General features: G+C 42.9%; 5 protein-coding genes and 1 long non-coding RNA gene across 10 annotated transcripts in view; 2 read left to right on the top strand and 4 right to left on the bottom strand.

Annotated features, from left to right (window-relative positions):
• Positions 1 to 20,915, top strand: part of SLC7A10 (solute carrier family 7 member 10) — a gene marked incomplete at its 5' end in the record, with an annotated part of 23,808 nt that extends 2,893 nt beyond the window's left edge. The window contains 10 exons of the mRNA XM_081335634.1: positions 7,322 to 7,526; positions 10,819 to 10,970; positions 12,314 to 12,439; positions 14,088 to 14,241; positions 15,067 to 15,190; positions 15,320 to 15,423; positions 16,692 to 16,788; positions 18,314 to 18,463; positions 19,349 to 19,526; positions 20,434 to 20,915. Coding sequence (XP_081191760.1) covers positions 7,322 to 7,526; positions 10,819 to 10,970; positions 12,314 to 12,439; positions 14,088 to 14,241; positions 15,067 to 15,190; positions 15,320 to 15,423; positions 16,692 to 16,788; positions 18,314 to 18,463; positions 19,349 to 19,526; positions 20,434 to 20,549 — 1,406 coding nt within the window. The 3' untranslated portion in view covers positions 20,550 to 20,915. The remainder of the gene's footprint in view (positions 1 to 7,321; positions 7,527 to 10,818; positions 10,971 to 12,313; positions 12,440 to 14,087; positions 14,242 to 15,066; positions 15,191 to 15,319; positions 15,424 to 16,691; positions 16,789 to 18,313; positions 18,464 to 19,348; positions 19,527 to 20,433) is intronic.
• Positions 16,655 to 20,484, bottom strand: LOC308672590. The gene is made up of 3 exons (XR_014027459.1): positions 19,709 to 20,484; positions 19,376 to 19,488; positions 16,655 to 16,804 (listed from the first exon to the last, which is right to left on the bottom strand). It is a non-coding gene; the product is annotated as an uncharacterized lncRNA (long non-coding RNA).
• Positions 20,916 to 22,234: 1,319 nt separating the features above from the next.
• On the bottom strand, positions 22,235 to 38,463 carry LRP3 (LDL receptor related protein 3). The gene is made up of 7 exons (XM_081335930.1): positions 38,230 to 38,463; positions 32,381 to 32,428; positions 31,547 to 31,685; positions 29,348 to 29,556; positions 26,504 to 27,590; positions 25,751 to 25,883; positions 22,235 to 24,693 (listed from the first exon to the last, which is right to left on the bottom strand). Exons 1-7 carry the CDS (start codon positions 38,294 to 38,296, stop codon positions 23,902 to 23,904), a joined length of 2,475 nt encoding a protein of 824 aa, XP_081192056.1. The 5' UTR covers positions 38,297 to 38,463; the 3' UTR covers positions 22,235 to 23,901.
• A 14,166-nt stretch (positions 38,464 to 52,629) lies between these two features.
• On the bottom strand, positions 52,630 to 68,149 carry WDR88 (WD repeat domain 88). 3 transcript variants are annotated; one of them, XM_081336268.1, is made up of 11 exons: positions 67,948 to 68,149; positions 66,558 to 66,668; positions 66,072 to 66,160; positions 65,480 to 65,543; positions 63,230 to 63,368; positions 61,851 to 61,980; positions 61,354 to 61,538; positions 59,710 to 59,792; positions 56,592 to 56,660; positions 55,098 to 55,190; positions 52,630 to 53,098 (listed from the first exon to the last, which is right to left on the bottom strand). In XM_081336268.1, the coding sequence occupies exons 1-11, from the start codon at positions 68,035 to 68,037 to the stop codon at positions 52,961 to 52,963; spliced, it is 1,191 nt and encodes a 396-aa protein (XP_081192394.1). In that variant the 5' UTR covers positions 68,038 to 68,149; the 3' UTR covers positions 52,630 to 52,960. The 3 variants fall into 3 exon arrangements, 2 of the variants coding, with proteins under 2 accessions (XP_081192394.1, XP_081192395.1); XM_081336269.1 differs by lacking the exon at positions 52,630 to 53,098 and adding an exon at positions 53,748 to 53,899; XR_014027544.1 differs by lacking the exon at positions 55,098 to 55,190 and having other exon boundaries at positions 53,005 to 53,098; positions 56,086 to 56,660.
• Positions 68,150 to 72,030: 3,881 nt separating this feature from the next.
• On the bottom strand, positions 72,031 to 90,886 carry GPATCH1 (G-patch domain containing 1; the record flags this gene model as incomplete). Of its 3 annotated transcripts, XM_081336097.1 has the most annotated exons (21): positions 72,031 to 72,316; positions 73,907 to 74,052; positions 75,613 to 75,698; positions 76,664 to 76,771; positions 77,696 to 77,915; positions 78,829 to 79,001; positions 79,669 to 79,808; positions 80,665 to 80,792; positions 81,076 to 81,254; positions 82,201 to 82,491; positions 82,958 to 83,162; positions 84,179 to 84,258; positions 84,374 to 84,512; positions 85,192 to 85,431; positions 86,068 to 86,123; positions 86,713 to 86,810; positions 87,103 to 87,263; positions 88,763 to 88,848; positions 89,585 to 89,719; positions 89,830 to 90,024; positions 90,811 to 90,826. In XM_081336097.1, the coding sequence occupies 20 exons, from the start codon at positions 89,945 to 89,947 to the stop codon at positions 72,286 to 72,288; spliced, it is 2,820 nt and encodes a 939-aa protein (XP_081192223.1). In that variant the 3' UTR covers positions 72,031 to 72,285. The 3 variants fall into 3 exon arrangements, with proteins under 3 accessions (XP_081192223.1, XP_081192225.1, XP_081192224.1); XM_081336099.1 differs by lacking the exon at positions 89,830 to 90,024 and having other exon boundaries at positions 90,811 to 90,886; XM_081336098.1 differs by lacking the exon at positions 90,811 to 90,826 and having other exon boundaries at positions 89,830 to 90,260.
• A 5,537-nt stretch (positions 90,887 to 96,423) lies between these two features.
• On the top strand, positions 96,424 to 138,321 carry RHPN2 (rhophilin Rho GTPase binding protein 2). The gene is made up of 15 exons (XM_081335958.1): positions 96,424 to 96,611; positions 111,236 to 111,351; positions 112,609 to 112,737; positions 115,028 to 115,103; positions 116,365 to 116,442; positions 117,517 to 117,641; positions 118,499 to 118,665; positions 125,904 to 126,091; positions 126,879 to 127,035; positions 129,260 to 129,379; positions 129,990 to 130,184; positions 132,247 to 132,323; positions 133,280 to 133,426; positions 134,383 to 134,538; positions 135,641 to 138,321. The coding sequence occupies exons 1-15, from the start codon at positions 96,543 to 96,545 to the stop codon at positions 135,893 to 135,895; spliced, it is 2,055 nt and encodes a 684-aa protein (XP_081192084.1). The 5' UTR covers positions 96,424 to 96,542; the 3' UTR covers positions 135,896 to 138,321.
• Positions 138,322 to 139,342: the final 1,021 nt, after the last annotated feature.

Here is a 139,342-nt window from a genome sequence, read left to right as displayed (position 1 = left end):
TTTGTGATTTGAACCTAGCTCCTCCTGGCTCTGCATGGTTCCTTTCAACTCATCCTGTCTCCCAAGCATGTTGAAGGACGCCTCCTGTCATCCAGAGTCATCTTCCACGCCATGATATCTTGAGTTGTTGGGACTTTTAGTCCCAGTACATACATCCAGAGAACTTCAAGTTGGTAGAAAATCTTATCTAGCCACTGCACCTCACTGCCTTTTGTTTTTGAAGATCTGAGTTTGAAAGTAGTTGGGCACCTTAGGCATTTCCTCTTGGTTCCAAGCCTACTTGAGACAGGAGAACAGAGTTGTGGGACCCAATTTGCCATGGTGGTCTTTACATTGTGATTGCTTGTGGTTTGTGGTGGTTCTGTTTCGACTGTACCCATGATGGAGAAGGACTTTAGGATGTCTGTAATATAAAAAACTTCATTCATCAATAAAGATAATGTGAAACCAGGAAGAGAGGTGCCCAATGGCCATGGTTGTGTGAGAAAAAGCCATTTTTAATTTTCAAAACCTGAAAAGGAAGCACTAGGAAGAAGTGCCTGTGGGATGTGGTCAAAAAGTCAACATGGTGGCAACAACAACAACAACAACAACATAACAACAAAACAACAAACAACAACAAAATGACAACAACAACAACAAACAACAACAACAATATAATGAAGTTGGAAGGGTCCTTGGAGGTCATCTAGTCCAACCCACTGCTCAGGCAGGAAACCCTATACCATTTCAGACAAATGGCTGTCCAGTCTCTTCTTAAAAACTTCCAGTGTTGGAGCATTCACAGCTTCTGGAGGCAGGTTGTTCCACTGGTTAATTGTTCTAACTGTCAGGAAGTTTCTCCTTAGTTCTAGGTTGCTTCTCTCCTTGACTAGTTTCCATCCATTGCTTCTTGTCCTGCTTTCAGGTGCTTTGGAGAATAGCTTGACTCCCTCTTCTTTGGGGCAGCCCCTCAAATATTGGAACACTGCTAGCATGTCACCCCTAGTCCTTCTTTTCACTAAACTAGACAGACACAATTCCTGCAATCGTTCTTCATATGTTTTAGCCTCTTCAGATTCAAGTTTACCTTACAGAGACAGTTTGGTGTTGTGGTTAAGGGATGGGTCTCTAGACACCAGGAGAATGTGTACTAATCCTACCTTACACATGAAAACTGGCCAAGCGACTTTGGGCCACTGCCATTCTCTCAGCCCAACCCTCTTCACAAAGTTGTGGTGGGTAAAATAGAAAGTTGAAGGAAAACTATGTACATTCTCTAACTTGAGCTGTTTATAGAAATTATAATATGTGATAAATGATCTAAAACAAAATCCGCCCGTCGTATTTATGTTACGATGTAGATTATAGCAGGGTTGGGGCCAGGAATATCTGCAGAAGGACCAAGGAAGTTATGTTGTTGGCCCCAACTGCACAATCAAACTCAACATTTTTGTTTACTTGGGTGAAGATAGATACAAAATAAAAAAGGTGGTGCCAACATGACACAGTTTATAGACACCGTATTCAATGTTTGACTCCTCCCATAGACACCCCTGCAATGCCAGTTTTGAAGCATGGCTTCCCTATGAACACCTAGTGCAGTCCTTGATCTGAAGAAGCTATATGTAGCCATTTAGCTCCCATCCACCCCTAAAAGCTCTGCAACTGGTTCATTGTTTTCATGAGCTGACTGGGCATTATGGTTGTTGCAGTTCCAAAATTTGGAGGGTGCTCCTTTTGAGAAGGACGATGCCACCTCAGGGATTGATTGGATGTTGTTTGCAAAACATCGCGTCTCTCAAAACATCTCCGGCTTCCCTCTCTATGGGAAGTCCTCTAAGCATTCTTCATCAGCTCACCTGTATGGTTCCAAAGAGTCAAAAGCAAAAACTGAAATCCACATGAAAAATAATAATGAGCTCTAATTAGAATTTTCCTGGCAAAAGGAAAGAAGAGAACGGACCAACACGCACCACAGTGTTCCTAATTGAGCCCTTGTGGGTACAGAAAACAAGCCACATTACGTTAGCCCACAAAGCGTAGTTTTCAAAGTATTGTTGTGAGTGCATCCACCAGGCTAAGTAAAACAAAAAAAAAACCTCACCACAGGATGGCAACAGATGCCCCCCCCCCGTGGGAATGGTTCTTCTTTGGAGAGACCTGCCCCTTGCAAAGCACCTTGGCCTGCTTTCACTTTCGCTTTGGAGGGAAGCTGTTGCTCTCCTCCTCTTCCTCCCTGCCACAACGGCTTTCTCCTTTCTCCTGCCCAAATTCACCATCACCATACTCTGCAGTATTATATGAGGCTCTTGATCCAAAAGAGGCAACACACTTTTTACTGGTAAACTAGGAATGGCAAGCCGGCACCCTTTTAGAGGTTACTGGCCTACAACTCTCAGCATTCCATAGTGAAGGATGCTAGCAGCCATCGTGCAACATTTTGAGAACTTTAAACTTGTCCTATCATTCCCCAAGTTCAACAGATCTTCTTTGCTGACTTTCCTTCCACCTCAGGTATATAGTTAAGAGATTCTCTAACTTGTATCATTTCTTTTTAAAAAATATATATAGATGATGATGATTAGTTTACCATTTAGCAAGTATTGAAGTCCTCTCAGTAATGTTTCAGTTCACTGTTGACAATTTTCCAGAAGCTAAACAATAGTGTTCCATTTTTGGATGGCCTCCTTCTATTATACCTTGCTAGTTTTCATCATTTTAAAGCACTCTGGAAGAAGGAATCCGTTTTGTGTAGTCCTGTTTCTTTTCCCCAGTGTTTACATCACGAGTCCTTTAGGTTGGAGCAGTGTTTTAAAATAAATAGCAAAATAAATCAAGCGGGGAAGGATAGATTCCAGGGAGATTACCACTGATTTGATGAAAATGGGACGTATTTGTTCACTCTCATTTGTGAGCTGCTGAAAGGTGATCCGATTTCGCTTTGCCAGGCCTGCCTCGGAGATTTGCTTTTCCCATTTGAACTCAAGAAACTCCCGTGCATAACTGTCCAGACTCTGTCCCGCCTTGACTAGCTGTGCAACATTTTTTTTTCAACCACCTAATAAAATGCAAGCCGCAGCACCTAACATTGGCAAGATGAGAACAGCAGGATGTCAGAAAGAGAAGAAAAAGGCAGAGGAGTCGGAAGAAGCTTAAAACACACGTCACAGAACATACGCCTTTCTAACCGAAGAATGAACGATGACCCATAGCAAAAGGAAGGAACTATTTAGGAACTGTCTATAAGCAAAGGGACGCGGTGGCTCAGTGGACGCTGAGCTTGTCGATCAGATGGTCGGCTGTTTGGCGGGTTGAATCCCGAGTGCCGCGTAACAGAGTGAGCGCCTGTTACTCGTCCCAGCTCCTGCCAGCCTAGCAGTTCGAAAGCACGTAAAAATGCAAGTAGAAAAATAGGGACCACTACGGTGGGAAGGTAACAGCGTTCCGTGCGCCTTTGGCGTCTAGTCATGCCGGCCACATGACCACGGAGACGTCCTCGGACAAGCGCTGGCTCTTCGGCTTTGAAATGGAGATGAGCACCGGCCCCTAGAGTCGGAAACGACTAGCACGCATGTGCGGGGGAACCTTTATCTTTACCTTAAACGCAAGCTACTTCTGTTGTCTTTTCCCCAACAAAGTATCACTTGCTGGACTATCTTGCATTTGTTGTAAGTGGCTGTGCTGTATTGGACAATCAGGGATTCTGCGGGAGATCATCTAAGGTCTTCTTCACTTTGGCAGTCTTACAGCAGGTCATGCTGTCAGATGAATGACCGGGTCTGGAATGATTTACAGCGGAATTTCTCAAAGTTGTTGGGAACAAAAAGGGCTTTCTTTAAGATCAAATACATCCAACTGCTGTGTTTGCCAATTCTACCCATAACCACCCATCTTGGCTTTGGAGAACATTATCAAAGTATTTTAGGCAAAAAAGATGTTTGTTTTATTTTTGTTTGTTTCAATAATCAGTAATGGTGAATGTTTCTTTTAAGACATGGAGATATTAAGTTAAATTAAACAAATGGACCAATGTGTCTAAACCTATAGGCTTTATAATGACTGACGAATTTCTCGCCTGCTCAAAATTCCTGATTGTCTGATACGGAGCCTATGGTTTGTCATGGCAAAGAGTGGTTTAGGACAAGCCTAGTTTACAGACTGAAATCATACTATTTTGTATGCTATCTTAGCAGCTTACTTCAACTAAATTTTTATCAACATCAAGCCATAACAAACATTAGATTCCATTTTCCTAAGAATTATATTTAGGAACAGAAAGGTATGTTTATGGTTGTTAATAGTCAACGCCATCTTGATGGCACCTAACCAGTCAATCAATCAACCAATCAAGCAAGCTTATTTAGAAGATGGAAACTTGGCCTCATAATCTCTCAGATTCATATGGAACATAGGTCTTCTTTCTCCTCATTGTTGTTGTTCAAAAGGACTGTTATTCCCCTTGATGTTCCTCAAGAAAATACTAACTTGTTCTTTGTAATATAGTCATGCATCCTGCTAAACCATAACACAGTTTCTTTGTAGGTACCCATGATAAATGGCTTAGCACATAAACCAGGTTATCGAGCCAGTTCAAGATGGCCAAAGGTGCTTTACTCCTTTGATGTGGTGCTATCTCTTTAGCAAGTGAGGGGATTAAATGAAAGATGGTGAACATCTCAGGTTTTTGATACCAATGCTAAGAATTCTTGTAATTTTTCTGTTCACTTTCTTGACATTTGACTTTCTCCTGTTGAGTGGCTCTCAACTGGAAGTTTTCCTTCAGTGAGGAGTTGCTGCCATAGGGACAACAAACAGGTTACAAACAAAATTAGAAAAAGAGATTGCATGATTTTTACTTAGCTTCGACATGATACGCCTCTACTAAAAGACCATCGTTAGGTCAGCCAAGTCTTCTCATGCTTCCTTAACATCTCCTTACATAGTCCATGACCTTGAAAAGAAACATCCGAATCAGTTGGTCCGTGTCTTGTTTTTGTTTTCAGGATCCCACTTATTTCGTATTGCGGCCTTTGCAGTATGCTCTGGAAATGTCAGGTTTTCTCTGACTAGTTTAGCATTCTGACCAAGATGACCGCTTTCCTTTGAGAAAGTTCTTCTGAATGTTAATTAGACTCTTCCTTGGCTGGGTCTAAAGTCTTTGCCAAAAAAGACTTTAGACCCAGCCAAAAAAAAGATTAAAATTCTCTTTCGAACACTTTTCTATGGTCTCTCTGACGTATTTCTAATTGTACATTGGTTTGTTCTTGGGGATAGCAGAAATATTTTCTTATGTTCAGTATTTTCTTATTTATTGCTGACCTATGACCTCTTCAAAAAGCACCAGTGCTTATCGGTCATTTGCAATGGCCATCAACTGTACTTCATAGACAATGGTATAAAACAGGGGTGTCAAACTCGCAATGTCACGTGACGTGTCGCGACGTATGTGACTTTTTTGCCATTACCGGCAATGGGGGGTGCGGTTTTGGCATGATGCATCTGGCCTGCGGGCCGGCAGTTTGACACTCCTGGTATAAAGGATATATACATTTAAGATCACCTACATTTTGATGAACTTGAGCTGTAACATCGGTTACGCAAATCTATTTATGGGACTCTTGACAGGATCTTTTCCATGGTGGCCCCAAAGAAGTTTCATTCCCTTAAGCGAGACTTGGAAACCCAGTTTTCAAGAGCTTTTGAATGGAAGAATGCGCTAACCCTCCACTTATTTTTAAATGGTATTCTCACAATGGCTTAAATTGTCTTGTATAACTGTGCTCCTGATTTTTGAGCTTTTTAAAACATTACTTTAATATTTGGATTTCTTAGACATTTTAGTTTTAAGGATTCAAGTTTTAGGGAGTGGTGGCTTGGTGTTCCCATATGATATTTGTTTATTCTTCTTCAAATAGTGTAGAAATAGTGGTCTTTGGAAACACTGTTTTTTTTTATTTGCACTAAGCAAAAGATGAATAGGTCGCCAGCATAATCCTATTCTCATCTCTAACACGCTGAAGGGGAAATAATTCAGCCTAACACTTGCATATAACTGAGGGTCTAACGTGGAGTATGCAAAGATAATGTCTAAGACATCTGAAGTTGCCAAGTTTCAGAAGGCTGTTGTTGGCACTAATGATGACCAAGAACAGATGCAGCCGTAAAATGAGATAAGCATAATAGGCTGCACATTACACTAAGAGGCAGACAACCTTTTGGTAGCTCTACCCACAGAGGGTTTATTTCTTTTTGACACATGATGGTAGAACATGTCACTAGAGGTTTTTCAACTAATCTGGCCTGCTGTCATGTGTGAATTTGTCCAACAAAATCCTGTAAGGAAGTGAAATTGGAAGTTGATCCTCCCTTGTGTCAAACTCAAGGGCTGATGATGGCACAAGACAGAATTAATAGAATAACTGAGTTGGAAGGGACCTTAAAGGTCCCAAAGTCCAGCCCTCTGCTCAAGCAGGAGATCCTATACCATTTCAGACAAATGGTTGTCCAATCTCTTCTTAAATAACCTCCAGTGGTGGAGCATTCACAACTTCTGGAGGCAAGCTGTTCCACAAGTTCATTGTTCTCACTGTTAGGAAATTTCTCCTTAATTCTACGTTGCTTCTCTCCTTGATTAGTTTCCATCCATTGTTTCTTGTCTTGCCTTCTGGTGCTTTGGAGAATAATTTGATCCCCTCTTCTTTGTGGCAGCCCTTCAAATATTGGAACACTGCTATCATGTCACCTCTACTCCTTCTTTAACTAAAAAAAGGTAAAGGTAAAGGTTCCCCCGCACATGTGTGCTAGTCGTTTCCAACTCTAGGGGCCGGTGCTCATCTCCGTTTCAAAGCTGAAGAGCCAGCGCTTGTCCGAGGACGTCTCCGTGGTCATGTGGCCGGCATGACTAGACGCCAAAGGCGCACGGAACGCTGTTACCTTCCCACCGGAGTGGTCCCTATTTTCCTACTTGCATTTTTACGTGCTTTCGAACTGCTAGGTTGGCAGAAGCTGGGACGAGTAACAGGCGCTCACTCTGCTACGCGGCACTTGTGATTCGACCCGCCAAACTGCCAACCTTCCGATCGACAAGCTCAGCGTCCTAACCCACTGAGCCACCGCGTCCCTTTTCCTTCTTTAACTAGACATACCCAATTCCTGCAACCGTTCTTCATCTGCTATTGTTTTCTCTGCTGGAGTGTAGATGTCATTGACACCTTCCAAGATGGTCTTCTGTCCAAGTATTGCCCATATTTTTCAAGGTCAGCCAAGGTCTATTTGATGCTGTCTCTTGGTGCAAATTGTGAATATTAACCACATCTTTTCATCTTTTTGTCTCTTTTAGGTAATATTATTGGTTCTGGCATCTTTATTTCACCCAAAGGAGTTCTTGAGCATTCTGGATCAGTGGGACTCGCACTCATAATATGGATTCTTGGTGGTGGGATCTCAGCACTTGGGTCTCTCTGTTACGCTGAATTAGGAGTTACCATCCCTAAATCAGGAGGCGACTACTCCTACGTCACTGACATTTTCGGTGGATTAGCTGGGTAAGTGTGACTTCAGGATAAGGGTGGGTAGCAATGTTGTCATGAGCCGTGAATTTTATTTCATTAGTTCTTCCCACAGAGCAGATCTGTGTAATATTTCTGATACAAAACTAGGAACTGACTTGAGATTGAGTCCTCATTTGACCTTGGAATCCACTGGTTGCTTCAAACATCTCCTCCCCAAACAATCTTTTTCATGGGGTTATTGTCATAGGAACAAAATTAGGGAAGACCCCCCACACACACATGCACCTTAGGTTTGCAGGAAAAAAAGGAAAGGTGAAAATGAAATAAACACATTGCAGTGTCTTATATATTGTGTCCTCTGTTGATTTTCTTAAAAGATTCATATAGGTAGGAGAAAAGCTGACAGAGCTGGGGAGAGGTGGAGTTAAGTAAGTCACTAGCCTGGAATCATTATGTTCCTACAAATAGTCCTAGTCCAACCCCTCTTGAATTCCGTTGACCCTTATCTGGTGCAAATCTACTACTGAAGTTTAGTTGAGTAGATTCTAGAGTACAGGTTTGTGCAATAAATCTTCTGAACTGCCATTTAACGTATGGCCTGATTCATTGTGCCCAATAATATGGCAAAAAAACTGGCAAGCCTTTACTCTGTGTAGAGGTACCTGTAAGAGGGAGCAGTCATATTTGAACCATTCCTCTCTTCTTTCAAACGTAAATTCCAATTTCACAGTAACTTTTTGAGGGACCCCCAGATCAGGGCTCTCCAGCCGAGGACCCAGGCTTTAAACCTAACTTATTATGGCCCATGATTCAGTGGCATCCCCAGCCATCTGTTTATAAAGGAAGAACATTTATTGAAGGCCTGACTGATGGACTGTGCAAGATTGCTACAGCAGAGTTGGAGTGCTGGTATTGTGCAGACAAGCAGAAAACATCTGCATACAGATTGGATTTTGAGGGGGAGGGTGGGCAGGTCTGTGCTGATAGATAAGCAGGAGCCAACTTGTATTTATAGGGGCACAATAAGCCAGATTGCCTTTGGGGAAGATGGCTTGCAAGCTCCAGGATTAAATGACAAACGCCTACAAAAAGGAAGGTTTTATTCCTGCAACATCTGATAAATTCCAAAGCTCAGGCCTGTCTAGAAATCAATGTTTATTGCAGCAAAGGAAGGAAGAGAATCAGGAGTTTTAAATGGAGATTATAAAAACTGAAATCTGCAGCATTTGGAAATTCAGCTTTATGGAGGAATTAACACATCCTTCAGCCAGCCATAATTCAAATGGGAGATCCCTTAATCTTGCCTTTCTTTACAGGGCCCTGTTTTTATTGCAGTGCAGGGCTCAATCTATTTTCAGCGAGAGCCACAGTGCTCTTGGGGTACGCAAGCATTTGCTCCTAGTTAAATGGGCTCTGCAGCTTTTTAAAACACTTCAAAATATAAATTATTTTTTCAAAACTCGAAAGAAGCAGTACAGAGAAACGTGGGCCCTAATAAAATGGGAAAACTTTGTAACTGAGCTCAGAAAATGTGTAACTTGGGGACAAATATGTTAACGTTAGGAGACTCGATCCAGGTTCGAGGAATAATAAATGAAAAAGTGGTGGTTTACCCCCTGTGTTTATTATTCATGGGTTGCTGCCTCTGAATAAGGAAGTTCCACTAATATTAACAGATTTGAATTGGTGTAAGCTTTTTGTTGTTGTTGTTGTTGTTGTTGTTAACAGCCTACTAACTCACCGGCCCTCAGCTTCAATCTTACAGAATAATAAATGAATGAAGGTGAATATACATGTCCCGGGATAGTGTTGCAGGATCCAATCTGGGTTGGTCATGGGACCAGAGTTTTAATCTTCTGAGCATTCGGAAGGCCATCCTTCCGAACTTCTCTCTAGCCACTGGAGGAGAAGAAAAGGGGTTCCAGCACAAGTCCAAAAACTCCGAAGACAAACCTCTGGTCCTGGTGACCAACTCAGAGTGGATCCTGCAGAATAACAGAATTGGAAGGGACCTCAGAGGTCTTCTAGTCCAACCCCCTGCTCAAGCAGGAAACCCTATAGCATTTCAGACAATCTTACAACAGCAAATTCCCGAAGTGAAATGCAGATTCCCCCACCCCACCCCTGTAATGGACAATGGAAGGAATACTTTAACCATGTTTGCCCAAGTATTAGGGCAAATATGGCAATAATTGGAAATGTAGGAATTTCTTATCAATAACCACAAGCACGTAACCTATCCAGACAAATGATCCAGTTGCAACAACAGGCACCGGCAGAGGAAAAAGAGGTCAAGGGGTTGCTGCAGAATCCACTGGAGTTGGACAGCTAATGTATACAAATTAATCATAATACCATCTATTTTTCCGTCTATAAGACACGCCCTTGTCTAAGATGCTCTGGCAGGCGAGTTTCTCCATGCTGGTCTGAGCTGAGCTGGCAAATCCAGAAGTTCAGACGGCCGACGGTCTTGCCCCCTCCCGTTAGTGGCAAGCCCACAGGGGCTTGACCCCTGCACCAGGCGGCATGGCAACCCACGCAGGCATGCCCTGGGCTACGGAGGTTACCATTATTTTCTCATGTATAAGATGCTGCACTTGTATAAGATGCACCTGATTTTTGAACAGGGTGTTTGCAGGGAAAAAAAAAGCGTCTTATACATGGAAAAATATGGTAATAATTGCAGGACCAAAGCTCTGCTCCTTTTGTGAACATTGTGGCACATGCAACAAAAGGGTTGGGTTGTTGACTATGATGTTGCAACACTACATTACCTCTCCCATTTGCTCCCCAGTCCAGTGGTCTCCAGTGGATAATCCCTGTTACTCAGTCCTAGCAAATGATGTCTTCCTGATGCCTTTTGAGAACATGTTCCTAACGTGTTGTTCTGCCATGTTATTTTTCAGTAGCATTATGGAATATTCATTTAACCATGCCGGTGGGATGATAGTGTCAGGCATGAAGAACCACAACAGCATGCTAAGTTGCAGTTAAGAAGAGTTATTGCTCAAGCCTATACACAAAAATCTAGTCAACTAAATTCAACACTAAAATGATCTAGGTAGGAGTCAGTGGAATTCAAGAGGGGTTGGAATTAGAGCCTTTGTGGGAACGTAAGAATTCTAGGCTGATGGCTTGTTTAACTCTGCCCCTGGTTCTGCCTCCCCTTCTCCTTCAGAGAGTAGATTGAAGTCAGATGAGAAGCAGGATACTCCTCTACTCCTTTCCCCTCAAATATCTCTCTATAACCCTTGGCCTATACATGCTTTTGTGCCCAGCAGTCTTGTTTGAACAAGAGATCTTGAATTGTTTCCGTTGGTTGCAGGTTTCTACTGCTATGGAGTGCAGTCCTTATCATGTACCCAACCAGCCTGGCTGTCATTGCACTGACTTTTTCTAACTATGTGCTACAGCCAGTTTTTCCCAATTGCATCCCGCCCTACAAAGCTTCACGAGTCCTCTCCATGGTGTGTTTGTGTAAGTATGGATTGATCATTGGTTTTCTTTGTCTTGTAAGACTCTGATTGGGCTCAGGGCTATCAATAGCCCTGCCTTTCTCTGAAATGGGGATGCAAAACACACCTCCGCCTGTTGGCATATGGGTAGCCCTTGACTTGCAACCACAACTGGGGCAAAAATGTCCCTTGCTAAGCAATACGGTCGTTTGGTGAGTCAAGCCCAGTTTTACGGGTTTTTTTGCCGCGGTTGTTAAAGGAATTGCTGCAGTTGTTAATCACACTGTCGTTAAGCAAATCAGGCTTCCCCTTCCCCCCACCCCTTAGCTTTGCTCATCAGAAGATGGCTGGAAAGGTGTGCGGATGGTGGTCACGTGACCTGAGGATGCTGCAAAGCTTGTAAACACATGCCAAGCACCCAGATTTTGATCCTATGACCATGCGGATGCTGCAACAGTTATAATGCAAGGAATGGTCATAAGACACATTTTTGGTGCCCTGTAACTTCAGATGGTGGCTAAAAGAATGGTTGTAAGTTGGGGACAACCTGTATTAAGTCCTGGCAATGGAAGCATCTTGAAAGAGGAGCCTTTTGTTCTGCAAGTACTTTGAGGTGACATTTCAGAATTGAACTGGACTTTCTGAGGGATGATATTGGATGGGCATCATAGAAGGTGGATATTTTATCACCTCTCCCAGCGTCCCACAGGGGATGGGGGAGCACAAAGAGACTCTTGTGGTTCATGATAAAATTACAATGTTTTCTAAAGTGCTCTCCTGAGCTGCAGGCAGGGAACCGGGCCACTCTTTTGTAATGTACTAAGTAACCCTGGAGTAGCTGGATCCTTTTGGAATACTGGACTTTAAAAGCGCTAAGTATACCTATTCATGCACACCCCTTTATCTGTTCTTCCAGTCTTCCCAAAAGAGATTAACAAGTTTGACCTTACCCACCGTGGTTAGATAGACATGTCATTGGCCACGCCCTTTGTTGAAAACAAAACTGAAAGATTTCCATGGAAACGGGGGAGAAAAGCATAATGACATGAGATACGAAAAACCTTATTTATCTTTGCAATCATGTTAAGGTCATAATTAGAAATACACAGTGATGCTCAAGCCTGTAACATTGATGTTGCTTTTGCTGAGATGTATTTGCAGGGGAGTAAAAAAAAATCATAGTGGCAGCCTGTGGCTGTGGGACCAAAACCACCCTCCCTATTTTACATGTATTTACATAAAAGGCGGGGTTTCAACCATGTAATTGTAGCTGCCATCTTGACTTTTTTTTTTACTCCTCCCTGTAGATACCCCTCTTTTTTGCTTTCCATTTTGAGGAACTGAACTCTGCTTTCTGATCTCTAGCACTGTTGACTTGGGTGAACAGCTCCAGCGTTCGGTGGGCCACACGAATCCAGGACATCTTCACAGCAGGAAAACTCTTGGCTTTGGGTCTTATCATAACTGTTGGCTTTGTGCAAATCTTCAAAGGTACTGATACAAAAACCCTGGTGTTTAAATGGTCTTCTGCATGAAATTCAACACTTTTTAGAAAACTCCCGCATCCCACTGTTTTTCTAGTGAGTGATATGTTAGATGTTTTGTGCCAGCCATGGCAGTTCCCCAAAAAGGTCATCAGATGGGAGCAAAGAGGCTTCTTTGCTCCCACTGGTGGGTCAGGGGTCCCCGGCCCCTGCAGCCCCATTGGTGAGAGTTTTATGGTAAGGGAGGGGCTGAGACCCCCCATAAAAACCTCTGCTCAGGGGCTGCTCTCTCTCTGTTCTCTTTTGTTCTCTCTTCTGCTTGCTTGCTCGCCTATCCATGAGCTCAACCCAGGCATGGATGCCTCCATGCCAGGGAACTCTTTCTATTTACTTTATCGTTAAATAAAGCTTTGAATGATTGCATTCCTGCGTGATGCCTTTTACTTGGAAGCACCTTAACGAAACATCGACCTCGTGAGACCATCTCACATGATATTTGAAAACATCTGTGATAAGCTTCATGGTGGGCTCCAAGGCTTGCCTTGGGCAGTGAATTTCAGATGTAATTAACAGTTGGGAGCCATTTATGTCCCCAGTGCACTATCTGCTGATCATTCTACCTTCATTTCCACAAAAGGGACAGGACAATTGGGTGATGTTTGATAAAATACTTTTTTTGGAGGATGTCCCAAAGGTGTTTTTTTCAAAAGGCAACTGGACTTTGTTTTCCCCTGAAGATGTTTCACTTCTCATTCAAGAAACTTCTTCAGTTCTGTGAAGAAGCTTCTTGGATGGGAAGCGAAACATCTTTAAGGAAAAGTGAAGTCCAGTTGCTTTTTGAAAAAAGGCACTTTTGGGACAACCATGACCTGGATGACTGAGAATCCCCATAAACATTTTTTTTGGCGGCTATGACAGCATTTCCCTGACTTTAGCTGGTCTTGGAAGGGCTAAGTTGGATCTAAGATTGTTGGTTGATAGAAACTCACCATCAATCCCAGGGTGATGGACTAGACTAGGAAGTGAAAAGAGGAAAACCACTTTTATATTGTCACCAACATGCTGCAAAGAACATGGATGTTTGCCCATAAAATCACCAGAGTTTAATTTGGCTCCACAAGAGTAAAAATGAGGGTAGAGGATTGCCAAGAGATTTGAATTGACTACGGGGCATGAAAGTTTTATTTTAGAGTTTCCCCCCCAAATGATTTGATTCCAGAGAGTTTCGCTCTAGAAAAAAACAACGGGAGATTAGAAAAAGTAAGTAGTGCTTTTCATCACTGGAGAAAGGAATCCATCTTCTTTTGTGATGATGCTTCTCCAGATGTTTCTCCTTTCTCCAGCAGTGAGAAAGGCTCTTCAAGAGTTCCTTGTTTGTATGGGAAGGTGTAAAATGGTTGTGTCCAGAGGCAATAACGGTGCCTTCTCTTGTAGCCATTCCCTCACTGTTCTGTGTGCTAGAATCAAAAACTCAACAGGATAGCCGGGGCTCCATTATGTGAACCCTATCCTTTTTTTCATGTGATATACATTAAAAAGGGATGGGACTTCAATCACACAGGACCAGCTGCCATCTTGATTTCTTTTGACCCTACAGTACATTATGTGTTTGTGTGAACTGACGGTGCCCTCGCTAAAGTCTGCTCTCCTTATAGGAAACTATGAACCGTTAATTCCAAGCAATGCATTCAGCTTCTGGATGACCCCATCTGTGGGACACTTGGCGCTAGCCTTTCTCCAAGGTTCCTTTGCATTCAGTGGGTGGAATTTCCTAAATTATGTGACAGAAGAACTGGTTGAGCCACGCAGGTAAGTGTTTCTATGCACTTTGGTCAAGGTTTGGCCAAACGGTTGTCCTTCTGCATCATTGGATCCCAGTGAGTGGCTTCCTTCTGGCTTGGGGAAAGAAGGTGAGATGATGCCAATAGGAAGAGAGGGAAGAAGTAGACAAGATGGGAAGGCTTAGAACAGGGGTGTCCAACCTCGGCAATTTTAAGACCTGTGTACTTCAACTCCAACCCAACATGGCGGGCTGGGGAATTTGCAGAGTTGGAAGTCCACTGGTCTTAAAGTTGCTAGTTGAAATCCACAGTCCACGTTAAAGTCTGGGAATAGAAGTCCACAAGTCTTAAAATTCCCAAGGTTGGACATGCCTGGCTTAGAATAGCTGGGCAGGCAATTGTGCTGCTAAGAACAAGCCTGTTCTGCTATCTTCTAACCAAGGCAAATGTTCAGCATCTGGGTTTTCAATGTTCACTATACTTAATCAGACTGGCACCTTAAAATTGACCAGCTACCAGGCTTCTAGGGAATATGATCAACGATGGTAAAGTATTTACTGATTTTACCTACTGTTAGCCATCCACTGAGCTGCAGCAACATTAGAAAGAGGAGATAGAAATTATTCTAGAAGAATGCCAATCTGTGCTTTGGCTGTTCACCTTTTTCTGCACGTACATGATGGTTGTGATTTGGCTTAACATTCATGCAACTTGCGGTTGCATACAATTTGTTCACATTATACCTAATTTGCCTGTTGACCATAATCCATGTCCACGTTGGGTTTTGCTTCTCAGGCCTTGCTTATCAATGCTTATCAAGCTCCCCCCCCCTCGTTTTTGTTTTGGAAATTAGGAATCTACCCCGTGCCATATTCATCTCCATTCCCCTGGTGACCTTTGTATACACCTTCACCAATATTGCTTATTTCACGGCCATGTCACCCCAAGAACTCCTTTCTTCCAATGCTGTGGCGGTAGTAAGTAAAACACACCCTGGGATTTGACTTGAGGTTGGGATTCGTTGAAGGGAATCGTTTTGCTTTCTGTTTGGTGCGTTGCAATTTATGTTTCGTTTCCATCCCTCCTCCTGCCTTTTGTTACTTTAGACATTTGGTGAGAAGTTACTGGGCTATTTTTCCTGGGTTATGCCAGTGTCTGTGGCATTGTCTACATTTGGAGGAATAAATGGATACCTTTTTACCTCCTCAAGGTTAGATAAAGTACGATTTATTTGTTTGCTTATTTTTCCTGAGCATTTTTTTTAATTTTATTTATTTTTGGGAAGAGGGAGGGGAAAGATCTCTGCTTTCCTAGCTGGAATGTTTTGGTGAGTTTTGGGACATGGCACTCTTAATATACTTAGTTAGCCGTGCAAGTTGCCATGTTCATGTTCTGCCATCCAGTCGCAAGTAGTCTTCATGGAGTCTCCATGCAGTTAAGATGTTAGGACAATATGAATGTAAGATTGCATGTGCTGTCCCGATAAGGTGATGCCAAAAGTTTGGAGCCATTTTGAAAAGAAATTTGATAAATTTAAGGAGGTTAAGATCATCATCAGCTAATAATCAGCATAGTATGAGGAGATGAGCAGGCAGTGAATGGCTTTATATTCAGCATCATATATATTACCAGTTGGCTAGTAACTGTGCTAACATGAACGGGCGAGTGGTACTGTTTGTGTGAACTGTTCAGAGCAAAATCTTTGGGGCAAGTGGTAGATCAGCATGTTTGATTAGATTTTAATTTTGTTTTGATCCACTTCTTTTGAAAACAGTGTAATAGAATATTAATCTTATGGGCATGCAGTGAGTGATATCATGTACAGTACATCTTATCATATCACTAATTATGTGGATTTTATAATTCCATCTCAATCATATTATGTGACATCACTCTGGTTTTTAACAGACTGAACATTCAAATCCCATTCATTCATTCTTGGGGAACTTGGATTTTGGACTAACCATTCTTGGTAGCAATTGTATTAGAGAGTTTGTGAAGATAAAACAGGAGAAGGGCGGAGGGGGGGGGTGTCCAGAAATTCAACAAACCTGGGAGAAACATCACATGACTGAGAACCATCTAGAAATCATTGGTTTTTCTTGTCCTCTTTACTCATCCCAATGTTTTAAAGTATATTAAGCCAACATCTATGTTCTCCTCTTCCACTTTATCCATGAAACAGTGGAGTGGCTACCCAAAGCTGAAACCCATCACACCTGGAAAATACCAGAATGTGGGAAGAAAATGTCCCTCTAAACAGAACACTGGAGGTGTGAAATAGCCATTTTTGTCACTTGCCACTCTTAAGTAGCAGACTGAATCTTTCCCCCCCCCCCAACTATTCAATATTCCCCATTGGGTTTCAGTATCTTCCACTAAGAAAGTTAAACTATGTGTTTGTTGAAAGGGCCTAAAATAAAACAGGCTTGGGACTGTTATTTTTCCTCTTCTTCTTCTTCTTCTTTCTTTTTCTAGGCTGTGTTTCTCTGGTGCCCGAGAGGGTCACTTACCGAGTCTCTTGGCCATGATCCATGTCAAACACTGCACCCCAATTCCGGCTCTCCTTGTCTGCGTAGGTGTTTTGGTTCCTCTGGAATGTGTTAACATCGCTAATCAAAATGCTTTTGATTTCACTGAATACCAAATACATCTTGTAAGATCAGCCACGTTGAGCTCAGTAGTAGCCAAAGTGTAGTTGTATTACTCCAGTGCAGCGGCTCCCAACCTTTTCTATATCCCGCACCCCTAGAATGCTTCTGGTATATTCTCGCGGCCCTTACAAAAATTCAAAATAATGGCAACAAATTATGCATATTACGCTATAATTTTGAAAACCCAAGTTTTCGCACCCCCTGGAATATCGTCTTGAACCCCCAGTTGGGAGCCCTGCTCTAGTGCAACCAAAATCACAAGATAGAATGAAGAGGCAGCTTCAGGTTGCAGATGTTGAAAGCCAAGCGCTCCCAAAGCAGCTGAGGAAAGAATGAAAGAGAGTGTGGACATAAACAATCAAGAAATAGGATAGGACTCCACTGGCAGCTAATCTTATAAATAGCAATTTATTATTGTATGCTGCCCAGCCGTATTTTTGGCTTCCTTTAGTAACATTATTATCAAGACGTGGTGGCGCAGTGGTTAGAATGCAGTACTGCAGGCTACTTCTGCTGACTGTTGGCTGCCAGCAGTTCAGCAGTTCAATCCTGACCAGCCCAAGGTTGACTCAGCCTTCCATCCTTCCAAGGTCGGTAAAATGAAGACCCAGATTGTCGGGGGCTGACTCTGTAAATCACTTAGAGGGGGCTGTAAAGCACTGTGAAGCGGTATGTAAATCTAAGTGCTATTGCTATTGCTAAGATATAAAATAGAAAAGAAAGAAAGTGTATACACATATAGTTTTTCATCTGTAATATCTCTTTAGCCAGTTTGAGTCTAGTTGTTGCTCTGTCATCCTTGCAATAGCTTAAGCCACGGGTTTCCAATCTCGGCAATTTTAAGACTTGTGAACTTCATCTTGGTGGAGCAGTGGGCTAATGCCTCCTTAAGTAACACCAGCTGCCTGCAATTAGTGCAGGTTCGCATCCCACCAGGCTCAAGGTCGACTCAGCCTTCCATCCTTCCGAGGTAGGTAAAATGAGGGCCCAGGTTGTTGGGGGCAATAAGCTGACTTTGTAATAATGCCGCTTGGGGAGGGGGGGCGAAAGCCCTAATAAGCAGGCATATACATAGAATGAAGGCTATTGCTAAGCACATTGATTTGTGCTTTAGATTGTAAGCCGCCCTGAGTCTTCGGAGAAGGGCGGGATATTAATGGGATTTTTTAAAAAAAAATCTCCCAAAATTCCCCTGGCTGGCTGGGGAATTCTGGGCAGGCTGAGGAATTCTAGGAGTTGAAGTCCACAAGTTTTAAAGTTGCCAACGTTGGAAACCCCTGGCTTAAGCTATTTGAATGGATAAGCTTCTCCTACTAATCCTTGTATTGTGTACCCAATCCTCCTTTGAAATCTGCATTTTTAACTTGAGGAAGTTTTTGCCTTTGTTTTCTTCCAGAAATTCTCCCTTTAAAGAACACCCCCCCTCCTTTTTCTCTCCCTCCCCAGTGCCTGGCTACTGTGGTCATCATGCTGGTTGGAGACACCTACACCTTAATTAACTATGTGTCCTTCATCAACTACCTCTGCTACGGAGTGACAATAATAGGCCTGCTTGTGCTACGATGGAAGAAGCCTCTGATCTTCAGACCCATCAAGGTGAAACATAGTGGGGCAGCCTGAGTTTTCTTCTGCTCTTTGCCCTCGACTTGCAAGCGTTCATTTAGCGACCGCTTGAAGTTAGAACGGCACTGAACGGAACGACTTGCCACCGATCCTCACATTTATAACCATCACTTGTTAAACAGCTTGGAAGCTCTGAGGTCAAATTACTCCAGCTTGTACCTGCCAGATTGTTAGGTATGCTCAGGAACTAAGAAAAAAAACACAACACAGAAATGAGCTTGCGTTCCTGATCCTGGTGACCTTTATGAGTAGGACTACACAGTCTCCGTCATCTCCAGATCTACATGCTTATGGCCGTGTTGGCCAAGGATATCAATGTATGTGTGTGTGTGTGGGGGGGTGTTGTCTAGGGGGTGTGGCATTTGGATTTGCCAAGGCTGAAGCTCCTGGTGATCTAGCTCAGACATGTCAAACACAAGGCCCCGGGGGCCGGATCCGGCCCGTGAAGTGGTTTCATGTGGCCCGCGAAGCCATCCTGGCAACAGTGAGGGAACAGCCCCCACTGCCTTGGCCCTGGCCCAGAGACCCTCCTTCTGCCAGAGACCCTCAGATCTGTCCCACTCCTGCCCAGGACCCCATAGGCACCCTTGATGCGAACGATGTAGAGCTGGCCACGCCCACCCAGCAGGCCACACGCACTCTAGCCACGCCCACCCAGTAGGCCACGCCCACCCAGTAGGCCACGTCCACCTGGCCCCTTGAGGGCAACCGCAATGCTGATGCGGCCCTCAATGAAATTGAGTTTGACACCCCTGATCTAGCTGAGTCCATAGTGATGGTCCAATGGTGTCTTATCAGCACGAAGGGAATTAGGGCAGAAACGATAAGTCTCTGTACCGATATTTTGTTTCCTCTTAGGTAAACCTCCTGGTTCCAATCACTTACCTGATCTTTTGGGCCTTTCTCTTAATCTTCAGTTTCTATTCGGAGCCAGTGGTCTGTGGCATTGGGCTGGTTATCATGTTAACTGGAGTGCCAGTGTTTTTTCTTGGAGTGTACTGGAAAAACAAACCAAAGTGTGTAAATAGAATCACAGGTAAGAAAAAAAAAAAAAGAAAACAGCCTTGGAGGCAGCACCCGGTATACCTATTGATTACAAGATAATCCACTCCTTAACTCAAGGTTGGTTGCACAGGTAGTGCCTCATAGGACTATTATTACAGGTGTGCAGGAATCTGCCTTAGGCAAGATCAGAAAGGAAAGACCCCATCTCATTACCTGATTATCCTAATCAGAGGAGTTTATAAATTGATGAAGGGCCTGCTTCTAAAAGACTTACGGGCCTTCAAAGTTCATGTTCACGTTGTGGCAACATCTCTCCAAAAGCTAGTTTTGAGGAGAAGGGTGGAAGAGAGCGAGGTCTCCATTTCTTGCATAGTCCAGAACAATCTGGGAGAGACAAAATGCTGAATTAAAATTTGGGCCAGGTCCAAATGTCTAATCTTACATTTGAGGCATGGGACTGAATTCTTGGATCCTCTGTTATGAAAAGCAGATGTTGAGAAGAAGGACTAGGGCTGTCGTTATAGCAGTGTTCCAATATTTGAGGGGCTGCCCCAAAGAAGAGGGAGTCAACCTATTCTTCAAAGCACCTGAAGGCAGGACAAGAAGCAACGGATGGAAACTAATCAAGGAGAGAAGCAACCTAGAACTAAGGAGAAATTTCCTAACAGTGAGAACAATTTAATCAGTGGAACAACTTGCCTCCAGAAGTTGGGGTGCTCCATCACTGGAAGCTTTTAAGAAGAGATTGGACAATCATTTTGTCTGCAATGTTATAAGGTTTCCTGCCTGAGCAGGGGGCTAGACTAGAAGATCTCCAAGGTCCCTTCCAACTGTTTTTGTGTTATTCCTTTGTTGAGTTGAAATGCCTTCCCAGTTAATAATGCCCACTCTAGTCTCAAAAATAGTATGATAACCCAGCTCTTTGATCTTTTTTTCAGAATCTTTAACCCACTGGGGCCAGAAGATCTGTTTTGTTGTCTACCCTCAGAAGGGATCTCCTGAAGATGATCTACCTTTCACCGATTATCCTTCTCAAGAAGTCAAAAGACCTTAAAAAAACAATTATACTTTTTACATAATAAGTAGATTTTGTTTACATTATGGCATTTTTTCGCTGGAGGAGGAAAAGAACCTTGATTTGGGTTTTTTTGGATTTTTTTTTAAGAAATGAGGACCGTCATTTGGACAACTCTAGGAGACACCTAAATGCGTTTAGCTCTTTTTTTTCCTGAAAAGGAGGAAAATAAAAGTAAAGTGAGCTAGTGGGTTGTTTTTTGTGATGCATTTTACGTGCAAGTTGAGATTACCAGGTATAAAAAAATATTGCTACCAACCACCTGTTACGAAACTCATAAAAGCTGTTGTAAAGCTTCTGCAAAGTTTCAAACGGAGGACCCCTCTTCTTGTTCTGTCTCTTCTCTGTAAATCAAACACATCTTTAAGGCAACACCATGGCTGGTTATTCCTGCTTTATACAGTACTTCAGTGGTTCTCAATGTTTTTTTCACCATGGACCCCCTTTAAATACCTTTTGTGGCCACGGACCAACAAGACGTAACTCAAGATTTAAACTGTAACATTTCTTCAAGCCTTCCGGGGGGGGGGGCTGTGATGACACCGCCCCCCACCCCACCCCCAGGGTCTATGGACCACAGGTTGAAAACCACTGCAGTACTTCATACCAGGCCACACTTGGAAAACTGTGTCCAGTTGTATCACCACGATAAAAAAAAGAAGTTGAGGCTTTAGAAAGAGCACAGAGAAGAGCAACAATGATGACGAGGGGGGGGGGGTCTGAAGGCTAAATCATACAATGAATGATTGCAAGAACTGGGTATGCCTAGTCTAAAGAAGAGAAGGATTACACAGTTGGTCCTTTTGCCAGCTTCTGGCAATTTTTAAATTACCATCATCACTGCATGATATGCCCATATCACCATGCAAAATTGTACAATATATCCAGTACCTGAAAAACATTACTAAACCTTTTCTCCCGTGGTGGGATTCAAATAGGTGAACAACCGGTTCTCTGTGTGGATGCCACTTCCGGATGTCTGTTCTGGGCCAGGGCAACCAAAAATTAGCTACCGATTCTGCCGAAGTGGTGCGAACTGGCTGAATCCCACCACTGCTTTTCTCCTTTTGTATAGTTATTTGCTCCATCTTTTAATTCAGAATTACTTTTGAAGATCCCTGGGGGGGTGGGGTTGGCATCCAAGGATTTTACACGTAGTACACAGGCTATAAAGCCTCCAATTTTGTACCTTGGGGAGGAAGGCAAAAGTTGACAGTTTACAACTGTCCATTAGTGCATGAAAAAGAGAGAGAGAGAGAGAGAGCACAAATTTGCAGGATAAACATAACCCAATTTATATAACCAAGAGTTTGACCATTCTTTAAAGACCAGCATCCTTGCATTTGCTGAGTTTTTCTCTGATGAACACCAGAAAAACCTCCTAAGACAGTTCACAGAACTCACAAGGCAAAACCAGAAATGCTTTAAACCTTCTCAACATTTTAAATTGGCCTCTTCTCAAAAAATCAGAGAAAGGGATACAAGATACAAGATTAAAATGATGAAATTAAAAAAATTGAAGCATCATACCCAACACTGCAATTGCTACTAGATGTGATTTATGATCCGACCTGCTATCTCAAAAAGTTGGCTTGTTATTCTAGTGGCCTAGCAGCTAATAAAACAATCTTCTGTTTAGGGTAGCAGACAGAACCATTGACAGTCCTGGCAATTTCTTGACTTGTTGTCACGAAAGGAACAAACCGATGAGTGGGTGAAGCTTTATTTTTATTTTATTTTTGTAAGAAATAAAAGAAGTGCAGCCCCAAGGGCTCGGTTTCCCATCACACATTTTACCCAGTGTAGACCAATATTATAAACTGGCAATAATTGGGATTTTCCCTTAAGCAGTCCCAGTAATAACAGCACAAGCCCTGCCTTAGCCCTGTCAGCCAGTCATGTCTCCTACAGCTTCTGAACAGATCGTAGAAAAGCTCACCTCTAGAGGAGCAGAGGTGGACCCATTTTACAGACAGGTACAAACAAAAGAGGCTAGAGAAGGGTGTTAATCCGTAGCAGTGGTTTCAATTTGCACCCACAACTTACACTCGCAAGGCAGAGGAACTGTGTCGGGTTGGGTTTACTTCTGTGAACCTGCAGAAGGAAGAATCACTCTGAGCAATTTCTTTCCCTGGAGAAGATGTGCAGATTGGGAAGTCAACGATAATGAAAATAGTGGAAGAACTGCAGCTACTGTCAGAAGAGATGATGCTTGGGTGGCTTCAAAAAAGGGTTGGACCAATTCATGGAAGCATTGAGGATCAATAGCTATTAGCCTTGATAGCAGTGGAGTTACCTCTGAAGGCCATCTGCTAGATTAGTGGACGTCCCTGGTCAATTGGCTGGTCAATGTGACGACAGACTGTTGAACTAGATGGACCAGGGGCAGCAAGAAACAGGTCAACGTGGGCCTTGTGTGGCTTCTCTTTACTTATAGATATGCTTACTTATTCAAGGGTATCACACCCAGCTTTGCATTCAAAGCAACCAAGGGGCAAAAGGGCAACCTCAGTAAACATCGTGCATATTATCCGCTCTTCAGCCACAAATACACAGTAAAATGATCCAAGAGGGGCAAGGGTGGGGTTGTCAAGCTTCCAGCTCTATAATACTTAAAAGCTGACCTTCGGCCCTGGCTTAAGCATGGCCTGTTGAATAAATCACAACTGGTCCACCCATAGTACTCCCATCAAAACCAAAGCAATGGTCCGAACAGCTTTTTTCACATCACATGAAGCCACCCAGGCAGCGTCAAACCCATCAGGTAGTCCAGACAAGGAATCAACTCCATGGGAACGCTAAAACTATTTTTTTATTGGCTATAGTAATGGAACCTTGCAAGTCTGATTCTGCTGGACGTCCCCACCACCACCGCCACCTTCTTATACCCAGGAGAATTAGGAAAGTGTCTGAGACGGTTCTGCATACTTCCTGCTTATTTTGGACTCAAGCCATGCTGCTTCTCTCGTTGCTTTGGTAACAGATCTAGCCTACCTCCTGTCCTTACTTTTTAGAGGCAGACAACCGTTGTATCTATCCTCTCCCCACCTCAGCGCATCATGTCACTGAACGAGGAGCAGAGAGACTATGAACCCTCTTTCTCCTGGGCTGTCTATAAGCTAATCTTTGCTAAGATAGACATGCTGTAAAGAAAGAGACAAAGGAGAGGGGGGGTGTTGGTGAGGGGGGGTATCCTACTGCGGCACGCGCATGGTGGAGTTAGCGAGGTGATGTGCATCATGGTGTCACTGCAGCTCGGATGTGGATTATGGGGCCTGCGCTATTTGCCTGGTCGTGGTGCACGCAAGGTCTGCCTGTCCAACATGACCCTTTAGCACACCAGTAAAGACTCGTCATCACTGGGACTGATTTCAGGGGCAGGGAGAGGGGAGGGGGCTATTGGCACTTGCATGGAATGGCAACAAGTCGGGTGAATGCCGAAAGGTTCTTCGTGACATGAGCGCGGGTCACCACTGGGCTGGCGTTCCTCCCAAAAAGGGACGGCTCCTTGGCCTTCAGGGTACCCAGACTCCCAGTTTTTTAAGGGCATTGAGTGGTGCGGCTCTTCCATCAGCGGCTGATCCCGCTGAGGCGGTCTCCCCTCTCCAGCTGTCCTGCCACATGCCAGCCTGCCCCGTTGGTGAATTTCTGTCACTCTTTCCAGCAAAGGGTCCCTAAATGTTCTTCCTGAATCTGCCTTGCTGGCTTGTGCGAGTCTGCCCTCGGGGGCTTCTTCGGCCTTGCAGCTGTGCTCGCCCTCAGCGTCCAGCCTTGGACTTGGCACGCTCTCCCCAGCGGATGGGCCTTCTGCTGCTTCTGCCTCCAAGGCCAAGGGGCTGTTTCCAGGTTCGGAAACCCCTCCAGGTGGGCCGCAAGCCCCTTCGGGAGAAGCTGGGAGACTCTCGGCAGGCGTCCCGTCTGTACAGTTGAGGATCCCATCCCCCAGAACCGTCTGGGAGGTACGGGCAGGATGCAAAAGCGGAACCTGTCCTCCTCTCGCCCGAGGCCTGTGAAAGAATCTGTTCCAGAGTCTGCCCAAACGCTGGCGAGAAGAGCTGCGCCTTGAGGAATGGCGCCTCATTTGCCGCCTCATGGCCGTTCGGATGTTCTGCAGCATGGAAGCCTGAAAAGATAAATAACCCGCATAGTTCCCCTGGTGAGTTTCATCAAAACTTTAAGGCAGAGGTGGGGAATGACGGTCTCCTTTATGATTTGTGGACTTCAACTCCCAGAATTCCTGAGCCAGCATGGAATTCTGGGAAGTCCACGAGTCATAAAAGAGCCAAGGTTGCCTACCCCTGAGTCCTAAACCAAGCAAGCCAAACTTAGAATGTAGCTCGGAGGAGAATCACAGTGGAAAAACGTTTCAAGTAAGAAGCATCTCCATCACCCAGGTCATCGTTGTCCCAAAGGCATTTTTTTAGGCAGCAACTGGACTTTCTTGTTTTTCTTTGAAGACATTTCACTTCTCATCCAAGAAGCTTCTCAACTCTGACTGGATGGTGGGGAATGGAGTATAAATGTTTCCATTCCCCACCATCCAGTCGGAGCTGAAGAAGCTTCTTGGATGAGAATGGAAAATCAAAAAAGTCCAGTTGCCTCCTGAAAAAGCACCATTGGGACAAGTTAGAAGCATCTTTTAGACTTCTAACAATGACTCTGTTGTTAGAAAAGGGAGGTCATATCCATTTCACTCTTGACTTGCATTGCAAGGACTGGGGAGACGGCTCCAGAGGGAATGATGATTAGAGGACTGGAGGCTAAAACATAAAAGGAACGGTTGCTGGAATTGGGTATGTCTAGTTTAATGAAGAGAAGGACGAGGGGGGACAGGATAGCAGCCTTCCAATCTCTCAGGGGCTGCCCCAAAGAAGAGGGAGTCAAGCTCTTCTCCAAAGCACCTGAAGGCAGGACAAGAAGCAACAGATGGAAACTAGTCAAGGAGAGAAGTAACCTACAACTAAGGAGAAACTTCCTGACAGTTAGAACAATTAACCAGTGGAACAACCTGCCTCCAGAAGCGGTGAATGCTCCAACGCTGGAAGTTTGTAAGAAGAGACTGGACAGCCATTTGTCTGAAATGGTATAGGGTTTCTTGCCTGAGCAGAGAGTTGGACTAGATGACCTCCAAGGTCCCTTCCAACTTTATTATTATTATTATTATTATAAGAATCCCTTACCTGTGATGCATTATAAACAGGGAAGTCTTCCACGGGAGGAATGAGGCCTTGTGCAATCAGTTGCCCGTAAGAAGGAGGAGCTTCACGCCTTACAAACTCTGCCTCCAGGCGAGTCATCTGGGTTTCAAAGGCCCTGGAATCAGGATCCAAAGAGGAATGAGGGAAAGAGGAGAGAAACTGACCGGGTAACATCAGCGTGGACAGGGTGGTCACTTCCTCCCTCTTTGCATCTACAGGCAGTCCTTGACTTACAACTAATCACTTAGTGAGCAACCCTAACCCTAACCCACCAGCAAAATTGAGCCCCAAATTTCCATTGCTAAGCAAGGAAAATTCTTAAGTGATTCACAGCTCCATTATGTCCCCCTTTTTTGCCAGGGTTGTTAAATGAATCACTGCAGTTGTTAAGTGGGTCACATGGTCATAAAGGGAACCTGGCTTCCCCCACTGATTTTGCTTGTCAGAAGCCGGCTGGGAAGGTTACAAATGATCACGTGACCCGCCCAAGATACTGCAAACCTCATAAATACATGCCGGTTGCCAATTTTGATCACATAACCATGGGGATGCTCCAACAGTCGTAAGTGTGAAAAATGGTCATACGTCCCTTTTTCCAGTTCCACTGTAACTTCCAATGGTCACTAAACAAGTTGAGGAGTGCCTGTATTTCATTTTTCAAGATTTGGCCTCCTCCTCCTCCTCCTCCTCCTCCTCCTCTCCCCCGTAAAAGCAGCCCTAACAGCATCATCTCACCGGTATTCCCTGCTCCTCAGCGAGTAGAGCTTGAAGGCGCAACCCAAGGCGATCACCAACAACAGCCCACAGACGAGGCTCCCGATCAGCGCAGCTGTGATGACCTTCCGGGGCACAATCACCAAGCAGTTGTGCTCATCGCTGCCATCCTGGCAATCCTCCTGTCCGTCACAACGCCAGGTCTCAAAAATGCAGAGGTTGGTGCCGCAGTGGAAGTTCCCCGGCTGGCAGACAAAACAGTTCTTCTCATCTGACCCGTTGGGGCAGTTCTTCTGGTTGTTGCATCGGTCGAGCAAGGAGTAACACAACCCGCTGTTCCCCTCGCAGGGGTACTCGTTCTTCTGACAAGCCGGGCAGTTCTCCTCGTCCTTGCCGTTGGCGCAATGCCACCACCCGTCACAGTGCTGCTTATCGGAGTAACACTCCTCGTCGTCCCCGCACGGGTGCTCCCATGGAAGGCAATACCCTTTGACCTGATACGTTGCGTTGAACCCGTGGCCGGTGCTTTTTGACCAGGCGTAGTACAAGATGGTCATCTGCCCCTTGGAGGACTCCAGGCTGACCGAGTGCTTATTATTCCGATACGAGAGTGTCTCTATCAGATTGTCCGCTTTCTCCTCTAAGCCATCGTACACCTTCACATAATCCTTGTAGCCCAGCTGTAAGCTGAGCTGCAGAAGAACGTGGCGGTTATCTTGGGTGTCCACCTGCCACGTGCAACAGAGGTCAGCCCGACTCCGGTCCAGGCGGAACAAATCTGGCGATGCAAATGACCCATAGAAATTGCTCAGCTTCTTGCCGCAGGAGAGATCGGGGCAATTCTCTTCGTCGGAGCCATCGCTGCAGTCCTTCACGGTGTTACATTTCAGCTCGTTCAGCAAGCACTTGGTGGAATGGGCGAAGTTGCACTGGAACGTCCCCGAAGGGCAGATGTTGGACTGGGGCTCCGATGGGGGGGGGCTGCAGTTTTTCTCGTCAGAATTATCGCCACATTCGTCCATGGAATTGCATTTCCAAGTGGTGGGGATGCATTTGCCATTGAGACAGTGGAATTCATCTGATTGGCAGCTGGCTTGGCCAATCTTTCCTGCGAAGCAAAGGAGAAGAGTTGGAAACTTCTACTGCAAGCGTTAGTTATTTATCTGCGTATTAGATTCTTATCCTGCCTTTTTTTACTTTGTAAGTAACTCAAGAAAAAGAACGTACTTAATACTCCTTCTTCCTATTTTCTCCACAACAACCACCCTGTGGGCTTTCACGCCTAAGGCAGGACTAGAACTCCGTCTCCTGGTGATTGGCCCAAACTCAACCAGATGGCTTTCATGCCTAAGGCGGAACTAGAACTCACAGTCTCCTGGTGATTGGCCCAAACTCAACCAGATGGCTTTCATGCCTAAGGCGGGACTAGAACTCCCAGTCTCCTGGTGATTGGCCCAAACTCAACCAGATGGCTTTCACGCCTAAGGTGGGACTAGAACTCCCAGTCTCCTGGTGATTGGCACAAATTCAACCAGATGGCTTTCATGCCTAAGGCAGGACTAGAACTCCGTCTCCTGGTGATTGGCCCAAACTCACCCAGCTGGTTTTCATGCTTAAGACATGACTAGAATTCCCAGTGTCCTGGTGACTGGCCCAAAGTCACCCAGCTGACTTTCATGCCTATAGTGGGATTAAAGCTATAGAGTGTATATGGAGTGTAAGTGACCTCTTGTTGCTGTCCTGATATTAAAGGTAAAGTTTCACCTCAACTAAGTGCTTGACAGACACATCTAAGCAGGCTTCTTGCCAACAAAACAAGTTTGCTGTTGCCTTCTTTCATTTGTTTAAAACTTCCACAACTAAACTATAGCCCAATATTGTTTGCTGGTCTCTCCACTAGCAGCATCCTTGTGAAGAGACAAACGAGGGTCAGTCTCACAAACACAGCAACATAACACAAGACTGAGATCCTATCTTGGCAAGCACAACCTTCGACTTCCAGCTTGCTCCATGCAAAACATTCTCCCCACAGCTCAGTTCTATCTCTTAAACCTGCAGGACGTTCTACTCATAAATCACTTTATAGCTTTGTTTTACAGGACTTGACAAAAGGCACGAAAGAAGCCAGGATTAGGGCTGGGTTCACACATCACATTAAGCCATGGCCGGTCGATATTTGTTGAGCCAAAATGATGGGTTGAGTTCATATAATGGAGGAAGCCATAAACCTGATCTGCAAGCCTTCAGGGCCGTTTATATTCATGCAACATGCTGAGCCAAAATCAAGACACCCGCACATCGCAGTGCGAACTGGGTCAGAGTGAGAATTGTGTTGGACGTGGATCCAAGAGATGTGAGTTTATTTCTGGTTTACTCTAAGGCAGGGGTGTCAAACTCAATTTCATTGAGGGCCACATCAGCATTGCGGTTGCCCTCTGGGGGCCGGGTGGGTATGGCCAGGGTGGGCATGGCCTACTGGGTGGGCGTGGCCAGAGTGTGTATGGCCTACTGGGTGGGCGTGGCCAGCTCTCCATGGTTCGCATCAAGGGTGCCTATGGGGGCCTGGGCAGGAGTGGGACAGATCTGAGGGTCTCTGGCAGGAGGAGGTTCTCTGGGCCAGGGCCGAGGCAGTGGGGGCCGTTCCCTCACTGTTTCCAGGTTGGCTTCGCGGGCCGCATGAAACCACTTCGCGGGCCGGATCCGGGCCCTGGGCCTTATGTTTGACATGTCTGCTCTAAGGCATGTTAGCTTGTTCCGGTTCATTGTCCTCTCTTAATCGGAAAGCCTTGCGAGGGTGAAATGGAATTAATCTCTCATGTAGACATGACAGCCAGAAATGGAACAAATCAACAGAGGAGATTTTACCTCGGATGTAAGAAAGGCGGAATCCCTGAGCCTGCCCTGAACTCGATGGATCTGAGTGAAAAAAAATCCAGATGTGGTCCCTGGCAGAGATGAACGAAGGAGGGATAAAAGATCCACAGACTTTGTATTCCTCCCCTTTGGAAGAAGGACCCATCATCAACCAGTCTATGGAACATTTGGGAGACTCCTCCACATCAAAGTTCTTAAAACTACCAAGACAAAAAAGATGGAGAGAAAAAAAGAAGACATACAAATGAAGGAAAAGCAGCCTGGTTCACATCTTGCATTCCATCAGAGATTGGTGACCTTTGGAAGGGATAGGACTGGGCCTCCTGACCTTCCCAAGAACTTCAGAAATGTGTATATTTTGTTGGGTTTGGGGGCAAGTGGGGGGGGCGGAGGGAGGACCCTGCCTGCATCCTGTCATAAGTGTGAGGGACCCGTCACGAGGCACTTTTTCCAGCTTCACTGTAACTTTGAACGGGGCTTAAGCGAACCGTCGTTAAGTCGAGGACTATCTGTATTTTATTTTCGTTAATAGCTAAAGAATTTAATTCTTGTTATTTTTACCTGATTCAGGCAGAGGGAGTGTGACAGCTTGTAACGAAGAAAGCAACAATGACTAATCGGCAAAGGCATTTTTATAAGCTGTAGCTTAGGAGCTACCAACAAGGGTTCGTTTTGTTTGTGGAAATGAAGGCAGAGTGAAATATTAATTCATTAAACCAGGTGGAGGGAAAGGGCCTCCATTAATGACTCTTGAATGTGCATTACATCACATGACATCACTCAGATCAATTTTGTCAATGGCACCAAAAGTCAAATGGCACAAACTGCTATGAGTGATGTGTATCATTTGCCATGGTGGCGCAGTGGTTAGAATGCAGCACTGCAGGCTATTTCTGCTGACTGCCAACTTCCTGCAGTTCGATCCTGACCAACTCAAGGTTGACTCAGCCTTCCATCTTCCAAGGTCAGTAAAATGAGGACCCAGATTGTTGGGGGCAATATGCTGACTCTGTAAGCCGCTTAGAGCACGCTGTGAAGCGGTATATAAGTCTACATGCTATTGCTATTGCTATTACTCAGTGGTGTAAATGGCTGACATAATTAACTTCCAGATTATTTTGGATACTTGTTTATTATTTTGGTGGGATGTCTTTGAAACTAGACCTAAATTGGGGTCTGTTGAATTGAGCTGTTACAACTATGTAACAATGTCTGTAGTTCTATCAACAAATAAGTTTGTTTAATCAAGTGCATTCTTATTTTTATACCTCCTGACACAAAATATCTAATCCTGGGTTACTGTTTTGGCCATCTTAGGACAAGCTATTTACTAGCTGGGTTGTCTCAACACACTAAAACGGGCTACAAGAGGCTGTGTACCTTTGTGTGGCTCAGGATGCTGCGTGAAATCAGCCCCATCTTAACTCAGAATTTTGTTGACTTCTTTAAGTACAGCCAGTTGCATGAACACAAGTTATGCTTAGGGCTGAGGATTTTGTGTGAATGTCCTCAATCCTGCAGCATAGGGTATGGTACAGCAGCAAAAGACTTCTTGTACCATACAGGACAGGTAGTCCTTGACTTACAACCATTCGTTTAGTGACTGTTGAAAGTTACAATGGCACTGCAAAAAGTGACCTATGACCATTTTTCACGCTGACGATCATTGCTGCATCCCCGTGATCACATGATCAAAATTCGGAGGCTTGGCAACTGGCATGTACATAGGACGGCTGCAGCGTCCCTGGGTCCCTTCTGACAAGCAGTCAATGGGGAAGCCAGATTCACTTCACAACTGTGTTACTAACCTAAGAACCGCAGAGAGCCACTTCACACCTGTGGCAGCAAAGGTCGTAAAATGGGGCAAAATTCACTTAACCACCGTCTCCCTTAGCAACTGAAATGCTGGGCTCAGTTGCGATCATTAAGTCAAGGACTACCTGTAACCCGCAACCGGGTCAATCAAACCATGCTTAAAGCAGACCATAGCTTAGTGCGATGTGTGAGCACGGTTCCTGCCTCTCACTCAGCCTGACTTGGATCATGTAGCCCATCTGAAGCTACAACCACATTTTAACTCCAGGAAAAGCACTGTAGAAGAAAGCTCCGTGAGAGGCAAACCTCAACTACACCTGAAATTCGACAAGGAAATACATTTTAAAAAAATAAAAATAAAACCACACCACCTACCTAATAGTTATGACATCGCCACGGTCTCCTTGGATGTACCAGCTGCAATTCATGGCCGGAAGATAATTGAGTGGCCAGGAAGGGCTATAGATGACCCCTCGCCGTTCTGTGTGCTGCTCTGGTTTTCCACTACAAGCGGCTATTAAAGGTATCGTCAGAAACAGAAAGTTAAACCTCCAGAGCGTTTGCCCTTTCGGAGTAAAATATCGCCAGGTTGATCTTGCCTTGTTCAATTCCTGTTCCTTCTGCTTTACTAAACTCCTTGCTTGCCTGGCTGAAATGCGATAGGCATTTTTTTCCAGGAGAGAGCATCAATAGCCTCAGTAAGTCGGCCAAAAGGAAAGGATTTTGCCCAAAGCAAGCCAGAGAAATAAACATGATATGCAAAACTGGTTAAAAGATTTCCTCATCATCAAGCAGAATTCAGAAGCAAAGCTAAGTACATTAAAAAAAAAGATCAGCTGGTCCTGAGAAGTGATTGATTTTTTTTTCCCCATCTTCTTCTAAACTGACACACATTTTACTTTCCAAAATTAGTTTTAGAGGCGGGGAAGTTCTAAACTCTGTTGCCCTGATGTTGTTTCTGGACCCCAGACAGAGTAAGGAGATGCTATTGAGCATCTGATGAGTGAATTGTTAAGGAAGTCAGAGAGAGAACATCTCAGCATTATTTTTTGATCCATGCTTTTATGCGATATTAAAAGCATCACCCTATTTGCACATATTCTGAAAGGGACCATTTTTTTCTTAACAGGACACTTATCCGGGAATGGTTTATGAGTCAGCAAGGAGACTATGAAACTTAAATTGTAATTAAAAGGAAATTTATCTTACCCAAGGAAGGGACCGCACTCTCAATTTTCCCGGTCAGGAAGAGATTCACTGTTTTGAAAATCCAAAAAAACATGAATTAGACATTACGGTGATGGCATTTACAGTAAGATATTGATCAAAAACATATAAAATGTGTTTTGCATGAGAGTTAAAGGATTAGATGATTAGAACTATTGAATGGAATGCTTAAAGTTTAAATACTGTAGATTAAATACATTCTTAGCTATGGTCAAAAAGAATAATGAAATTGAGGGAATGAATATACATTAAATTTGGAAGGATGCATATTTTAAGTTATATGCTATTTTTTGTATCTCAGTGCTCTTGTCTCTTTCTTGTGTTTCCCTTTTTTTCCTTCTTTTTCTTTTTTTTCTTCTTTTTTGTCTCTCTCTTTTCTTTACTTTTCTCTTTCTACTTTCTCACTTATCGATTAAGAAATATTTTTTTTTTTAATCCCATTTATATCCCGCCCTTCTCCGAAGACTCAGGGCGGCTTACAAGTTTAGCAGTAGCCTTCATTCTATGTATATGCCTGCTTATTAGGGCTTTCACACACACACACACACACCCAAGCGGCATTATTACAAAGTCAGCTTATTGCCCCCAACAATCTGGGTCCTCATTTTACCTACCTGGGAAGGATGGAAGGCTGAGTCAACCTTGAGCCTGGTGGGACTCGAACCTGCACTAATTGCAGGCAGCTGGTGTTACTTAAGGAGGCATTAGCCCACTGCTCCACCAAGGCTTGACAGAACGTCGCAAAAGGGGATCCTGTGACCTTGGGACACGGCGACCGTCATAAATATAAACCAGTTGCCCAGCATCTGAATTTTGATCACATGACCATGGGGATGCTGCAAAAGTCGTGACTGTGAAAAACGGTCGTAAGTTACATTTTCCAGTGCTGTTGCAACTTTGAATGGGTCACTAAACAAAGTGTTGTAAGTCAAGGACCTCCTGCATTTGTATGGTTGTAGTAGGTCATGGGGACTGGGGAGGAGAAGCTTATAAGATAGTTGTGTCCAAAATCCACATTTGCTCACTTAGACTTAAAAGAAAAGAGGAATGGGTTTTGCTAAGATGAATTCTGCACAACTCTCAATTTATAAATATAAGTCTCCTAAGTCCATTATTCCCCCGCCCGTTTTATAAAAATAGATTTGCCATGTAACTGAAATTATACAAGAGGTTATTCTAGTTTTTCTTTACCATCCAGGAGGTTTTGGAAGGGTTTATATGGAAAAATTAGAATTAAATCCACCAATGTAAATACAGCTAAATGTTGAAAAGATTGCCACTTGTAAGAATATTTAGAATTTGGGGGAAGAAATAAACTGAAATAAACACGGTAAAGCTGGGGTTGCCTACCCCTGGTATAGGGTATCCTGATGGAGCAGGGGGCTGGACTAGAAGACCTCCAAGGTCCCTTCCAAGTCTGTTATTCTGTTATTGTTCTGTTATTGTTATCTCACATCCAGAGGAGGGGGCTTCTAATTGGGCTAGCCCAGGATTTGGGAGAAAAAACCTTTGCAATGACAACAGGCTGGAGGATTCCAGATGTCAGCAGGAACCTTATTCCCACTGGCCAAGCAAAAACACTTTCTTAAAACACCCCACTCTACATGCACATGACCTCGTGTGCCCTCCCTCTGGACTCCCGAGACCTAGACAGGCTGTTTAACCAGATCTCCCTGAAGATTCTACAACTAGTCTGCTCCACTGAGCAGGCCCAGCAAAAACCAAGCAGACCCCTTAGAGCTCTGCAGAATGTTTGATGTGACCTGAAAGGGCCTTTAAAATCCAGCCACGGTGCAACAGCCTAGAGCAGCGCCACCTTTCATTAAAAACACATCACACTATTCCCGAAGACTCTGGCTTTTTGTTATTTCTATTTATAGAATAGCATTCCTTTTGATGGCAGGAAGCAAAAAAACAGAGCTGGGGAAAGGAGGAGGGGAGGCAGCTGCTTACAGCCCCCCCTTTTTTCACCCATTGTTTATCCACTAAAACCAGAAATCTGTACATTTATACATTCTCACCCCACCTCACTTTCAATTTCTTCCAGCTCCAGGCAACAAACTGCATCCAGTATCAATGAGTTCCGTTGGGATCCTATCCTAGATTAGTGGCTTTCAAAGTATGGACTGGTGTCAGGGGCGAAGAATCAGGACTACATGTTAAGTTCCAATTACCGGTAAGCTGATTTATTACTACGCACAGACATAAGAATCTAGTCAAGTAATGGGCAGCACTAAATTGGGGCTAGATAAGATTCAGTGGAATTCAAGAGGGTTGGACTTAGTGAGTGCTTAAAGATCTAGGCTGATTACACACTTGACTCCGCCCTCCAGGCTCAGCCTGTCCTTCTACAACAGGGGTGTCAAACTGCCAGCCCGCAGGCTGCACGCATCACGCAGAAGCCGCACCCACCCCATTGCCAGCAATGGCAAAACCATCCCGATACGTTGTGCGACGTCACGTGACGACACAAGTTTGACATGCCTGTCCTACTACAACTGGGGATCCCTGTAACTCTTTCAGGAAATCCACAAAGCCAAATCCATGAATATTTTTAAATGCCTAATAACAGCAAATGCCGATAGATAACAACTATTCACCAAAATATTTGTGGGCCACTGCCCTAAATTAAGCATAAATGGCAAGGCTCATTTCTAAATGTTTTTTAGGCTTTCCATTTGTCTGCCCACAAGATAATCAACACCTACGATATTACCTAGCTTGGTAATGAAATGACTGCAAGAAAACCACTAAACTCAAGACAGCATCAAGGACCTGAAAATCAACACTATATTTGGGAGCTGTTCACCCACAGAGAAAAGGAGAAACTTACAAAGAAGTCTGTCAGTCAAATTAACTCTTCTTACTCACACTTAAAAAAAGGTCAAGGTAAAGGTTCCCCCGCACATGCGTGCTAGTCGTTTCCGACTCTAGGGGCCGGTGCTCATCTCCGTTTCAAAGCCGAAGAGCCAGCGCTTGTCCGAGGACGTCTCCGTGGTCATGTGGCCGGCATGACTAGACGCCAAAGGCGCACGGAACGCTGTTACCTTCCCACCGTAGTGGTCCCTATTTTTCTACTTGCATTTTTACGTGCTTTCGAACTGCTAGGTTGGCAGAAGCTGGGACGTGTAACAGGCGCTCACTCTGTTACGCGGCACTTGGGATTCGACCCGCCAAACTGCCGACCTTCTGATTGACAAGCTCAGTGTCCTAACCCACTGAGCCACCGCGTCCCATTACTCACACTTACCAAGAAGTAAATCTATAGATTTTGCTATAGATTTCGCTCATTCCGCCGGGACCTGAAGACCTGGCTCTTCGAGCTTTCTGGCCTAGACTGAGAGTATTAACTGGGGTTTTAATTGTATTTTTAATTGTAATTGGGTTATATTTCAAGGTTAGTGTGATTATTTTAATTGTTTTTAATTTCTGTAACTTGTTGCATTGTTTTAAAAAACCTTGTGAACCGCCCTGAGTCCTACGGGAGAGAAGGGCGGTATATAAGTTTAATAAAATAAATAAAATAAATAAATAATGCATCTTCATCTTAAAGGAAGTATTTAGTAAAAAAAAAAAGCCTTCTCTTAAGTGCATCGTTGATAACTAATAATAAATCAAAATCTGAGGTTGCTAACGCTATGCAGACTATCTCTATTTTTCTCTATAATGTCTCTCTATCAAAACTCCTGGAAAAAGAAGTGTTCTTGCAATTGGCAGGAGAGAAGACAGGAAGTGGAGCACACAGGAAACTGTGCAGAGAATAAAGCAACAAATATCGTGAAGGACATCATATCCTGATATTACTCAACCGCTATCCACGATGGATATTGCTGAAATAATTAGTATCCGCAGTGCATCGCTTATATCCTCTAAAGATGAGCAGGTACGAATTAACCTCGTTAAATGTTCAGACAACTCTGCCATAAAGCCCGTGAAGATAACATTGCAGCTTTTCTGGAATCAGTATCAGACCAAATAGACTATTGTGTATAATAAATATATCTCGATAGCAAGATGCATTCCTGGTTACGGGTTCCAGGATTTTTAAATTTTAGCAGAGACATTAAAGATTCCAAGGATGCCAAAGAACAGGTTTATTTATTTATTTTATTGAATTTGTATACCGCCCTATTCCCGTAGGACTCAGGGCGGTTTACAGGGCAGTTAAAACCATGAAATACAAAAAATTAAAAACAATTAAAACAATTAAATTAAATTCAAGCCCCAAGAGTAAATCTAAAACCCAGTTAAATTAACAACCCCACAGTCTGGACCAAACAGATCAAAGAGCCAAGTTTTCAGGTCCCAGGTAAATGAGCGAAGGTCGGGGGCAGTCCTAAGTTCCATGGGTAGTTGGTTCCATAGGGCAGGCGCACCCACAGAGAACGCCCTTCCCCTGGGAATAACCCGCCGGCATTCATTAACCGGCGGTACCCTGAGAAGGCCCACCATGTGGGGGCGCACAGGACGATGGGAAGATGATGCCGGCAGCAGGTGTTCCCTTAGATAGTCCGGACCCAAGCCATTTAGGGCTTTATAGGTCATTACCAGCACAAAGAGTCATAATTGTAAGGACCGGAAAGTTATTTCTATGTTCTGGCTTCTGCTGTGAAATTTTGCAGACTACTTGACTTCCTGGCCCAAGAAATCATTCAATTAGATTCCCTTTCTATCCTGCCACAGTCACAACTTAATGTTTGCCTTACCGTCCAGATTGCTACATCTGTTTAGAAATAAGCCCTAGTGAACTAAATGGGCTTTCCAGGTAAGCTTGTAACCGACTTTATAGTTGCATTATTATCTCATAATGGCTTTATAAGTGCTTTTCCTGCCTTTGAGCTAACAAAAAAATCTATTCTAAAATGTAGTTCTTCATTTTTTTTTAAAAAAAGAATGCTTTTTCTATGCATTATTCATATCTGGAAATTTTCAATGGATTACATTAATAAAAGTTCTCTCTTTTTTAAAAAAAAATGTCCTGGACGCAGGGATAGAATGTCTATGATGTCATCAGCAACAAATCAAGCCGTCCCTAAGAGAAACTGCCCAAACTTGTTGCAAAATGGAATCGTGGCTCGCCTTCCTCACTGTTGTCTACCAACTTAGCCCAAGACGCTCCAGAGTGAGAAAAGAAAAAAAGGAAAAAAAAAAACATCTCCCCACCCACCCCACCTTAAAAAACCCACAGGGCACACACACTCCGACTGCGGAACACAACCCCTGGTGTGGCAGCTGGAATCACACCCGCCTGCGCTGGAGCAAACAAAGCTGATGTCACTTCATCCCGCAGTGCCCTTGCACGAGGAAAACACGCGTGCTTGCCGGAGCTGCAGTCACGCACAACCCCGCTCTCCAACTCGGGACCTGCCAGCGGCGCAAATCCTATCCAAGTTAGCTGCACAAAAGCGTCTGGAAGCTTTTCTTCCCAAGCTGCACCTTCACTTTTACTTTACTGGGTCTTCCGGGGCTCCTGTTATTTTTTTTTTTTTGGGGGGGGGAGGGACTGTGTGACCTTAAGGAGTCCCCGAGGATGTCCCGCGGGGCGTCTTGCGGCTCTCCGGGCGCAGGAGGAGCTCCGGGGAGCCCAGACCGAGCGGACCCGGGTGGGCAAGTGCGCGCAAGGGATCCGGATGGCTGCTTGGCCGGCTTCCTCCTCCTGCGGGTCCCACAACCAGGTGCCCTCACCTGCCCAGCCCGGGGGCTGCTCTCCGCCGGCCCCACGCCTGGGGTGCTCCTACCTCCCCTCCGGGCACCCCGAACGACCTCCCAGCCCCAACCCCGAGAGCTCCGGGAGCCGAATTGGGCGCCGGAGAGGGCTGGCTTCGACTCACCCAAGCAGAGCGCCGCCAGCGGTCCCAGCGCGCCCGGGGGCCGCGGCTCTGCAGACGCCGCGTCCATGGCGGGCCGCTCTCCGCGCTGCGCCTCGGCCGCCGAGCTGCGGCGGCCGGGGCGGGCGAAGATCACAGCGGCGCGGCCAGGCGAGGAGCATCCCGTCCGGGCTCCATGGCCCGCGCCTCGCTTCGCCCGCTGGCCGCGGCTGAGAGCTGGGAGGCCGCCGCCGCCGCCGCCGCCGCCGCGCTCCGAGACCCAGCCCCGCGTGACGCGACGGCTCGGAGGGGCAGGTCGACAGCAGGCAATGGCCCGCCGGGCCGCCTCCGCCTCCGCCTCCTCCTTGCCGGCTCCTCCCCGCGCTTCCCCCGGCCCAGCCGCCGCGTCTCCGCGCACCCCGGGCCGCAGGAGGATGCTGGCTCGCCCGGCAACTGTTGCAAGAGGCGCAGCTTTGCCACACCGAAAGGCAGGCAGGCAGGCAGGCAGGCAGGCAGGCGTGTGTGCGTGCGTGTGTGCCCCGGAGGAGGCTTCCTTGAAGGACACGCGTGTCTCTGAGCATGCACCGAGTTTCTTCCCGCTTCCTCCGCTGCTCCTGGCCGGGCAGACGTTGGGGATCGCCCATCCGCGCCCCGCTGGAAAGCACCAGCCAGCGGGGCTGCGGTTGGGAACGAGCTAAGGGTGGTTCGCACGGGCGCCGGAGGAGCTGCTGGCGTTGCGCTTTCGCCGTGGCTGGGTCAGGAATTCCTGTCGGCTGGGGTTCACGGGATGCATTTGGGAACTTGTCGAGAGTCTCTGGCCACGTACAGAGTTCTCCCTCAGTGCCTCTTTTAAGGGCAAAACCTTTGGGGCTGACAGTGGGCCGGGGGCGGGGGCGGGGGGGGGGTTGCCTGATCACATTTGGAAATGAGGAATCCTTTAAGTAGATCACCAACTTTTGAATCCAAGCATTGGAAATGGCGTTATTTTTGCCCCATACCAGAATATTATTGCGAGCCAGCCCTGCAAAGGAGCGCAGTATTCAGCCTGGCAGCGTTACTCTTGTGGCATTGCTTAAAGCAGTGTGGTAGGATGGCACACCTTTGCAGGGACTTATCCAGCTCATCTAGTGACCGATGTTACAATGGCACTGAAAAAAAAATGACATGTTTTCCACATGTCTGTGGCAGAATTCCCCCTAGTCACGGGATTCAAATTAGAAGGCTTGGCAACTGACTCCTATTGCAGTGTCCCAAGGCCATGCGATCCCCTTTTGCAACCTTTTGAGAAGCCAAAGTCGTTCGGGAAGCCAGATTCGTTTACAAACTGGGTTACTAACTTAACAACTGCAGTGATTCACTTAACAGCTATGGCAAGAATGGACATAAAATGGGGCAAAAAAATCACTTAACTGTCTCACTTAGCAACAGAAACCTTGGGCTCCAGTGTGGCTATAAGTTGAGGACAACCTGTATTTCGTAACTTCTATAAGAACTGGCCAGGCCTTATAGCAATGTGATGTGATGTGTTTTCCCATTGCTGGCAATGGGGTGGGCGCCGGCCAGCAGTTTGACACCCCTGCCTTAGGAACTGTGATCTAATTCTAAGCATCCATTGAATTCTTTTCATTCCCAATTTATGAAGGAAATTTTTGCCAACCATGGTGCTCATGGAGTTCCTACCCAAATTTTCTAAGAGATTTTATTCGAAGAACATTCTTTAGGTTTTACGGAAGCCAAAGTTCCTCAACAGGACTACAAAAGAAATAAAACTGCAGTGCACAGACTTTTAAGAGGACCGTTATTGACTACAATAATTCACCAGGTCCTTTGCTGGAATCTTATGTGTTTCCTCATTCAAAGAGACAACTGGCAATGTTGTTGTGCCCTTATGACTCTAAAATCATTGCTGGCTACTTTTAAATTATACTCTGTAACTGGAGTGATACAAATACCCAATAAAAATATAGATGCTCATTAATTAATTCAGTAATTATCTTTATCTGTTCTTTCAAAAAAAAATTCTCAAAGAAGGTCTTAATTTTCTGCTTGAAAAATGCAAGTGAAACATTCCAGCTATTTCATAGATGGGTTGCAGATGAATCTGTATCCTGCTGCTCAATTATTTACAAGGCAAAAATGGTTCACAACCTGATCTTCTTGCACATTGTGTTCTGCTGAAGTTCATTTAAGGTCAGCTGCAAAGGATTTGGCAAGATTGCTTTGCTGGAATCCTTTAAGATCTATCCAATCTACCCTCTTAGTTTCCATAACAGGAGGGAGATTGAAACTTGAGCTTTGAGTAAAACGAGGCATGAGGTTGATGTCTCTCCCTCAAGATCAAATATTACAGGTAGTTCTCCGCTTAACAACCACGATGGAGCCCAAAATTTCTGTTGCTAAGGGAAAAATTCCTTAAGTCACTTTTGCCCCATTTTATGACTTTTCTCGCCACACTTGTTAAGTGAATCACTGCGGTTCTTAAATTAGTAATCCGGTTGATAAAGGAATCTGGCTTCCCCCTTGACTTTGCTGGTCAGAAAGTTGCCAAAGAGGATCATATCACCCGCCCCCTCCTGCTGCCCCCCCCCCAGGACACTGCGACCGTCATAAATGTGAGCCAGTTGTCAAGCATCGGAAACTAAATTGTGTGACCATGGGGATGCTGCATTCATAAGTGTGGAAAATGGTCATGTGTCCCTTTCTTCAGAGCCGTTGTGATTTCGAACGGTCGCTAAATGGACTGTTGTAAGTCGAGGACTGGCTGTATAGGATTGTGTGGTCCTACAACTTCAACCGCTCTGCGGTTTTCACTCTTAGTTAGTCCACAAAACCTTGCAATGCCCCATCTGCAGTGATTTGCACACGGGGTTCCGCTTGTGCATAGCCCCTTTGCAGGTAAAATAGAGGTGTGTTTCATGGCCCAGGGTTATCCACGTGTAACCTTGGATATACACTTTCCCTTTTCAGCCAGGTAAGCGGGATGCTCAGCTCTGCAGAATTGCTCCCTTCAAGCATGTTACATTCATTTGCTTGGAAAAGCTCTTGTCAAAGGCTCTCCTAGAATCCAGTGGGGAAATGCTTAACAAGACTTTGACTTGTTTAGCTGATGGCAATGTTATAATCCTCGAAATCATTGCGAGGAACACAACTGGGCGTTTTTAGTGGAACATTTTCTTAATCCTCAGTAGAAAAGGAAGGGTAGAAAAACAAGTAAAAACAACAAGGAAAGTCTGAGCAGAAAAACAGGACCTGTAAGATAAATATTCTTTACCTTGTTAACTAGAACCATATTTCAGTCTATTTATTTATTCTAGCTCAATCCGCTTTAGGTCTCATTTACTGAATTTCTTTTCATGGGACTCGTGAGTTACTTTAAGGCTTTTCCACAACAAACTTTTTCTTCTTTTTGATATTTCAGATGACACCTGAACCAACCGTGGCATAAATCTAATTTTCCCACATAAAGAAGACCAATCGCTTTCATACTTTTTCCCCAGATGAAAACAGAGACTGATAAGTTTGCCATAAAATCATCTTTCTCATACCAGATTGTTCAACTCAGAAGCCATAATGCTGAATTGCCTTTAGGGCAAGAAGGCATTTTGCTTTCATTTGCTATCGCTCCATTTCAAAAACAGTGCTGTGGCTGAAATTGTGGCATACTGGTGTTTGCTTTAATTATTATACTGGAAAAATTGTACCATCTCAAGTAACTGTCTTCCCTAGTCAACATACCGTACACGTTACGGAATTCTGGGAGCTGAAGTTCATACATCTTAAAGTTGCCAAATTTGTGGAAACCCCCCCCACCACCACCGTGCTAGGGTATCTACATTGACAATTCAGAAGCAGTTGATTTAAATATAATATTTACGTAGCAGATCCTGATTTAGTCCGAGCAGAAAACTATAACACATTTCCATTCTCCTATCTACAAATGTTGCTGTTATTGTCAACCTTGTGATAAGTCAAGGGATAATTCTGCAGGTGGCAGTTTTATGCTCTTCAAATGTTTAATGAGCTGTACCTAGGGCAAGTGACTAGGTAGGGGGAAACCCTCCCCCAGAAAAAAACAAATAAATGGCCAAGCAGCCACATAATTAAAAACAAAAGTGTGTGACTAAAATAACCTTGTTGATAAAATGAAATTATTTGGTGCTCCTGTTAACAACAGGGAGGCAAGGTGTCTCTCTCACTGCCTTGTTCTTCATTTAAAGGATTTATCTTTGCAGTACAAAGTCTATATTTGTTCTTTAAGCATCGGAGCTCAGGTGAAATCCACACAGCAGGCAGAAGGTCCCCATTGTGCTGGTAATGTGAAATTTTGATCTTGCGCTTAGCAATTTATCACATTGAGCTATTCAAATGACAAAGCGGTTCCTATACTTTTCAAAAGTTCACAATAAGCTCATTCCGTTGCTCTGCCAGGATTCATCATAAGGCTGTGGGGATCTCTTTTCAGTGCCAAGATACAATCCTGCAGGAGTTAAGCGGAAATGGGAGGCCTCTTGAACAGCTCTCGATTGATTATATCCGCCATCGAGTCATTGCCAACTCTTAGCAACCACCTAGATGGATTTCCTCAATGATGCTCTGTCCCTAACTTCTAATGATGCGCCATCTCCACAGTAACTGAGTTTATCCGTCTTGCTGGTGGTCATCCATCTCTCCCCTATCTCAAAGGTGCTTTTTCAAAAGGCAACTGGACTACTACTCCAGTTGCCTACTGAAAAAGCATATTTGAGACAACTATGGTCCGGATGACCAAGAATCTCCAGGGACCTCTCATCCTTCCACCTTTCCCAGCATCACAGCCTTCTCCAGAGTGTTAGATGTTCACTTAACTGGTTCAAAATAAAGATAATTTGAGCCTGGTCATTTGTGCTTTGAGTTGGCTTAAGCAGGCAGTGATGACATTTCCCCCCCAACACTGAGCGAATGGAGTGAGTGAGTCCTGTCAATTTCCCCCCCCCCCAAGGTTATTAGGTATGACTCCGGCACTAACCCAATCATTTTTATAGTGCTACGCCTGATTTAGATTAGTAATTGCTTTAAGGCAACTGCTAGGTGGGAGAGAATTCCCTGAAGTTTCAAACAGCTTTCATTAATTAGCACAAACGCCATGCAAAGCAGTGTCAGCTTCTTGGGAAATAACAACAACAACCGACAGATTGTTAAGAAGTTCATCAATATACTGATGCTCAGCAATTGGGGTGCATATGACACCAGTAGATAAACACTTAAGGGTTCAGTTACATTTCCACCTCCTTTAAGATAATTACTCAGCTGAGGGTATGTTAATAAGAAATCTGCTATTGCTATACATCTCGCCCTTATAACTCTACCCTCAGTACTGACGTGGAAGAAGTCCTATTTACTTGGGGAATAGAAAGCAACAGCACAAAAGCAAGGCAATCAAGAATCCCATGAAAAACCAGACATTTTAAAACCTCTGACCTTGAAACAAAAAAATAAAAGCATAGAATGAAATGTTTGAATTGCCGATGAGCCGAAGACTCTTGACCTCGTGCTATGCAAAAGTTGGGGAAGGCTCTCTGAAAGGGAGTGGGGGAAATGCTTTCAGACTCGCAAGGTTGATGTTGGCCCTTTGAAGTAGCGCAGAGGAGAAACATGACAAGGAATACTAGCTTTATATTGTAATGTTGCAAGTCCTACTTCACTTTTACTGTCCCGAAAATTGGACTGTAAAGCATCCTTCTGTGTGGCTTTCTCCATCCCCACCCCTCCTTGGGACTCGGATTTCATTTATCAGACTGTTGCCTGGGCTGTGGGTCTTCTAACCCAGGGGTCCCCAACCCCCAGCCTGTGGACCAGTACCGGGCCGCAGCATGCCAGCAACCAGTCCGCACAAACAAGCAAAGACCCATCTGTGGGATGCAGGCAGCACACAAAACCACGCACCCCTCTGGTCTGTGGAAAAACCTCTCTCTACGGTTCTTGGTGCCCAAAAGGTTGGGGACCTCTGTTCTAGCCCTCTCCCAAGGTCATTCTCACATACCATTACAACATTTAGGGTCTCTAGAGGCCACGTTGAGAAGTCCACCCAGCTCCTTAGTACCAAGGAAGTTCACTTTTTCATGCCTCCCAATAAGGGAGATGTTTCCTTCTCTTTCACAGTCATCACATCTCACCTTATTCCCCTCCTCCTCTCCCACCTGTTGCAGGGCTCCAATTACGCTGCAGAAAACATCCTGGCCTTGGTTTTGTGCCCTGCACGAGACTGTCTAGTTGACATCCTTGCCGATGTACTACAATCCCTGATTCTGCTCACCCCAAAAACCTGGTATGCTGAAGCCAAAGGTTTGCCATCACCCATCTTTAGGAAGACTGAAGCCACAGTAGTCTATACAGGGTGGTCCTCGACTTAGCGCCACAATTGAGCCCAAAATTTCTATGGCCGAGATATTTGCTAAGTGGGTTTTGCCTCATTTTGTGACTTTTCCTGCCACAGCTGTTAAATGAATCACTGTAGGTGTTAGGTTGCAAAAGGGGATCCCATAACTGTGGGACGGTGCAACCGTCATAAATAGGAATCAGTTGCCAAGCGTCTGAATTTTGATCCTGTAATCATGGGGATGCTGCACCGGTCATAAGTGTGAAAAACGGTCACAAGTCATATTTTTTTCCAGTGACGTTGTAATTTAGATTGGTCACTAAATGAACTGTTGTAAATGGAGGACTATCTGTACTGCAGTTATGTCTCTGTTTTCAGAAAGATACTATACTAGTACATTGCATTACATACTAACCAAACGGGCTGGATCCAGACCATGTCCCCGCAGCCAAGCCACAAAAAATGCACGCATCCACAGCGAAGTTCTTTGGGAGCAAAATGTGCTGCAAACCTTTATAAAGCCAGCTCCTGGCCATATAAAGCAAGCTGGTTAACATTCGGTTTTGCTCTTCAGTTCGTCTCCAGCCTCCCAAGAGCTACACTTAAAAAAAGGAAAAAGGAAAAAGAGGGCTGGCGAATTCATGTACAAATTTCTCATTGCTTCTCTAACTTGACACCATCCTGGCGACTGATGGATGGAGGGATGGCGTATTTGTCTTAACAGCTTGCTTCAAGATTCACGGCAATGCAAGACAAAGCCATCCTGGCCTCCTTTAAACAGGCTGCGTTTATCGTTTTCTGTCTCTGCTTCCAACTGCACAGGAAGGAGGCCGCTTAATTTCTTTTATTTCCACCAACCAAGCCCGTAGTACAGGCTGCTGTAAATGCGAGGATACACTTGGAACTGCATCAGCTCAATACTTCCTTCCTTCCTTCCTTCCTTCCTTCCTTCCTTCCTTCCTTCCTTCCTTCCTTCCTTCCTTTTCTTTTCTTTTTCTTTCCTTCCTTTCTTTTTCCTTCCTTCCTTCTTTGCTCCCTCCCCATTCCTCCCTCCCTCCCTCCCTCTTCTCTCCTTCCTTCCATCTTCCTTCCTTCCTTCCTTCCTTCCTTCCTTCCTTCCTTCCTTCCTTCCTTTCTCCCTCCCTCTTCTCTCCTTCCTTCCATCTTCCTTTCTTCCTTCCTTTCTCCCTCCCTCTTCTCTCCTTCCTTCCATCTTTCTTCCTTCCTTCCTTCCTCTTCTCTCCTTCCTTCCTTCTCTTTTCTTTTCTTTTCTTTTTCCTTCCTTTCTTTTTCCTTCCTTCCTTCTTTGCTCCCTCCCCATTCCTCCCTCCCTCCCTCTTCTCTCCTTCCTTCCATCTTTCTTCCTTCCTTCCTTCCTTCGTTCCTTCCTTTCTCCCTCCCTCTTCTCTCCTTCCTTCCATCTTCCTTCCTTCCTTCCTTCCTCCCTCTTCTCTCCTTCCTTCCATCTTCCTTCCTTCCTTCCTTTCTCCCTCCCTCTTCCTTCCTTCCTTCCTTCCTTCCTTCCTTCCTTCCTTCCTTCCTTCCTTCCTTCCTCCCTCTTCTCTCCTTTCTTCAATCTTCCTTCCTCCCTTCCTTCCAAGATGCATATATATGTCTTGTAAAAACCTCTGCAGAGCGGGGGGGGGGGGTTGATCCCAGATGCGAATTGTTTGCAAGAAAAAGACTCTCTAAGGACCGGTGGATCCAAACGGTCAGGCCCCTTGAAAGCCTGCAGAGGAAGAGAAATCGGGGAAATACAACTTGCACGGGCTTCATTTGCACTTTTAAAAGCGAGCCCTTTTCCGCAGGTCCCCCGTCAAACACCGACTGTCCCAACGTGCAAAGGAATACAGAGAAAAGCATAATAAATATATTTTTAAACCCCCCCTCCTCCCCCCGCAAACGGAAAACTGAAGTCCCCGCTCCAGAGGCACCGCTGGGATTCGAACCCAGGATCTCCTGTTTACTAGACAGGCGCTTTAACCAACTAAGCCACGGCGCCGGCTGCTGAGCAGAGCCGCAGATCCGGCTTCATGTATCTTAGCGCTTGGAAAGAGCGTCGCTGGAGGGAAAAGCAAAAGAGGCCGGAAAGAGGAAAAAAGGAGAAAGGCGAATCCTTCCTGCCGGCTTGGCTGGGACTGCGGGGTGCAAAACGGTGCCCAGCCGTGCAAACCGTTCAAAGATGCAATTAGGGATACCCAGGAAGCAAATGAGAGACGTCAGCCCGAGACACAGCTTGCTGGAGCCATCTGGATGTTTTATTTTGAATTTAGCATAAAAAACTGCCTTCCTCTACTTTCTTTCAGCATGAGAGTCTGGGGTGCCATTTTTAGGTCCTCTTTAATAAAAACCAGCCTCCAGGAAAAGCAACGTTGCCAGGGAGTCCAAGGATGATGGATTTTGAAGATAACAATAATATGAAAGTTGGAAGGGACCTTGGAGTTCATCTAGACCAACCCCCTGCTCAGGCAGGAAACCCTACACCATTTCAGACAAATGGCTGGCCAGTCTCTTCTTTAAAACTTCCAGTGTTGGAGCATTCACCGCTTCTGGAGGCAGGTGGTTCCACTGGTTAATTGTTCTAACTTGTCAGTTAGAACTAAGTTTCTCCTTAGTTCTAGGTTGCTTCTCTCCTTGATTGGTCTCCATCCGTTGCTTCTTGTCCTGCCTCCGGGCGCTTTGGAGAATAGCTTGACTCCCTCTTCTTTGGGGCAACCCCTGAATGTTTAAGGTCACAGTTCAGTCCATCCACTTTCTCCTAACTGGTGCCCTCTAATACCCACCTTGGTCAACCCTTAGATGGACTTCCATCCCCATCACTTCCTGCCCTCAACCTCCACCCAGCTGGAGATGGCTGTCCTCACACTGAGAGTTAGGACCTTGCAGCTCAGTTGGGTTGGGATCACCAAGCCTTGATTTGCAGTGTTGACTTTTGGGGTTGTGTACCCTATACCTCCTTATTAGGGAGGATCAACCCAGTACGGTCTGTAACCCGTATTTCTTCTTGATAACACATGAAGCTTTGGTCACTCCACTTACGACCACAATGGAGCCCGACATTTCTGCTGTTCAGTGAGATATTTGTCCCACCTTATGACTTTTCTTGCCACAGTTAAGTGAATCACTGCAGTTGATGGGTTAGTAACTCGGTTGTTAAGTGAATCTGGCTTCCTCATTGACTTGGCTTGTCCGAAGGTCACAAAAGAGGACCGCATGACCTTGGAACACGGCAACGGTCATAAATATGAATCAGCTGCCGAGCATCCGAATTTTGGTCACATGATCATGGGGATGCTGCAAAGGTCGTAACTGAAAAACAATCCTAAGTCACGTTTTTCCCTGTTGTAACTTTGAATGGTCACTAAACGAACTGTTATAAATTGGGGACTACCTGTACTAAGATATGAACCCCACAAGAACAAAGATCAGCTGGCCAGGGTCTTCTGCTTGGCTGAGATGTACTGTTATTATATTTCTGTTTGAACTCCACTCATTATTTCTAAATGTGTCATTGTTCGGGCTGTCTTAGCTTATTTGCTTGCAGAAGTTTCATTACCAAATTAGGTAACATCATCTGTGTTGGTGAGTATAGAGTTTGCTCCCTGTTTATTTATACTGGTAGTAATTTGCCCTGCGAAGCTGGATAGAAGTGGGTTTTCTCCTTGGTAGTTCCTTGATTGCAATATTGTTTTCTGCGTGATTGTTTGTGTGGTGTTAATCCCTGCTTATCTGAGTACTGGCTGCTGAAAAAAGATGGGCTGTGGTCTTTTTTGTTTCCTTCTTAGTCTCTTTTTATTGTCTCTTCAATGGTGAGTAAATGTGGCTTATCTCTACATCTCTATGTCTATTATTTATTTATTTTATTTATTTTTATTACATTTATATCCCGCCCTTCTCCGAAGACTCAGGGCGGCTTACAAGCTTAGCAGTAGCCTTCATTCTATGTATATGCCTGCTTATTAGGGCTTTCACCCTCCCCCCAAGCGGCATTATTACAAAGTCAGCTTAATTGCCCCCAACAATCTGGGTCCTCATTTTACCTACCTGGGAAGGATGGAAGGCTGAGTCAACCTTGAGCCTGGTGGGATGCGAACCTGCACTAATTGCAGGCAGCTGGTGTTACTTTAAGGAGGCATTAGCGAAAGCCAGACCTCCAGGAATTCCCTATAATTTTTTGATTCAGCTTGATTCAGTTTGGATTAGGATGCTTCCAGCTTCCCAGCTGAAACTACAGTGGAGACCGTGTGTTATTTCTAAATGCATATCTATATCTTGGCATTAGCAAATGCAGTTAACCGTCTGCTTTTCTGGAGGATGCACCATAGAGGAAGCAGTTAAGAATCTGTTTGCTCACAACTTATACCTGATTAAATTTCACCAGAAGGACGTTTTGTTTGGAATTTCAATCAACCCTTTTTCCCACCCCCTAATTTCCCATGCTTTAAATCCTCTGTTCTTCCATAAAATCACTTTTTTATTAGGGACACGTTCACGATTCACGTTTCTGAATCGTGTGTAAATAAATGATCAGAGCTACTCGTGCGTTCATTTCAACCGGTGGTTTGAATATAAGTCAGCCTAATGTCCTCTAGATTGTTTGGAGAGCCATCAGGTGTATTATGTACATTGCAAAAAAAAGCCACCATTCTGAAATAAAACAATTGCATTACTGGAAGTAACAATTCCATAAGTAGGCAATGGGATAGTCCATTTGGATGCAGGAACATATATTGTCCGCAGCCTTATTTAATTGCTCGATCTGAAATTTGGGCAAATGCACAAACTAGGAAATAAATTCGTTCTTGGATAGTAATGTGTTACTGATGTAACATGATGCAGACAGACCTGGTGTGTAATTGCGGGGGGGGGGGAATCCTCCTTGACTTATAATTCCTCTCAAGGGGCAGGTGTGGTTGTGGCCAGGAGGCCCTTTGTACAACTGTGTATTGGGTAACAGTTATGCCCATTCCTGACCAACAGGCTTCACCTCCCATTTGCACGATGCCCTACACATCGGGCTGTCCTTGAAGAACATCAGTTCGCTCAAAATGCAGCACCCCGCATGGTTTTCCAGAAGTTCAACTTTGTGTGTGTATCACCTCTTGTGCAAGAGCTGCAGTGTTGCCAGTTTGCTTCAGGGTGCGATTTAAGGTGTTGGTTATCACCCTTAAAGCCCTACATGGCTTGGGCCAATTTATCTGAAGGACTGCCTCTCCCCAGTTACATCTATCCGGCCCACAGAATAGGAAGACAAGGGCATGTTGTGAGTCCCAACTATCAAGGAAGGACATCTGGGATCTAGCCAAAAGGCCTTCTCTGTGGTGGCTCCCTGCCTTTGGGACGTCATTCCCGCAAAGATAAGGTTAGACCCCGCCCGGCTGCTTTTCCACAAGGTCTTAAAGACGTGGTTTTGTCAGTGGGCTTGGAGACCCCATTTGGAGCTGACCAAATGGCTTGTTCGATTGTGTATCCCTGGCTGTGGTGCATGGGTGGGACTTAGGATATATGTGTTAAACTGTGGATTTTTAAAAAATGCTGTAGAGGTAGTCCTAGACTCACAATAGTTCGTTTAGCGACCGTTGAAAGTTACAACAGCACTGAAAAAGAGAGTTACGACCCTTTTTAACACCTGCAACCATTGCAGTATTTCCATAGTCATGTGATCAAAATTCAGACGCTTGGCATCTGACTCACATTTATGACCGTTTCGGTGTCCCGGGGTCATGTTATCCCCTTTTGCAACCTTCTGACAAGCAAAGTCAATGAGGAAGCCAAATTCATTTAACAACCCGCTTACTAATTTATCAACTGCAGTGATTCAGTTAACAACCGAGGCAAGAGAAGTCATAAAGTGGGGGCAAAACTCACTTAACAAATATCTCACCTAACAACAGAAATTGTTGTCAAACCAGTCAGTCCTAGAGGAGATCAACCCTGACTGCTCCTTAGAAGGCCAGATCCTGAAGCTAAAACTCAAATACTTTGGCCACCTAATGAGAAGGAAGGACTCACTGGAGAAGAGCCTAATGCTGGGAAAGGTGGAGGGCAAGAGAAGAAGGGGACGACAGAGAATGAGGTGGCTGGATGGAGTCACTGAAGCAGTAGGCGTGAGCTTAAATGGACTCCAGAAGATGGTAGAGGACAGGAAGGCCTGGAGGAAGGTTGTCCATGGGGCCGCGATGGGTCGGACACGACTTCGCAGCTAACAACAACAACAACAATAGAAATGTTGGGCTCAGTTATAGCCATAAGTCGAGGACTACCTATATATCATTTTGTGTCAATTGGGCAGCTATATAAATCTGTTTCATACTTAAATAAATAAATACATGGAGGGCTATGTCCGATAAAATTCCGTTCAACAGCCAGCTTTCTCCGTCAAGAGTAATCCTAGTCTTGAGGGAAATTGAGAATAAGGAAAAATAATACTGCCTGTGGTAAAAAAATATTGTTTAATTAAATCAGGGCCAACCTTTTCCCTAAATCCATGAATTATTCAGTTCAATAATAATTACCAGGAAAATAAACTCCAGGAGCGATACATCACAGTTTTATAATATTATGAAAACGAAAGCCCAGAATGACATATAATGTGTTTAAAATGCTTTTATTAAAGTACTGTTACATTTATTGAAGAGTTCACATCGTAGGGTAATGCGACATGCTTTTTTTTCTCTAAAGTGACATTTTATTACAATCCTGTATAATTTATCTGGGGGAAAACATTCAGTAGGATTAGGAGCAATTTCATTTACGCAGTATAGCACTTTAAACTCTTACATTAGTTCAAGGTTTATTCCATTATTCAGCTATCTCTAAAAGCTATCACAGGCTGACTGTGCACCATTTTTTTCCTGCCACACACTAAAATTATTCAAATTCTATAAAGCAACTTATTATTTTGAATGAGATCAAATCCCTGCCAGTGTGCAAATGTGCTATAATTCATACAGGTTTTTCCCCTTATCACGCATGCTTTTCATGTCACCCATATTTATTTATATTAACCCCCAACCAATAACTCACAAGAACCAGTCGTAATCAATTAATTGTGAAAGTCTTGATGTCTGCAAGACTTAAATTTGTGAACCAAACTGAAAGCAATATAATAATATGAAAAGGCTTCTCCGTTGAGCCAGAAACATGTTTGAAACCTCACAGTTCTTTCTACAGATGCATGTATAAATAATAGCAATAGGTCACTTTTCCATCTGTTAACTAAGGCTTAGGGGTCACCGTTCATTGTGTGTCCATGTTTGACACCGGCTCTGGATTCAGATCACATTTCTTCTCTCAGGGCAAGGATGCATAAACGATGGCCACATGGAATTGGGGCAGCCAATGTCAATGCTGCTAACATCGGAAGTTTTTGCTTTGACAACAGTTGGAAATGCAACCATGTTCTTCTTATGTTTTACTTTTAGAGTTAGAGTTAGCGTTAGATGATGCTGGGGGGAGGAATGTGCATAAGAGTTTAGCTAGACATAACAATGCTGGACCTAGTGTGAGAACCAAGGTTATTGAAATAAGAGATGATAAGAATTAGCAGCTGGAGAATTGGAGGGGAAGCCTGCATTTCAAACTAATTGGAGAATGTGATTTATGACTGTTAGTTGGAGGAGGGAATTATGCTTTGATACTATGTGCTCAGGGGAGGAGAATCTAGTTTTTGGCTTCGATTATGTTAGTGCCGATGCCATGCTTCTCTTAATAAAGATACTTTAAGGTAAACAATGCCTGGAAGTTCTTTGAAGAGTTTCATCTGTCGGAACCATGGCAGCCAGCACATTTGGGAATACAAATAGTCCTTGGTTTATAATCATTCACTTAATGACCCTTTGAAGTTACAACGGCTCTGAAAAAAGTGACTTATGACCGTTTCCCACACCTACGACTGTTGCAGCATCTCCATGATCACATGATCAAAATCCAGAGGCTTGGCAACTGGCATGCATCTATGACAGTTGCAGTGTTCCAGGGTCATGTGATCACCTTTTGCAAACTTCTGCAAAGTTAATGGGGAAGCCACATGCCAATCGTGTTACTAACTTAACAGTTGTGGCAAGAAAGGTCGCTAAAATGAGACAAAACTCACTTAACCACTGTCTCACTTAACAACAGAAATTTTGGGCTCAACTGTGGCCGTACGTCAAGGACTAACCTTATCAGCATATTAGCAGGATGAAATGAATCCTTTCAACGATTCTGTTTATGCCATTTATTTCATCTCGCCACAGAAATTAGGCAGAAGGTAAATTCGGGGGTGGAGATTTTTATTTTATTTTATTTTATTCGTTTAAGGTTACATAGTTAGTTTACATAGCCACACAACGTTACGGGGGCCGGGGGGAAGATTGCAATGTTCACAAATGTTTTAAAATCAGCTTGCCGCTGAACCCGTTAGAGATCTGGAGGCAAAGCGGGTGGCAGCGGTAAAACCACTTGGCTGGGAGATGCTAGTCGGCAGAATACGCACCGGGTTTCTATGGTGTCTTCTTGGCTCCGGAAGATCAGAAAAGATTTCTGACATGCTTCACACTGGATGTTGGTGTTAAAAGAGGATATATCAGAAATTCAACTGTCATAGGCATTTGATACTGAGTCTATTTCTGGAACTGACCACTCTTCCATGCCAAAAATTGGCCAACATCTGGCCATCTTCTACATGCAGTTAGTTAAAAGCCAACACTAACTATTTCTCAGTGCTCTTTCTAGACTAGAGATGATGAAATGAAGACTCTAATAATATTGGAAAGGCTGCCTGTAGCTCGTTTTTGCTCTCTATAAGGGGCTCACTATGTCACTCAGATGACATCAATTCATGTCAGCTTGAAATGGGTGACATGACTTCAACACCTGTTAGAGGAACTTAGGTCACCACCTCTGTCTAGTTCTTTCTGCTCTTCCCACTAGATCAGGGGTGTCAAACTCGCAACGTCACATGTTGTGTCACGACGTACCGTGACTTTTTCCCCATTGCCGGCAATGGGGTGGGCGCGGTTTCGCCAGGACGCATCCGGCGGCCGGCAGTTCGACACCCCTGCACTAGATCAAACACAAGGTGCATTTTGTTGGCCTCCTCTATTAAAAAGGACCACATGGCAGGACCCAGGAGGTGTGTTTTTTCTGTCCATCACCTGCCCTCTGGAGCACCAGACCCTTATCTGTGCTAGCGGTTTGTAAGGTTCTTCAAGTTCTGGATGTTCTTTGGGGCAGGAGAGTCTAGTGGTTAGGTGAGGCCATTGTTGTAAGGTGGGTTTGTCCCCATGTTGTTTGGCTCTAATTCTGTATGTACTGCCAAGAGTCAGCATGATGAGACGAATAACTAGATAGAACGAGCTAATAAATAATTAGAAAATCAAATTAGTAACTTATTTATGTATATATTCAATTTATGCAGGCACCCATCTCAAACAAACGGACCACTAGGGAGTTAACAACAAATAAAAACAAGGTTAAAAAAAACCCATAACAAAAACAATAAATAACAAATATAACAACTGACCTCAAACCAACCAACACAAATAGAGCATTGTGAAAATCTCAATAATGACAGTGGGAGCTAATTTTGAAATTAATATTCATGCAGATTGCACTCTATATTCAGAATAAATCACACTAGGGCAATCTGGCTAATTCCTAAATAAGTGGGCTCAGGAGTGCGGCCGCACAACCCACTGCATTTATTTATAATATGTGTATCTCCTGCATTTCGACTGAGTAATCTTGAAGGAAGAATGCATTAAATTTTAATAAAAACACATGTTTGCCTATTTGTATGCTTCACGATACCCAGCATTCAGAATGATCCTTTCTGAACTCAAAAGGGTCCTGAAATCGAGGCTGGCCAATTCAGATAAACTGGAAATCACATTTTTCAGGGCAGTGTTGTTGTTGTTTAGTACAGGTTCAGACTTAAAAGGATAGTTAGGACTGCAGAAATAAAACAGTTGTAACCAGCCTACCTTCCACTGAGGGCTGAGAAAATATCTACAGACTGCTCACATCCTGGACATAAACTGTTTCAACTCCCCGCCTCCACGATGCCACTATAGGGCACTGCATGCCAAAACAACTACACAAAGACAGTTTTTTTCCCTTGTGCCATGACTTTGTTGAACACCTAATTCCCACAGCACTGTCTTATGTCTAAGGATATTTACCCATTGTAGTAGGGCTGTATTATTATTATCCTTCTCATCTTTCTACTGCCTTCTCTTGTTCTCTTATGATTACAAATTTCTTGACTGTTGGAACAATTAATTAGTGGAACAATCTGCCTCTAGAAGTTGTGAATGCTCCAAAACTGGAAGTTTTTAAGAAGAAACTGGACAACCATTTGTCTGAAATACTATAGGTTCTCCTGCTTTAGCAGGGGGCTGGACTAGAAGACCTCCAAGGTCCCTTCCAGTTCTATTCTATTCTATTCTATTCTATTCTATTCTATTCTATTCTATTCTATTCTATTCTATTCTATTCTATTCTATTCTATTCTATTCTATTCTGAAAATCTGCCACTTCTATTAAATATGCTGACCTTGGAAATCTTGGAACCTCTCGTTTTCACAGCTTGAATCACCATGGGGATTTCATTGGCATTTTTAATATCCCATAATCTCACAGTCTGGTCCTATAATATGAGGAGAATTTTGTATCAATGAACAGAATTGCAGTTCTTCCAGACAAGGCTTGGTCTTTGAGTTGACTACAATACTCCATGTTTTTCTGCAGTTTCCTTGGTTGCAAGGATTTTTTAGTAACCTAATAAATTAACTGACTAAGAAGCCCTGCCAATCTGTTTTGAGTTATCTCAACATACAGTTGTCCTTCCAATGAATAGACAATAAAGTAGTCCTTGAGTTACGATGATAGTTGGGACCAGAATTTCCGTGGCTAAGCAAGGTGGTTGTTAAATGAGTTGCACAACCTTTTGTCCATGGTTGTTAAGCGAAACACTGCAGTTAACCGTAAGTGAATTCAGCTGGTGGTTAAGTAAATTTGGCTTCCCCCATTGACTTTGCTTGTCGGAATCCAGCTGGGAAGGTTGCAAATAGCAATCACATGATCCTGGGACCCTGCAACCTTTGTAAATGCATGCTGGTTGCCCAGCACCCAAATTTTGATCATGTCATCATGGGGATGCTGCAGTGGTCATAAGTGCAGGGACTTGTCGTAAATCTCCTTTTTCAGTGCCGCTGTAAGTTCAAACGGTCCCTAAACAAATTTCAGGGGTAGGCAACCTTGGCTCTTTTACGACTCGTGGACTTCTGGGTTTCAGTCAAGCACTACTTGTATCTAATTTGGTTTTAATTGATATGTATTTTATCCCCTTTGCTTTCTAAAATTATGCTGAGTTTTGTTAACGTAAAAAAACTGGCTAGCTTTTCTATGCTTCCGCATTTTCAGCCACCTTGGGAGTTTGCTTCCGAATGGCACTGTATCTGAGTTGACAGGTTTGCTTTTACAGAAATGGCTAGCATCTATTACTATATACAAGTAAAAAAGATGAGGCTGCATGTTATTACCTTAATCTACTGCACTAAAAAGAGTTGGACGTTGATGCTTTCCTTCCCCCCCACCTTTTCCTTTACACTTTTTCCTCTTCTCATTTTCCTTCCCCATTGTTTTCATTTTTCTTTATACTTTATAAAAGTAAACATTGAAAAAGTATCGTCGGTTTGCTGATTCCTCCATCCCTGCAGCTTTTGAGGCAGCCCTGGAGGTCACCAGAAACAATCTGAAAACCCGAAAAAGCAAAAAAAAAAAAATTAAAAAAAATTGAAGAATTAATCTCCTGCTTTCTCAATCTATCTGTAGCTGCTTCTACAGGCTGGTGTGAATTATTTTTACTTCCTCCGTTTTTTGTTTTTTTGTTTTTGTGGATTTGTTTATTTGGTCTGGTAAAGAGTTTTGAGAATTTTCTGGTTAGAAGATCATTTTGCAACGCTGATTCATCATCGCAGAGATAATGTCCTAAGGTGAATGTTGAAACATTTCAGGGCATTCATTCTCTGACACCTTTGGATAATACCTTTGAAGAAGAAACAACAAGCCTCTTGTCTTTGCTAATGGCCACATCTGTCACCCAATCAGCATGACCCTGCAGAAACACAATTTATCAGCGGTAAGACATAAAGCACATCCTTAGCTAGATTTTTAGCTATGCTCCTAAGGCTACCTAGAAGAAAAAAAAGTAACATCCAAGGTAATTTGGAGAAGCAGGCTGAAGATTTACCCTGGTGGGTTCCATTTCTGTTTCATTCCAATACTCTGAAGAGCCTTTTCCATTGTGAAAGCATATGCAATTCGTTGACAACTACTTCTGGCACTGATATAATTTAGATTAAAAAGAAACCTTAGATTGGTGGGATAGATGGAAAGAGGAAGCGTTGCCCAGAAGAAAATTATCACTGATGGTTCAAATGATTTCCCTGATCACTGAAGAAGATTGGGCTAGATCACTGTTTCTCAACTTTGGCAGCCTGAAGATGTGCGGACTTCAAGTCCCAGAATTCCCCAGCCAGCTGTGGGGAATGCTGGCTGGGGAATTCTGGGAGTTGAAGTCCGCACATCTTCAGGCTGCCAGTTTTGAGAAATGCTGGACGAGATGGTGGTGGTAGTTGTTTTATACCTCCAAGTGAGTCTTGATTCCTGGCGACTGCTTGCAATTTTCTTGGCAACATTTTCAGAAGATGTTTGCCATTGCCTCCTTCCCTAGGGCTGAGAGAGAGTGATTGGCCCAAGGTCACCCAGCTGGCTTTGTGCCTAAAGCAGCACTAAAACACACTCTCCCAGTTTCTAGCATGGTGCTCTTAACTAGTATCTCAAACTGTCCCTTGACGATGCTTCTTGCTTACTTCCTGTTCCAAAATCCTTACAATGTGCCGTAAAAGTTTCTGCTTTATTAAAAGTAAATATATTGTCTCCCTTTCCAAGCATTCATTTTGATTTTGTTATTATTATTTTTATTTATTTGTACATTTAGAGCTTCACATATGACTTTAACAGCCAAATAAATGGATAGATACGAAATCTTATCGTCTTTCATAGTTTACACTCTTATAGACATTACGTATATTATTCTATCATCTATTATACCTTTCTAATGTATAGCAGCAATGCACAAAGAAGGCAGTGCCTCCTTTTATTAAGTTCTCATCTACCGTAGTACCAGTAAAATGAATATAATCATTTGAGAATTTCAGTTGTTCCACTCTGGTTTATACAAACATTCTGGCTTCTTTGAGTTTAACAGATTCCAATCTCAAGAGTGTCACGGGCTATGGCTGAAATAATTACAACGGTTGATCATGAATCACCCAAATAATGTTTCAGTTGCTTAGCAACCACAATTCAATTGCTATTTTGCTTTCACAAATGACTGAGCAGGGGCTGGTGCTAAGAACATGGCAAAGGTGGGACGCTTCTGAAGCATGCTGAGCAACTATGAATGCTGAGCAAAAAGGTGATGGAAAAAGTAACGCATAGAATAGAATAGAATAGAATAGAATAGAATAGAATAGAATAGAATAGAATAGAATAGAATAGAATAGAATAGAATAGAATAGAATATGGGGACAGGTTAGAATAGAATAGAATAGAATAGAATAGAATAGAATAGAATAGAATAGAATAGAATAGAATAGAATAGAATAGAATATGGGGACAGGTTAGAATAGAATAGAATAGAATAGAATAGAATAGAATAGAATAGAATAGAATAGAATAGAATAGAATAGAATAGAATAGAATAGAATAGAATAGAATAGAATAGAATATGGGGACAGGTTAGAAACGAATAGAATAGAATAGAATAGAATAGAATAGAATAGAATAGAATAGAATAGAATAGAATAGAATAGAATAGAATAGAATAGAATAGAATAGAATAGAATAGAATAGAATATGGGGACAGGTTAGAAACGAATAGAATAGAATAGAATAGAATAGAATAGAATAGAATAGAATAGAATAGAATAGAATAGAATAGAATAGAATAATGGAAATTAGAATAGAATAGAATAGAATAGAATAGAATAGAATAGAATAGAATAGAATAGAATAGAATAGAATAGAATAGAATAGAATATGAAAATGGGGACAGGTTAGAAACAAATAGAATAGAATAGAATAGAATAGAATAGAATAGAATAGAATAGAATAGAATAGAATAGAATAGAATAGAATAGAATAGAATAGAATAATGGAAATTAGAATAGAATAGAATAGAATAGAATAGAATAGAATAGAATAGAATAAAATAGAATAGAATAGAATAGAATAGAATAGAATAGAATAGAATAATGGAAATTAGAATAGAATAGAATAGAATAGAATAGAATAGAATAGAATAGAATAGAATAGAATACTTTATTGTCATTTTAAATGTACACTAATCAGCATACACTAAAATGAGATTTCATTGCATATAGCTCTCAGTGTAACCACCTCCAATGTACACTGCATAAACATGACAAAAATTTGCATATAGCCACACATATGATATATATTTCAACTTATATTGTCATTGGGACATTCAAATAACCTCTGTCAAGGAGGCATCCAACGTATATTTTACCATATAAAAACTGAAGAACAGAGCTGGAAGGGGCCTTGGAGTTCCTCTAGTTCAACCCCTTGCACAAGCAAGTGACCCTTTATCATTCTGGACAAACGGATGTCCAATCTCTTCTTAAAAATGTGAGTGCAGGCAGTCCTTGACTTACAACCCTTCGTTTAGTGACGGTGCAAAGTTACACTTTAAAAAGGGACTTAGGACCAGTTTTCTCGCTGACAAGCATTGGAGCGTCCCTGTGGTCACATGATCAAAATTCGGGCGCTTGGCAACCGGCAGGCATTTAGGACAGTTGTACTCTGATCACCGTTGGTAACCGTCCCAGCCAGCTTCTGACAACCAAAATCAATGGGGCATGCCAGATTTGTTTAACAACCGCACAATTCTCTTAGTAACTGGAGTGATTCGTTGAACAACTGGGGCGAGATGGGTCGTAAAATGGAGCAAGGCTTGCTTAACAACAGTCTTGCTTAGCAATGGACATTTTGGGGTTGATTGTGGTCGTATGTTGGGGTGCTACCTGTACTGAAGCCATTTGAATCCCCATTTGATAAAATGAAAGCTGTTTCAGTACCTTCAAGGATATCTTTTTGTATGCTTCTTCTATGTCCCACACACTGATGGTTTTGTCATAACCTCCGGATACCACACACGAGGCTGAAGCAGAATACAATAATGCTACATGTGACGGCCTTCTATGGTTATTGTTAAAGAGCCAAAGGTGTCCTGCAAAAACTCTGAAATCAAATTCGGATGATGCACTAAGGATATGTAGTCACCTTTCAACATATTTTCTGAGTCCCCCCCCAAAAGGACAATGAATGCTTTTAAAGCAAGCAGAAATTCTGAGTTTGTCTAAATATTTTTGGGAGGAAAAACAAGACGAAACCCAGCTCTGTTGATCCTGAACATTATAAACATGAAATATTATGGGACTGGCACGTGAATAAACTTTCATATGATAAACTGTAGTAGTAGTAATAATAATAACTTAGCAGGCAATAGAAATAAAGGAATAGGGACTGAGTTGGAATATATAAGAAATACAAAGTAGACACAAATGTCTAACTTAAATAGGAAAACGAATTCAGATTTTGGTGGAACAATACTTCATCCACTACCAGCTAGTGATATAAATGAATATCTTTAGGTCACAAGAAGTCTGATTGATTGATTGATTGATTGATTGATTGACTGACTGACTGATTTCTGTGCCATTGAATCAGTGTCGACTCCTAGTAACCACATAAAATACATTTACTCCAGAATTATCTATCCCCAACCTGCTCCCTCAGGTTTTTCAACCTATCTCCATTGTAATCAATCAATCCACTTAGTTTCTGGTTTTCCTCTTTCTTTCCATCTTTCTCAGAGAACTTAATGTCTTTACATAATGTGTGCAAAGTATGATAATTTAGTCTGGTCATTTGTGTGAGAACTCTGGATATATTTGTTAGATGATTCATTGGTTTATTTTCTTGGCTATCTGTGGTCACTTCATGAGTCTTCTCTAAAGAAGACTCAATATGATTTTAGATTAATCCTGGAAATTATTTATGCCCATGTAAAAATTCAGATAGATAGATGGGGATGAGGAGGGGTGGGCGGGGGGGGGAGAGAGAGAGAAATGTTGATAGATGGATAAAAGAAAGAAAAGAGATTGATGATAGGAGAGAGAGAGAGAGAGAGAATCATAATAGCTTTTTTCAGATTATTATATGGCTTGGTCAGTTAGGTAACGCTGCTAAGAAATATTGCCTGGAGATAATCACTGGAAACGGAGGTCGCTTCAAAGATATTTTTATAAGCCAGAAGATGGAGAAACTATTGACCTAAATGGGGGGGGGGAAACAGATGTTCTTAATAAAAATCCTTCTGTGAAGGTACTTTATTCCACTTTATTTCCACAAGAGACTTGAGAGGTAGACCGAATGACTAAATCGTGATTTGAGCACAGTTTTTCCCATTCTATACTTTTTGGATGGACAATATTTTATTCCCAGGACCAGAAGGAAACAGTACATCATAATAACTGTATCAATTATAGAGTGTTTTATAAGGCTAATTAAAGGGCAATGCAAATTCAATTTAGTTCAAATTATAGGAGCAGTAATTTAATCGCTCTGAGAAAGCTGTTTAAACGTGAATCGGGGAGAACACATGAAATAAGCTTTTCTCTCTCTGTGGATGCTAAGAACATTCATCCTGCATAACTCACCATCTTTGCTAACATCACAGCAGCCAACAATGCCGATATGACCTTGTTCCAAAGTAATAGGCCCATGAGAACGGAATTCTCCCGTACGGACATCCCATAACTTGATATTTTCGTCCCACCCTGCTGTGCACAGATAATGACCGTCCAAGGAGAAGCAGCAATCCGCAATGGCGTTGTTGTGTGCCCTAAAAGAAACGTGACATTTCACATTAACAGGCTGAGATGTGGTTATCTAAAGGACAAGAGGGCTATCGGTGTGTAATTGCAGGGAAGATTAATGAACCAATTAATGATCTTCTGAGTTCTTCTCTTTTGTGCAACAGCCACGTTTAGAATAAAGTGGGCAACAGGCCAATCTTGCATTATCCAGGGCCCGTTTCGAATTTTATGGAAGCCGGTCAACTGGCAAGCAGATAATCGTTGCCAATATATGATACGCTATATATTAGCTAAATCCAACAAATTCATAATAAAATCATACTAGGATGGTTTCTTACCGTTCAATGGTGACTGTGGTAGCCCTTGCAATGATATCCCAGAATTTGATAGACATGTCAGATGACACCGTAGCTATTCTCTGGTTGACAGGATCAAACCGGCAGCTTTGAATTGTACTTCTGTGATAATCTGAAAGGAAGAATCTGCAAGTATCAAATGGCACTTGCTTTGGCTTCTAAGCCCCCAAAGGTTGCCCCTCCCATCCTACAGATACTGCAGTGATCAAAGTCTGGGCCATTATAACAGAATAACAGAGCTGGAAGGGACCTTGGAAGTCTTCTAGTCCAACCCCCTGCTCCATCAGGAGACCCTATACCATTTCAGAAATGAACATCAGAGCACTATACAAAAGCATTGACTTGTGCTTACATTGTAAGCCGCCCTGAGTCTTCGGAGAAGGGCGGGATATAAATGGGATTAAAAAAAAAGTGGATGGAAGCATGGAGTAGCTATACCTCCCAAGATATTTCTGAGCATATTAATGCTAATAGTATACCTCCAGGATTTAATCTACCCCGACACATATGGGTGACATACAATAGAATTAGAACGACTCATGGGGTGTGTGCCGATTCTCTGTATAAATGGGGAAAGACACCTTCAGCACAATGTGATTGCGGGGCTCCCCGACAGACTATCCAACATATAGTGAGGGAATGCACTAATAGAAGATACCCAGGAGATTTTAAGGACTTCCTCTGCGTAACAACGGCAGCTACTGACTGGATCTCCAAACTCGACATTAAACTCTGAAATGTTATTTCTGTTTTCCTCTTAGGTTTTATAATTGCTTCTTTTTTAAAAAAAAATTGTTTTAACTGTTCTAACTTGTAAATATGAAGTGCTTTTAATTCTGTGTGTGACCAGCCATACGCTAAATAAATAAATAAATTTCAGAAAAGTGGTTTGTCCAATCTCATCTTAAAAACTTCCAGTGTTGGAGCTTCCACAGCTTCTGGAGGCAAATTGTTTCACTGATTAATTATTCCTTAGTTCTAGGTTCTTTCCTTGATTGGTTTCCATCCGTTGCTTCTTGTCCTGCCCTCTTGACACCCCCCCTTTCTATGTAGCAACCCCTCAAATATTGGAACACTGCTATCATGTCAGCTCTAGTGCTTCTTTTCACTAGACTAGACATACCCAATTCACACAACCATTCTACCACAACCTCAGGTATACTTCCTCTAGTGGGGTTTATGGGATTGAAGGCCAACGTCTTCAAGACGATGGACCGAAAGTTGAATGTAAGCAAACCCCTGCTTCTTCTGAACATGTCATCTTGCCAATTAAGACCTCACTCCACCCGAATGTGGGGTGCTACTGACTTCACCTTTTACCAGAAGAAAAGGGACCTCAACCAAAAATTCAGAAACTCTACCTCTGATGAAGGCCACCTGTTCACCATCTTCAACATTGCAGACAAATAACGCATTCTCCAAATCGGAGCCGGAGACGACGTATTTGCCATCGTGAGAAAGATGGCATGTAGTTATCAAGCCATCCTGCCCCAGAGACCACTACAGAAAGGAGAAAAAAAGCCACCAAATATCTTTTATAATGAAGGATATCCAGGACTCGTTGTTTTAAAATATTGATCCAGCTGCAACTATTTTCCTTAATTAGTAGATAATAAGCATCTTCCCAGGAGGGTTTAACTAACGATATGAATAGCAAGTAATCTGTCTTGCTGGTTTCACTGCAATTAACCTCATTAGCTTTAGCAGCGTGAGCCATATGATGTTCAAGAAAATTAATTAATTATCATCAGATTATTATGAATTCCACTTAGGGTCAAAGTAAGACATTGGAGGAAAAAATAAGGAGCCTCCCTTTTTTTTTTTACTACTCCCTTGTGTTGCAGTAAAAGCAGACTTGCAGAGCCGATTAATTCGCTGGCAGTACATGTAGTCCTCGACTTACGATCACAACTGAGCCCCAAATTTCTGTTGTCAAGTGAGATATTTGCCCCCTTTACGACCTTTCTTGCCACCATTGTTAAGCGAATCACCGCAGGTGATAGGTTAGTAACTTGGTTGTTACGCGAACCTGGCTTCCTCATTGACTTGGCTTGTCAGAAGGTTGCAAAAGGGGATCCCGTGACCTTGGGACACAGCAACGGTCATAAGTATGAACCAGTTGCCAAGCATCTGAATTTCGGTTCCACGATGATGGGGATGCTGCCAAGGTCATAACTGTCACTTTTTTCAGTGCCGTTGTAAGTCCATCTCTATTTAGGTTTTCTCCTTGGTGGACTTTGCAGGATACCCCATCTCTCCTGTTTTTTGCTCCTCAAGAGCGTCTGCAAGGGCAAAGGGATCAAAAAATTAAGGGGGTGGCCAATATTGCGTTTCAATCGTGCGATATTGGCTGCCATCTTGGGGTTTTTTTAAAAAAAACCAGGGGGACATCCCTGTGCTTGTAATTTTGATACAAATATCCCCCCCCAAAATATCACCTGCTATCTTTTATTGCTTCCCCCCCCCCGCTTTAATTGCTTAAATCTGACTGAAGATTTTTTTTCATGGTGGAGGGTCTCTATGTAGCTTTTGGGGACTGTTTCTGACCTCAAGTGAAGACTTGGATCCATTTAACAGATCTTCTGATGCTCTCAGCTATTTATTCCTGCCCTCCTTCTCTTTTGGCCTCTCCGTGACGGCGTTTTCGTAAGCGATATGGCTTAAATTGATTCAAATTATGAATTTATTTTCAGTATGGTAAGTCACCCTGGGCATTGGTTTGAAGGGCGGACTGGAAAAGCACAATGAAAACTGCCTCACAAAGTCTTTAAAGAAAAAGTCAGTCGGTGAAAAATGGATTTGGAAAATGTGCTGAGTGGGAAAGGTTTTTTCCACCAATTCTTTTTTCCTGCAAAGCTCCTTAGACTGACCGAGATGTGAGCTCAGATAAGCTAAAAAAACAAAACAGTTGCAATATTATATACAGGGAGCCTTTGACGTACAATCACAACCGATCTCAAGATTTCTGTTGCTAAGCGAAACATTTGCTAAGTGAGTTTTGCCCCATTTTGCGAACTTTCTTGCCACCGTTGTTAAGTGAATCACTGCATTCGTTAAATTAATAACACGGTTGTTAAGCGAATCTGGCTTCTCTGTTGACTTTGCTTGTCAGAAGGTCGCAAAAGGGCATCGCGTGACCCTGGGGACACTGCGACGGTCATAAATACGAGTCAGTTACTAAGCATCTGAATTTTGATCATGTGATCATGGGGATGCAACAATCATCGTAAGTGTGAAAAACGGTCATAAGTCACTTTTTGCAGTGCCATTTTAACTTTGAACGGTCATTAAACAAGCTGTCGAAAGTCTAGGACTGCCTGTATACATACAGTATATCTTGCCATTCAGATACGAAACTGCTCACTGCTGATGTAACCATGTAGACTGTTAAAAGCTAATTTCATTCAATTTAAGAATGATATTCCAGCTTTGCTGTATTTGCTGATTGGCCAATGGGCAAGATAAATTATTCTCATCCGTCACTTTCTCCATCTACCAGGAATTCAGGTACAGCATATGCTGGTATGGATAAACATTTCGTTAAACAGAAATCTAGTTTTAAGTTCTTCAGTTGGCTTTTGAAAACAGCAGAGAATAAAATCAATACATACAAGCATTTTTCCTGTTTCCGTATCCCAGGCCTTTAGGGTTTTATCATACGATGCTGTTATTAACCTAAAAATTAAACAGATTGACAGGCTGGAATTGAACCGGAGCTCTCTTTTGAAGAAATTAAATATAAAAGGAAGGAAGGAAGGAAGGAAGGAAGGAAGGAAGGAAGGAAGGAAGGAAGGAAGGAAGGAAGGAAGGAAGGAAGGAAGGAAGGAAGATCACATGGCTTTTGAGCATTTTACTAAAATCGTACAACACCTCCAACTGGCACTTGGCACAAGCACTGGCAAATAAATGCAGCACAAAACAAGTGGTGATTAAGCTCTCCGAGGGTCATGATCCAGATAATTCCTTTACTGTCTTTTCTGAGCCAGACTGAGAAACTTTAGCATCCTGGCAATATTTCCCTTTAAGGGAAGGTACTATAAGCTGTGCAAAAACTGTCTATTAAAATTAAATTTTCCTGCTTGGAAACTTCCTGGTCTTTTCCCATTGTCCTAACCAAGACACTATCACAAGGTTCCATTCAGGTGACTATCTAATAATAATATACATTTAAAGCTCATGCATAAGTTACAATACAATAATTACCTTCGGTTGTCAGGAGTCAGGCAACATTCTGAAACTGGTCCAGTGTGTTGATCCTTAAAGGTGTGGACGCAAATAGAACAGGCAATATCCTTCAATAAAGACAAGGTTGATTACCAAATTGCACACTGAGAGTGAACAAAGACTACCAATTTAATTCTAATTAATAGCACATCCAGTATATCAAAATGGGGGTTCTTAAAATTTCCAGCTGATCACCAACCCAAAGAATTGGACTAGCCCAACAGAAGAGGGAGAAGGCAGGTATAAAGCTATAACAATACCTGGTTTAGGTTTGTCTACTGTAATTAAGTTCTTCCATTATAGATTCACAGTTTTTTCTTTACGATTTAGAGACATTATAAAACTCTGGCAAGGATTTTCAGTCATGAAAAATGTAGCCTTTGTTTTCCTGTATTAAATTATGTTTTAGACTTGAGAGCCGTGGGATCATGCAGTTGTGTTTGTATGCACTTCAAATAAACTTACCCAAAGTTTCACTGTGGTATCGAAAGAGCCTGAAATAATTTTGGTATCGTCAAAACAAAAATGACAGGAAGTCACAGCATCGGTATGGCCTTTTAAAATTTTGAAATGAATCTGTGAATAAACCAAGATAACTCACTTTTATCTTGTAATTTTTTTTCTGGAGGAAGCACTAGCCACAAAAGGATAACAAAGACCAAAATGAACTAGTAAGATGTACTTTCTCTTCTGAAAACTCCTATCCCATACACGGGTCAAAGCAGCTCGGATGAGTGCTAAACACGTATTAGATTGCAATTACATTTTAAAGCTGGGGTTATATTTGAGCTTAAGCCACGATACATGTTTGTTCTCTTTTGGCTTACTACAACCCAGCCTAAATCTCTATATTAGCCCATTCTGCCTTGTAGCAAAGTCGCTGGCTGGAGACTATATATATATATATATGAGTTGGGTGGCTCTCTCTCTTTGTTTGCTAAATAATAAATAAATTTTGATCTAGCATTGGAACCATTAAGCCTTTTACCCAACATTTATGATTAAAAAAAGAGTTCTGACGATGAAAACATCCATTAAGGAGAATGCTGATGTTATTATTACCCACACTGACTTTTCACCAAATTGGAATTAGTATGCCAGCCATCTTGGAACAATCCTGGTGCTTCCTTAAGGGGGCATGGCGATTCTCCTGGCCTGTGTCCCACCCCTTTCAATTTGGCTGTCTCTGCAGGATTGTGGTTGGAGAAAGGAAACGATTAGGTCAGGAGGACCATAGTTAAGACCAGAGCTCTTCTCCAAGAGGGCCACCACAAGGAGGGACCTTAATATGAAAACTAAGACTCCACTTCCTTGCAGCTCACCCAGCCAGCTCAAACCCGGGGGGGGGGGGGAGAGAGAATAGGGAGCAAAATGATCCATAAAATTAGTGCCCCATAACTCACTCCAAATATAATTAAGCCGGTTACGTTTTATGGTTTTCGTGATTTTCTTGCTTTTATTGTTTTGAATTCTTTAATAGCAGTAGTATTTGTTCTATGGCTCTTTTTTTAAAACTTGGCTTGCCACACAGAGTCAGGTATAAAGAACCCCCATCCAAAGAAATACAGAAATAAACCCTACTTTGACCGAGATCTCTAATCTCCTGGCCTTCTCCAACCTACGGCCCTCCAGATGCAGGGCGTTACAGCCACTCTCTCCAGTCAGGAGGAAGCATTGAGGTTGGGGCATATGGGGGCTGTAGTCCCAACTTCCACCACAGCTGCAGGGCTCCAGATTGGAGAAGGAGGTTTTCCTCGGAGCCCTACTTGCAGATATTGCCCACCCCGGAGGAAAGAAAGACCCCCCCCCACCTCCCCATCTCCCCTCTCCTTTCCTGCTTGTGGCGATTCCCCACCTTGGCCAGTTTCTCCTGGTCCCCTTCCCAGGCCTTCTCCTCCGGGCCCCTGGTGTCCAGGGGGTCCTCCCTGGGTGGCTGCAGGGGCATCTCCGAGCAGAGAGGAGAGACTTCCTTCCCTTCCCTTTCCTTTCCTTTCCTTTCCTTCTTTCCTTTCCTTTCTTTCCCTTTCCCCTTTCCTTTCCCCTTCCCTTCTTTCCTTTCCCCTTCTCTTCCACTTCCCTTCTCTTCCCCTTCCCTTCTCTTCCCCTTCCCTTTCCCTTTCCCTTCCCCCTTCCCTTCCACTTCCCTTCCCTTCCCTTTCTTTCCTCTACTCCTTTCCTTTCCCCTTCTCTTCCCCCTTCACTTCTTTCCTTTCCTTGACTTTCCTTTCCTTTTCCTTCGCCCCCTTCCCTTCCCCTTCCTTTTCCTCTTTCTCTTTCCTTTCCCCTTTCCTTTCCCCTTCCCTTCCCTTTCCCTTTCCTTTCCCCTTTCCTTTCCCCTTCTCTTCCCCCTTTCCTTCTTTCCTTTCCCTTTCCCTTCGCCCCCTTCCCTTCCCTTCCTTTCTTTCCTCTACTCCTTTCCTTTCCCCTTCCCTTCCCTTTCCTTTTCCTCTTTCTCTTTCCTTTCCCCTTTCCTTTCCCCTTCCCTTCCCTTTCCTTTCCCCTTCTCTTCCCCCTTTCCTTCTTTCCTTTCCCTTTCCCTTCGCCCCCTTCCCTTCCTCTTTCCCTTCCCTTTCCTTTCCCCTTCCCTTCCTTTCTTTCCTCTACTCCTTTCCTTTCCCCTTCTCTTCTCTTCTCTTTCCTTTCCCTTTCCTTTCCCCCTCTTGCTCTTTCCTTTTCCTTCTCCCTTCTTCCCTTCCCTTCCCTTCCTCTCTTTCCTCCTTTCTCCTCTCCTGCCTTCGGAAGTCGCTGCCCGCTCGCTGTCTCGCTCGCTCTCCGGTCGGGCGGATCTCAGCAACCGACCAAGCTCGTCGGACGGGCTCGCGGCGGCGGCGATTTCAGGGCTTCCAGTCACTTTAGGCCAAGTAGTCTCGGGGGGGGGGTGGGGGGGGCTCCAAGTCGGGGACAGCAGGCGAAGGCCCCGCCCGGGCAGTTCCTCGGATCTTCCGAGGCGGAAAGGAACGAAACCAACGTCGCTTTTCAAAGCAAAGTCCAAGCGGAGCCTTCGGGGTGGGGGGTGGGCTGGCCATTGGGGGCGTGGGGGGGGGTTCCCTCCCTCTTTGATGTCTCCTTTTAATCAGCCCGGCTTGGGCTTCTGGCTTCCGGCGGGGTCTCTCTGGAGGCAGGGTCTCCAGCCGTCAAAGCAGGATGGGGGCTAATGGAGCAGTGGGCTGATGCCTCCTTAAGTAACACCAGCTGCCTGCAATTAGTGCAGGTTCGAGTCCCACCAGGCTCAAGGTTGACTCAGCCTTCCATCCTTCCGAGGTAGGTAAAATGAGGACCCAGATTGTTGGGGGCAATTAAGCTGACTTTGTAATAATGCCGCTTGGGGTGTGTGTGAAAGCCCTAATAAGCAGGCATATACATAGAATGAGGGCTACTGCTAAGCTTGTAAGCCGCCCTGAGTCTTCGGAGAAGGGCGGGATATAAATGGAATGAAAATAAATAAATAAAATACAAAAATTAAAAAAGAGCCTTGGTGGAGCAGTGGGCTAATGCCTCCTTAAGTAACACCAGCTGCCTGCAATTAGTGCAGGTTCGAGTCCCACCAGGCTCAAGGTTGACTCAGCCTTCCATCCTTCCCAGGTAGGTAAAATGAGGACCCAGATTGTTGGGGGCAATTAAGCTGACTTTGTAATAATGCTGCTGGGTGTGTGTGTGAAAGCCCTAATAAGCAGGCATATACATAGAATGAAGGCTACTGCTAAGCTTGTAAGCCGCCCTGAGTCTTCGGAGAAGGGCGGGATATAAATGGAATTAAAAAAAAAAAAAAAGGCGACCAGATTCTCGGGCCAGGTAGGGGTGTCAAGGTGCGGATCGCTTTTGATGTGTTATCGGTGGAGTGTGCCATCCACCTTGCCAGCTCTTAGAGAGAGCAAAGGCGGGCAGTCCTTGACTTATGACTACAGTTGGGGGCCAGCATTTCTGTCGCTAAGCTAGGCACTGTTCTCCAAAGCTATTCTCAAGCTCTTCTCCAAAGTGCCTGAAAGCAGGACAAGAAGCAACGGATGGAAACTAGTGAAGGAGAGAAGCAACCTGGAACTAAGGAGAAACTTCCTGACAGTTAGAACAATTAACCAGTGGAACCACCTGCCTCCAGAAGTGATGAATGCTCCAACACTGGAGGTTTTTAAGAAGAGACTGGACAGCCATTTGCCTGAAATGGTATAAGGTTTCCTGCCTGAGCAGGGGGTTGGCCTAGATGACCTCCAAAGTCCCTTCCAACTTTATTAGTATTATTATTACTTGTCAAGCGAGTCCTGGCAATTTTTCACCACCTTTTGCCCCTCGGTGGCTGAGTGAATTGTTGCTGCCCTGGTTAGATGGATCATATAGTTTATTCAGCAAATTATTATAAATACACGCCAATTGTCGGGCACCTAAATTTTGATCACGGGACCACGGGGGTGGTGTGACAGTTTTAACTGCGAGGACCGATTGCCCCTTTTTTCAGCGCAGTTGTAAATAATCGCTAAATAAATGGCTGTAAAAACGTCCCATGTTTTGCCGTGTGCTTTGCGCTGCGGTTCGTCATGCTGGCACCATTCCCTAAAACCAGCTATGACTAGAGCAAGGGTCTTCAAACTTGGCAACTTTTAAGACTTGTGGACTTCAACTCCCAGAATTCCTCAGCCGGCTGAGGAATTCTGGGAGTTGAAGTCCACAAGTCTTAAAGTTGCCAAGTTTGAAGACCCCTGGACTAGAGTAACAGCCGCAGGAATTCCTTTACCTTTTTCATTCTGAAAATGAGCCTTTACAGGTAGTCCTCAACTTACAACAGCTTCACTTAGGGACCGTTCAAAGTTACAATGGCGCTGAAAAGTGACTTATGATCGTTTTGCACACTTACGACCTTTGCAGTCACATGATCAAAATTCAGCCGCTTGGCAACTGACTCATGCTTATGACGGTTGCAGTGTCCCGGGCTCACGGGATCCCCTTTTGCGACCTTCTGACAAGCAAAGTCAATGGGGAAGCCAGATTCACTTAACAACCGTGTTAATAACAACTGCAGAGATTTACTTAACAACTGTGGCAAGAAAAGTCGTAAAATGGAGCAAAAGTCATTTGATAAACTGACTTGCTTAGGAACAGAAATGTTGGGCTCAACTGAGGTCGTCAGTTGAAGACTACCTGTATAGTCTCTGGGGCTGTGGAAAAAAAAAGCAGCGAAGAATAAATTGAGGGCGAAGCTTTGGGAGAAGAAGAAAAAATACTCATCAGAGGCTTCCTTGGGCAAAGAGTGGATCCCCAGAACTGGGTCAGTGAACACACATGGCAGATGGTATTTTAAAGGGCCCCAAAGACTGGCTCTTCGCCCAGGCCTTTGGCAAGGATGATTAATGCCCTCTTTTCTTCTTTGTTCCCAACAGAGTTTGTTTTCTCTGACATCTTTGTTTTGCGTTGTTTTTGTCTTCCCATCCTGCCAGGACCAGATCTGGGAATTATGGGGGAAGACTTTAGGGCAAGACGCTCCTAGACCCGGAGCTGACTGAGTTTTCACAGAGTGTATTAAGAGCACTTTGCCACATTGGCTGTTCAAAGGGTGTGTGGCTGTATCGCTATTGGGGTTTTGTTTTTTTCGGGGGGGGGGGGGATATCTGTCTTTGCCCGAAACGCACAGTGTCACGCAGCTGTTTTAGGAGACAACATGTTTTCCTTGTTTTATTTGGTACTTCTAATTTTCTTGGGCATTCAATGGGTGAACAAATCTGCCGGGACCTCCAGCTCAGCAAAGCAGCTGTGCACCTCAACCAACAGCTGCTCACATCTGTCAGATTAGAATGGGTCAAGTCAGCACAGCCACGGCCAACTCACCATGGCCAAATCGCTACGGCCAGCTTGTTGTGGGACAACTCAGCACAGCCAACACAATCTAAAAAGGATCTTTCTCACCTCTGCGCTTAAGATCCCTCAACAAAATATTTGACCGCGCTGGGTGGAAGATCGGTAAATTTAGTTTATTTAAATTTCCTCATGCTTTTACCATTAAAATACAGCAATCGTCCGTCGCAGAATAGAATATTTTGCTCTCTGCAGAATTTGGGTTTTTCTTTTCTTTTTTTAACTTTGAAATTAAAAGAAATAAACAAATCCGAAATAAACGGTGTATTTACACGACATTAACAATGCTTAGTATATGGATGATCTGCCATCACAGAGGAGATCTGTTCTGAGTCCAGAAATGCAATCCAAACTACCGCTTTATAAGTGGAAAATTCTTCAGCCTAAAATTAACAGAGAAATAAAGAGAAGAAACATATTTTAATAAACAAAATAATTTAAATTAAAAAATCCAAACTGGATGCCAAGCTACAATCTTTCTATCAATTGTTAAAAGGCATTTAAATCGTAAAAATAAAACTTCATTGATTTTTAAATGAGCAATTTTGTCAGTCATACTTACATATTCACAGTGTATTTATCTATTTATTACATTTATTTGCTGCTCCTCTCACTTCTCTAAATAATGAAAACACCTATAGCACTCTTCTTTCAACTGATTATCTTTCCAAGTTTGCTGGAAAGTTTAGACACCATCAACTGATTTGATTATTATTCAAAGAATGGAAAAAATTGTCTCATTAAAACCAAATGGCCAACATGTAAATAAGAGGTCATATAATTCACAGGAGGAAAAAAATCATCTAACAATAAAGTTAAACCATTTTACTCCCTTAAATAATTTTTTTAGGCTGCTACTTTATATGCAATTAATTCAGAATAATCCCACCAAGAAAATGAAATAATCAAATTAAGTAGATTTAACACCGTTAGGATAATCTTAGAACATAATATCGTATATAAAAAAATCCATCTCCCTCCTCTGATCAATTTCAAGCAAGTTTCAAGTATCTGTAGCTTGTCTTCAGACTGGAAGCAAGATTGCCATCTTCTTGGCAATACTGTATCCCCCAGTTGTTTAAATTACCTTCCTATATTAATGGGAGTTGAATCAGCAGTGTACTGACAATCCCATAACGTTCTGTCTCGGGGACAGTATGATCTCAAACAGGGACTCAAAAAAACCCCTTAAGATGGCAATCAAGGCACCATTATTTTTTACACCGTGCACTTGATCTGACTCTTTATAAATCCTTCATCTGCATTGCTGTGACCTCCACTTTTTAAATCACTCCAGCCGATGCTACTGACTTTTAAGATAAATTTTAAAAAGTTGTTTATTGAGTATGGACCAGGTTTTCTGGAGACCTTGACCACCATGGCCCTGTCTTAGATTTTTTATTTATTTTATTTTAATTCCATTTATATCCCGCCCTTCTCCAAAGACTCAGGGCGGCTTACAAGCTTAGCAGTATAAGCATCCATGTAGCAAGACACTAGAGTCACACGTTGCATTAAACAATAACGTGATGATTGGTTTAGGCTTCAATGTGACGTGTAAACCCAGATGCACCCTATTTTGAATTAGAATTTCCAGGTATGAGAACAAAAAAACGCCGTTTTTTTTCTCCCTTCCTTTTTGGTGCAAAGCAGCATTAGGGAACTTGATTCCTTTAAAAGCTACTTTTCCTAAATGTTGGCAAACTGGAGAGAGAGCAAGAGCAGACAGACCAGTGTTTCTCAACCGTGGCCCCTTGAAGATATGTAGACTTCAACTCCCAGAATTCTGGGAATTGAACATTGGGTTAGATCTTGTGACTTCAGAATCCAGCCAACCCTTCAGAAGATTAAAAACCATGTGGAAACAATGGGCGTTTTTTTTCTTTCAGGCAAATGATTCCTTCCTTTAAAAACAAAGAAAAATGCCCACCTGCATGCAATAGAAACATTGAACACCCCCTTTGCCTACTTACCTTCTTAAAAGTTCCCGGGGTGGTATATCTGCCTTTTCTTCCTCACCGCTGCTGTCTTCGCTCTCTGCTGTGTCTTCGCTGCTGTTCTTATCAGATTTCTTGTTCTTATGCTTTCCCTTGTGCTTGGATTTCTTGTGCTTCTTTTTCTGCAAAAGGAATAACCCAATGACAGAGTTGGAAGGGACCTTGGAGGTCATCTAGTCCAACCCACTGCTCAAGCAGGAGACTCTTATGTAATTTCAGACAAACGGCTGCCCAATTTCTTCTTAAAAAACCTCCGTTGATGCGGCTCCCATCGCTTCTGGAGGCAAGTCATTCATTCCACTGGTTAATTGTTCTCACTGTCAGGAAGTTTCTCAATTTGCTCCACCTCAATAATCTTTCACAGTCTTCCAGGGAAAATTATGTTCACATATAAATAATAATAATAATAATAATAATAATAATAATAATAATAATAATAATAATAATAATAATAATAATAATAATAATAATTATTATTATTATTATTATTATTATTTAATTTAATTTAATAATATTTCTATACCGCCCTTCTCCTGAAGGACTCAGGGCGGTGAACAGGGCAAGAATAAAAATACAGATTACAAAAGTTAAAACAAGATTAAATAAATGCCCATATACTAAAATACATCTTTAAAACCCAATAAAATAATAATAACAAACTCCCCCCAATCCCCTCATCAGGCCAGGCCAGCTTGTTCAAAAAAGTATGTTTTTAGCTCACGGCGAAAGGAGCGAAGGTCGGGCGTCGTCCGGAGCTCAACCGGTAGCTGATTCCATAGCTCCGGGGCGCCCACAGAGAAGGATCTCCCCCTGGGGGCCACCAGTCGACATTCTCTGACCGGAGGCACCCTGAGGAGGCCCTCTCTGTGGGAACGCACAGGGCGGAGGGAAGTCGATGCCGGCAGCAGGTGTTCCCTCAGGTACTACTACTACTACTACTACTAATAATAATAATAATAATAATAATAATAATAATGGTGATGAAGGAGGAGGAGGAGGAGGAGTTGGAAGGGACCTTGGAGGTCATCTAGTCCAACCCCCTGCTCAGGCAGGAAACCCTATACCATTACAGACAAAAGGCTGTCCAGTCTCTTCTTAAAAACTTCCAGTGTTGGAGCATTTACAGCTTCTGGAGGCAGGTTGTTCTGCTGGTAAATTGTTCTCACTGTCAGGAAGTTTCTCCTTAGTTCTAGGTTGCTTCTCTCCTTGATTAGTTTCCATCCGTTGCTTCTTCTCCTGCCTTCAGGCGCTTTGGAGAATAGCTTGATTCCCTCTTCTTTGGGGCAGACCCTGAGATACTGGAACGCTGCTATCATGTCCCCCCCTCGTCCTTCTCTTCATTAGACTAGACAGACCCAATTCCAGCAACCGTTCCTTATATGTTTCAGCCTCCGGTCCCCAAATCATCTTTGCTGCTTTTCTCTGCACTCTTCCTAGAGTCTCAACATCTTTGGAAGTCATGGTAATGTATTCATATTTATTTATTATTCAAAGGTAGATGGCCACCCATTTCATATACATGTCTCTAAAAAAGGAGGGAGGGCTGGACTAGAAGATCTCCAAGGACCTCCCAACTCTGTTGTGAATGTAAAATAGAAAGAAACTCCTTCTCCACTGGGAAAACAAGAGAACCCGGCAATGTTTTTGAGGAGAAAAAGGTTAAAAATAAACATCGAGATTACCTTTTCCTTTTTGCGTCTGTGTTCTTTTCTTCTGTGTTTTTCTTTGATCTTTCGGGGTTTCTCTTCTGCAACCACTTCAGCTGCGCCTAAAACATTCATCAGAGACAGAGGAACTACTGAAGGAAGATGCCCCGAAAGCTATTCAGAAGCTGCCGAGTTATTATTTTGGATTCTCCGAGAATAGCATCTTTCTGAATTTCTTGATGCAAACCCCTGTTCTATTTACACAAGCCTAGGTTGCATTTTTAGTGAATATATAACTATGCTCAGGAACAACCAACAGGAGATGGAAAGATTTAACACTACCTGCTCTGGAGAAACACCTGGTGACAGATGACAGATTTTGCCGAAATGCGCAAATTGATACGAGGAGAATATTTGTAGCTCAGGGCTGAAATGAAGGGTTACTTAGTTGGGTAATGGATGTTTGGGTAATGAAATGTCTGCGAAAAAATCAACCAAGCTCTGAACGTTGAAGAACCCCCCCCCCCCGTACTGTAAATTGCTTAAACTGGTAACTTAAAGACATTATCTGTATTTATTGGTGACTTGGAAACCTCTGATGGACTTTTTGTGTAAAAATGAAAAAAGTGAACTTGTGACAAATGATGGTTAGATGATAGACAAGACGGGTTATACACAGAAGAGAGTCTGTGATGATGTAACTTTAGAGAAAGAGGTAAATTTATTAGTATACATATAGCTAAAAGGAACACAGGAAGCCATTTTTTGTAACTTTTTTTCTTTCTCTTCTATTTTTTATCTTTTTCCCCCTCTTCTTGGACTTTTGCCAATTTTTCCCCCTCCTTGTTTTCCATTAGTTTGTGTTGGCTTGAGCACGTTTTTAGGAATCTACCTTAATTAAATGAAGAATTTTAATAAATATACATATATATATATATTCTGTGCGATCAGCCTGTTTCTATAGTATTTCTGTAGCTCATGAAACCAAAAAGATCAACAGCCAATTCATTCCTGCGTCCGATACTTTTAAAATGAAAAGAGTCGATATAAATGCCATTAACATTTAACAGTTAATAAATGTCTTTACCAGAATGAGCAACAGGAGGCAATCTTGGTCCAAATTCTTCTTGACTGACTACTTCCTTCGCAGTTGGAGTTACAGTATCAAAAGTCTCAGGTGCAAAAACTCCAGTTTCTTTGAGAAAAAAACAATAAACATTGGCGACGTTTAAAAGCTAATCACTTTATGTAGCCCCCTGAACTATTAGTCCATTTCAATGCTGACATACCATCAAGGCTGGTATAAGTCACAATACACGTTTATGAACATATTTCCACATCACAGGATCTTTTCGTTATCTACAACTATCTTGAAGACTCGGGGTTTTATCCAGCACTTCAAGGCCACATAAAATCGCTTCAAACTTTTGGGGAGACGGCTCCAATGTATCAAACCACTGTGACACCACAATGAGTCAGCATTGTGCTCCCCAACTCCCTCAGTTGCTTCCATTAATGGCCTCTTTTGTGGCTATTACAAACTGCCACGCTCCTTTTTCAATGTCCACACGTTCGGCAACCAAAGTTACGACAGCACTGAATAAGGAGTACTTATGAGAGCTCCTCGTAATTGTGGGTCTTTGCGGCATCCCTGTGGCCATGTGATCTGTTTGTAACCTTCGCTGCTACTTTCCAACAAGCAAAGCCAATGGGGAAGCTGGCAGGAAGTCGCAAATGGCAATCATGTGACCACAGGATGCCGTTGACTATCGGAGTCGCCCAGCGATGGCAACTGGGGCTGCCATTGTTAACTCAGCCTGATCACATGTCGTCGTTCTTATAACCGTACCGCTTAACAACAGAGTTCCCAGTCCCAACTACTGCCAGCAAACGAGGACTGCCTGCAGCACCAAGTTGCAAAGGCATAGCAGCTTCTGCCTCAACTTTTAAAGCTGGTTTAGAGGGGAAATTCAAACTCTTTAGCTCGTTCAAATGTAGCAGTAAACTAGGCTTGTCCCAAAGTGGCAGTGATTATACAAAGCGTTACATATCAGAGGATACGTCTGATTTTTAATGGCGGGAGGGAGGGGGCCTTTTGTCCAAGCCGAGCCAGTAATACCTTCAGCAACAGGTAACGGAACCCCAGGTGAGTCACAAGGCTTTGCGTTTTCGGACTCTGCTTCCGGTGCTGTTGTAACTGGCTCCTCTCCATCACTCTCTGCTTCAGAAGAGGACTTCTCGTCCGAGGAACTGGCAAAGATGGCTTTAAATAAATCCATGGATGGCCGGCTTCCTTCTTCCTCTGCAGCTTCACTTGGGGCAGTGGGCGGGCCTGATGGCTGAACCAGAAAGGAAAAAAGTGAAAAAGAAATAATGCAACTTTTCTGCCAAGTTACACCATAACCAGGGGCGAGACTGTTGAAGACTGCTCTTTCCACCTAAACTCTTGCAACACAACCAAGTCCGAGTAGCTGTAGGATTGATTCTAGGCCAGGGGTAGGCAACCTCGGCTCTTTTATGACTGACTCATGGACTTCAACTCCCAGAATTCCTGAGTCAGCTGACTCAGGAACTCTGGGAGTTGAAGTCCATGAGTCAGTCATAAAAGAGCCGAGGTTGCCTACCCCTGTTCTAGGCCCTCCTAGATATATCTTAGTATGTATTTACTTACCCACACACAAACAAACAGACACACACACACACACACACACTTTTGTATTTTAAGTAACTGCAAATTCTGAATCCCACATGCTGTGAGCGGACAGTTAATGATGATGAAACTCTTGCAAGATTTATTAATGGCCTCTTAATGTGGTTAAGCCATGGTCCATTTGAACAAGCAACGCGCTATACATTTCGTACTTTTCAGAGTATGGAAATCAAAACTATGAGAAATGTACATTTCATTCATCTGCAGTTTCAACTTAACTTCAGGAAAACATGCATTCTGCACTTCCAAAACCCAGTTGTGTTTTAATTTTTAAATGCAAAATGTCGCAACACGATAAAAGATGTTTCTATTAATACAGGCAAAATTAGTCCTGCACTGTCTTCTTTTAGTAAATTGTCACCTGAGACTCCACTGTTTCAGGGCTTCTGTTTTTGAGAAACGCACGAGGATAGCCTTGTCCCATCTCCTGAGAATACTGTAGTGACCAATTCATTCAGCTAAGTCCATCATACATCCCCCTTGATAGTTTGGCATATGCTTGAAAGCCCCCCCCCTTTCAACGTAACAGAAAGCCACTCTACCTGAGTAGGAACAAGGTCACCAGCCCCATGTTTGGCCTCTGCTTCAACTGCTTTGGGAGGCTGCTCCTGAACGTGGACATCAACCTTTGATCGAGCCAAACTTATAAATTCACTGATGGTGTCCTTCTTCTTCTCTTTGTCGGGCATGTCCCATCTGGATGACTTCTTTGGCTCTGAAAGAAATGGAACACGTTTCCAAGGGGCCGTTGCTCTTTCTTGACGAGTTCAAGACAGTTTTATTTCTTTTATAGCTCCCGTTTTAACGAAAGCTGCCTTTGATCATTAAAAAGGCAAAGGTTCCCCCGCACATGCGTGCTAGTCGTTTCCGACGCTAGGGACCAGTGTTCATCTCCGTTTCAAAGCCGAAGAGCCAGCGCTTGTCCGAGGACGTCTCCGTGGTCATGTGGCCGGCATGATTAGATGCCAAAGGCGCACAGAATGCTGTTACCTTCCCACCGTAGTGGTCCCTATTTTTCTACTTTCATTTTTACGTGCTTTTGAACTGCTAGGTTGGCAGAAGCTGGGACGAGTAACAGGCGCTCACTCTGTTACGCGGCACTCGGGATTCGACCCGCCAAACTGCCGACCTTCTGATCGACAAGCTCAGCGTCCTAACACCGCGTCCCTTGCCTTTGATCATTAGGAATGCTAAATTTATGGGCCAAGTGCTAATCTAGACATTAATGTTATTTCTCCCCGGTTAGTCTGCGCTTCTGTGCCAGCCCCACAAATGGTTTTTTACTGTATTTTTGATCTGTACACTTTGACTGGCCAAGTTAATTTGATCCAGGTCCTGAAGAGATACAATTCTTCTTTTTCTGATAAAATTTTAAATCTTACTGTTTGGAATATTATCCTGCTGCACTCCTGTTTTCATTGGTTGATTTCGCATCTCTGATGCCAACTCTGGAGCAACAGTCAAGAAGTTGAACACAGAATACTTGTCACGTTTCACTGTCGGCAATCCAACGATACACGACCTGGTGAAAAATAAAAGCAGAGTGTCCACATCTAACTTTGGGTAATTTTTCTGCCACAGAAATACAGTATGCGTGTTAAAATAGGTCAGAATTATAGAAATGAAATAGCATTTTAAAATTTACTGTTGAGGGATTATAGTCTATAAACAAAAAATATATAACTAAATAACCAAGGCGATCTAAACCCGGGGGAGGCAACCTTGGCTCTTTTATGACTTGTGGACCTCAACTCCCAGAATTCCCGAGCCAGCCACACTGAGGGGAAAGGGAGAAGTTTCCATGCTGAGCCATGCTGGCTGAGGAATTCTGGGAGTTGAAGTCCACGAGTCATAAAAGAGCCAAGGTTGCCTATCCCGGTCTAAACAATACTTACTAGATTTAATTTACATTTTCCTGATCACTTCTAGTAGCCAACTACAGATATTCCTTGACTTACAATAGCTTGTTTAGCGACCATTCAAAAGTTACAACAGCACTGAAAAAAGTGACCTTTTTCACACTCACGACCCTCGCAGCACGCCTGTGGTCACGTGATCAAACTTCAGAGGCTTGCCAACGGACTTACATTTATGACGTTCGCAGTGTCCTGGGATCACATGGTCCCCCTTTAGCAACCTTCTGGCAAGCAAAGTCAATGGGGACGCCTGATTCATTTAACAACCATGTTGCTAACTTAACAACTGCTTAACAAATGTGGCGGGAAAGGTCGTCAAATGGGGCAAAACTCACTTAACTAAGGTCTTGCTTAACAACAGAATTTTTGGGCTCAATTATGGTCGTAAGTCGAGGACTACCTGTATAAAATTATTACCTAAGACTACTTGTTAGAAAAGGCTGGTGTACTCAACCAACTTACTCTGCATAGGGATCAGGAATATTGAACCTTTTGCACAAAAGCTTATCTGGGTGCCACTCAAATTTTTCCCTTGTGAGTTTTCCGAACATCTTCATCCTTGCAGCAGCTGCTTTGTCATCAAGGTTAGTCTACAATAACAACAGCAACAACACACATATATTTTGGCAATAACTGACTTGAGAATTAAACATAGCTGTTGATGGTCTTTTTTTAAAAAAAAATTGGCCTGGTTCACATTCCTGCTAAACTTAAATTTTTAACCATGGTTTTATTCAGTTAGAATGAAAGGAACTACGTTATGGCTTAACTGTGTGTTGTGTGGACTCCAGCGCTTGTTTCAGGGTGATCTTGAAAGGAATTGATGCTCTTAGAATGACTGAAAATCAACTTCCAGATGACTTTGGGACTTACCTCCTGATCACGAGGAACGTCTACTTTATCAATATCATCCTCCAACTTTGCAGGAGTAAACCTTGAAGACAAAATGGAGCTGGAGGTTTTGTAGAACACAGCTGCACGAGAGAACTCGTCCCGTTCTCTACCACGCTCCCACTCCGTCATACTGGAATCTAAGCAGCTTTCTGGCACATCTGTTAGGCAAGAAATTTTTTTAAAAGCAAGCAAGGTCAATAATACTGGCTCAATAATATTGATCAGAAAAGAATGAAACTGTTTATAAGCAGGGGTCTTCAAACTTGGCCCTTTTATGACTTGTGGACTTCAACTCCCAGAATTCCTCAGCAAGCGCTGGCTGAGGAATTCTGGGAGTTGCAGTCCACAAGTCATAAAAGGGCCAAATTTGAAGACCCCCGGTTTATAGATTAACAGATTTCCAGCAAAAACAAAGCCAAGTGTGGTCTCAACAGAAGTATGAAAAATCAAAGAAAACCTTTTTAAAAAAAAAAGAATGTATATGGCCATCACCTTAATATCTTCAGCTCGCTAAAAAAAAATATCACACAAAATCTGATAAAGGCAAAAGGAAAAAAAAAGTTTTAAAAATCTCAAAACACAGGCGAGCATACAGAACACCATCTTGCTGTTTTACTAACAAGCAGACTTATAAACCACAATTTATTCTTGCTCCATTATTTTGGTAGGAGCAAGCCATAATTCTTGATTTGGATGTTCCATTACACAAACTGTGAACCTGTGTTTCCTGGTGTTTTTACCTAGTCTTTCTGGCAGATTATACACTGAAGAAATATTAACAGTTGAAATAAGAATATTTTAACATTCCTTACAAACCAGCATCTGAATCAATCGCAACTAATAACTTTATGGGAATAATTAACCAGCTGGCACTTGATGTTCTGGCCACCGAAGACAACATTTTAAAATATTAAGCATCAGAACAAATCTCTATTTCATAATGACCTCTTATAGGTTGGAAACTGATCCGAGAGAGAAGCAACCTAGAATTAAAGAGAAACTTCCTGACAGTGAGGGCAATTAACGTTTGCCCCAGAATAACTGAATTAAACTGAACAATGTGACACATGAAGAAAAGAGCTGGGGGGCACTTTTGCTACTTGCCTTTCTTCCCACGTGCAAGATTTTCTAAGTAACATTCATATCTCTTTTGCTTTTCTGGGTTGCTGGCAAATGGTTTGAAGTCGGCCGAGCCAGTTGTAGCTAACTGGGACCCCAGCATCAATGGGCACGTCTGTGGCGTTTGAGAGACAGGAGGAGCTCGGAATTTGTTATAGGCAGATTGTTGAGGCACAGTGTCAGCTTTCAGTTGTTGTTGTTGTACTGCCTGTTTCGCTTCTTGGATCCTCTCTTTGTCTTTATCTGACAAATATTCTAGAACCGAAGTGGTTGGGCCTAAACAAGAAGAGAAAATCATGATCTATAACGATGGCAAACAACTTTTTTTTTTAGTTCAGAACATAGTGCAATCAGGAATGTTTTACCTTCTTTAAGCAAAACGAAGGCCCCCATTTTCCAATAAATTAAATTAAAAATATTCGTGTATAAAGGTATACTTAAATTTTTAAAAAAATTAAATTAAAAAACAACCAAAAATGCCTACCAAAAAAATAGTCAGAACAAAATGATTAGAGATTGCAGGTAGGAGAGCAGCAGCGGCCCCCAACATGTAGAAGGGGGGGGGGGTTGCGGACTGGAGGAGGCATGGTTACGCAGGCTGCCTGCATACCATGGATGGGGCTTTGCTTGCTTGCATGGACCGGTTGCTGGCATGCTGCGGCCCGATGCTGGTCCACAGACCGTGTGTGTGTGTGTAGTAGAGAACCTGCATGATTCAAGGTAACATCCGGATATTGGATACCTTTCAGTCCAGTTTCGCCCAGCACTTCCCTTCTCTCAGAAGCAGTTTTCTGGTGTCTACTTTGGAACGCTGCATCCCTCTGAAGCTTCCCTGTAGATTCTGCCAATGCTTGCACTAAGTGGGAATTTTCACCGGTAGCTTTTATCACAGGTCGAAAGTAATGGATTGGTCTGTAGTCTCTCGGCAGGTCTGGAGGAGGGTAACTCTTGACGGAAAAACCAACGGAAGACAAAACATGGGCTTGCTTGTAGACAAAGCAGTCATTATATATATCAAAAGCATGTACTGGGCGCTGGGAATCAGGCAAAATTAAATTTGAACTCCAGTGTGTAAGCCACTGTTTTCTCGACCTTCAACTCCCAGAGTTCCCCAGATAGCCAAGAATTCTACCAAGTGAGTCCACCTATCTTCCAGTTGCCAAGGTTGGGAAAGACTAATATAAATCAATAACTGACCAATTGTTCCTTGTTCTTTTTAAAATATTGCTAGCATTTGTTGCAGAATTCTAGTAGCTATCAAGTGTGAAATCCAATTACCTCACAGCACACCAGTTGCCTCCCATTGCCCCCAATACATTCACTGTCATATTTTTACTATTCTGCCAATCTTAACAAAAAAATACCACAATCTTATGCATTGCAAAATGATCACCACAGCAGACTTTATTAGTAAAACACGGCAGGCGGCAGATTGGGATTTGAAAAAAAAAATATCCTCCAATATTCCAAAGATCAGCTTAGGGCGGTGAAAAGTTGATAATTCTCCTTGTTTCATTTTGGAGTAGAATAAAAATAAAACGGTAGTGACAAATGATTGTTACTGTCATCTGTTATGAAAATCTAATACATTTCGAATGACAAGCGGATTGAAGAATCAACTTTATATTCTTGGGAGGTCTTGGGGTGAGTTGTGTGCCTTTGTACACGTTATCGGTAGAAAAACCGAGCCTTGGTGGAGCAGTGGGCTAATGCCTCCTTAAGTAACACCAGCTGCCTGCAATTCGTGCAGGTTCGCATCCCACCAGGCTCAAGGTTGACTCAGCCTTCCATCCTTCCGAGGTAGGTAAAATGAGGACCCAGATTGTTGGGGGCAATTAAGCTGACTTTGTAATAATGCCGCTTGTAAGCCGCCCTGAGTCTTCGGAGAAGGGCGGGATATAAATGGAATTAAAATAAAATAAATAAATAAATAAATAAATAAATAAAAAACAAACTGACTAACCTTGGCAGGAGACACTGACTTAGAGGCCAAGCAGAAGCCATCCAAAATTTTCCCGAGATACTTCTTCTCTTTCTCTCTACCTATAAAAAGGACAGATAAATTCGTCAGCGCTTTCAAAGTAAACCAATCAGGTGGCGCTTCCTGAAAAGGCTCAACCCATAACAAAATATTCAGAGGCTTCCAGACTTGGCTTACTTTTAAAAGGCCTGGGGGCTGTCCAACCGTATAACCCGTCTCCCGGCTCTTCATCTTTCAGGACAGTGTCGTATTTGGAAAAGGATTCGACTGCATAAATATCTTCATCTTCCTCTTCTAAAGCGCCAACCCCGAAGGCCTAAAAGAAGCGGCACAGCGTAGAGTTAAGATCTGCCTTCACTATTTTAATAGCCTAATAACTGTACAGGTAGTCCTCGATTTCCAACACTTCTTTCAGTGACTGCTCAAAGTTACAGCAGCGCTCGAAAAAGGGACTTACGACTTTCTCACACTTATGACTGTTGCAGCATGCCCCATGGCCAAATAACTGAAATTCAGACGCTCGGCAACTGACTCCTATTTATGACGGTTGCAGTGTCCCAGGGTCATGTGATTTCCCCCTTCTGTCACCTTCTGACAAGCAGTTAATAGGGAAGCCAGATTCACTTTGCAACCGGGTTACTAACTTAACAACTGAAGTCATTTGCTTAACAATTGTGGCAAGAAAGGTCGTAAAATGGGGCAAAACTCACCTAACAATGGTCCCTGCTTAGCAACAGAAATTTTGGGCTCAGCTGTGGTCGTAAGTCAACGACTACCTGTGTTTGCAAAAGGTCTGCATCAGGCTGAAGGAGGAAAAGGGCCAAGCTGCTTAAACTGGCTGCCATAAAGGAGTTCCCAACTAGCCCCCATAGCAGACTGCACTTATATGTGAATAGCTCATAATTCTTCTGAAGTATATATTAGAAGTTTTAGGAGATTCTGCCTGCTCGTTTCTCAAAGCCTAGTCCAAAAATTTAACCTGTATAGCATTTTACCTGTCCTGAAATGCCCAGTTTCCGTCCTTTACTATGCCGTACATCACCAAGACGACTTAAATCTTCAGAACCGAGGCTAAAAACATTTAAAGATTCTTCTGAAGTGCCAAACAAAGCTTTGCTGGGATCCAGCCCTTTGTAACCCAGTCCATGGACATTTTCTTTCGGAGTCAGATCTACTGGCATCACGTCCTTGGGAGCAAAGGTCACATTTTCCGGCTGATATTCATCCTCTTCTTCCTTTATAAAACAAATAAATGTTATTTAGAATGAAGTGGTAAGTTGGCAAAATTTTAAGCCCCTCTTTCTTCCCCACTGGCAATTCTTTGAAGTGGCGTGTGTTGGTAATTCTAAGGAGCAGCAATCCATGGACTTTATTATGTCCAAGACCTGCTTATTATGTCCAAGAAAGAGGGGGTCAGGTTATTCACCAAAGCACCAGAGGGCAGGATGAGAAACAATGGTTGGAAACTGACCAAAGAGAGAAGCAACCTGGAATTAAGGAGAAACTTCCTGACAGAGAGGACAATCAACCAGTGGAACAGCTTGCCTCCAGAAGTCGTGGGTGCTCCATCACTGGAGGTTTTTAAGAAGAGGCTAGACAGTCACCTGAGCAGGAGGCTGGACTAGAAGACCTCCAAGGTCCCATTCTGTTCTATTCTGTTCTATTCTGTTCTATTCTATTCTATTCTATTCTATTCTATTCTATTCTATTCTATTATTCTATTCTATTCTATTCTATTCTATTCTATTCTATTCTATTCTATTCTATTCTATTCTATTCCACTCTATTCACGTTGTTCCACATATTTATTGAATAATTCAAATTCCATTTTTAAAAAGTGTTAAAATTTACAACAAATGCCCTACAATTACCTCTGAATCTTCGGATCCTGGAGGCAAAGCACAGCCATATATCTTTACGCCAGGCTCTGTAAACCAAACAGTGATAATCACGATTAAAATGCTGGATTTTTTTCATTTCTTTCATTCAAGTAAGAAACGGGTCATGCTGCTACGATCCCACTAAATTCAAAGTTACTTAAATTATTCCACTATATGAGTAACAAATTGTACAACAGCAGACTACTAATCAGTTATGCAAAAAATTGGAATAGATGCATCAAAACTATGTATTTAGGCAGCCATATCTTAAATGTGAGGATAGGACCAAGTATTTTGCACTATTGTGCTTCTCCCCTTATAGCAGAAGCAAACAGATTAGGAAACTTTTTAGTAACCCTAATTTCATATTTGGCCCAAACGTGGAAACAATATTTATCTGTTTTGAAACAAGTCACAATGTTACATAATTGCAAACAATGATTCTACATTCTGACTTATGCCAAAAAAAAGTGTTTTCCTAACTTGGACAACATGGGAAAATACAATTGGGTCTTTGCTTGTTTGTGCTTCAAAGAGAGGCACAAAGGCCTTATTAAGCAGGGACATAATTACCTGAACTAGATAATTCATTTTATTCTGATCTTGCTGCAAAACAAGAGATTCAGAGGAATGTACCAGGTTTTTGCTTCTGTGGCTTCCTCTTTACCCGAGGCCCAACGCCTTGTCCTTCTTTCCAGCCCATTTTTCGCAACAAGTCAATCCCAATTGTTATTCTGGAAAAAAAAATGGATAAACAAGTTATAACTACAGGTGGTCCTTGACTTACGACCGTAATTGAGTCCAAAACTATGAACCAGTTGCCAAGCATCTGAATGTTGATCACGTGAGCATGGGGATGCTACAATGGTCATAAGCGTGAAAAATGGTCATAACTACTGGTAAAAATGAGTCAAACAGTCCTTCAGGTGTAAATGAGTCCTTCAGGTGTGCCCAAAATCAGAAATATAACATAAGCAATGCTCTAAAGTAGCAGGTGTTACTTTATTATTTTTCTAATACACTTACTTCGCAGGTGTAATGAATTCATCCAATACTGTAGCGCCAGGGATGGGTGCAACTATTTCTGCTAGCTGTCTGGCCTTCGCCTGGATTTTGTCTTTGCTTTGGGAAGCAAATGCATCTGTAATTGTAATTTCCTTTGGTGCAATCCCATGTTCACTAAGATCCTTCCAGGGAAAATAAGATGGGGTGGGGGTGACGGAATCAGAATATTTTCTTTCCAAGTCCACAAATTCCAAAGTAACTTTGAAACAAAACAGCCAGAGATGCACTTTTTTTTTGCAGAAAAATCACTGTTCTTTATCTAAACAAAACTATACTGTCTATTAATCATGCAGTAAGAGATTACGTACAAAACACCAGGCTTATATTTATTTATCACATTTCTATGGCTGCCCATCTCACAGAAGTGGTTCTGGTAGCGTGCAGCAATACATATAACTATATTTATATATCTATTTACCATTCATATATCATAAATAAAAAGCTAGAGAGTTCCAGAAAAACATCTACTTCTGCTTCATTGACTATGCTAAAGCCTTTGATTGTGTGGATCATAACAAACTCTGGCAAGTCCTTAAAGAGATGGGCATACCAGACCATCTTATTTGTCTCTTGAGAAACCTATATGCGGGCCAAGAAGCAACAGTGAGAACTGGACACGGAACCACTGATTGGTTCAAAATTGGGAAAGGAGTCCGGCAAGGCTGTATACTGTCGCCTTGCCTATTTAACTTATATGCAGAGCACATCATGAGAAAGGCAGGGCTAGATGAATCAAAAGTTGGAATTAAGATTGCCGGAAGAAACATCAACAACCTAAGATATGCAGATGATACCACTCTAATGGCAGAAAGTGAAGAAGAACTAAAGAGCCTCGTGTTGCGGGTGAAGAAGGAGAGTGCAAAACTTGGGTTGAAACTAAACATTAAGAAAACCAAGATCATGGCATCTGGCCCTCTCAATTCCTGGCAAATAGATGGGGAAGAAATGGAGGTAGTGACAGATTTTATTTTCCTGGGCTCCAAGATCACTGCAGATGGGGACTGTAGCCAAGAAATTAAAAGACGCTTGCTCCTTGGGAGGAAAGCCATGGCAAATCTAGACAGCACACTAAAAAGCAGAGACATCACCCTGTCAACAAAAGTGCGTATAGTCAAGGCTATGGTCTTCCCAGCTGCAATGTATGGCAGTGAAAGCTGGACCATAAGAAAGGCTGAGCGCCAAAGAATTGAAGCCTTTGAACTATGGTGCTGGAGAAGACTCCTGCGAGTTCCTTGGACTGCAAGGCGATCAAACCGGTCAGTCCTAGAGGAGATCAACCCTGACTGCTCTTTAGAAGGCCAGATCCTGAAGCTAAAACTCAAATACTTTGGCCACCTAATGAGAAGGAAGGACTCACTGGAGAAGAGCCTAATGCTGGGAAAGATTGAGGGCAATAGAAGAAGGGGACGACAGAGAATGAGGTGGCTGGATGGAGTCATTGAAGCAGTAGGCGTGAGCTTAGATGGACTCCAGAAGATGGTAGAGGACAGGAAGGCCTGGAGGAACATTGTCCATAGGGTCGCGATGGGTCGGACACGACTTCGCAACTAACAACAACAAATATCATAAATATACAGAGATATCTGAAATTATATAAATGCAATAATCTGCATCATCTTACCTCTTCATCCATAAAATCTTCTGGCCCAAGAATTTTCTGTTCTGCTCTCTTTTGGCGAGAGGATACAAAAGCTGACGGCGCCCATCCTTGAAAGAGAATGCATTGCTATAAGATGCGAGTTTATAGCAGAACTGAGAAATATTAAATTTCCAATTGAAACTACAATTGCTATACCTACTCACTCCGGACTTCTTTCACTGACTACAGAATTACTTTTGAGTGGACATTTGTGTAGCACTGTGTCAGAAATTATATTAATTGCATGACAAGTGATTTGGCATTTGATTTTTCTTAGCTTAGGACAATACACTGTTATTACTTTAATTTTTAGTGTTTGATCCTCTTGTTCCTTTTTGCTAGGTCAAGCATTGCACTAAGACACTAACTTGTTTTCATCACATTTCCTGAATATGCCAGTGGGCTGGGATCCCAAATAAATAGCACTGACAAGCTTCAATGACTGGCTTGCAAAGTTTACACAAGCTCACACAGCATGCAAAATTTAAAATGAAACTACTGCATTATGAATCAGCACTATGTGGGGTTTTATCTACAGCAGTCTCTATACTGTTTGACAGTCTAGTCTATACAGTTTAAACTATTATTAAATTACATAAATAAATTGCATTCTCGTGATCCAGCACTTTTACGATAATTTAGAAGCCACACTGGAGTCACAGTACACATTGAGCCATGTAACTTCACACAGTGTGTAAAACTGACCAAGATTTTACCATCTTGGACACGATTTTGGACACCCAACTCAGCCCAGTTTTATGCCAAGAGGAACAACATAAGTTTCAGACATAGATCATTACTAACCTTCTTTGGATCCGACAGTGTTAAAGTAGCCAGCTGAGAAACCACCACTGAATGCTCCATGAAATCGTTTATACCGCCCCTTCTCATCTTTGACTGTCTGGTCTTGGAGAGGAACCGGCTTTTTAATGCGCTCACCTGGAAGGAAGGAAGGAAGGGAGGGAGGGAGGGAGGGAGGGAAGGAAGGAAGTTTACATGCAGTTGAATGTTAGACCAGCTTTCACATCTAAGATAGAACTAGAACTCACCATTTCCCAGCTTCTGCCAACCTAGCAGTTCGAAAGCACGTAAAAATGCAAGTAGAAAAATAGGGACCACTACGGTGGGAAGGTAACAGCGTTCCGTGCACCTTTGGCGTCTAGTCATGCCGGCCACATGACCAAGGAGACGTCCTCAGACCAGCGCTGGCTCTTCGGCTTTGAAATGGAGATGAGCACCGGCCCCTAGAGTCGGAAACAACTAGCACGCATGTGCGGGGGAACCTTTACCTTAATAGCCTAATAATCAAGGAATGACCAAGGAGAAGATCACACTTCTCCAACACTGGCAGGGTAAACCCCTGCATAGAAAGGTGGAGCAAACCCCACTCCGTCTAGTATTGATGATGTTACCTGGTCGGGTAATGAAACGTCTGCAAAAATACAACCAAGCTCAGAAAGCACCAAGGACCCCACAGTCGTCGTCATCCTCCTCCTCCACCACCACCCTTTTTCTCCTCCTCCATCCTTCTCCTTCTCCTCCACAACCCCCTCTCTTCTAACACTGATAATGTTACCTAGTTGGGTAATGAAACGTCTGCAAAATACAACCAAGCTGAGAGAGACCCCAAGGACCCCCCCAGTCCTCCTCCTCCTCCTTCCTGCAAGCGCCCCTTCCTTCTAGCACTGATGATGTTACCTAGTTGGGTAATGAGACGTCTGCAAAAATACAACCAAGCTCAGAAAGCACCAAGGACCCCACAGTCATCGTCTTCCTCCTCCTCCTCCTCCTCCTCCTCCTCCACCACCACCACCACAATTTTTCTCCTCCTCCATCCTTCTCCTTCTCCACAACCCCCCTCTCTTCTAGCACTGATGATGTCACCTAGTCGGGTAGTGAGACGTCTGCAAAAAAAAGCCCCCAACCAAACTCAGAGAGACCCCACGAAGGGCACCGGGAGGGAGACAGTCCCCCCTATCTAACAAGGAGAGGCCAAGAGGGAAGGAAGGGGACGGGCTATGCGGACTGACCTTCCTCCAGCAGCTCCAGCGGGGTCCCGAGGCTCACCAGCTCCTCGCCCTCCTCGTCGCTACTGCCAGCCGCCATCTTGGCAGGCCTCTCAAAGAGGAGGGGCTAGAGGCCGGAAGGCGCGCGCAGCCCGAGAGGAGGCGTGGCCGTCCAAGAAGGAAGGAAGGGAGGGAGGGAGGGAGAAGAGCGCGCCGCGTTTCAGTTGTGTGTGCGCGTGCGCGCGCTCCTCCAGCTGTGCTAATGGCAGCGATGTGCAAAGCGGCTCGCGCGTTTTATTAACTTGCCGTGTGAACCCCCGTCCAGTTGGATGAGATTGCCCGATGCAGGGCTGAACATACCCGAATGATTCTAAATAGAGCTTTTCTCTTGATCTCAATAAATCCTGATCTGTGTAAAGTAGATCTTCTTCTTCTTCTTCTTCTTCTTCTTCTTCTTCTTCTTCTTCTTCTTCTTCTTCTTCTTCTTCTTCTTCTTCTTCTTCTTCTTCTTCTTCTTCTTCTTCTTCTTCTTGTTTTGGGGGGGAACATAGGAGTTGTAATACAATGGAATAATATTATCTGTTAAAGATGAACAGTGAAAAGGCAGCCGGGGTGCATGTATGTGGGGGGGCGGCGGCGGCGGGGGGAGAAATGTGGTATCTTAAAAAAGATTGGAGGCGTAGCCTAGGTGGAGAGCATCTCAATTTCAGAAACATTTGAAACTGAACACATCCTTACCTGGCAGGCTAAGCACACCTCCATCGCCATCCGCAGGGCTAGTTTAACCAGAAGAGGTCAGTGTGAGTAAACTGTTGCGCGCCTTTGCACATTTTAACTGAGAACAGTGGGTTTTCAAGCTCGGCAACTTTTTAAGAGGCTGTGGACTTCAACTCCCAGAATTCCCCAGCCAGCACGCCTGGAATTCTGGGAGTTGATGCCCATGGATCTTGCCAAACTGGAAAAACATTGATCTGGAGAGGTTATTTTGAAAAAGTGACTGGGTGTGACCACAACTTTCCGTATGAATCACAGCCCTGGCATCTGCAGGAACTGCTATGATGTCAGAAAAACGACATGCCTGCAGTGACGCCATCATGCAAAAATGTGGTTATGAAATTGACAGTTTCAGGATTTGGGAATGAAAAAAGACAAAAAGTTTGGGGAAAAGCTTAAGATGCTAATTGTTCAATAGAAAAAAAAGGCAACGGGCATAATTTTTATTACATTTATTGCGTATTGTATTTTTATTTTCATATATTTTTAATCCTATCTTTATTATTTTTATAAATAAGTCAAGGTGGGGAACATATCTAATACTCCTTCATTCAACAGAATGATCAAAGCTTTACACTTATGCGCATTGAATAAAGATTATACAATACCTGAATATTCATTGGCACCTTCACATGTATTTCCCCCCCCCCCCGGGCACATGATGTGCATACTCGTACTGTGCAGTCAAATTATTTTTATTTTTTAACAATGCCCTTGAATCCCCACATAGGCTGCAGAGGTATTTTTGGAAATCAAGATGAAATTCAAGTGCTGTGCATGGCAGCATGCAAATATCCCTCCCCCCAATGAATAAAATGAAAATTGGGTGAAAGTTATGGGAAGCCAATGATGTCTGATTTGTGAGTTGTTCAGATTGTGCCTTGCAGAAAATCAGGATTTGCTAGAAATTCCTGAATGCATGATTGGTGGAAGAGTATCTGGAATTGGAGGCTAAACCAAGATTATTATTTATCCACAGTGCTTGAAATATATGTGTGTGCACACCTGGGCGTTTCTATACCTCTGTGTGGGTGTTTGCATTTTGAGTTGTTGCTCTGAAGAATGTGATTGTTATATATAGCTTTTATATATAAGACTATCACATTGTGCTCTAATGCAGCTGTTCTCAAACTTTTTATGGCTCACAGCCCCCTTCGGAGCCCTATTAACTTCTGGGACTCACCCACCCAGTCATAGTTACTGTTAAGGCATTTATTGTAAAATCCATCTTGTTAAGTTTGGCTGGCTCCCTGTGACCCCCTAAAAATATAATATGGCCTCCTGGGGGGGGCATACGGACCACATTGAGAACTTCTGACAGGGGCTGGAGTAGATGCGTTCTACAATTTCTTCCAACTCTATGATTTGATCTTTATATCCTGTTTTAAGGATTTTAAATTTTAAAAAGCAATAAAGTATTGATAAAGTTATAGTACAATGTTTCTCAAACTTGGCAATGTGTGGACTTCAATTCCCAGAATTCCCCAGCCAGCATCATAGCTGGCTGGGGAATTCTGGGAGTTTAAGTCCATCTAATTTAAAGTTGCCATATTTGAGAAACACTGGATCACATGTCTTTATCTTTAATCCAATTTCTTTCTATTTTATTTATGTGCCACTTTTCCATAACAGACTATCAGTACACTATATTTTCAATGACTTTTGCCTGCATTCCTTTAATTTCCCAGGTTTCCCTGCAACCCCTCAAGATTCTGCTCTGCTCCAGCTTAGTTTTTGAAATCAGTCAGGCTTACTTAGCTGCTACCATCCAACCAGACGCAGGAAGTATTAAAACAGAGTAGCATGTTTAAAACTGTGCCCTTTCAAAAATTAAGTGATTTTTTTTAAAAAAAGTCATTTAAAATAAGGGATGTTTGTAGTTTTTGCCTTTCTTTAACTCTATCTCAGAGACATTTTTTCCTTTATTTCTATTCTGGGTAATGAGTTGCTTTTCAAAAGCACAAGAGAATTCTCTCTCTCTCACACACACACACACACACACACACACACACACACAAACACAAAGAGGACAAAAGTAAAAGAAGAAAGTCTCACTGACTCATTCACATTCCTTTTGCGGAATTAGTTGGACATATCCCAGGTATCTGCCTGACCTTTGAAACTTTCGTCATGTAATATATATATATATATATATATATATATATATATATATATATATATATATATATATATATATATATATATATATATATATATATATATATATATATATATATATATATATATATATATATATTTACATCACATGCCCTCTCTGGAACTTTATAGCTGAGCTGATTATAGATACCCCATCTCGAAACTCGTTGTTGTTATTATCTTTGTTTCCCTTACCATATGGGTTTAATGCAGTTATTCAATGTGGAGGAAATAACATTATGTGTACAATAATATGGGCATTTTGAAATGGATCAGTTGCACGCAGAGGGAGGACATCTAATAAAAACACAATTCCATATTTTAAATTATCAAATGGATAAATGTTTTTATTAAAGAAAGTAAAATCAATTGGTCCAAACATAATACCTTTGATTTTAAAGGCATGAAGCATTGGAGAAGACACTTCTTATCCATAAAATGGGAACCTCAAAACACTACTGTGCTTTCCCATTCATATGCATCTGTATTGAGTCCTGACAAGAAAAACAAGCGAGGTGTTGATAGATTGTTTTGTTGACAACTAACATTATGCTCCTGATATAATTGTCTAATTTAAATCCATATTATATATTCCAAAACAAGGCCAATCCTTTGGGAAAGCTTCAGCGTGGACCTGTAAGTTTAAAGATACTCTTTTCTGGGAAGCAGCTAATACAGAAAGAACTTTTCACTTTGCCCTGTATTTCAGGCACAATTCATTTTTACCACATCGAAAATAGCAGTCTTGAAGTTTCGATAATCACATTCCAAAGTTGCCACTCCACATATTTGCTGTGTGGTTGTAAAATAATCCACCAGTTATTTTTTTTTTACTTTTGCAATATAAGACTTCCATCAGTGAGCAATGCCCACGAACTGGCAATTTTCGTGAATGACCCAAACATGCTGTGGGGGGGGGGGAAAGAAATCTACTGTGATTTGTACCAAATCTCTCTTGTTCTTAAAAGAAAAGGCATTTTCTCTTCCCCACCCCAGAGCAATTATTCCGGAAGGAGAGAGCCCTCCTACATACACTCACCCCCTCGGATGGCAAAAGAGAAACAAGAGGAAGAAAGACAAAAGAAGAGAAAGAAAATTCTTCTCCAGAACTAAAGACCAAAAAAAGATGTTGAAAGACTCGAGGGACAAAAAGATAAAATTCCACTGGGACCCAGTTTCTTGGCAACCAAATCCTTTTCTACAGAGACACAGAAAAGATTGAGCTGCCTTAAAGCAAAGACAATGTTTTGTTTTGTTTTTTTAAAAAGCTGTATCTCTCTACTCCTACCATTATTTATTCTAAACAAACGTTAAATAACTGACAAAACCAATTGGATAAGGAAACTTAATGTTGGAGCTTAAGGACAACAAAGGCCTGCCTTTTTATGTCTTTGCTAGATCCTAGCTTTATGGTGCACTTTGCTGATTGGCTGAAACCCCTGGGATGTTGGGATAAGCAACATTCAGGTCAAACCCAGCCAAACCACAGTACAGGTAATGTTTGACTTATAATCACAATTGGAAGAAGGATTTCCATTGCTAAGCCAGGCGCTTGTTAAGTGAGTCACACAGGATTTTAGGATTTATTTATTTTTTGCCCTGGTTGTTTAGGGAATCTGCCCTGACTTTGCTTATCAAAAATTGGCTAGGTATTTTGCAAATGGTCACCCTGGGATGCTGCAACTGTTGCAAATACCCATCAGTTGCCAAGCACCTGAATTCTGACTACATGACTGTAGGGATGCTGTGATGGTCATAACTGTGGAAGACCAATTTTAGGACACTTTTTCCGGTGCCACTGTAACTTCAAACAGTTTCGAAAAGAATGCTCCTATGTCAAGGACAACGAGCAGGGCTATGTCGTCTAATCATTCTAATGAGTGAAGCCACCCACCCTTGTAAACCATGGTTGATGCCTACCTGTTTCATGAATCCCACTTAAACTAAAGCAAACCAAGGTTTAATACAAAACCAGGGATCCTGCTAAGGGTGCATTGGATGGACCTAATCCAAAAGCGGGTCCCATTTCCCCCTCCCCCTTAGCAGGATTGATTGATCCTTTCATCTACTACTAATGTAGGATGGGGTCTGCCTCTTGATTAGGTGCAAAGGTATGGATCCCAGGCACCGGTCTTGCTGGCTAATAAACCTACAGCCCTGGGAAGGTCGTTCCTTTAAACCAGGAGCCTGGGGACAGGGATGGGTGAGAAAAATGCACCCCCAGTTTGGGATGACCCCACCACTCTTAATTCCAGGTTGCTTCTCTCCTCGATGGATGAAAACTCATCGAGGAGGGAAGCAACCTGGAATTAAGGAGAAACATTCCCAACAACCTTGAGAGCGATCAACCAGCGGAACGGCTTGCCTTCCGAAGTTGCGGCTGCTCCATCACTGGAGGTCTTGGAGAAGAGACTTGGACAGCTACTCGTCTCCAATAATAACAGGCTCTCCTGCTTGAGCAGGGGGTTGGACTAGAAGACCTCCAGGCACCTTTCCGGTTCTGATTCTTTGCACAGCCCTGGCTGGGAGGCACCGCGGCTGGCATCCACAAGGCAGCAGCCCAAGGAAGCGCTTTTGTGGCTTCCTCCTCCTCCTCCTCCTCCTCCTCCTCCTCCTCTACCTCCTCCTCCTCCCTCCCCCGCCCCCCTTGCGGGTTTCCCAGGTAGAGGGAGGAGCGAAGCGCAGCGGGGAGCGGAGCTTGCAGAGCGGCCAGAGCGCACTTGGTACCGCGCCCGGGTGCCCAAACGAAGCGGCGGCGGCGAGGGCGCACTGGTGAGTTGGCCACGGAGGCAGCGGGCGCCACCAGCCCCAACCAGCCGCTGGAGATGACGGAGGCGCTGCTGCCCACCGGCTGTCCGGCCTCGGACCAGAGGGGCGCCTGTTATTTCCGCAAGGTAGGAGAGGAGGAGGGGAGGGGTCCTTCCTGGCGCGGGACCCCCTTCGCCAGGTTTCCCGCGAGTGTGTGTGTGTGTGTGTGTGTGGCGGCGGGAGGGGTGTGTGTGTGCTTTGCTTCCACCCCACCCCCGGCTCGGATTAGTTCTGTTCTCATCTCATCCTGTTGGCGCTGGACTTTTTAAAAAAAAACCAACAACAACAAACCAAACCAAAACAACAGCAACAACAACAAAAACCCCAACTTGCCTTACAAGGCATTTTCCCCGCCGATTGGCAGCCTCCTTTAGGGGAAGTTGCAGAAAAAGGCAGAAGGGAGTGGGGAGTGGGCTGAACTGGAGCGTTGCTTTCCGAGGAGGCTCCGCGGAGAGAGAGAGAGAGAGAGAGAGAGAGAGAGAGAGAGAGAGAGAGAGAGAGAGAGAGAGAGAGAAGCCTTACCCCCCCCCCTCACCACGCCCCTCCAGCCACCTCCCTTCTTGGCAAAGTGAACAGCTCGCCCCCCCCCCAAAAAAAAAAACCTTCTGCGTTTTTCTCCCCCTTTGTAAACTGTGAAATGAGTGTAAATTCTGCTTGGTGGTTGAAAATCGAATTGGGGGCGTGGGGGTGGGGAGACACTGACTCCCACCCAGCAATGCATTCGGCTCTTTTGTCTGTCTGCTTCTTGCACCCCGGGCTGCCAACTGCATGCTATGGGGTACATTTATGGATGAGAAGTAGGCACAACGCCTTGGCATCTCTTTCAGGGTGGTGATAAACGGGGGCGCTACGGTAGAGTGGCATCTGGGGTAGGTAGACTTTGCTGGAAGAAAAGTGAAGTTTTCTTCTGCCTGGTGCCCTGCCTTTGACTTCTATGGGAAATGGGGACTGGGTGGGTTTTGGCTTTCTGTCAGACCCTCTCATTGATGCCTTCCTGCCTTGATCAGAGAATTCAGTGGGAAACCGGATCCTCCGATTAATCAGCTTCTTGTTCATGGTACAACATTGAATGAACTCAGAAACCTGCCTTGAATGAATTCACAAAATTAATTCTATAACCCAACAGTGAATATTGACAGCTTATTCTCTGGCCACAGTTAGTATTTTATTAAACTCTGCTGGAAACCTACTAGGCAAAAAAAAAAGCCTGGCCTAATTTTATGCTGTTTTACTTAAATTCTTGCTAGATTTACTCAGGAACTCAAGTCTCGGGGATGTAGCTATGGGTTGAATCCATAAGGGAGGATTGCCATTTGGTTAATATCTACCAAAGGGAAAGAGATTATTTCAATAAAGTTCATTAGCTTCCCTCAATTTCTGCTGGGGTAGGATTGTGCTTTGATGTCCCAGGAAGCTGTTGTTTGCATGCGGCAAAGGCCAGCATGAAATAAACAATTCAATTTACTGAAATTGGATTGATACTATTCACTGAGCATGAATAAGGTGAATCATTTTTTTGCCTTTGCACATATGAAAAATTAAATTCTGAGCAACTTTTAAGGGGGCTTCTGAGGCTGCACTCCCACATTTGGGGGGTATGTGTTGGTGGGCTTCAAGCTGGACATCTTCACCTTAGGCAGAAGGTGTCCTTCCTTGAGATGTACACATATGTGCCTTTGGAAGTAATGCTCCCAGAATCAAATGGCTTACCCTTGGCTTTAAGAGTGTGACTTCCGCACTTTTAAATGTCTGCTACAAACAGACAAAAAACGAAAAGATGCTCTCAAAATGTTGAGGATACAAAACGTCTTTACAAAAACGTATACCTTCAGTTTTATAAAATCCTATTTTAAAGCAAGGGAGTGCTCATTATAGCAGTTAGTAGGTGCAACTTAATTACGTAGCCTGTCATGCTCATTTAATACATACCAGCAATTGCTACGTCTGTGCAAGTGGTGGAAATAACCACTGTCTAAATGGGGCGACATGATGCATTTTTCCTGTTCTGCTGAAGCCTTTTCTGCTCTTGCTAGTGTCATATTTAACATTCCTACAGAAGCAACTTCTGCTTCCTATTTTTTTTCATATAGTGTACTTCCAGATAAGAATCGCAAACCTTTTAAAATTATATAGTCCCTTACAAACAATTGACTTCACTGGATTTCCCAAAGACAGGTGAACTTTCTGTTCCTTTGGCTTACTATCAGTCATACTAAATCTGTCATTGATAACAGCAATATCCAGGCCAAACCCAGTGGATAGTTCCACTAACTAAAATAATTAGGAGAGCTTTAGAGCAACTGTTTGACAAACTCAGGTATTGCAATAAACCTATCTCTGGGTTCATGCATTGTACAAAAACAAGGTGTTTTTTTAAAAAAAATAATAAAAGTTGGTTTATGAATGAAGGCAAATATATGTGTCTCAGACTGGATCTTGCAAAAGTATATTTGTTGAAGAAGCCACTTTAGCTGGGCTTGTATTTATTTTTTTATACTTCTCATTTCTGGACTGCCCACCTCAATCAAAGTATACAGTATACTGTACCGTACCAAAATATAAAACAGTATGTTAGAATTGAAATGTTAAATTTGAATTTTAAAAGGTTATAAAGTTACAAGCAAGTGTAACCAACACTCTGAGCCATAAACCAAGCAAGATATATCAAGGCTTAATGAGTTATGAGAAATCAGTTATTGATCAGAGCTTTTTCTGTCTCCCCCACCCCTCGTGTTTACTCTATAATGATGAGTTATCAAAGCTAGACACACACACCCAACTTCAGTTTAAAAAGTAAAGATTCATATAGATTAAGCTCAACTTCTAACGATACAGGGGGCTGTTGTTTTCTTGAGAGCAGTATGGAAGTATTTCCTTCAGCTACAAACCAATAATGAAAGGTTGATGTCCTGGCATAATGAAAGGAAATTGTTTAAAAGACAGAAATACGTAGAGTCACATTGCCCTTACTAGGTCTAACCGAAATCACACTTAAGAATGTGCAAGCATCCTCAACAACTGCCAAATATAGTTAGCCCCGTTTTGGTCAGCCTTAATTACATTTTCACCAGTTATTAATTCTCCTGATTATGGATTTCTCTCCTTTATGGATTGAGGCAATTGTTATTGTTTGAAGAGTTTGGTGGGGGGGGGGTTTGGTTTTCGAAAGGAAGGAAATCTAATAAGGTATGTCAGATCTGGGTCTTGCATTTTATACACACACACACACACACACACACACACACACACACACACACATACTGTATTCGGGTCTTTTCCCGTGTAAGATTGATAGTGTCTTGGCGACGTTTTGACGAGGTCCCACTCGTCATCTTCAGGCTGGTGTCTTCGGCTTCGAAACCGAAGACACCAGCCTGAAGATGACGAGTGGGACCTCGTCAAAACGTCGCCAAGACACTATCAATCTTACACGGGAAAAGACCCAAATACGCCAAGACCTACATACCTGTACCCGTGAAAATCTACGAATATATATATATATATATATATACACGCACACACACACACACACACACACACCTGGCTAAACTCTCCACCCAGTTATGATGATTAGGTGAAGTGTAAGATTAGGCTTAGATAATCCAGGAAAGTGAAGAGTTTCAAATACCGCAATCTATGTACAGATTGCCTATATGGCAGCTGTGGTTCTGGCTGGATATTATTTCTACAAAGTTGGTTTTTAGCATTGCATTTGGCAGCCAACTGTCAAGAAAGCAGGAGTCCAGCTCTTTTGAGGGCAGAAGAGGTTATTTCCACATGAAAGTTGTAGAATCTTAGTACAGTCAGATGTTATGGGTGATTGGGGGTGTGTGTGATGAGTTCAAAAGGACTGGGATGTCAAAGGCTGCTAATGGAGAAGACGATCCCTGGGAAGGAAGTGTCTTCTTCATGGAGGTTGACTAATGATGGAAGATCACATATCTTGACTGTCCCACACTTCTCAATCCTTTCCAAACTTCAGAACCCACCCACAACTCCTCAGTTGGTCTCTCCTCCAAGATAATGGGGGGGGGCAAAGGGGTCCCAAGAGGAAGACTACTACAAGCATGACAGACCCAGTCCTGAAATGAGGCTGCCTCTATCTCAGTTGATTTTCTGGAAGTCCCTCAAAACCTGATTATGCCATCAGGTTTCGGGGTTCCAGGGTCCCCCCAAGATACTGAGGCATCTCCATTGCTGTTAACACCTGCTGTTCTCCGTCTTAGCCTTTGTGATTTTTAAATGTTTCAATAATAGTTTTTTTTTAAAAAATGTGTTAATTGTTTTATAGACTTGCCACACCCCGCCCAGAGTCACTTTTTTGGTGGAGATGGGTGGCCCTGTACATTTCATGAATAAATAAATAGACTTAAGGCTGATTCACTTAAAGGCTGGTCTCCAATGGTGGGAAGTTTAAATTGACCTTATCATTCATACTCCCGTTCATAAAGCAGATAGCTGAGGCATTAGTCACGCTGCCGGGATAGGGCTGGGGGAGCCTTTTAGCCAAGTGTACCAGCAATTGCTGCAGGTTATTCATTTTAAGATTAAGAACCCAGCCCTAGGCTTACAGTAGATGGGAAAGAGAAAGGTTGACTCTGGCAAACAGAAGGGCAGGAGAAATATTTATAACCCGTCCTTTTGCAAAGCAAATGTATGCAGATGTGATAAGAAATAGCTCCTCCCTTCAGGGCACTCTTGCCTCTTATTCTTTTTGACTTTCTTATTTCTACAGTAAAGTTATCTGACTCCATTGATGAGCCATCCACCTTATTGTGCTTGTGTTGATGGGTCTTAACTATCATGTCATTGCAAGAGCAATGAGTGGTTTGGTAAGATTCTATTCCCTCCCCCCACCATACCAGCTTCTCTGGTTCTTATTTCCATTTCCAAGACATGTGCTTGTGCCTTTGTAATTTCCTGGCACCTTTGCATTGGCCTAAGCTGGGAGGGGGCACTGCAGGGTTTTTTAAGGTTGGCCAGAGACAACAGTTTCAAAGGCAAAGATGCATTGTGAAGAGAAGACCTTGGTACAGTTGGGTTTTCAGTATTCCCCTGAGATCCAGAAGGCAGAGATAATGTGAAAGGAAGGAGTCATTTCACAAATGTTAAAAAAAAGAAGTGTTTTTTGTGGAGCTCGAATGGGCAAAGCTGACAAGTTGGTATAATATTCTATAGGGTAAAGGTAAAGGTTCCCCCGCACATGTGTGCTAGTCGTTTCCGACTCTAGGGGGCCGGTGCTCATCTCCGTTTCAAAGCCAAAGAGACAGCGCTTGTCCGAGGACGTCTCCGTGGTCATGTGGCCGGCATGACTAGACGTCAAAGGCGCACGGAACGCTGTTACCTTCCCGCCGTAATGGTCCCTATTTTTCTACTTGCATTTTCACATGCTTTCGAACTGCTAGGTTGGCAGAAGCTGGGACGAGTAACAGGCGCTCACTCTGTTACGCGGCATTCGGGATTTGACCCGCCAAACTGCCGACCTTCTGATCGACAAACTCAGCATCCTAACCCACTGAGCCACCGCATCCCCCATAATATTCAATAATGGGAAGGAAAAGCTGCTTTGTTCGTTTCCAGTCACTTGCGTTTGATACATTCAGAGTCCCAAAAGTGTTTTTTTTTCTTTTTCCAAAAGGCAAATGGACTTTCTTGCTGTTTTCTTGAAAACGTTTCAGTTCTCATCCAAGAATCTTCAGTTCAATTCAGAGATTAGTTAAGACAGTTTTGGATAAAGCGTGACTTTTCCTCTGTAAATACTACCATAGACTTTTGAGTGTATAAGTTGCTTTATGTCCTGGTTGGCGACCATTAGTTGAACCTGTACTCCTTTGACTCTTTCTGATTTTTATTGAGATGGCAGCTACGCCTTCATTTTGTGGCAGTCAGTTATACATACAAATTATTCAGGATCTGGGTGAACTAGGAACTGTTTTCACATTGGTGTCACGAATCTTCAAGCAACATTTCTCAAGCTTGACAAGTTTAAGATGTGTGGAGATTAACTCCCAGAATTCTCCAGCCGTGGGGGTGGGGGTGGGGGGTCTGAGGAATTCTGGAAGTTGACATTCATACATTTTAAACAAGTTTTGAGAAATGCTGTTTTAGGATTTAGGAGCCTCCTCTATGTGTGCCAGCCAGCCTTACCTAGCTAGATACTTTGTAAACCGCCCTGAGTCCTACGGGAAAAGGGCGGTATATAAATTCAATAAACTTAAAACTTAAACTTAACTTAGATCTTGACTCAGAATTTTCATGCTGGCTGTGGAATTCTGAGAATTGAAGCTGGAAAGCAACCAAGCTGGAAAACTGATCTACTCAATATACTTGCTAGTTTTGCAGAAATGTGTGCTGTAACATCCTTCAGTTTTTAAGAGATAGTTATAGGATTAGTACGGTTCACTAAGCAATGAAAAATACCGTCCTTTCTCATTTTTCCTTCCCAAAATTCTGTTCTTCAGAGAAAGTCCTGTTCTGCTCGACTGAATTTGCAAGTTGATGTAAACATAGGTTGGGTGCAGATAACTTAACGCACTAAATAATGAAGTGGTTTCTTTGGTTTTCCTTTGCTTTTTCTTTGGATTAGCTTTGCAAATCCAGCCTATTGACCCAGAGCCTAGGTTAGCATCATGTCAGAATAGTGGGGTACAGAATAGAAGGATGTTCATCTAATCCTCTGGCTTGATTTATGTAGGCCATCAAGTATAAGAATGTTCCTTGACAGAACTGCCAGACCTTGTTTGAAGATTTTGTGAGTTGTGAACTCTGTAAATCCTGAGGTTTGGGGAAGGATGCGAGATCCCTCTTTTGCAAGCACAAAAGTGAATATCTTTTGTGTTCAGAGAAGCAATTAGTGTTTCAATCATTTGTTTGCTTTGGTGGGAAGACCTTAACACTGGTGGAGATTCAGGATTCATGGAAGCCACAGAGGAAAACCCACCGTCAGCTCTGCTTTAACTTGCTGTGGATCCAGTTTATGCTATGCTACGTGTTGTTGGCATATCACTTGAAATACATGCTAACAGACAAAGTGACAAACACACACACACACCCCAACACCTGCTTGCTTAAATAACCTTTTCTGCAGGGCCTTTTGAAATGTATTTCTGTCATTCAGGAGATCTGATTTTGGAATTCAAAACTGTTTACGGAAAAAACAAATTGACGTTCAGCTAGCTGGAGGCATTTCTCATCTGCTTGGTTAGTGCAGCAATATTCATTTTTCTCCATTGAATAATGTCACGGCTGGGCAGCTCCAGATTTGCTGGCCACACTCTTCCTCTGCCAGCAGTTTTTCTTTTGATTTCATTTTTTTTGCTCCCCTTGACAAAATTATCTAGTATCTCAGGATAAATTAGCCATTTGTGTTTGTCTGTTTTTCCCCCCATATCTATAAATTGCCTCTGAGAGCCCCAAAGATGTTTTTGGCACCATCTGGATTTTTATTCTACATTCTCATTATGCCATGTCTAACACAATCCTTTTTAAAATCCACATTAATCTTGATTTATTGTACCAGAAATACCCATGCCACCCAAATCTCAGGTCATGTCCTTCTAACTCAACAAGCCTTCTCAACAGCACCCACTCTTTCATCCAAACCACACAGCAAGCTGCAACATATAAGTTCAAATCAGGTAAACTCAATCTTTTTTTTTCCTTTGCACCTTGTAACATCCTACATTTAACTCATCTTTTTCCCCCTGCCACACAAACTTAGTTATAGCCTTTTGCCACTGTTTAAATGGTGCAACAGTTGTCAAAATAGATATTGTCTGAAACAAAAACTTCTTTCTAGGAAAGATATTATTTTTTTATCACAGAAATTCAACCCAACAAGGACAATTGTAGTTTTCCTCATCTTAACATGTCTTTTTAAAAACTTCATTCCATATCTTAACATACCAGTACCAGTACCAACATACCAATACCATCTTTAGAGCTCCTAAAACGTCATTGTTTAATGATTCTATTGATTAAATCAACACCATGTGCTAAAATGAACAGTAAAGAAATATGCTCATGCAAGTGTCAGAGTAATTCTTCTGAATTATTTTCAAAGTGTGCACAGCTACTGATTAATAACCTGACCAGTTACGCATGGCTCAGTTATCCAAAGTCAGCCACCCGCAGCTTATTCAGTAAACTATGATTAAACAAGGCTTGGCTTAGTGGAATGTTATATTATCTGATCCTTTTAAAACTGGGAATGTCGGGGAGCGAGGCTTAATCTTCAGCGGGCAAATCATATATTCCATATTCCATGTCGTATAAACCATATATGACAATCAACCAGTGGAATGGCTTGCCTTCAGAAGTTGTGGGTGCTCCAGTACTGGAGCTTTTTAAAAAGAGCCTGTCTGAAATTGAGCAGGAGGTTGGACTAGAATAGGGGTCCCCAACTCCTGGACTGTGACCCACTACTAGGCCGTGAGCTGTTCAGAACCGGGCTACCCGAAGTGACAGCTGAGTGCGCATGCACGTGTGCACATCCCCACTTGCATGAGCATCCATGCAACCATCCCCTGGTCTGGAAAGCTGGAAATGTTGGGGAACGAGACTAGAAGTCCTTCAAGGTCCCTTCCAACTCTGTTGTTCTGTTATATTCTCTCCGTGCTCTGTTTCCACGTTCAAATCCATCCTAGTGGTCCATCCTAATCTAAAGTTATTTGTACAGTATGTGAACCTAGCATTCTTACTGGATTGACTATTTTTTTCTTCTCTTTTGGGAACAATATTTGAATGCAGTTCAGTGATCTGGCAAAGCGGCCTCTCTTGTTCCTTTGTTCTGGAGGAAAATATATCAGTGAATTGAGTTTAATTTGTAGGAACTTGCTTATGACCGTTTGGCAAAGACAGCGCTTCCTGGAGCCAACGGGAGAAATTGTTGGGCTCTGCTTCAGAACACTTCCTGGTTTCTGGAACCCGTGTGGTTTATTTGTTTTAGTTTTATTCTTGTGTTTGAAATTTCCAATAATTTATAGACTGTATATGCATGTGTATGGAACCTGTATGGAAAGAATGGCTCTAATCCTATTTGATGATCTTACCTAGTTTGGTAATGAAATGTCTGCAAGAAGACCACTAAGCTCAGAAATTACCAGGACCTCAATAATCCTATTTCCCTGATGTTCTAAAACATTGCTTGCTTGTGTGTCTGTGTGTGTGTGTGTTGCTGCATTTGGGAAGCTTCATCCACTTCTAATCTGAAGCAAATGAAATGTTGTGATCCAGGTTAGCAGATGTACCTTGTGACAAATGCACAAGACATTAAACACCCAAAAGTGCCCACTGAGATATGGTTTACTGATGCTTGTTTGGCAGTTCCCTGGCAAATAAAGATCTCTTTCAACTCTTGAGGACCTATTGCAGAAAAGTTTGGTTTTTCCGGACAGCCTTTAACCAAATGGGTTGGCTAGTTCTTCTGTACAGCTAGTCCCTGACTTCCAATCATTCATTTAGTGACTCTTTGAAGTTACAATAGCCCTGGAAAAAGTGACTTATGACCATTGTTCACACAACTGTTGCAGCATCCTTGTGGTCACATGACACTTGGCAATTGGTTCATATTTAGGACATATTGTGGTGTCCCAGGGAGGGGTGTCATATGTGATCTTCTGATAAGTAAAGTCAATCGGGATGCCAGATTGAGGCCATCACAGCTGCAGGCGATTCACTTAACAATTGTGGCAAGAAAAATTGCAAATGGGGGCAAAACTCAACTGTCTCACTTAGTAACAGAAATTTTGGGCTCACTTGTGTTCGTAAGTCAAGGAATAACTGTAATTACTGCACTCAAATTAAATATTAAGCCTGTGGTGTGCAGGCTGCGGTTCCAGAATTGCATGCAGCTCCACATAAACCTCTAAAGATGTTGCCATATTCTTATTTTTAATGCTGCAAGGAGGGAATACTTGATAAATAACCCTCTTAACTATATTTAATAACACCTTACTGCATTTCACTCCATTCAGCTTCATGTTTGTCTTTGCTCTGCCAAATTCTTCAATATGATTCAAAGGTTACGTGCAGCCCTCTGTCCCCAAAATTGTGTGCCCTTCTGTTAAAGGAATACTAATTATTTCTAGAATGTAATAAATAATAAAATGTAGTGTGTCATGCTAATATTCAATGATTGCAGCCGTAGGGAAATGAAGGCAGTTTTCTTTAGAAGCAATTAAGCAGGAAAAATACTCCATGTAATAGAAGTTAGCTGGGCCACAGACTTCTCCATTCTTTCAATATAGTATATTAGGAAGTTGTTTTTTTTAATTGAGATCTGCATCCACTGAAAGGCTAAAGTTTCTTTCTGCTGGCATATCTGTTGCAAAACACGCCCTAATGGACTGTATTCTGCATTTCTATCAGTCATTGGTTCCATCAATAAACATTTCAATAGAATCAATCAGTCAATCTGTCTGCAGACATCACATTCTCCTTTTTGCAATGGTTATTTTTAAAAAGAATTTTCAAAAAGTGGGTTGCTGTGACCTTGATTGCTTAGTGATTTAGTTCAGTTGCTAACTGTGAATATTGATTCAAACTCTACAGAGATTTCAATAACAAACAACCTTTTTATTTCTAAGGCTTACAGAAAAAAACCCCTGACTGGTTTCTGAATGCAAATCTGCAACATGGACCTTTCTTTTCTCAAGGACCCCTCCCCCTAAAAAAGAAAGAATAATAATAATAATAATAATAATAATAATAATAATAATAATAATAATAATAATAATAATAATAATAATAATAATAAATTGGGCTTTATTTAAATGGAAAGCAAGTAGTTTAAATGCTTGGCCTAGCCGGGCACACATTAACTTTCTTGCTTCTATTGTTCGTTTCTTAGAGCTAAGATTGTCATGTCACACTCGTATCTTATTCTTCAGGCATTTTAAGACATGAGACAGCCTTTTTCTCCAAGAGACCGTGTTAAGGAGGACAGGAACTCTCCTTTTATATACTGGTTAATATTTGCCCAGCTTTGCTTTTACTAGATTTCCGATGCAAGTCATTAACTTCCAATGGTAACTTTAACTTTAACTCCCTCTCAGCAGCCTCTATGCAAGCAGAATACCATTCTTTTCTCAAAGGCACCTCAATGGACATCCGTGTTTTTCATAAAATCTTTTTTAGGCTAACCCTTCTTGCTTTCCACCTCAAAACAACAGGTTGATCTGCTTTCTGTGTTTCAGTAATGCAAGGAATAAGAGGAAGAGGAATATCTCCTTTCGTTGACATGGGATATAGGTTGGATCAAGAGGGAGGAAATGAAGACCAGTCCATGGTCCATGTAGAGACTGATCAGAAACGTGTTCAGAAATAAGGACTCAATGAAAACACTTTGGCTTATGGACTCAGAATCTGGTTTGAGATCCTTGGTTATCTGTCAAAGGTCAAAGTAGAGTCCATCGGTACTTTACTTATTACTGTCCACGGCTTCCGCTCCAGTCTTAGTAGGCAATGTTGACTACCCATTTTTATTTCCCATCATGCCACAGATACTCAGCTAGTCCTCGACTTACAACGACAACTCAGCCCAAAACTTTTGTGGCTCAGGGAAGCATTGGTTAAATGAGTTTTGCTCCACTTTACAACCTTTCTTGCCACAGTTGTTAAGTGAATCATTGCAGTTGTTAAGTAACATGGTTCTTCAGTGGCTTCCCTGTTGCCTTTGCTTGTCAGAAACTCACCAAAACTGATCACATGACCCTGGGGCACTGCAACCATCGTAAATATGAACCAGTTGCAAAGCATCTGAATTTTGGTCACGTGACTGTGGGGATGCTGGCCGTAAGTGTGAAAAATGGTTCATGAGTCACTTTTTTTCAGTGCCACTGTAACTTTGAACGGTCATTATTTTATTTATTTTTTAATTTTATTTTAATTCCTTTTATATCCAGCCCTTCTCCGAAGACTCAGGGCGGCTTACAAGCTTAGCAGTAGCCTTCATTCTATGTATATGCCTGCTTATTAGGGCTTTCACACACACCCCAAGCGGCATTATTACAAAGTCAGCTTAATTGCCCCCCAACAATCTGGGTCCTCATTTTACCTACCTCGGAAGGATGGAAGGCTGAGTCAACCTTGAGCCTGGTGGGATGCGAACCTGCACTAATTGCAGGCAGCTGGTGTTACTTAAGGAGGCATTAGCCCACGAACTGTTGTAAGTGAAAGGCTACCTGTAGTGTCCATCTGGAATTGCATAGAAAATGAAAAGAGCACTTTAGTGCTATTAATGAACCAGGCTAGATAATGGCAGATTGGGAATTCTAGTTCTGCCTTGGACACAAAACCAGCTGGGTAACCTTGAGCCAGTCCTTCTCTTTTAGCCCTATAAAGGTGGCAATGGCAAACCACCTCCAAAACCTTGCCAGGAAAACTGCAGGTGACTAGTTCAGGAGTCACTAGGAATCAAAAACTGATTTGAAGGCAGACATACACACACACACACACACACACACACACACACAAAGAAATCGCAGTTGTAACAAGGGAATAGCATTGACCTGGAGAAGGGAAGGGACTTCTAGCTCTCGAGGACCACTGAAATAAATCAACAGAATAACAAAATAACAGAGTTGGAAGGGACCTTGGAGGTCTTCTAGTCCAACCCCTACTCAAGGAAACCCTATAGTACCATTTCACACAAATGGTTGTCCAACCTCTTAAAAGCCTCCAGTGATGGAGCATCCACAACTTCTGGTTAATTGTTCTCACTGTCAGGAAATTTCTCTTTAGGTTGTTTCTCTCCTTGATTAGTTTCCATCCATTGCTTCTTGTCCTGCCTTCAGGGGCTTTGGAGAATAGGTTGACGCCCACCCCCTCTTTGTAGCAGCCCTTTAGATATTGGAACCAGGTTTCAAGGAACTACCTGGGTCTGCCAGATTTGATGGCCTTGGCTTTTGATCTTTCCTTGGTTTTGAAGCTTTACTGCCCTTCATTTGATGTTTGTTCTAGTTAAAACAAACTGTCTAACCTGTTCTGCAGTCCTAACCATATTTGAATTTCTTATCTTTCGGTGAGAGAGTAGCCACAAAATAAAACTGTTTTATTTAAACACACACACACACACACACACACACACACACACACACACACACAAACAGCAAAAGTGCAATGTCTTCTAGTGTTCTTTTTGTGGTATCTTGTCATGAGTGAAGATAAGGCTTTTTTACCTAAGCAAGATTTTCTAAAAGAAACTTAAGGAAGTCATTATGGTGTCTTTCTAGGGTTAGTTAGACTTTCAGATATCCAGATAGCCTACGCTAAAAAAAAAATGCTTGGAATTCTTGTTTGCGGATTGAAACAATACAGGAAAATGAAATATTCTCACATACCAAGGTGACAGCCTTACATTTGGAGAGGTTTTTTTTTTTTTGAGAAGTGAGGTCAACTATCTGCTGTTTTGATCTGCTTCTAGTCTGGTTGATGAAAAACAAAGTAAAAGGTATGGCAGTGAGGTTTGATAGCATCTCTTGAATGAAATGAAACACCAGGTCATTTGAAGGCAACACTTCCTTTTGAAGGACCACAATCCTTTTTTTTCCCCAGGATGTGGCATGTTCAATCTCTGTCATCCTGTGTCATTACATCAGTGGGTTTTGAAGATTTCCAGATCTTGAAGACTGGATTTGCTGGCAATGGAGCTAACATTTAGCTCGTCCTCACTGCGCTACTCAGAACATCTTACATTTTAAGGAGATACCTGGTTGATACCTAGGATACTGACAGCAAGCCATGTCAACCATTAGTGCCAGTCAATTTGAGTGTTCAGTTGACTGAGTTTCATGTTTTATGAATAAAAGTTTAATAATAATAATAATAATAATAATAATAATAATAATAATAATAATAATAATAATAATAATAATAATAATACAGCCATACAACATAAGTAGCTCTGGGGAAGTCCATCGTATCTTGATTGGCCACTAAGTGACGGTCATTAAGTGAGGCTCGCCTGTAATGTGACATCTTAAAACACAGGACATTTGGAGCTTAGGGTTCCCATAAAATCATGAGGAAAAGAAAGGAAATAGCATTATAATTCTGAATAGTTCCTAATCTTTAAAACTATTATTAAAGTGATGGGTAGGTCAGTTCTCCAGGTGTGCAATTTTTTCATGGCAACATCAGGGAAATATTAGTGGGAAATAACAGGAAATTTCAAGGGAAGACATGTGCTAGGAATAAACCCACAAACCATGGAGAAGCAAAATGCCTACATAAGAAGAGTGGCCGCAAAAGCTGATTATTGGGAGGAAAAAAAAAATCAGAAGGGGAGGAAATGGACTAGCAACTTTCAGGGTGTTTGTTGCAGAACCCATTTTGGGAAACTCTTCCCAAAAGTTACAGAAGGACAGGAGATTGGCCTTGGTTCTACTCAGATAATTGCTGCACCTCGATTCCCAGCATCCCTCACCTTTGGCCATCCTGGCAGGGGCTGCTGGGATCAGTAGGTCTGCAACATCTGGAATTCCCCCTCATCTGGAGTTTCTCCTCTTGCTACAGAAGTGAGACTTCGGTCGCCGTCCCCTGTTGCATCTTCTTTCTCAAGAAGATGGAGGACTATTTTTCTGCATGAACTTACTTGTTTCTAAACGGCTAGAGATAGGCTTTATTTTTTGTGGGGGGGGGAGGATTGGGCTTCCTTCTTTCTTTCTGTGGTCCTGCCCTTTTGATAAAGGATATCTTTCCTGTTGTTCAGGGATGCAACCCCCTCGCAGAGACCGGGCGGAGTAAATTGCAAAAGCGGAGAGCTGTCCTGAACCAGCAGATTCTGAAAGCGGTGAGGATGAGAGCTGGCGCGGAAAACCTTCTCCGGTATGTTCCCACGAGTTCCCTCTCTTTTATGCCCACAGTCACAAAATGCAGCCTTTGTCCTTCTCAACAGGAACAGCCTCTCACTTCCCAGCCAGCAGCCCCGTTCGCTCCAACACCTTATTGAGAATAAAATAGAAGACAGAGCTTGGCATGCCGATTTACATAATGTTTTCACTGTTCCCTGTCAAAGGAGGTATCTGCTCTCCCAGCGACCTTCTCCTGCTTCTCTTTCTATATGGTTTCCTTTCAAAACAGGCCCATTGCTGTGTGCCATTTGATGCAATAGGATGGCTTTGACCACATCATCCTTCTTCCGTTTACAGTAGTTATCATCTTAGGATCACAGTTGAGTTCAAGATTTCCGTTGCTAAGCAAGACAGTTGTTAAGTGACTTTTACACTTCAGTTGTTAACCTAGTAACACGGCTGTTAAGTGAACCTGGCCTCCCCATTAATTTTGCTTGTCAGAAGTTGGCAAAATAGCAATAGCACTTGGACTTATATACCGCTTCACAGTGCTTTACAGCCCTCTCTAAGCGGTTTACAGAGTCATCATATGACACCCCCCCCAACAATCTGGGTCCTCATCCTCAGAAGGATAGAAGGCTGAGTCAACCTTGAGCTGGTGAGAATCGAACTGCTGGCAGCCGGCAGTCAGCAGAAGTAGCCTGCAGTACTGCATTCTAACCACTGTGCCGCCAAAGTGATCACATGACCTCAGGACACTGCAACTGTCATAACGACTAGTCAGTTGCCAAGCCTCTGAATTTTGATCACGTGACTGCGGGGATGCTGCAACAGTCGTGAGTGTGAAAAACAATCGTACATCACTTTTGAGGACCACCAATATGTCGGTGCTGGAATAAACTGAAAAAATAGAGAAAATAGGAAAGAGAAATAATAGGGAAATATTATAAGGAAACAGTCTGAGCAGCGCAGTGGTCTAGAGGTGAAGATGCTCGCCTCTCACTTGAAAGGTTGAGAGGCGAGCATCTTCACCTCTAGACCACTGCGCTGCTCAGACTGTTTCCTTATAATATTTCCTCATTATTTCCCTTTCCTATTTTCTCTATTTTTTCAGAGTTCAATCCTAGGCAGCGACAGAGATGTTTCTCTTATCAGCGCACAATGAGAATATATCTGCTGTGAACTCTGCATAGGCATCAGGAAGGGCATCTGGCTTGCAAATGTTCAGCTCTATTCTGTTGCTCTGACTCCATCCCAATAAACAAACTTTTTTAAATTTTTCCTTTGGCAGTGCAACAACCAGCCCCAGAATCCGAGAACAGGTGCTGCTGGAACTCAGCTACGTCAATTCCAACCTACAGATCCTCAAGGAAGAGTTAGAAGGACTCAATATATCCTTGGAGGTCTATCAGAACACGGAGTAAGTGAAAGAAAAAATGATTGCAATGATGTTCTCTTCTTTTTTGCTAACTGATGCAAAAACAAACAAGCCAAAGAATGTAAGACTGAAGAAAATTTTTTTAAAACAAAACAAAACAGACAAAAGAACAAGCTGTATTACTGAAATGGTCCTGCTGTGCCCAAGGATTAAGGCAGAGCTTTTTAAATTGCTTCTGAGAAAAGTACTCAAAAGTAATTAATACTGCCAAAAAATTGGTTTGGATGCAGTAAGGAAAGGCAGAGACAATCCTTCTCCTGCTGGAGGTGAAGAGGAAAAACAGAGAGTGAATTTGCAGCAGAAGATTTAATATCAAGTACGACAATATGGCAAAATGTAGAGTGGCCTTTACTAATTGTTGGTCTTGCTCATTTGAGAGGTTTTTCTCCCATTACAACATCTGAACTTAGCGTTCCTGTAAAAAGTCCATCCGATAGTTTGGGGTTTTGGTGGGGAAAATGTGTTGCGATTGGAAAAACCAACAGCTCTATTTGGAAGCGAATGAGATACTACTGTTGCGGTGGCATTCAATGGCATCAACTACAGAGACTATGGCAAAAGACCTTTGGGCAGCTACTCATAGTAGCAGTCTGGGGAAAGAATTCTATTTGTAGCTCAGAGTTGAAATGAGGGGTCCTTGGTGCTCTCTGAGCCTGGTTGTTTCTGAGCTTGGTGAAATATTTTAGAAGAAGGACGTCTGCTATTTTTCTCCCTGTGAATTTGGCATTTCAGAGACTCAGAAGGAGGAAGGGAAGGGCCTCTACATTCATCTCAGGGGTTGGCAAGAGCACTGGTGACCTGAGAAAGCTGGTGCATAAGCATTGGCAGCTTCGCAAAAATGATCACAAGAAGGGCAGTGAAAAATCAAAAGGAAAGCTTTGCTTCTGTTTCTCAGTTCCCTCCAACGCAGGCTGCCTCAAAATAGTAGCAGTAGGTTGCTCCTGTTGGGATGGCTTTTAGGTCTGTTCCTGCCAGTGGCAAAGAAGGACCAGGAGAAAATAGAGAAGAGCAACTTTATGTTGGAATGCATAGATATTCCCGTGCAAAGGGTGGCGATGGTTTTATGCTTAGAATCTCTGCTTATTTTTTGCTAGAATAGTTGGATCTCTTGGTATGTGGCAACCGTGGCAACTTTTAAGATCTGTGGACTTCAGCTTCCAGAATTTCCCATGCTGATTGGGGAATTCTGGAAATTGAAGTCCACCAGTCCTAAAGTTGCCAAGATTGGCACCCCCGGTATGTGGAACCCTTTCCTAAGAGGCAAGAGAAGTGATCTGTCCTTACTTCTTACAAAAGAACAGATAAGGATGCTTGACTGTGAGTAGATTCCAGGAATACTCCTTCTAGTAGCCTGACTATTCTTTGTTCTTTGGGGGTCACTCCATCTCTTTGGAGAACCAGAAGTCTCCAGGACTCAGTTGCTCCTGCTGTTCATGCTAATTGGTCATTATCCTCCCTATTCTTGCTGCATTGGCCATCTTCCTAAATCCATCTCACTGTGATGGGTCATTTCCCTTTCCTGTGAGTATTTCCATTGGCAAATTTTAGGCTTCTGACTTTAAGAGTATAGAATCCAGTGGTTTTCTAGGGAGTTGGAGAAGATTACATCTGTAAACTAAGTAACTAGTGTAAACTGAGTAACTAGATTGCAGGATGTAAGGAGCAGGATGTTCTAAGTTGGGCAGGCAGGAATACAAAAGTATAAACTCTGGGAGATTACCTAGGAATCCTTTTATCTTAGATAGGCTGGCTCCAGGTTATAGTTTAATTAGCTCCAGCTAATTAAACATGGGGCAGTGGGAGGTGGTCCCAGGTTACACTTAGCCCTTGGATTCTTGCTATGGCTCCAAGAACTTCTGCAAAAGTTGACTTCAGGACTTGTGAATATTTGTGACAACCCCAAAACATAAGGAAGAATAGCACAAAGCGAATATCATTATTGGAATTTATTTTTCATTGAAGTGAATGCAAACTAAATCAAAGCAAGCTGAGTTTTAACCCTGCCCTTGCTTTATGCTGCGTTGGGAGCTCACATATTTCTTGGAGCATGGTCCCCAGTACTATGGCAGTCAAAGATCAAGCGTGGCCTTTTGCCTGAAAAAGTTGTGTTCTTTAAGCCACAGGGGACGGGTGTGTCTTGTACCAGTGCTGAATGAAATGAGGAAGTCCAGATGACGACAGTGATTTATACACAGCAATTCCTCAGCCACCAACTTTCCACCACAGTTGTGTAAATCAGAGTTATTAATGTGCATTTCTTCTTTTAACACAGGGAAGCTTTTAGCATTCCTCTGATACCCCTTGGCCTGAAAGAGACGAAAGATGTGGACTTTGCAGTACCCCTCAAGGTATTTTTTTTTCCAAGCAGCAGCGCTAAAGGGAATTAAACTCTTTTGCCCATAAATAAATCTAAAAAGCATGCTAAAGGAAATATTTGCTCAAAAAAAATTGCCAATATTCTTCTGAAATATTTACACTTTCTCCTAGGAATGACATAGCTAACAAATTACAATAAAAACCGGATCAGATTAAATTTGGACAGAGAGATAGGGGGTTCATGGGAATTCCTTTCCTAACATGGCTTCTTTCTGTTTCAAAACTCCTTTTTTGTTGTTGTTAGATTTATCCAGAAGCTGCTGACCGGTAGCTATGCAAATATTTATAGACTGTGGGTTAAATTAGTTCTTTCTCAATGCCTTTATCTGAGTTCCCTCTCCCCTAATTGCTGGATACGTCTGACTTAAGGACTTTATTCTTTTGATTTTACCCTCAAGTCTCTCTTCCGTTTTTAAAATCAGAGATTGTACCAGACACTTTGTGCTTTGAACTAGATGATCAAAGAGCAGCCCATCTTTTTGGGAAGGGCCAGGAAGTGTCAAAATTAGCTAAGGAAGCTGGTTTGCTGAAGGGTAGGATCCAGCCCTTTGAGTGTTGTTCTCCTAATGACAGGACTGACCTGCTAGTCATCTGTCCTACCAGAAAACAAGTCCAACAGTCTTTGGAATTTAGGATGACCCCCTTTTGCCTGGCCAGTTGTGGAGGTAAACTAGGTTTGGCAACTCTAGAATTTTCACCAATTACCACGTTGGTTGGGAAATTCTGAGAACTGACATTCACAACATCTGGAAGTTGTGGCCAAGCTTAAGAAGTACTGATGCCAAGGAACTTCAGTATAATAGCAGTAGCACTTAGACTTATGCAGGGGTCTTCAAATTCAGCCCTTTTATGACTTGTGGACTTCAACTTGCAGAATTCCTCAGCCCGCGTGCGAGTTGAAGTCCACAAGTCATAAAAGGGCCAAATTTGAAGACCCCTGCCTTAGAGGGGTCTTCTGGGCAGTTTACAACGTATTTGTAGATTGTCCAGATGTTTAAATCAGGTTTGAGGGTGTATACTGCAGTGAAATGCTGATTTCCAGGGAGACAAAATGCATTTTAATGGAACGGAAGTTTATATTTAAATCCAACTTCTCAACTCAAAGTATCATTCTGGGTAAATCTCTTAGGTAGATTTCTTCAGTTCCTCTGTGCCTGAATGAAACAAATACGTGATTTGGAGACTTTTTAAAAAATAATAATTATTTTAATGGGTTATTTTAATTATTTTCAGGACTTTATTCTGGAACATTACAGTGAAGATGGTGCAGAATATGAAAATGAAATTGCAGATCTTATGGATTTAAGACAAGTAAGCTGGCTCTGTTTGATTTTCAGTCTGGGGGTGGGGAAGAGAGCCTGTCCCTATTTTATTCTCATTTTAATTAAACATAATAAAAGGGAAATACAATACCACTCTTTAGTGCATATAGTTTTCAGGCCACCATTCCTTCTCCTCTCTTCCTTTATCTTTAATTTTGTTATAGTTATTTTATTTGTTGTGAACCACCCACAGTCATTGGGAGTCCGGTGGTGTACAAACTTAAAATGCGAATAAATGATTATTACTTCTCTTCTTTTTTTCCTTTTGAGGCTCTTTTGACCTTGATATCTGAAAACAAACTTTTCCGCATCCAAGATCTATTCTGAATGGGAAACAGCAGTGTTATATTTAAAACAACTGTTTGGAACTTGCCCAGAGTTTATATCATAATTTGAACAAGAAAAAAAATATTCTAGGATTATATAAATAATTTTATAGAGATGTTATTTGTACACAATATACATATATTGTACATTTACAGGTAGTCCTTGACTTACAACAGTTCGTTTTGTGACCGATCAAAATTTTTCACACTTACAACCATTGTAGCATCCCTGTGGTCACGTGATCAAAATTCAGACATTTGGCAACTGACTCATATTTATGACGGTTACAGTGTCCCAGGGGTCATGCGATCACCTTTTATGACTTTCTGGCAAGCAAAAAAAAAATCAATGGAGAAGCCTCTTAACAGCCATATTACTAACTTAACAACTGTGGCTAGAAAGGTCGTAAAATGGGGCAAAATTCACTAAGCAACTGTCTCACGTGGCAACAGAAATGTTGGGCTCAAATGTGGTCATACGTCGAGGACTACCTGTGTGTGTGTGTGTGTGTGTATAAAATATGCAAATATAATATAAATAATTTTATAGAATAAATATACTATAATTAAGCCACCAATAGTCTTAGAAGACCATGCAAGTAGATGGTCACACCGGTACCCCAAAGGCACTTTTCAATAGCCCTGTTTTTAATTATTTCCTGAATCCCAAGCAGATAAGAGCACTCAGTTGGGCCACATATCAACATTATAGCTAATACCTGTCCTATTATTCAAAGGCCTGCCGGACCCCCAGCAGAGATGAATCTGGAGTTGAGATGCTGATGAGCTATTACGTACAGCTTGGCTTTGTTGAGAATCGGTTCTTCTCACCCAGTAGAAATCTGGGCATTTTATATACTTGGTAAGACCTTTCTTAAAATTGAACATTGTCTGGTTTAATGAAAAGGACTAGGGCAGGGGCTGGCTCAGGAATTCTGGGAGTTGAAGTCCACGAGTCATAAAAGAGCCAAGGTTGCCTACCTCTGGACTAGGGTGACATGATAGCAGTGTTCCAATATCTAAGGGGCTGCCACAAAGAAGACAGAGTTAACCTATTTTCCAAAGGACCAGAAGGCAAGACAAGAATGGACTGATGGAAATTAATCAAGGAGACAAGTAATCTAGAACTAAGGAGAAATTTCCTAACAATTAGAACAATTAATCAATGGAACGGCTTGTGGGTGATCCAGCACTGGAGGCTTTTAAGAAGAGACTGGACAGCCACTTGTCTGGAATGGTAGAGGACCTCCTGCTTGAGCAAGAGAGTTGGATTAGAAGACCTGCAAGGTCCCTTCCAGTAATGTTTGATTGATTGATTGATTGATTGTTGATTGATTGATTTATTAGGAAACAAAGAAAATCCAGTTGCCTTTGGAATGCTGGTCTGGTTCACACATTGTGCTAAATTACAACGTGATTTCTTTATCTGTGAACTAATGGGTTGTGTTGACCATTTTATTCAGCCCGCCCTAGTTAAACCAAGGATGCCTTAGTCCATTGTGGAAATCAGTCTGTAACTGAGATGGATCACAGCGCAGCTTCTGAACCAATTGGCATGCAAACTAGGTTTGGACTTAAATTGGAGTTAATAGGAAAAGAATGTTGTTGGGGTGGTTTTTTTTTGACATCTTAAAAACATTATAAAGCGAATAATTTCTCCCCAGTTTTTTTATCTCCCTGGGTTGTTAACATTTGTGTTCTCTTTGGTTTTTATTGAAGGTATGACTCTTTCACAGGCGTCCCTGTTTGTCAGAAGAATTTGTTGCTGGAAAAAGCCAGCATTTTATTTAACATCGGAGCCCTCTACACACAGATTGGCACAAAATGCAATCGGCAAACGGAAGACGGGCTTCAAAAGGCCATCAGTGCTTTTCAGAAAGCAGCAGGTAGGAGCCGGAAGGGGGTGGGGTTCCCCCCACAGCCCCCTCCCCTAAAGAAATGCCTGGAGATTGGCTTAATCCGCTTGTTTGCAATTGTGATTTCCTCTGGTTTGTGTCTGTTCCGGGTAGGATAATGTGACTGTCCGAGCTTAATTTCAAACTCTTTGTGGACAGAATTAACACCCAAAGAACTGTAAGCAAGAACACCAAGGAATGTTTTTTTTTTTAGTGAAAACATTCTTTTCAAAACTTATTATTAACTCCTTCTGCCTCCTCCCTGTCAGATTTATGGAAGGCACTTAAGTAGGCTATTTAGCCAGAGCAAATGTTGTGGAGAATTAATAACTTACAATTTGACAGCCTGTACAATTTTGGTCCATCATTAACTGCTTTCCATTCTTTGCAATCAAAATTTTTTTCCCCCTAGCTATTTTCAGGCATCTGCAAATCTTTTCTGGTCTGGAACACTATTGTGCAATCTTACACAGTAGCCCCAGTGCTTTTCCGGCTGTTGTGGATTTTCAGCAGTACAGTACTTGTTTGTTTGCTCAAATCATATGACCGTCTAACTAACTCATGAATTTCAAAATGGGTTGGATGGAAGAGGATTCCCTTAAACCTGAGTCAGCAGGCACAGGTAGTCCCCGACTTAACAACAGTTTATTTAGCTACCATTCAAAGTTGCAAAAGCACTGAAAAAGGTGACTTATTTTTCACACGACCAATGCAACATCCTCATGGTCCCATGATCAGAATTTGGATGCTTGGCAACTGGTCCATGCTTATTGTGATTGCAGTGTCCTGGGATCACGTGGTCCCCTTTTGCAACTTTCTGACAAGCAAGATCAATGAGGAAGCCAGATTTACTTAACCAGGTTACTAACTTATCAGCTGCAGGGATTAGGTTAACAATTGTGACGAGAAGGGTTGTAAAAGTGCTGGTGATGACCTATAAAGCCCTGAATGGCTTGGGTCCGGGATATCTGAGGGAACACCTGCTGCCGGCATCAAGCTCCCTTCGTCCAGTGCGCTCCCACAGGGAGGGCCTTCTCAGGGTGCCGCCGGTAAAAGATTGTCGGCGGATAACACCCAGGGGAAGGGCCTTCTCTGTGGGTGCGCCTGCCCTCTGGAACCAGCTGCCCGTGGAGCTTAGGACTGCCCCCGACCTCCGCACATTTCGCCGGGACCTGAAAACCTGGCTCTTCGAGCTTTCCGGCCCAGGCTGAGAATTTTTAACTGGGGTTTTTAATTCTAGGGATGATTTAATCTTTTTTTAATTTGTTTTTAACTTTTGTATTGGTTGTTTTAAATGCCCTGTAAACCGCCCTGAGTCCTTCGGGAAAGGGCGGTATATAAATTTAATAAAATAAAATAAAATTTAATAAAATAAAATGGGGCAAAACTCAATAACTGTTTTGCTTAGCAACAGAAATTTTCGGCTCAATTGTGGTGGTATGTTGAGGATTATATGTATCATACTGGGGACCTCGGCTATAATATACTGTAGTTCCAATGGTTTTATAGCAATTGCTATATAATTTACTGCAGTTTCAGTTCCTAGCATAAGTATTTTATTTAAATCCTCCTGAGGCCCATAATTACTACTATTGTCAGTCTAGAGGCCTGTTCCTCTTCATAGTAAAATCTTAGGAGCAACCACCTTGAACTGAGGAAGCAAATACATACGTAGGCATATATAATGTGCAAAATGGTTTTGAATATGGAGTACACCGGTATCACCACCAGATAATAATCTTTAATGAAAATAATTACTAATTTTTTGAAGAAAAAAAGTTTGCAGAAAACATGGCGCTTTTTGGGGGGGGGGGGAGAAGGGGAGTTGTTGAGAATTCAGTTATGACAAAAGTAATGCAATATTATTCAAACCCTGCCCATGGACCTTTGTGGACAGAATGAAAGATTGTTGCTAAGGTTTTCATCTATAAACACAACCCTGAGCATACAAACATACAGGAAGGCATTACCAAAGAGCAGATGGTGAAAGAACAAATGTTCTATTATGGATTCTGAGTAATAAAATAAACATTTCTCCAATCCTTAAGAAAGGGCAGAATTGGTTAAACGTTATCTGAAGTTTCTGAAATTTTTTCCCTCTGGGATTTTTTTAAACATTTTGTCAGAGTTGTGATATAAAACGGCCCATGACATCTGGTGATCAGAATGGCAAACTTTCCAATAAGGCTACCCACATTTGCCAGCATCCCCAGTCACTAGCTGGATTCAAATTGTACTTTGATTTGTCCAGATTTGTCTTAGTATGTTGGGTGAACCTTCCCATTGTAATTTTCAGACTCTGGAAAGAATGCAGAAAAGAGCGGCCCAGATGGTTGGAGATTGGAAGCTAAAACATATAACAGTTGCAGGAATTGAGTATGTCTAGTTTAATGACGCGGTGGCTCAGTGGGTTAGGATACTAAGCTTGTCGATCAGAAGATCGGCAGTTTGGCGGGTCGAATCCCGAGTGCCGCGTAACAGAGTGAGCGCCTGTTACTCGTCCCAGCTTCTGCCAACCTAGCAGTTCGAAAGCACGTAAAAATGCAAGTAGAAAAATAGGGACCACTACAGTGGGAAGGTAACAGCGTTCCGTGCACCTTTGACGTCTAGTCATGCCGGCCACATGACCACAGAGACATCCTCAGACAAGCGCTGGCTTTTTGGCTTTGAAATGGAGATGAGCACCGGCCCCTAGAGTTGGAAACGACTAGCACGCATGTGCGGGGGAACCTTTACCTTTACCTTTAGTTTAATGAAGAGAAGGACTAGAGGGGACATGATAGCAGTCTTCCAATATCTCAGGGGTTGCCACAAAGATGAAGGGGACAGCCTATTCTCCACAGCCTTCAGACATTGTGGGTGCTCCATCACTAGAGGTTTATAAGAAGAGACTGGGCAGCCATTTGTCTGAAATGGTATAGGTTCTCCTGCTTGAGCAGGGGGCTGGACTAGAAGGCCTCCAAGGTCCCCCTTCCAACTCTGATATTCTGTTATTCCATTTATAGCTTATCCTAGCTCCTGTTTATAGCTTATGGTAGGTCAAGATCCCCAACAAAAAATACTTTCCAAAAAAGAGCTCCATTTTGCTTGCAATAGGAGTGGAAAAAATTCAATCTCGCTAAGATTTCAGCCATTCCTCAACAACCCTCTGTTTGTTTGCATACATGGGTATTTGACAGAATGGGCTTGAGTGCAGCATGAGGAGTTTCTTTAAAGATTGCCTCAGGTTTGCATTTCACAGTCATTTCACACTGATAGCTAAATGTTGGGTGGGTGGGAGAGAAAGTTTGCAACAGGGCTCAGGGCTCAGATCCATTTCTGTGGAATTAAAACCTGCCAATAAAACTTGACAAACCAGTTAGGAACAATGCATTTTTTTGATTATCTGATCTCAGTGCTACTAAGGATTTGAAGCTTCAGCAAATGTTTGTTTTTCAGGTTCCCAAAGAATTGGTTTGTTTGGAATTTATTTGAATTAGGTCCAACTTGGTTTGGTCTGGCAAAGTTTGCCTGCTGACAGATTTGTCATATTGTCACAGCCTTGAATGAGCTTTTAGTTTCCCTGTAGGGAAAGTTGTGTGTAGGTTGACAGAGTTGCTCAGAGATTTCTCAATTTCACAAGGTCCCCATCTTTCATAATCGGAACTGCATAACTGCAATGGTTTTCCAATAATTTGAAAATAATTGAGGTCTTCACACACATTTTCTGCCCTGTTTGGGCCCTTACCTTCCTCTTATTAAAAATGCATTGGATCATGTAACATGAATAACAAACACGGCATGCTAGTGAAATGAGGAAAATATTTTAGAACTTATCTACCCACATTATTTGTCTTTTTTTGTTCCTTTGTTGCTTGTTTAGGGTCAGGTGGAAAGCAAGAGCATATTTAAACTGAATTATATAGTTATGTCCACCTTATTCTTTTGCACATGTCCAACTTGGCTACTTCACAAAAAAAATGTTTACCTTCTCCATCCTGTCATTAAGAGCCTTTGATGCTTCAGCCGGAAACCCAAGGATAAATAATCTTATTCTGAAGGGTTTTCCCTGACAGCTGAAGTCATTTCAAATGTAGCTTGTTATTTTGTTAGCTATGGGCATGGGCTGTGTTTAAAAGAGTTAACTCAACATGTAAGAGGCGCAGTAGTTAGAATGCAGTATGGCAGGCTAATTCTGCTGACTTCCAGCAGTTCAATCTTGACTGGCTCAAGGTGGACTCAGCATTCCATCCTTCCGAGGTCAGTAAAATGAGGACCCAGAATGTTGGGGGCAAATACGCTGACTCTGTAAAACTGCTTAGACAGAGCTGTAAAGCACTGTGAAGTGGTATATAAGTCTAAGTGCTATTGCTATATAATCAAATATCTATGAATCACCTTGTCCAAATTTTGGATTTATTTCTTTTAAAGTCATCTAGTTCCTAACTTTAAATGCCATGTCGTGGTTAGACAGCCAGGGATTTATATTACAGTATAAATGACTGTAAAAGTAACAGAAGGAATGTTGAACATAAAACAGCCAAGAGATAAGAGTAGAGTTTCTTAGTAGCTTATCTCATAAATGACAATAGCATTGGGCTGGAAAAGGTTTAAGGAGTTGAGAAGATCATCATTAATAAACTCATTAATGAAGGCTGAAAATTGGCTGTTTCCAAGATTGTATACCGTATATACTTGAGTATAAGCCGAATTTTTCAGCCCACTTTTTGGGCTGAAAAATTCCACTTCGGCTTATACTCCAGTCAACAAAAAAACTTACCGAGGACTTGTGCGCGGCCGAAGCTTTGGTGCTTCCGGGATCGCCCGCACCTCTCCCAAGCCACCGCCGTCCGAGACCTGCCGAAGTTTGGGGAGGTTTGGGGAGGTGCGCGCGCACCTCCCCAAACTCCGCGCCTTGCCTGCCTGCTTCTTTCCGCAGCGGAAAGAAGCAGGCAGGCAGGGCGCGGAGGAACGGAGACTTGCCGACGTTTGGGGAGGTTTGGGCGCCTCCCCAAACCTCGGCAGGTCTCCGTTCCTCCGCGCAGACCTGCCGACGTTTGGGGAGGTTTGGGCGCCTCCCCAAACCTCGGCAGGTCTCCGTTCCTCCTGCCGACCTTTGGGGAGGTTTGGGCGCCTCCCCAAACCTCCCCAAACCTCGGCAGGTCTCCGTTCCTCCTGCCGACCTTTGGGGAGGTTTGGGCGCCTCCCCAAACCTCCCCAAACCTCGGCAGGTCTCCGTTCCTCCTGCCGACCTTTGGGGAGGTTTGGGCGCCTCCCCAAACGTCCCCAAACCTCGGCAGGTCTCCGTTCCTGTTTGGGGAGGTTTGGGCGCCTCCCCAAACCTCCCCAAACCTCGGCAGGTCTCCGTTCCTCCGCGCAGACCTGCCGACCTTTGGGGAGGTTTGGGCGCCTCCCCAAACGTCCCCAAACCTCGGCAGGTCTCCGTTCCTGTTTGGGGAGGTTTGGGCGCCTCCCCAAACCTCCCCAAACCTCGGCAGGTCTCCGTTCCTCCGCGCAGACCTGCCGACCTTTGGGGAGGTTTGGGCGCCTCCCCAAACGTCCCCAAACCTCGGCAGGTCTCCGTTCCTGTTTGGGGAGGTTTGGGCGCCTCCCCAAACCTCCCCAAACCTCGGCAGGTCTCCGTTCCTCCGCGCAGACCTGCCGACCTTTGGGGAGGTTTGGGCGCCTCCCCAAACGTCCCCAAACCTCGGCAGGTCTCCGTTCCTGTTTGGGGAGGTTTGGGCGCCTCCCCAAACCTCCCCAAACCTCGGCAGGTCTCCGTTCCTCCGCGCAGACCTGCCGACCTTTGGGGAGGTTTGGGCGCCTCCCCAAACGTCCCCAAACCTCGGCAGGTCTCCGTTCCTGTTTGGGGAGGTTTGGGCGCCTCCCCAAACCTCCCCAAACCTCGGCAGGTCTCCGTTCCTCCGCGCAGACCTGCCGACCTTTGGGGAGGTTTGGGCGCCTCCCCAAACGTCCCCAAACCTCGGCAGGTCTCCGTTCCTGTTTGGGGAGGTTTGGGCGCCTCCCCAAACCTCGGCAGGTCTCCGTTCCTCCGCGCAGGTCTGCGCGGAGGAACGGAGACCTGCCGAGGTTTGGGGAGGCGCCCAAACCTCCCCAAACAGGAACGGAGACCTGCCGAGGTTTGGGGACGTTTGGGGAGGCGCCCAAACCTCCCCAAAGGTCGGCAGGTCTGCGCGGAGGAACGGAGACCTGCCGAGGTTTGGGGAGGTTTGGGGAGGCGCCCAAACCTCCCCAAACAGGAACGGAGACCTGCCGAGGTTTGGGGACGTTTGGGGAGGCGCCCAAACCTCCCCAAAGGTCGGCAGGTCTGCGCGGAGGAACGGAGACCTGCCGAGGTTTGGGGAGGTTTGGGGAGGCGCCCAAACCTCCCCAAACAGGAACGGAGACCTGCCGAGGTTTGGGGACGTTTGCGGAGGCGCCCAAACCTCCCCAAAGGTCGGCAGGTCTGCGCGGAGGAACGGAGACCTGCCGAGGTTTGGGGAGGCGCCCAAACCTCCCCAAACAGGAACGGAGACCTGCCGAGGTTTGGGGAGGTTTGGGGAGGCGCCCAAACCTCCCCAAAGGTCGGCAGGAGGAACGGAGACCTGCCGACGAGCCTTGGCCACACAGGGTATTCCTGTGTATTCAGGCTTGCAAAATGGCGGATCGAGCCTCTGCTGGCGGCAGAGGCTTGCAGAACGGCGGATCGGCTTATACTCGAGTCAATAACTTTTTCCAGTTTTTGGGGGTGAAATTGGGGGTCTCGGCTTATACTCGAGTCGGCTTATACTCAAGTATATACGGTATCTTGCCCTAATAAATAATAAAAATAAAAAATTGAAAACGCTTCATAGAAGTGTATTGTTGGGAGTACTGGACATCTTACAGCATCTTTTAGAGCAGTGCTTTTCAAGCGCGACAACCCTAAAATGGGTGGACTTCAACTCCCAGAATTCCCCAGCTATCATGGTGACTGGGGAACCCTGGGAGTTGAAGTCCACACATCTTAAAGTTGGCAAGTTTGGGAAATACTCTTATAGAACACCCCACCCCAACAATCTTTATAATAAAGTAATAGTACTGGACAAGCTTTGACTTGCCTCAATAATGTTTGGGTGACCCAAACACGTAAATCTAATTTAATTTAAACTGAGAGATGACTGGCTAAATGCAGCCACCATTCTGTTTTCGGTGAGGCTGTGGAACTGATGCTCCATGAGTCCTCTTTTCTGCTTCTTCCCCAATTTTAGGAGTTCTAAACTATCTAAAAGAAACTTTTACGCACACTCCAAGTTACGACATGAGTCCTGCCATGTTGAGTGTGCTGGTCAAGATGATGCTGGCTCAAGCTCAGGAATGCATCTTTGAGCAGATCTGCCTTCCAGGGATACGGAATGAATTTTTCACACTTATAAAAATGGCTCAGGAAGTTGCAAAGGTAAGCTGCATGAGAGCAGAGCGGTACGCGGATCTTTATCATTTGCTAACATTGGGGCACTATGATGACTGCCTGTGCAACAGCCCTCCAAGAATCAAAAGAGACGGCACTTATTTATTTATTTATTTATTTATTTATTTATTTATTTATTTATTTATTTATTTATTTTATAATGAGACTTGTATGCCGCCCTATCTCCCGAAGGACTCAGGGCGGCTAACAAGAATAAAATACAATAAATACAAATATTAAAAAAAGAATTAAATTATGTCGAAGTCCCACTAAAACCAATAAAAACATTTAAAATCATAATTAAAAACCCCATTATCATCAGTCCAGGTCGGCCTGTTGGAAAATATATGTCTTAAGGTCACGACGAAAGGACCGAAGGTCTGGGGCCATCCGGAGCTCCCGGGGGAGCTGATTCCACACTTTTCCTATTATGGGATGTGAGGGAGGCAGAAGAGGGTCTTGTAATGCTTTTACTGAGCCTCCCCTCCATGGTAGATCCAAAGATCAAAACTCATTTCAACAGTGAAGACTAGAAGGCTGCTTTTCTTTCTGAAAGTTAGTCTCAGCCTTCTAGAGCCTGTGAAGAAAACAAGATCCTCTGTAATTGTCGCTAAAGTTCTTTCTCTTTTTCATCCTTTGTGAGAACAAAATGCATCTTTCAGTATAGATTCCCATAACTGTATAAAGTTGATCAGCGCCACTATGGAGTGCCTTGAGCGAGCTTTTAATATAGAGTCAAGTAGCTCATACGTGGGTCTTGTGCTTTGTTTTTAAGGTTGGAGAGATGTACATACTTGTGGACACCGCGATGAGTCAAGCACCAGTCAAGGAGACCATCCCTTACTCTTGGTCAAAACTGGCCCAGGTCAAATCGGATCATTTCAGAGCTCTGGCACATTATTTTGTGGCCACTATGCTGAGTGACCACCAAGGTAAGAAAATTGTCAGATTTGTACATTCATTGGCCTACCTATCAATGGACCAAGGCAGGAGGGATCCATGGTGCTCTCTTGCAGAACTTTCATTAGCCAAACGTCTCCAAGAAAAAAAAGCAAGGTCAGAGAGCACCGAGGACCCCTCATTTCAACCCTGAGCTACAAATATTCTCCTTTATTGGGAACCAAGAAGTGGAACAGATTTGGATGGGAAAGAACAGGCTCCGGCTCAACCCGACCAAGACTGAGTGGCTTTACGTACCGACATCTCGTTTAGTCCAAGAGGTTCTATCTTTGATTATAGGAGGAAAGATGTTACCTCCCGTTGATAGAGCACGAAACCGGGTAGTGATGGGAGCACCCCGATACTCCCATATTACACCCCTCCTGCGTGAGCTGCATTGGCTACCGGTTGCCCTCCGGGTGAGATTTAAGGTGCTGGTTCTTACCTTTAAAGCCCTACATGGCTTAGGCCCGGGATACTTGCAGGACCATCTGCTGCCGGGAACGAATTCCCATCGCCCAGTACGCTCACACAGAGAAGGCCTCCTCAGGGTACCGTCGGCTAGACAATGTCGGCTTGCGACCCCCAGGGGAAGAGCCTTCTCTGTGGGAGCGCCAGCCCTGTGGAACCAGCTCCCCCCTGAGCTTCGGATGGCCCAAGATCTCCGGTCCTTTCGCCGCGGCCTCAAAACACTCCTTTTCCACCTGGCTGACCTGGACTGTCAGGGATTTTAATTATGTTTACAATTTTAACTCTAATCTTTAATTTATTTCAATTTTAAATTTTAATTTACTGTATAGAGACCTTTAATTTTTGTTGTTGTTAGCCGCCCTGAGTCCCTCGGGAGATAGGGCGGGATATAAGTCCCATTAATAAATAAATAAATAAATAAATAAATAAATAAATAAATAAATAAATAAATAAATAAATAAATAAATAAATAAACTATTCTGAAAATATACCCATATTCATTTCTGTTTGGGGAGTCCACGGGGGGAAGAGATCCTTAAAAAATATATATTAAGATGACAACTTTGATTAGGGGATTGAGGCCACAACCGTGACTTTTTGGAGCCCGCTGCACAGTCCCCACAAGTCTTATGAATCCTGGAGCCCTTCTCTCTGAAGTTCACACCGTCAAAATTCAGCGGTTGAAAGCTAAAGAGCAACGCAAGTTCCCTCCAAAATGAAGAAAATCAATTCACTCAATATTTTGTATCCCTCTTTGAAGTATTAGAATAAGAATGAAAAGGTAGGAGGAAGTCATTTTTAGAATAGTTCAGTGTTCATATGGTGATACTGACAGATCTGGCGATACCAGTTGAATAAGGCTGTGCTATATCCTACTATTAATAAGTTATGAGAATTGATTTTACTTTCCTGCCAAAGAATTCCATTTTTGCTCAGCCTTTCAATGTATTCTGTTGTTCTCCTTCTATTATGATTGAGAAACGTTGCTATGAAGCACAATTGCAGCCTTAGGTCTGGTAAGATGATTTAGACCAGACATGTCAAACTCACGACATCACGTGATGTCGAGCAACGTATCGAAACAGTTTTGCCATTGTCGGCAATGGGGTGGGCGCAGCTTCTGGATGATGCGTCTGGCCCGCGGGCCGGCAATTTGACACCCCTGCCTTAGACTAAAGACCCAACATCCCTTGTCTGAACTACAATGAGGATAACAGGAATATGGCAGACATGTATTGCTTTTCACATTAATTTATATAAAGAGACTTGACATTCCCAGTCCTACTTAAAGGAAAGGTTCAATGTTGGAGTGTGAACTTTCAGCAAGAGATAGGAGAAAAAAAATCCATCTCTTCCTAAAACAAACTTAGGTGGATTATAAATTCATTGAGATTTCTACTTAATGGAAAAGGTAGACACGACTGGCCCTTAATAGGAAATATGTTGGAATTAGACACAAGTAGACTTCCCTAACGCTCTATTTTTCTTGGTGCGTTCTGGTCCACCAATGTTGGGAAAGGGTCTTTTAACCTGCTGATTGAAAGATCACTTCTGGGCAACAATTTTTGGAATAGACTGAAATGTGAGAAGCCATAATCCAGGAGACAAACAGGTTCTGGAATTGGTGGTTGCTATTGAGTGTTGCTCTTTGTTCCTCAGGCCCGGAGGCATCTCACCTGGGCAACAAATGAAAGTAAAATGAATGTTTATCTTCTCTTTCTTTTGTATTTGTTCTTATAACCCTAGTACATCAGAGTGATGATGAAGATCAACAGGAAAAGGCTTTTTGCCAGCTGTACGACCACATGCCCGAGGGGATGACACCCTTAGCTGTCTTAAGAGATAGAAGCCAGCGTAAACAACTAGGTAAGGGTGAACTCTTTTTAAGATATCATCCGAGTAGCCATGGTTGACAAAAAACGTGGATTAAAACCTCCAAGCATTTCTTTGCTTCAGGGTATGTCATTTTAGCTTCCCCAAACTGGGGAAAAATCTATGCTTTCAGGAAGGAAGGCTTGTCTGTAGTCACTGTTTCTCAATCTCAGCACGTTTAAGAGGCATGGGCTTCCAACGCCCAGAATTCCCCAGCCAGCATGGGTTCCGTTAAAGTTGTTGAAGTTGAAAGAACACTGGCATAGTAGACATTAATTAATTTGTACAGCTTTGCCTTGATTAGAGTCATCGTGTTCACACACACACACACACAGAGAATAACAAATCACACTAATGTATTGTTTGTATTGACTGTTTTTTAAATGCCCTGTAAACCGCCCTGAGTCCTTCGGGAAAGGGCGGTATATAAATCTAAATAAAATAAAAATAAATAAAATAAATAATGTGATATGTATGATTCTTGATAGACTGAGCTGTTGTGGCTTTAAAATCCTGGGTTTTTATGGTGCAAAAATCCATCTTGCTCGTTCGTTCATTCATTCATATTCATTCATTCATTCATTCATTTTTTCCCCTTCTCCAGGAAGACTACATTTGCACAGAGCCCTCCTTTATCACAAAGAAGCCTTAAGAGTTTGCAGCTTATGCACAAAGCTCCGTGATATAGAGATCCTTCAAGAGATTTTGTCCGTGGCACACAAGCGGTCTCTTCTCAAATATACTCAGCAGGAGCAACAAGATGACTTTTTTTGTTTGGTGCCGGCACCCAATATCCTGTGTAAGTCCTTTTCAGCCTGGGGTGACCCAGGAGTGAATCCATCTTTAGATAAGATGGTCAGAACCAAAACCAGGAATAACTTGTGGTGATTCACACCTATAGGGCAACATCTGCCCAGACAGAGCAACCTACTATTTGCATCTACCCTATACTCTGAAAACTATTTGGGAGGGGCTGTCTTTACTCTTCTTCTCTCACACATAATATCCGGATGGAGTTGTCTTTTGCTCCTCAGCAATGTACCTCCCTCCGAGGAATCTGCCTCCTTGCTATATTTCATCAGATGGATAGATTCGCAGCTATCATCTATCAATGTCTATCTGTCATCTAGCTATCATCTATCATATCTGTCTATCATCAGATCATTTCTATTTATTTATTTATTTATTTATTTAGATTTATATACCGCCCTTTCCCGAAGGACTCAGGGCGGTTTACAGGGCATTTAAAAGAAAGTCAATACAAACATTAAAACAAATTAAAAAAGATTAAATAAAACCCTGAGAAAAATAAAAAACCCAGTTAAAATTAAAATTAAAAAATTCTCAGCCTGGGGCAGAGAGCTCGAAGAGCCAGGTCTTCAGGTCCCAGCGGAATGAACGGAGGTTGGGGGCAGTCCTAAGCTCTGCGGGCAGCTGGTTCCACAGGGCAGGCACACCCACTGAGAAGGCCCTACCCCTGGGTGTTACCCACCGGCAATCTTTAACCGGCGGCACCCTGAGAAGACCCTCCTTGTTGCAACTGTCATCTATCTATCTATCTATCTATCTATCTATCTATCTATCTATCTATCTATCTATCTATCTTCTATCTATCTATCATCTATCTATCATCTATCTATCTATCATCTATCTATCATCCAACTTTATACAGCTATCAATTTCATACACAGTATATAACCTTGGGCAGCTTATAAAAACAGGAAAAAAGAACAACGCTGCCATTTAAACCATTTAACAACACGAAAAATATTGTGTAAGCATTTTTTTAAAAAAATACAACACAGCCAGTGCACCAGCATTACCACAGGACGTTTGTGGGTTCCCGTGCCTATTGGCAAAGCCAAGTTTTCAGGGACTTATGAAAAGCCTGCAGGAAAGGGCCAGTTTGATCTCCGGGGATGGGGGCAGAGGGATAATGTTCCAGAATATTGGGGTCACAGCAGAAAAGTGTCTCTTCCTGGGTCCCACCCTACAACACCCTCCTGGCTGACATGACTCACATTGTACCATTTCTCCTGGGCTTTTTCTGTACTTTCCAGCCTAGTTAGTTGCTAGAAACATGAAGTCTCAATTCTATTTTTATGTTCAGCTAAAGCTGTTTAGTTGCTAGAAGGATGAAACCTCAGTTCAGTTCTTACGCTCGTCTAAAGCTGGTAGCTACTCTTTCAAGGCAGCTATTGCCATTTATTGATTGTATTATTAATTCCCAGGTTTTTAATGCTGCATTTAAGCTAAATGTTCCCATGATGGTTTATTAATCTATCTTATCCTCTTAGCATACTGTAACAATGCCTAAGAATTAATCAACAAAAATCAAAACACGCTCTTAAAATCGCAAGTAGAAACTTACAAGCTTCTATCGATGGAGGGAGCTCAATTTTAGCAAATGCTTCCCTGCTGCTCTTTTGATCCTGTCATAACCATCTTGTATTTTACAGCATGAAAAAAATATGATCTTAAAATGTTTCTAAAGCTGTGATATTCCAAACTGTGCCAATTTACAAAATTCGGCTTTGGTAGATGTGAATCCATAAAGAGTAGTCCTGTAAGAAATGAAAAAGGATATAATATAATATAATATCAGAATCTTTGCTAACATGATTCAGATTCTAAGTGGATACAGGTTTAGTCCCTTTGGAATGAATAGATTGCTGAGCTTCTAAAGCTATGAAGAAAAAACCCCTCAAAGATTTAAAATTTTGCAGTGATCTTCAAGCTAAGCTACATCACCCAGTTGCTATGAAATTAGGAGAGGGGTACAAAAAAGAAAACGTGTTGCTTTTTGCTTCCCAGAAGTGCTTAAAAAATAATAAATCTTATTTGCTTTGCTTTTATTCCAGCCAACACAAATCACAAAATAGAACTGATTCCTCCTCTGTTCTCTAACGTGAAAGTGAGAGACTTCTTCGAAAGGCTGGTATGTCTGATCTCCTCTCACTATGACATGTTGCCTTTAATATGTATGAATGCCTTCTTGCGTCAGAATTAAAATGACTATGAAAGTAACGTCCAGCTTCTTGAAATGTAAATCTACCACTTGGGAGGGCTTCTCACCGCAAACCAGCAGTGGGTCATGTCTACTTATGAACATGATGCTGGGGTTTATCTTCAGTTAAGATAGAGTTTAAGTAGGCACACTTAGATAGATTGGTTTGTCTTGCAGCCTCAAGCGCTGTATAAAACCCAGCCCTTTGTAAATTTTAATGCCTTCGTATGCTGTGTGAAGCCAGCGAGAGGGATTGTTTGAGCAAGCCAATGTGGGCTTATAGATTAATCCAACCATGATGGTGACAGCTGTGGCCTGGATGCAGATCACTATAAAAAGTTCATTCTCTCGTAGGCTATTGTATGGATCCACTGCTGTAGATTGTAAAATGTCTGTGATTTGTAGTATGACCCCAAGCAGCTAGAACAATTAATTAGTGCAACAACTTGCCTCCAGAAGCTGTGGGTGCTCCAATACGAAGGTTTTTAAGGAGAGATTCCATTTGTCTGAAATGGTATAGGGTTTTCTGTTTGAGCAGGGGTGGGGATGGGCTAGAAGACCTCTAAGGTCCCTTCCAATTCTGTTATTCTGTTATTCAGTATGGGTTATTGAACCAATTATAATCAAGAACACTATATTTAGTAAAGCCAGATGACACCCCCCCACCCCGTTTCACTGTTAAAGTGCAATGTGTGTTGGGGCTGTAATGAGCCTATGAAGAATAACATGTAAATTAGTAACTGCTGTACAGTTGCATAGACACTACTAGGAGAAAACGTAGAAGATTCTGGGGAAATATCTGTAGCGAGAAAAGCTCTCTGTAATTTACATTAACATTTGCAAAATGTGAACTGAATAATTTAACTCTACTGCTCTCTGTGTCTCAGGGCCCACCGACGGTGTTTTCAGCCAAGCAGCGGTGGTCACCCCCTCGTCTCATTCATTTCTGCTGTGAAGATGGCATCTTGGGGTTCACTGTCAAAGGGGGCCCACCAGTACAGATTGACTGCATTGATCCAGCTTCTCCTGCAGCAGTAAGATCCAGGGGTCTCTCTTTGTGGAATTGTTCACAGTGCAAGGGTTAACTTCAGTGGGATTTTCTACACAACTCGCAAAAAAAAAAATTAGGATCCATCAGATACTTAACCACCTTTCTTCGATGGGCTTTTTATTTTGTGATTTGAAATGCCCTCCCAGATACTGACGTTACTGCATGAATTTGAAAAATAAAGTCTGTTGTAAACTATAATCTAAAAGAAAAGTGGGATTCTTCCTAACCCTTTGGATTGGTACAATTTAAACAGTTTGTATATTTTCTGTATTATTGTACCATGTAAACAATGAAAGTAGAGCAGTAATCCTTCTTCATCCTCTGTTAGCATTTTGAAGATTGAGTTTACACATCCCACTAAATTATAGATTGCTTAACCTTGGGGTAGCAGATAAATCCCAATTAGCTAGGTCCGCTTAACATGCTAAGCCAAATCTAAGGGGGTGGGTGGGAATTAGGGCTTAACAGCACAATATAGGAGTTTATTTATTAATGAAATTATGAACCTGTTGATTCAGAAATAAGTCTCACTGAGCACTGTGGAGTTTATTACTGAATGATTGGTTGAGTGATTAGATTTATATCCCTTTGTAATCAACGGATAGCAATATACGGCTTCACAGTGCTTTACAGAGTCAGCCTACTGCCCCCAACAATCTGGGTCCTCATTTTACCGACCTTGGAAAGATGGAAGGCTGAGTCAACCCTGAGCCAATCAGGATTGAACTGCTGGCGGTCGGCTGAATTAGCTTGAAATACTGCATTCTAATCACCGTGCCACACGGATCCTATGTGTTTACAGATAGGAGTGTAGTTTAAAATCCTCATCATTTTAATCTGACTCCCATGGTGAAGCTGGACAGTTCAAGCTCGTTAGGAAAGTCTACCAGATTCTGCCTGGGCTTAGCTGACGCTGAGCAATGCCCCACAATTTTTTAGTTGGCAGGTTTGAAGGAAGGAGACACCGTGATTGCTGTCGAAGGCATGGATTGCAAATGGCTGGGGACGAGTGACGTCTTGGAAAAGCTCCAGAATTTGAGAGAGCAGGAGATTGAGATCCAAGTCATCAGCTGTCAAGAAAACACACCTTCCGTGGTAGGTCAAGCTGTGAACAGAATTTCACTGCAAGACCATCAGAACGGCAAAATATTCATTATCTTTAATCAATCATGGACCTGTATGATGCTTTTTTAATTTTTTTAATTGTTCCTGCTTATTTTATGCATAAGCCACTTGTTTGGAGTTGGGTAGCCAAAGCAAGCTGACCTCCATTTCCCTTTTTATTTTAGTTCTCAAAACCCCACCCTCCACTCCGATTGTCGTAGCAAATAACGAAAGACTAATTGGTTTCCTTAAAAAAAAAAGATTAAAATAAACTGGGAACTGGGGAGACAAAATGTCTATTCTTTCAGCAGTGTTTCAAGCTTTGCAACTTTTAATTGCTTTGTTTTTTTAAAAAAAATAGCAAAGATGACATCTTTCGAATCTCCTGCACAGGTTTTAGTTAGAAAATGACCCTCATTATTTTTGTTGCTCATTGCAACTACGGGTTTCGGAAATTTCACTTTGGGCAAAGAAACCTGTTCAGAAATGATGTCACAAGGAGACAAATCTCATGTCCAAATTTAATAATAGTCCACCTACATAGACTTGGAGACTAGCCCAGGGCGAATGTAATGAAGTGCAGAAGAAAAACGTCCTCCTGTCATAGAATATACAGGTAGTCCTCAATTTACAACAATTGAGTCCAAAATTTCTGTGGCTAAGCGAGACATTTGTTAAGTGAGTTTTGCCCCATTCTGTGATCTTTCTTGCCAGGGACCTTGAATCACTTTAACTTGTTAAGTTAGTAGCACGGTTGTTAAGTGAATCTGGCTTCCTCATTGACTTTGCTTGCCAGAAAGTTACAGAAGGGGAATCACATGTCTCCAGGACACGGCGACCGTCATAAATAGGAACCGGTTGCCAAGTGCCTGAATTTTGATCACATGACCACGGGAAGGGTCATGCAATGGTCACAAGTGTGAAAAGCCATCATGTGTCATATTTTTCAGCGCCGTTGCAACTTTGAACGGTCGCTAAATGAACTGCGGTAAGTCAAGGGCTACCTGTAGTTTAAACGTTGCTTTCTCTTTTGTGTGGACTGAATCTATTTTTATTTTTTAAATGCTGGTCCGTCTGCCTCTTTCCCCTACAGCACAACAAATGTGCCACTTACTCAGCGGGGATGCAGAAAACGTATTCCCTGATATGTCTGGCCATGGAGGAAGAGAGAACCGACAAGGCCAAGAAGGTGACACCTAAGCCGTCCTTCTTGAGTTGGGGAACCAAAAACAGGCAGAAAGCCGCCAGCACCCTTTGTCTGCCTTCAGCTGTAAGCGGATCCTCCGCCATTAAGAAAAAACTGACAAGCCCGTTCACACTCTTCAATACCGACAGTTCATTGTACTAGGACTTGGGAGAGCGAGGGCGCTGTCACCCAGAAAAGGCTCCCAGAACGGATGTTGTGAATTTCTCAATGCAGCCTTTAGGGATCCAGAGTTGAGCAGCCCCAACTTAAAAGCAACAAGTCCCCGTTCAAAACTGCTTTCCGGTTGCACAACTTGCAAGGATCGGAAGGTTGTTTTGTTTTGTTTTGTTTTTTGGAAGAACGCGTCATTTGCCTACATTCTCTTGGAGTCCGCTCAAAACTTCTGCCCAGTTATGAGCTCTCTTGAGAAACAAAAGATTGGCTCTGCAGCTCTTCTGCTGCGAAGACTGAGGATTGGGGACTCATTTTCTTTTCTTTTAAAAATGTGAATGTGTAGCACAGTAATGCCGCCCCATGGTTGACCGTCTCACCTATGTTGGGAGAAGTAATAGAACTGCGGGCCACATTGATGCAGGATCGACGTGATTCTCTTGCCAATTGCTTTAAAGCCCAATGAATGAGAAGCAGGCCGTAGGCCAGTTTGTGATGTACTGTGAATTGACAGCGTACACAGCTAGTCAGAAACTTAATTCTTAAATAAATTATTCAACCTCCAGGTGATGCTAAAGTAACAGGGTAAAGGAAAAGATCTAACAGGGTGGGGGAGAAGCAATGCTACATGTTAAGGTTTTAAAATCCTATTCTCTACTCTGCTTTGAGGTGGTTTAAACGAGGGCTCTCCAAATGTGGCAAACTTTTAAGACTTTTGGACTTTGGCTTCCAGAATTCTGAGAATTGAAGTCCACACGTCTTAAAAGTTACCACGTTTGGAGACTCCTGGTTTAAACAAACAGAACATTTTTTTTAAAAAAAAAAAAAGATAAATAACATTACTCAGTGCCCAGGATTGGGAACAGGGTGGAAAGCAGCAACTGAGAGAAAATACTGACATTTGTTCTATAGCCAGACGGAGATTTGCACAAAAGAATTTCAGACAACAGCATTTTGGTCTATTTTTTGAAGCCTTCCACGGATGCAGGATTAAATCACCATGGGCAACTGCATTTCGCAGTTTCTGGCGCTCCAAGTGGAACATGGAAATGAAGTAGGATGGCAGTTTCCAGAATTTCCCACACTCAATGCCAGCATCTCGCCAACGACCCAAAAAAAAGCCATCCATTGACGTGGCGTCCGATGCTGTGGAAAGAAATCTCCCAAGGGCAACCTGGAAACCTTGTGACGCGGAATGGATCCGTTGAAAACCACCTTCTGTTTTGCAAGATCTGATGTAACCGGGTATCGTTTTCTACACCTGCCGAGCATTAGAGTAAAGATGGAGATTTCCTAACACAATTATGTGTAGAGTAATATGCGAATGTGAATAAGAGTTTGGAAAGAGATCAGCCAGTTTGGTTGTTGACCCAATTGCTAGGACCTACCAGGTTTCAATTCAAATCAGTGTTTCTCAATCTCAGCAACGTGAAGATGTGTTGACTTCAACTCCCAGAATTCCCTAACCAGCATACTGGCTGCAGAATTCTGAGAGTTGTAGTCCACACGTTTGAGTTGGTAAAGTTGAGAAACACTGCTTTAAATACACACACACACACCTAGCTCCCAAATGCTATTTTTTGAGGATATCAACTGTGGGCTTTTTAGAGCACCACTTTGAAAATGCATTCCAATGGGTTGATAAAGTAACTTAACTATGCCTTAAGTGAAATTTAGGAGTTCAGCACACTACAGAACAGGCCCAACTGGAAAAGTAGTTGATGCTTGGAGTTTTATTGTCGTTATCTGAAGTAGCAGGCTAAAATAGTTGTGGGTTAAGCTGAAATATTGCCAACAGGGTTGATCTTAACAATGATAGGCTAAAATAATTTAAGGAAGGGAAATTGAAGCTCCTATTGACATTTGTTGAATCCATTACCAGAAGCTGAGACTGCCCTCCATTTTAGGAATTTTTTAGAAGAAGTTAGGATAGAACAATGTTTCTCAACCTTGACAACTTTTAAGATATGTGGACTTCAACTCCCAGAATTTCCCAGTCAGCAGGGCGGGCTGAGGAATTCTGGGAGTTGAAGTCCACATATTTTAAAGTTGCTAAGGTAGACACTGCATAGAATAAGGAAAAATGGAAAAGGCCAGTCTATCGATGTCATTTTTTAAAAAAAATTGGATTTTTAATGTTTCTACCCAGTAGATGTAAATATATAAATTTAAAACAATTATTTAAGAATGAGTCCTGGTTTTGACTTACATGTGACGATGAACAACTTTTCACTGCAACTATGAATGAGGTAAGTTTAATTTTTCCTAACTGTTGTGGTTGTTCAGAATGAAGGTCTGTTGTTGTTTTTTTAAAAGAAGAATGTAATACCGTAGTGGCTGCTTATTCTTATTGTGCAATATTCAATCAATGCTGTGGAACTAATTCTAGTGCATAATAAAATGTAGGTTGGAAGGAGGGTTGACTTGTTATCTTCACTTACATCTCATTCTCTGTGATTTTTATTCCAGTTTTGATTTTGGGGTTCTTCAAAGAAATGTGCAATGACTTAATTCGTGTGCTACAATAGGCCATGGTTAGCTAAGTTCAACACTGAAGCATAAATAGGGAAACGTTTTGATGTAGGGAGCAGAGATTTTGAATGCATGCGGTTGATGGCCTCACTAAAGTCTATCAAATGTGCCCAAAGTAGGGTAATTTTTTCTTCAGAGAGGAGATATGGAGTCTATAATCCAAAATAATTGAAGAACTGCTAGGTGTTAAAGGTAAAGGTAAAGATTCCCCTGCACATGCATGCTAGTCGTTTCCAATTCTAGGGGCCGGTGCTCATCTCCGTTTCAAAGCTGAAGAGCCAGCGCTTGTCCGAGGACGTCTCTGTGGTCATGTGGCCGCCATGACTAGACGCCAAAGGCGCACGGAACACTGTTACCTTCCCACCGTAGTGGTCCCTATTTTTCTACTTGCATTTTTACGTGCTTTTGAACTGCTAGGTTGGCAGAAGCTGGGACGAGTAACAGGCGCTCACTCTGTTACACGGCACTCGGGATTTGACCTGCCAAACTGCCGACCTTCTGATCGACAAGCTCAGCGTCCTAACCCACTGAGCCACCGCATCCCATGCTAGGTGTTAGGGAAGGCTATAATATATGCACATAGGAGAAACTTGCCAATGATCAAAACTATCTTCTCTTTGCAAGTCTTTCCAACATAGCCTGGTAATCCTAGACTTGGTTTACGCTACTTTTTGTTTAAAAAGGACCTTGGGCTACAGGGCTATCTCAGAAATTCCGATAAAGGAGACTAAAAACTTAACTTCATTAGCGGTCAACAACCCTTATACTCTTAATTTCTTAAATAAGAGGTTCACTTTAAACAATACACGGTCATGAAAGAATAAATGAGGGGATTTCAATATACACAGGCAAGTTTGAAACCCTGTTACGCTTAACAGGGTTTCAAACTTGCCTGTGTATATTGAA

The sequence above is a fragment of the Vipera berus genome (assembly GCF_964194415.1).
Source record: "Vipera berus genome assembly, chromosome: 10".
Classification (NCBI taxonomy): Eukaryota; Metazoa; Chordata; class Lepidosauria; order Squamata; family Viperidae; genus Vipera; species Vipera berus.
The sequence above is the reverse complement of the archived record's forward strand: the minus strand, read 5'-3'. Positions and strand labels throughout refer to the sequence as shown.

Coding starts and splice junctions, on each gene's coding strand:
- LRP3 (XM_081335930.1), bottom strand. CDS start 38,296: ATGGACGCGGCGTCTGCAGAGCCGCGGCCCCCGGGCGCGCTGGGACCG. Junction 29,557..31,546: donor GGCGATGTCATAACTATTAG/GTAGGTGGTGTG, acceptor TTGTCTTGGTAG/TTTTAAGAACTTTGATGTGG. Junction 27,591..29,347: donor CCGCCTTTCTTACATCCGAG/GTAAAATCTCCT, acceptor TTTGCTTCGCAG/GAAAGATTGGCCAAGCCAGC.
- WDR88 (XM_081336268.1), bottom strand. CDS start 68,037: ATGCCCCTGCAGCCACCCAGGGAGGACCCCCTGGACACCAGGGGCCCG. Junction 61,981..63,229: donor ACAGGTGGCCTTCATCAGAG/GTAGAGTTTCTG, acceptor TCTTCCTTTCAG/ATTATCACAGAAGTACAATT. Junction 61,539..61,850: donor ACCACAGTCACCATTGAACG/GTAAGAAACCAT, acceptor CGTTTCTTTTAG/GGCACACAACAACGCCATTG.
- RHPN2 (XM_081335958.1), top strand. CDS start 96,543: ATGACGGAGGCGCTGCTGCCCACCGGCTGTCCGGCCTCGGACCAGAGG. Junction 130,185..132,246: donor GCCGGCACCCAATATCCTGT/GTAAGTCCTTTT, acceptor CTTTTATTCCAG/CCAACACAAATCACAAAATA. Junction 134,539..135,640: donor AAGAAAACACACCTTCCGTG/GTAGGTCAAGCT, acceptor TTTCCCCTACAG/CACAACAAATGTGCCACTTA.